This window comes from Hyperoodon ampullatus (genome assembly GCF_949752795.1).
Source record: "Hyperoodon ampullatus genome assembly, chromosome: 4".
Classification (NCBI taxonomy): Eukaryota; Metazoa; Chordata; class Mammalia; order Artiodactyla; family Ziphiidae; genus Hyperoodon; species Hyperoodon ampullatus.
In genome coordinates, this window is record NC_136917.1 from 73,722,285 (window position 1) to 73,866,463 (window position 144,179).

The following is a 144,179-nucleotide window of genomic DNA, read 5'->3' on the forward strand; positions in this document are numbered from 1 at the left end:
GTGTGAAGTTGGACCCTCACCTTATACCCTATATCAAAATTAACTCAAAATGGATCAAAGACTGAAATGTAAGAGCTAAAACTATAAAACTCTTAGGAGAAAATACAGGGAAAGCTTCATGACATTAGATTTGGCAATCATTTCTTGGATATGACACCAAAGGCACAGGCAACAAAGGGAAAAAATAGATAAATTGGTCTTCAATGAAAATTTAAAAATTTTGTGCATCAAAACACACTATCAACAGAGTGAAAAGCCAACTCAAGGAATGGGAAAAAATATTTGCAAATCATATAATCCCTGGCTAAAGGGTTAATATCCAGAATATACTAAACCTTACAACTCAGTAACAACAACAAAAACTAACCTGATTTTAAAATGGGCAAAGACTTGAACAGACATTTCTTCAAAGATATAACAAATGGCCAATAAGCACATGAAAAGATACTCAACATCACTAATCATTAGGGAAATAAATGCAAATGAGAACGATGAGGTACTACTTCACACCACTAAGATGGCCATTATTAAACAAACAAACAAACAAAAAACAGAATATAACAACTGTTGATGAGGATGTGAAAAATCGGAAAGCTTGTGTATTGTTGGTAGGAGTGTAAAATGGTACAGCCACTATGGAAAACAGTATGACGGTTTCTCAAAAACTTCAAACTTGAACTGCCATATGATCCAGCAATTCCAACTCTAGGAATATGCCCAAAAGAATTCAAAGCAGAATCTTGAAGAGATATTTGTACACCCATGTTCATATCAGCATTATTCACAATAGCCAAAAGGTGGAAGCAACCCAAATGTCCACTGGTGGATGAATGGATAAAGAGAACATAGTATGTACATACAGTGAATATTATTAGTCTTAAAAAGGAAGGAACTTCTGACATGATACAACATGAATGAAACTTGAAGACACTAAGCTAAGTGAAATAAGCCAGTCACAAAAAGACAAATACTGTATGATTCTATTCATGTGGGTACCAAGAACAGTCAAATTCATAGAGATAGAAAGTGGAGCAGTCTTTGCCAGGATCCAGGGGGAGAGGAATATGGGGAGTTATTGTTTAGTGGGTATAGAGTTCCAGTTTGGGAAGATGAAAAAAGTTCTCGAGATGGATGGTAGTGATGGACGCACAACAATGTGAATGTACCTAATGCCTCTGAACTGTACAGTTAAAAATGGTTAAAATGGTAGAATACTATGTTATGTATTTTTTTACCACAATTTAAAAAATAAAACATTTACTTTGAACTAAAAGCATTTTGGTAATGAAAGGAATCTGAGAATCCTACCCAAGGTTTGAAGTCTGAGGTTTTTCTCCTTATGGGTTAAGTCAGTTTCCTTTGAAAGGCTGAAGAGCAGGGTCAATTCAAGTAGACAGGTGAGGAGAGAAGGCAGGATGCAGCTGGATGGTATTTGGAAAGAGGCTGGAGTTTGGAAAATCCAAAAAACACTGATCGTCCCAAGCTTCACTTCCTGCTTCTTTAGATATTCTTGTCTTTTTCAGGGAAATGGACTCCATTTGGTCTGAGTCACTAGCACTTCTTGAAATGTTGCTTTGAAGAGCTTGTTGATGTGCAAGAAAACCTTAGCCTCTTATCTCCTTTGTTTTTAATGAAAGAGGCTCTGTGATTGGCCAGAAGATCATAAAATCAGTAAGACTCAAATTCATATCCAAAGCTGTGGCCTGTGGAGTTTGAGCACTTCCAAAACTTGGCTCAAAGGGAAAGGGTTGGAAGGAAATCCTGCAGAATGAAAGTTGCGGTAGGCTGGGTACCCAAAGAATGAGCTGGGGATGGACCCTAACTCCTTAAGCAGGGGGAGGGCAGGAGGCCAGGACCCAGGTCTTCTCTCTTGGTTGCCTGGCTCATGTAGGCACAGCTGACAGAAGGGTAACCCACCAGGCTAACGCTCAGGAAGCACATGAAAACAACCCAGTCTAGGAAAGCCATCTTAAACTGAAAAAAGGCTGGAAAGGAGAGGAAAGACCAGGGTGCTGGCAGGAAGCTCTTAACTGTGGGAAATGGTCTTTTAAAAGAAAATGAGGCAAACCTATCAGTGATTCTTCAAACCTCACCTTGTGAGACTCAAGGAACCTCCACACTGAATCCAGTGTATTTGCCTCATCAGAGGGACTGTGGCCTTTTGTTATTTGGCCTAAAGTAAATGTATCAAAGTTGCCCCCAGGGAGTAGCAATGGGAGATACTAAATTTATTTGTCCCATGGACAATGTCAACTTTTAGAAAGCAAACTATTTCTAAACCTGAAAACAGAATTCATCCAGCTGTGGCTTTTGGCCTATTTCCATAAGGATTCACCTAAGAATAATTTCTCCTAGAGCAGTTACTTTGAGGTCTGTTTTACGTGGGTGCTGCCCTCATATTTGGGACTCAGTGGATCAGGTCCCTTCCTGCTCTTAAAGAGGAGGGCCTAGTCAAGAGGCTTTTTTAAGACTCAGAGCCAGGGAAACTCCTCACATAGGAGATGCCCATGGAGGAGTGGGCAGTGCGTGAAGGGGGACAAATGGAGCGTAGTGTGAAGAAGGGATTTTTTTTTTTCCAGAGTCATGTCCAAAATTTGCTTGGAGAAGCAGCAGGGCCAGGAAATAGTGAGTCACGTCCCAAGCCTCAGGAAAAGTGACTTTTAGACACTGCTGAGTCAGTGTGACTTGGCCCATAAAGAGAGCAATTTAAATGCCCGTTGGTTGCAGAATAGTGAGATCTCCAAGCTCTGAGAGAGATGAGCACTGCTATGAATGACTTTCAAGGAACTTCACAGGATTCTCCTCACTCTTTCAAAGTTTTAGCTGATTTCCAAGTTCTCTTTGTCCTGGTCCTGGGCTATTTCTGTTATGAAAGTCCCAGAATAAATCTCTGTGAATGGCTCAAAGATTAAAACATTAGACCTTTAAGAAAAAATAAACTGCTATTGAAATCTAGATATACACACTGCAGACGAATGGTTCTGCAGAGCTTTGACAGCTACTAGAATTCTATTAAGTGGTCTTTAGCAGTTTAAAATCATGGCCCGGAACTTCCCTACTGGCGCAGTGGTTAAGAATCTGCCTGCCAGTGCAGGGGACGTGGGTTCGAGCCCTGGTTCGGGAAGATCTCACATGCCGCAGAGTGACTAAGCCCGTGTGCCACAACTACTGAGCCTGCGCTCTAGAGCCCAAGAGCCACAACTACCGAGTCCGTGTGCCACAACTACTGAAGCCCAAGTGCCTAGACCCCATACTCTGCAACAAGAGAAGCCACTGCAATGAGAAGCCTACACACTGCAACAAAGAGTAGCCCACGCTCGACACAACTAGAGAAAGCCCACATGCAGCAATGAAGACCCAGCACAGCCAAAGATAAATTAATTAATTAATCTATTTATTTATAAAAAAGAAAAAATCATGGCCCTCAAGTTCTTTGGCATTCCTTGAGTAGAGAAGTGGGGGGTCAATGTCTCCTCTTTTGAGTCTGGGCAGGTTTGTAACAGCTTCACCCAATGGAACATGATAGAAGTGACACTATGTGACTTCCAAGGCTGGTCCTCTTGGGATGTTCACTCTGGGGGAAGCCAGCCACCATGTAAGGCGTTAAACTCCCCCTAAGACTGCCATGCGAGGGAGGCCATGTCCAGGCACTCTTGTCAACCGCCCCAGCTGAGCTCCCAGCTGACAGCCAGCATCAACTGCCAGCCACACCAGAGAGCCATCTTGGATTGCAGCCCAGTAGAGCTTTTCACAGATGATCCAGCCCCATCCAACTGCTGGCTTGAGAGTTTCTAAACAAGAATCACCCAGCTGAGCCCTTCCTGAATTCCTTAACCACAAAATTGTGAGCAAAATAAAAAGGCTGTTTTAAGTCACTAAATTTTGGGGTAACTAGTTATGCAGCAATGGTAGTCTGAATGTGTCCCTTGGTAGTTTTAGTGGTTTCAGTGGGAACGGTGAGGAGGCAGGTTTATTTACACACATGTAACACATTTGTAATGTATGGTTGAGTAGGGTTTTTATAAAAATCCCATTCTGTTCTCAGTAACCATTATATTCTTAAGTTATACATGCACTATTAGGATTACATGGAGTCAGTTTTTCATGGCTAACTTTCAATTAACAGGCTACAGTTCTTCATTATATTTGCATGTTATTATCAACAACAGTTAAATTTGTATTTTTCATTCTTGTTATCCATACATTTTTATTTGCTAGATGGAAGATATATCCCCATTTTATGGATGAGAGAACTGAGTCACAGAGACATTAAGTACCTAGCTCATGGTCACATAATTTTTAAGTGTTGGATTTGAAACATGACCCCAGGCAATGTAGCTTGAGTTAATAAACTTTGACCCTCTGCTGCCTCTCAATTATCGATCATTTTATTCCCAATTCACACACACACACACACACACACACACACACACACGAATTCCAAAGTGATACACTGAAATGCAAAAGAAGTAATAAAAATAGTACTAAAAATATACATCTCAGGATGATGTCATAAATGTAAATGATCACCAGAACTCAAATGCAAATATATAAAATATGCATCTATATAGGCTGGGATGAGTGAATCCTAGTATATGATATCTGAAAAATAGATTTTATAAGATCCCCTTTCCATTTACCCCTGGTCTCTAGTATGTTTTCTGTTAAAAAAAACTTTGTCCTGTAGTGTCATAAAGCAACTCGAGTCTTCCCCTTATTTTTAAACACAGCACAACAACCTTCCTGATAAACCAACAGTTTTTCTAGAACAAGCTCAAAATAATACTTTTCAGCAAGAAATTTACAAATTATGCTGCTAAGGCATACAAAAAACCAAAAGTACAGAGGCATCATTTAAAGTGACATTCTCTACAGCAAAACAAGCCACACTATTTCTCATAAGCTTGAAAAGCCAGCTAAATATTTACTGATTGATATCATGGTTGACAAGAAAGCAGAACAAGCTATTGGAGAAGCTCCCTTTTCAGATGGCACTGTGGGTGCCACTTCATGACAATGACATAAAGAGGAGCAATTTCCATCATGTGTAGTGATTAAGAACATGGACTCCAGAGCCAGAATACCTCAATCCTCATAGCTACTCTGCTACTTGTTAACAGTGTGACCTTGGACAAGTTCCTTACCCCCTGCCCCAAGCCTCAATGTCCTTGCGTATAAAATAGGACAACAATAGTACTGCTGCTAGGAGGTTGAAGTAAATCAATAATGTAAAGCACTTAGGACAGTGCCTGGCACAGAGTACCTGCTATATAAATGTTTGTCAAACAAGTAAATAAAAGATGTGCTAACAGACATTCCACCCTGGAGTTGGACAAAACCACTGATGTACAGTGTACACATTCAGCATATGTGAATATGAAGGAGAAACGTGTGATGACTCTTGCTCTAATTAACACTGAAAGCTAATACTACAGAAGAAGAGACCTTTGGGGTTACCTTAATAATCATTTTGTGAGCTATAGTACAAAAGGTGAGTCAGTTTGAGTACTGATGGGGTACTTAATATGTATGTACTAAGAATAAAAGAGTAAAATAATTGTCAATTATTAAATAAGTGTCAATCCACAGCCAGCTTTATTCACAAAGAACAGTGCGTGGCCAAAAATCTGCCTCCAAATCTTAATTAGATGTTGAAGGAAATAATGAAAATTGTAAATATAATGGACTCACAGCCACTGATTGTCTTTTTGATGTGCTGTATGAAAAAGCAGCAGGAACACAAGCTCTCAGATTCTTTACACTGAGCTGTGTTGGTTACTGTATTGATTATCTATTGCCACAGTTATTCCATATAACTAAGAATCACCAGATCTTTGTGGCATGCAACGGTATTGCTCATGTAGTCAGAATCATTTGGGAATTCGCTTGGCAGTGCTGTTGAATTTGGTGGGACTCACACACATTCAGGGGTTGACTGGCTCTCAGCTTGGGGCTACTGGGGCAACGAGGCTTAGTTCCAAGGGCCTGGCATCCTCCAGCAGACAACACCAGACATGTTCTCTTGGTAACGAAGAAATACAAGAGCGCAAGCAGAAACACACAAAACCTCTTGAGGGCTAGGCTCAGACCTAGCCACAGTCACTTCTACACACACTACTGACCAAGAAGCTAAAAGCCAGCCCCTATTTGAGGTGTAGGGAAATAGACTCCACCTCTTTGGTAACCAAAACTACAAGCTCAACTTGGCAAAGGGAATGAATCCACAGAAGCAAAGGGAAAGACCATTTCAATGATTCAAAATGTTCTCTCCTCAAGATTTATTTTTCAGTTGATGTATTTTAAAATTTTACCTAAAATTGGTGGGCTGTGTCTATGAACTGCTCACAATGTGCGCTACAGTTTGAGAGCACGCTGATTCTACAATCAGCCTTAAGATATCATGATTTTAAGTTAAAATTGTACTTTCTTATAAGACCAAACTGGAATACAAATGTCTAACTGCTAAGGGCTTTTTGATACTTGATTATTTTTATTATTTGTTGGAAAGAAATCAGTGATTTTGGACACTTTTTAAAACCGTAAACAAATACTACAACAGAACTGGAAGAAATACTTTCTACAGCCATATACAACCACAGTGGATTAGGAAACCATTTGCCTTTAACTCTCAGGTTGAAATTTCAAATTTCCAGCTTTGAAACAGTGTATGTTCTTCAGGGTAGACTCTGACACACAGCTGAAAGTAATTTTCAGTGATACAATTCTCCTTAATTCCTGGGCTTGTGGCTAACCTGAATGTTGATGACTCTGAATGAACCATCAAATACCTGCTGCCATTGCCAATAATATAATTGGGAATTAAGTGTTTCTAAATTAAAAGAAATAAAGAAAAAGAAAAGAAACTGCCAAGCCATGGAAACAGACCTATGGCTCAAGCTGTCCCTCATGGAACCAGACCAGATTACCTTTCAGGAAGACAATTTGGGGAAAGATAACGGATGCTATCATTCCTACTGTTTACATGAAAAAGATTATGATTTATTTTTAAATGTTTTATTATTTAAAAACTTATGACAACTCTTTACACCTAAAATTGGTGGACTACATATATGCTCTTTGCCATTATATGTTCTGTAGACGATAAAAGTTTGAAAAACAAACAATGGTCAGCAAATTATAAAAAAGAGCTTGCCAACCCTGAGAATCAGCAGAATACATTCTGTATAGATGCAGGCACTTGGAGTTAGATTCGAGAATACTTATTAGAGAATGTTGTCATTCTGCATTGCAAAAGTGACACGGTAAGCCTCACTGACCAATGAGGAAAAACGCAAATGAAATTACCTTAATGGAGAAAATTTCCCAAAAGTGAATTTGACTGCCACTCACTAGTTGCAAGATGTTGGGTTATGAACTACAACGGTGCATTAGTTTCCTATAGCTGCTATAACAAATTACCACAAACTTGGAGGCTTAAAACAACAGAAGTTTATTCTCTCGCAAATCTGGAGTCTCTAGGGGTCTGAAATCATGGTGTCAGCAGGGCCATGTTCCCTCCAATGGCTCTAGGGGAAAGTCTTTTCCTCTTTCCATTTCTGGTGGCTCCAGGCATTCCTTGGCTTGTGGCTGTAGCACTCCAATCTCTGTCTCCATCTTCACATGGCCTTCTCCTCTGTGTGTTTTCTCTTCTTTTGTCTCTTATAAAGACACATCACTGGATTTAGGACCCACCTGGATAATCCAGGATCATCTCAAGATCCTTAGCTTAATTATATCTGCAATGACCGTTTTGCAAAATAAGACATATCTTACCCAGATATGCAAAATATTCTTGCATATCTGGGTGGATATGTCTACCCAGAAAGATATGTTCTGGGTAGACATATCTTTGTGTGTGTGTGGTTGTGGGGGGTACCATTCAACCTGCTACAAATAGGAAAGAGGATGGTAAAACTCAGAAGAGAATACAAATGGAAGCTTGAAAGTCTTGTTAAGGATGTTAAAGATAAAATGGATTGTTATCTCTTATAAAATGGGTGTGTATGTATGTGAGTGTACTAGTTACCTGAAAGCAAGGAAAATTGACAGAAATGCCCTGTAAGATCACTCCCCATTTTATTATATGGTGAGTTTGGGACTAAAAGTTCAATTTTACCTGCTCTGATAGGTACTAAAGAATTGATTTTGGTTGTGACTGGGATTCTAAATAATTAGTATTCCCTCACAATTGTATGCATGTCATGCATAATTTCTGTACACTCAGATTTGCTTTCAATTTGGGGATCAGAAAGGGGAATAATCTGGCATAACAGGTGGGAAAAATCTCTGGCTGTGAGTTCCCCTTTAAATGAATAAGAAAATGACCTCTCTGACTTGTTGATTTGACCTGGCTTCCTTTCTGGGTCTCTGTGGGCCTCATACTGCATCATAAACAGGGAGAGAAGTTCTTGGTCTCAGAAGCAGGCACCCAGGCCTCTTGTCACTCTTGCTAGAAGAGGGAGCCAATCCACCTTGCTTGTTCTTCCTCATTACTTAGAATCTTCATGTAGAGAATGAAGAAACGCACATCTCTTGGTTAGCTACTATATCTACTATTACCTATTATTTCCATTCAAACTTTTGAAGCTCTAACTGACAACTGAAGGGCACCATTCGAAATGCAAGACCTTAGAGTCAGGGTTCTTTTTTTTTTTTTTTTAACATCTTTATTGGAGTACAATTGCTTTACAATGGTGTGTTAGTTTCTGCTGTATAACAAAGTGAATCAGCTATACGTATACATATATCCTCATATCCCCTCCCTCTTGCATCTCCCTCCCACCCTCCCTATCCCACCCCTCTAGGTGGTCACAAAGCACCGAGCTGATCTCCCTGTGCTATGCGGCTGCTTCCCACTAGCTATCTATTTTACATTTGGTAGTGTATATATGTCCATGCCTCTCTCTCACTTTATCCCAGCTTATCCTTCCCCCTCCCTGTGTCAAGTCCATTCTCTATGTCTGTGTCTTTATTCCTGTCCTGCCCATAGGTTCTTCAGAACCATGGGTTTGTTTTTTTTTTTAGATTCCATATATATGTGTTAGCATACGGTATTTGTTTTTCTCTTTCTGACTTACTTCACTCTGTATGACAGGCTCTAGGTCCATCCACCTCACTACAAATAACTCAATTTCATTTCTTTTTATGGCTGAGTAATATTCCATTGTATATATGTGCCACATCTTCTTTATCCATTCATCTGTCGATGGACACTTAGGTTGCTTCCATGTCCTGGCTATTGTAAATAGAGCTGCAATTAACATTGTGGTACATGACTCTTGAATCAGGGGTTCTTAAGTTGAGTTCCAGGATCCCTCGCTGAAGATCAACGTAAAGTTGGGTGTGTTTGTAAATTTTTCTGTGGAGCAGTCACATTCTCAAAGAAGTCCATCACCCCCAAAAGGTAAGAATATCCACAGGTTGACTCAATGCTATGAACCATCAGTTGGTTATTGACCTTTGGTAAGTTCTTTAGTTTCCATGTGCAAACTTATTATCCACATGGGGATGACAGCAATGATAAAATTTCAATAAAACAAAAAAAACTTTGACTCAAATATAATACAAATGTCCTAGGGAAGGGCACACTGGGTGGCCTTCAACGTAGGTGGCAAATTCTTCCAAAAGAACCCACATGGACAGTTCACTGTGGTAGCTATTTAGTAGGGAATACAAACACTTGTCTCTGTTCATTTCAACTCACATCTCAGAAGGCAACTCTGTGGACTTGCCTGAACTCTGCCTGCAGGGAGAACTGACTATTCTCTCAAATCTGTCCCCACTGCTTCTTGTACAGTCTCCTACAACCTCTGTATTTTACTTGATTACATGTCTTTCTCTCTCTTCCAAATTTCATCACCCACCATGTCCTAGTGATTTTTGTATTAAGCAAAATGGAATCTTAGCACATAAATTTTTAAAAAATATTTGTTAAGTGGATGTATGAATGAATGGATGAATGACAAACACGAGTTGTCTAAGGACTAGAAGCCTCATTAAACCTGCTTAGAAGTGTACCAACCAGGAGGCTGAAAACCACAAACACCCTTCTGGCTGGCCCTGCCTTCCCTCCACCAAGCATGGAGCCTGACCAGAGAAACAAGCTACACAGGAAAACAGTCTCATGTGTATTCCCAGAGCACCCTTTCCTTAAAGAATCTCCAGAATGAAACGCAGGTGCCTGGTGGCTGCTGAGTACTACTATTTTGAAAGTAGATCCTCACTTCTGATGTAATCTTTTACTTGAGAAATTTTTGAATGTTGTTCCTGGACAATGGGAAATCCATTTGGTATGACAGAAGAAGCAACCTGAAAACTCCTTGTTTCCAGGTTGGGGTTTGCTGCTGAGCTTGGCCACTCAGGAGAGTCAACAACCTTGTCAAGCAGCTGCCTGTTGGCAGGATCGTTTTCACATTTATTATACTGGAATCATCCTGGTGCTTATGGAAAGGACAAGCAACCGAAAAATGGAGTGTAGACTCCCAAACAGAAACAGTGCATCTTCCAGTTGCTTAGACCAAAATACCTTGGAGTCATCCTCGACTCCTCTCTTTATCTAACAGCCTGCATCTGACCCATTAGCAAATCCTGACAATCTTCAAACTATGCCTAGAAGTTAACCACTTCGGGCCACCTTGACCACTTCCACCCTAGCAGAAGACATTATCATCTCCATCTGTATTGAGATACCCTCCTAACCATCTCCCATCTTCAGCCCACATTCTCCTACAGTCTATTCTCAACAAATCAGCCAGAATGATCCTTTTCAATCAGCCCATGCCCCATCTCTGCTCAGAGCCAGTTTTTCCCCACCTCACTCAAAGGAAACAGCCAAGTTCTCACAAGGGCCACCCAGGCTCTAAATGGTCCACCCCACTTTACCTCTCCAACCTCACCTCCTACAATCTCTGCCTCTTTCCATCCACTCCAGCCTCAGTGTCCTTGCTAATCCTTGAAGTTCATATATTTCTTTCTCAGATACAAGTGGAATTTTATTTCCTAACAGAATAAGAGAAAAACAGCTGACTTTAGCCTTCTGACTGAGAGCCCCACGGCCTTGGACATTAAGAAGAGTCACAGATCCAGGTTACTCACACAGCAAGTAAACTTCTTGAAGTTTTATGAAGGCCAGAGATCAAATATGAAATCCATCCTGCCACAGAATTGTGGCTGGGCCTCTGTGTATGAGTTTCATTGAGAGGGGACCCAACTTGGTTTAGCAAATGGGCATGAGAGCACATGAGTGAGGAAAAGAGCAATCTTGAATATATCTAATAAACCACAGGCATGAATTTTAACAATCTTTCTGCTAGCAAGTTCTACAAGCTTTCTCATTCCATTTTCTAGCTAATACTTTCCCCCAAAGAGTTTGTTGACTGCCTACTAGGTCCCTAAGCTGCATGCTAGAATTGAACAGTTTGCACTTGGGAAAAGGACCAATGTGGGACTAGAAAGAAACCAAGGGCAGATCAAGTCATCATAGGGATGTTTTATTAATCAAATATATTTACACTTCTTGGCCAATTATCTCTAAATGTGGGCCTGTTTTTCACTTAAACACAATCGAATCCTGGTAGATTCTATCATAAGAGTACAGCTGCATGCATCATCGCATTGGTTCTTTGTGGTTTTTTTAAGATGTGAGTTTAATAAGTTAAAAAAACATAAGCAAGTTGTTTACCATTCTAACTGCAGAATACTTGTTCTTGTCACATCAGTGGTCTTTACAGCAAGGGATCCTCACTACCCATGGTGAGCTTCTCCTCATTCTCTTGACTGACTTATTTAAACTTTCCAAACCTCAAAAATCAAGAAAAGAAACTGAGCCCTAACTCTAGCCATTTTCTTTGTGGGGAAGTTGAAGAGAGACATATTTCTATTTCAATGGGGAACATTTACAGTAAATTTTAAATTAGCATATGAGGGAAATTTATACAGTGCCTTGATAGCATCTAAATATCACATTTCTATTAGCATATTACAAAGCTGGATGCCCTCCCTTTGATATAACAAAATAAATTAAGGGGACATCAGGTTTCCAAACTAATTTTGCTGATCTAAGCCAAAGTTTTCCTCGATATCTGAGTCACCAACTTGGCATTTGTATTCGGACCAGGGGAAATCTCTTTCACAGAGTACTTAGAACTTCCCAGGAGAGAAATTTTGCCTGTTTTTTGCTATTTTATTCTCTCCAAGTTGGGAGAAGCTTTGAGTATGTGTACTAAATTGTTCAGAGAAAGTGAGTCTACCAGGGTTGATTTTTAGCGTTAGACAACGCTTGAATGGGGATCAACAGGGACAGTAAGCTGCCGGACACTTGGTCTAAAATGGCCGTTCTCTCCAACATGCGGTGATCACCTATCATCTGTGGTGATAGGCGCTTTTAAAAACATGAATGAGTCATGCTATAGAAAAATATCTCCAAGTTGTTGAAGTCTATATCAAGATTGTTTCCAGTCAGGAGTGATGTGCCAAGCTTTTGGGAGAAAAGCAGCAACAGGGATGTTTTGCAAGGCAGGAAACAGGAAATACCAACTGGAGCGCACCGTGTTTGACTGACGGGGAAAACACATTCATCGTTTTGACAACCACTGCGCCTGTTAGAATCCATATTTGGAAAAAAGTAACATAGATTGTAATTTCAGGACCATGGTAAAGAACTGCCCTGTAATTAAGTCAGTTCATGAAGAAGTTCTGTTAACTTTCTTCTTGAATACCTCTCACAAATAGTCTCATCTAGATTGTTTCTAAGAACTTGAACTGGTTCCTTGAGTACCTCATGCACAGAACTACATTATCTGTGCCTTTGACAAACCAAACCTGTAATGACTCCAGTCTTTCTACCTCAGTGCTTTAAATCAACAGCCTAACCACAGAAGCTCATATTCTTAATGGACACAACTGCATAATTACTCCATTGATGCCTGAAAATAACTCACTTAGCATTCAGTCGGAACAAAGAAAGAAAACTAGATTTCACTTAGCCCCGTTCAGGATGTGTTTTCACTTGTCAATAGCGTTCAAGCCTAGTTCTTTTTTGGCCAGTGTCCAACATAACCTGCCTTCCTGCCTGTTGCCATTTGTCCTAATGTGTATCACACACTTGAGAGGATTTTTTTTCTTTTACTGTGGAATTTTAGTTGCATGTTTAGAAAAATAAAACAATACCTGCCAGCAGTGGGATATTTGAAATTCTGCTGTCCAGAGGCACAGATTTAGAGATACAAAATCAGCAACTATAATAATGCATATTTTGAGAGTATTTTAGTATTGTTTCCACAAATTCATTTGATAAATAAACTATACTTGTGTTTATTTTAAAAAGCTCATATGCTTAAAAAGAGTTTGAATAAAGAGATATTTTCCCTTTTAAAAAATTACTGTTGTGTGGTTTTGGAGGGTGAAAATGTAAAGTTGCTAAGATAAGATTAAGTATGTAGGAGAAAAGGATAATGATAGTATCTGTGTTACAAGGATTAAATTAGATAATCCATGTTGAGCAGTTAGAACAGTGCCTGACAGTGATTGCACAATATAAGTTGCTATCAGTATTATTATTATTCCCATCGACATCTGAGGGAATAAGCTCAGATTTTATTTTTCCATTAAAATATACTCAGCAGATTCTTCTGTAATCCTAAGTACAATGGTAGCATCTCAGTATACAGGGCAGACAATTCAATGGTTTTATGTCTTTGCCCTGTTTTATAGCATATTTTTGGTTTTTTATCATTTTTCATATTGATTTGATGAAACATCTGACATACATTACTTAAAAGAATAAATCAAATAAATATTTTAACTGTTAAACACAACTGTGGATTACAGGCTAAACATCTGTGGCAAGGCTTCCATAGATAAAGCAATATTCTTTTCAGTTTGGCTCTCTTTGGCCAGTTGTATGTGACAGGTGATTGTTGGGTTTGTAGAATTTAATCTTGAGAAGGCTTGAAATATGTGGCTTTTCCTGGGACTCTGTTGTTATTTTGTGGTAGTTCAGATAAGTGCTAGTGATGGGGAAAGCCTCAAACTCTTGGGTGGATAAGGACCTAAACATCTTGTCACTTCATAAAATGTCCCCAAACCTCTTCACCTTGAAAGGAACTTGACAAAGGAGTGACATTTCTGAAACCTACTGTTATCACTTAAAGAAGCATATCTCTTAGTATCTTTCAGGATTTAGTGTCAGGAATTGGTAAAGGCTACGGGAAATAAAATTAAATTCACGTCAAGGAAGGGAAATTGAAACCAACTTTTTTGAAAATGTGTTTATTTAGTTTATTTGTTGTTCCTGGCCTGGTTTCTGTAGATATATGTAGCCTTAATATGAGAATGATGGATTTGCTTCTCAACTCAGGCTCCTGGGCCTGCTCGGAGGACCCATGACCCCATGCTGTTCTGGAAATGCCCTGCTTTGTGAGATGTGCCACGTTTCCCATTTTAAACGACTCAACAGCCACTTGCATTTGATTTTTAAAATCGGTGCAAAACAAATAACAGTAATGATGCTACTTCTACTATGAAAAGCAATGAAACATCAGTTTCTTAAATGCACAACTCAGAGCCAATTATTAGCAATTAGTTCTGCAATGACGTGCCAGGTACCTGGGGCCTTGGAGGCGGTGCCACTGAAGAGGAAGATCCTCCAGCTTTACTGCATAAAGAGCTTGATAGTGAGGTTCAAAAACAAACTTAACCAAACAACTGCTACCTTTCAACCAGCAGTGAATATCCACCCTGATGGTGCTCTCTGAAACCTCTCAGAGCACCACAGCCCACACGCTGGGGACAAGGGCTGCACTGCCAAGGCTTGACACTCACAAGACCACTCAGACCCAAACCGGGTCTGCAGAGCTCCTGCCCTGAGTAACTCCGGCCCTGTCCCCATTTGTTACCTTATCACTGGAATACGGTCATAAAAATCTTAAGACCCAGACCCTAATCCTGGTATCTTGAGATTGTTGCTAAGAACCAACAGTGGGGCTGATCAGCCAAAGACATCCAAGTTGTGTATTTTAATTTGTTTTGAAATTTGCTACCTTCTGGTCCCCAGCTGAGTTTACATCTCTCTGATTCTCCCAGTAGTAGCAATCTCTGTAACTTCACTGCGACAACGGTCTAAAGGCCTAAAAGGCCCATGCTATTAGCCAGATGCTTAGGAGGAGAATATTATTTTCTCACCAATATTCAATTAAGTAAAACTCCTTACAGTGAACACCTAAAATGGGGTCTTTATACAAAATAAGAGTTCAATAAATACTTGATGAATAAATGAATGAAACAATGAAGCAATCAATTGACGAGAAAAATTTGATGAGTTGGTAAATGTTAGTAAATCTTTGTTTATCTCGACTAGAATGAACTTTTCCCAAAGTACAATCCAATAAATTGTAAACCCTGTGAGGACACTAGTGTACCATAAAACTTCTCTATTATACACAGTTTTCCCCCATAAGGCTATACTTGAATGGACGTTCAATAAATATTTACTAATTGAATCAAATTATATAAATTACACAAGATTGAGTTTTATAGTTTTAACTATCCACACAACTCTATAAAAGCATTATCTCTTCCAAAAAAAGTCGTTTTTAAAGACAAAGACAACCAAAACGCAAAGCTTATCTTAAAAAAATTTACGCACATTTCCTGGGGAAAATATTCAGCTTTACCTAAAGTTACTGAGATTTTTCTAGAAATGTGATGTCTGCATACCCACCTGGAATCACCCCCATTAGCTTAGGCTCTTAGCTAGACAAACTGGCATGTGCTAGGATGGCATGTCTTATTCTGGAAAAAAAAGAAAAATTCAGTCCTCATTGATAGAAAGGGGCAAAAAAGGATTGCTCCAAAAGCCAAACACTGATTCAGCTCTTACAGTCTCCCTTTCTCATCTTAGATATCCTCCCCTCTCCTCAATGACTCAGAGTTTTTCTTTTTTTCTTTTTATACCATGATTAATTAGGAAGTTGCTAATAAAGAAAACTGATAGATCTTGATGACTGCAGTGTTTACCACCCATTTGCAGTGTCCATAGGAAATATCTGTCAATTTTAAATAGAAAAGGCTAAAGCAATTGTTGGGAGGTTTTAAGGAGAACTGCCCCCGACTCCCAGCTTCAATTAAGAGCATTTGGGACCCAAGCGATGGCGGTACCCGCTTCAGGGCTCCAAGTCAATTGGCAGGTATAGGCCTATCTTACCAGTAGACTGATGGCCAAGGCCAGTCTGCTAGAAGTCAGCAATGTGAAAATTTTGAATGTCCCCAATTTTCTATTTGTTCAGTAGCAAATATTTTCAGACCAAATTTGGTAGAAAAGACAGGCTGACAGTTGCCCTTACTAATAAAGGAGAAAAAGAGACTTAAATGAGCAGAAGGCTAGAAGGATCTTTCAGTATAGAGGCTACTGCCATATTAAGTGGGACTTTGGGATCAGCTGGCAAAGCCACTAGAGTGGTAGAGACTATTGTTATGGAGACTCTGCCCAGGCGGGGTATCAAGGTTGGAATGAAGGCTTCTCATACTCGCATGGGAGCTCATGAGCACGGGGTAGGATGCACTGTGTAAAACTGTGAAATGAGGCAAAAGGCAGAACTGGTTTTTCTCACTGAAAACAGTATTAGAAACATACAGATGAGTCCCTTATCATTTTGAAAAAGTACAACCAAATGTTTCAACTTGAATAAATGGAGCAGCTTGCTCATCTGTATAGCCAGTCTGTCACTTTCTTGCCGATTTTGGGTTAATATGGCTACATATTCTCTCCACCCTTCCCAATGGCTCACACTTTTGTCAAACGTCTCTATCACTTAGGGCAAGAAACTGTAAAAGCACAACACATTCCAATCTACCAAAGAAAATATTTTCCATCAGAAACAGTTACACAGCAGCACAGATTGCTTACTACTTCCATGACAAGGAGACAGCAAGAAATGGGGGAAAATCTGAACGACTTCAGATTGGGCAACGGAGGTCAGAATTCGCCAAATTCCTCTGTGAGACATTATTTTGAGACATATATAAATAAGTTACAAACACAATTAGTGAGGCCCCGTTTCACTCCATTTTAAATGTGGCAGATGAGTGCTAAGGGACGAGGAAGTGAAATGAAAAGAAGAGGAAGATTTCTGAGGACAAAATACATGATGGTAGATTAAACCAAACCACAGCTATCCTCGTCTTTCAGTGGCCAGTTCAGTTATGTGTCTCACATTTTTGCTAAGAGAAGACAATGGCAAGGCTAAAAAGACAAGGAGTTCCTTAACGGGCTGTGTCCTGCTATCAGGTGACCAAGAAATCTACAAACAAGAGATGGCTGCTGGTAAGTACTCTAAACTGTTCAGATTTACACCAGCCATCAAGGTAGACTCGGTCTTCGTGATGCTGCTGGGAGTTAACGGCTAATATGCAAGAGCCGTCAGTTCTTCCTGATGTGGGATTATTGTGTGGAATGCAACACAATTTGATTGAGCACCATTGCTAAATTGCCCAAAGGGTGGCTGAAGTGACACCCATTTTCCTGGCACTCAATCAAAGATCAGTGAAACTGTGTACATACTCCTTTCTCTTTCAGTGGATCAGTGTTGAAAGAAGAATATTATCAAGGGCCAGAGGGGATGAGAAGGGAACTCCTCTTGAAAAAATTAGCTGTTCAGGGCGGTCTTTTCTAACCACAACCCTCTCCGTGGCTCCTCCTCTCAAGGTTTCCTTGTCTGCGCTATTTTCACGTATTTTTGCAGAAATGCCCCACACTCAGGAGGGCCTCCCAGGCTTCCCCTAGAGGTACGAGGAAGGAAGATGAAAGTGCCTAGAATGGTCTTGACAGTGGGGCTTGGCACTGTTTTTGCTCACATATTCAACACTTTCATAGACACAACAAAAAATTACTGGAAGCCTAATACCTTATATTCAGCCTCATACTGAAGAACTTTATTTTTGTGTTTTCTTTTTTAAGCTAAAATGTTATTGAAAACAAAATTTTCTCACTAGCTGCTTCAGAACAATATACTGTATTATGAAGCTCCGTACATTTTAAATGTTTCTGAAATCTTGACAGGACACCGTTAAGTCCCCATTTTTTTTCCCCTTGAATTTTGAATTTTAAACAATCTTCTTCCACTTCCAGGCTCTTCTGCATCAAGACCAGGCTGCTGGATGGAAGGAGCCGTGAGAAAAGTGCATGAGAAATAATAAGTGTGGAAAACACAGAAATGGAGCACCCGAGGGGCTGAAGATGGCCTGGACTCAGCGAAGGCTCTGGCTCCTGAATCTGTGGTCCCTGCTGGGCAGCCTGAGGCAGGCCAGGCCAAACTGAAACAGCAGGAAGAGCGCTGTACAATGGGTCCCCTTGAATCATGCTACTAAAAAAGGTGCAACGAGAAACAAGTCCCTGTGCATTCTTAGTCACAACTGTGGGCAGAAGAACCCATCCGATTCCTCCCTTTGGTATTAAATAACAGTTTAAAAAAGCTTTTTAGAAACAAAGCAAATACACGGTGGGACTGGAAATGTGAGCCATCCCAGGTTAGTTGTCCACTGAAATGAGTCTCATCCCTAGTCATAAATAAATAATCTCTCTCCTGGTCTGACTTCCACGCCAGGATCAATATCTCTTAACATCTTACTTATTTTATTACTGCTTTTGGTTTTAGGGACTGATTGAAAGTTGCTCAGAGGAAATCTTTGGTTTTGCTTAAGTGTCCGTGACATTTAATCATGACTTTCCTTGAAGTTTAATTCCAACCAGTCAATCAGTTAATCCACTTCGATTGATTCTGGGCTCTCGGTTATTGGCTTGCACTCATTGGGCATCCGCTGGTGTCGGCTCAGCTGGGTGGCCTGCGTGAAGCTCCTCTCACACCTCTCGCACCTGGTGGAGGCAAGAGAGAAAATTGAGACCAGGGAGCAGGGCCTGCAGGTTGATGGACTTCCTCTCATCCTGCCTAATCAGAACAGACACTCCAAAGTGGCTTCAGATTTTACCGGCTCAAGAGGTTTAATTGGTGGCTCCTTCCACGGCCTGGATGCCTGTGATGGGACAAAGCCCGGCTGATGCAGAACAGAGGGATCTGTCAATAGGCAGAGGGAAGGTGATTTCTCCAGAGAGCCCTGTCCTGCTGCAGCTCTGACACTGTCAGTTCAAATAGATAAAGAACAAAAAGAGATTTTTAGGAGTGAGCCATCAAAGCAGCAGCTTGTCTGTAGTTTTCTGCTCGGTAACCCCAAAGAGAAATTGATGACAAATAGAATTTCACCTGCTGCTAATTTAAAATCTGGAATTCTACTCCCCTCAGCACAGCAGCCAGAGAGCCATCATCTTTGAATTCGGAAACTGGAAGAAGCAGTGCATTAGTTTTCAGTGACTGTGATGGGTGGGTGTGGGTGATCGCTTTTGGGCAAAAGCTAGAGTATCACAGCTCTACCAAAGTCAGGGTTAAAAAATGTTTGCATTGGGATAGGGGACTCAGAAAAACCCGAAATCAACCAATGTTTGTGTGCTTCAAATTCACCTCTACAAGGTACAGCAGGAAGAATGTACACGTGGGCCGTAAGTAAGGGTTGGTGTGTCTGATAAGGAGAAAACTGGCATCGCACTTCAGGAATATCTCCTCTTCTCCTTAACTTAAAAAAAAATGCTAACCTAGAGACCCTGGGCCTAAGCCATCTTCCCTGCAACACACACTGACTAGCTACACAATCTTCAAAACACACACACACACACGCACACTGCTGCAGCAAGCTGGGCACAGACAGTGGCTTCCCTGTCACTATTCCACTTGTCTGGGCTGCCTGGAGCACTGGCCGAGCACCCATTGGGGCACAGCAGCCCCCTCAGCGCTCCCCCTAATGTCCTCTCCTGAAACCTTAAAAGGAAGAGATATTCAGGAGAGCTGCAGACAGTTGTTCTTCTTTTAAATAATGCAACCTTTGGTCTCAGGTCCCTGCACTAGTAGGGCTGTGGTAAAGCCATCAGAAGAAAATCCGCACATGCCCAATCACTTGCCACATGCCCCACTACCCGATAGGCAGCCCTGTCTTTTTCCTTTTGAGTAAATTATACAAAGTGCCTTGCCAGGGAAATAATTACCTAAAAAAAAAATAAAACACATCTATCCCTACTAGGGAGTCTTGCATATGTTTTATCATTGGGAGGCTGGAGCTTGACTATCACGCTTGGATTTTTCAGGGCTCCTGCACCAGCTGAATGTGTCAGCATGAGGAAGTTGTGTTTCTTCGATTGTCTTTTGGGGGATATTTTTAGCAGCCTGTTCCACTGTTAAAAACTGCACTGTGATCTTGACAAATGTATAATGTCAGCTTTAATGTATCAGACCTATCAGCTCAATGAAAATAACTCAGAAGTATTGATCAGCTAATGATTTTTGGTGTATTCATTAACATCCATGGGCAGCTCATCCCCTCTCCAGAGCTCCTGAAGTGCTGATGACATGCTAGTGAATTGCTGATTGTTTATTAGAAAACTGATTAGTTACTTAGATTAGTGTGTCAAAATATACTACCTTTCACTGCCTGACAAACTTTCAAATTATTATATTCCTTTTTAAAAATTTTGAAGCTCTACAATCAATTTCAAAGAGAGCAGAATAGTTTCAAAAATTATAAGTTATGACTAGTTACCTAGGTCATGTTTTTGCACCTTTGATCTTGTGTATCAGAATATAAAGAATTCAGAAGTGGGAGGTGTAGTGCTTCACATACAGCAAATGTGTATGTCTATATGTAATATTAAACACCCAGATTGGGCACAGACAGTAAGAGGGGAGTTAACATTTTTCTCCTGTGTTTGCCTAACTGCCTCACAGATATTTACACTCATGGAACCATTTGTTGTCATAGTCAGGAAATTTACTAAGTCTATAGGGCTCTCCGGAGATCATTACTGAAAAATCATCTCTAGGGCCATCTGCTCACCAAGTGTGAGTAAAAACACATGCAGATGTGTAGAAAATTACCTTAACTTAGATCCTTTTTCTAGGAATTTCCCCTTCTTGAGGAAAGTGGGCTACTAGAAATAATACCTACGTGTGTTGGTAATTATAAGAATGTAATTTATATAATTAAGGATGTAAAGAGAACTTGACATAAAAATATTTTTAAATAAGGGGAGAGCCTCAGTTTTATGTTCATCATCTTTAATTTTAGAACAAAAATCCCTTCACAAATCATTTTCATGGCTTAATGGAACACATCAGAAGGACAGACTCAATGCAAATGCTTAGGTTCTGGAAGGTCAGAGTTGGACTTCAGCTGTGTTGGCACTGAATTAACCCTGAACTACAATCTCAGCCAAGTGACTGGCCATGGGCACCTCCAAGCCTGGATTTCATGCGGTTTAGCAGAATAAGAAAGAAAGAAAGAAAGATGCGGGTAATGATCCAGGAGACTAAAACTGCTCTGGCACACAGGGTCTTCCTCTCAGTGCTGACGTCACAGCCTTTAAGGAAACACTGCAGGAACAGTGAAGTGGAAAGCCATCCAAATATTTCAGCAAAGAGAAATTCCCCAACTTTCTGCCAGTGTGGGCATCTTAATTAGACTTGAGTTCCTTTTAGATTTGCGATCATTCTTTACTTAATGTGATAGCTGACTGGCTTATAGGTACAGAGGGAGCTTAACAATTGTCATCTGAAACTGACAGATGTGCAAAACGATGTCAAGTTCTGTTCACAGAAAACCTACAGGAAGCTTTCTTTCTGGTCCTCTATGGTCTATCACCGAATATTTCCTGAATTAAACCAAATTGCTTCATACGTATGATGTGCTTAATGCATTCTACTGATGTGTTTTTTTGGTCTGCTTTGATTTTGACTAGATCTTGCTAAAATATCAGATGCTCTTTGGAATATCCTTTGATTATTTTTTATACTAAGCCAAACTGTCTTCACTTAAACTTAGTGGGTTTTCCCCTGCTTCTAATGAAGAGGAAGAAAAGAAACTCTCCTATGGCAAGTCCTGGTCTTCCCAGGCACAAAAGCCAGGCATCAAGCAGCTCACATGGATCCTGGGCAGAGCGGTCTCTCTGAGATCTTGAGAGATTATGTTTAGTAACAGAGAAGGAGAAGGGGTTCTCACTGTAAAGAGTAAGTTTGAGACTGACAACTTCCTTCCTTCCCTCCTTCCTTCTTTCCTCTTTTCGATAGTGCTTGGCAATTGCTGTGAGATGAAATGTCTTGATTTTGTTCCTTGTTCTCCACGACTTCCAGTCTCACAGTACAAACGGAAAGTACAAACTTCAATATGATCCTTTGATATGTGCTTTTCCTATGATCTCCTTCACCTTAAAAATTCTGCATCCACAGCCTAGGTTAGCTGCTGACAAGCCCATGATCTACCTAGAGCATGGGGAATGGAGTCTTTCAGTGGCATTTCAGCCAATCAGATTGTGAGACAAAGCCTGGAGTGAAACTCTCATCTCTTACTGCCAAATCTTCTCCAGGCTTCTTGTATGGCAATAATCTTGATCTGCCTTGAAAAATCATTTTTCAGCAGAAGATTTTAGAAGCTAGAAAAGGCTTTCCCCTGTTGTGGCCTGGCCCCTAAAAATCTTGCGAAGGCCTCCCAGGCCCTGGGTGGGTAGGACAATTTGGGGACTGAGCCATTTGGGGCATGGGTTGCGTATCTTTACAAGATTCTCTTTCTTTGCAACATTGTTTCAGCCGATACCCATTAGTTGAAGTAGTAAAATTAACCATTGTGGCAAAATCCATTTTATTGACTAATCTGCAACAAACTTTTTTTGAATGTTTGTTTTATAGGCTTGTAAAAGGATATCCTCATAATATTTACAAATGTCCATGGGATGGATCTCCATGAGCTATGGTTGGAAGATTCCCAAAATTCCCTTGGGGTAGTTCAATCCTGAATGATCTGGTTGTATACACTGAAGGATTTAGCTTTCCATTTCCTAGAAGACGTTTAAATCTTGCACTTATAAAATAAGCGTACACTCAGTTCTCCCCTGGCAATATGTTTAACATTTGATAAATTAAAAAAAACAAACTCTACAGCATATGGTTATCTTAATATGAGAAGCAGCAGGAGGAACTCAAACAGGCACAGTGAATCTAATCCAACCAACTCTGGTGTTTCCTTGTTTGTTTTTCCAGATGAAATCAGGTTATGGTCCCCAAAAATACTTCGAGAAAGGAAAAACATACAAGTACTAAAGCCCTTCAAATATTAATCTGATGAATTAAAATTAAGTTAAAATGGCACCTCTATTGGAAACAGGACGAAAACAGTATGTTAAGGGAAAAAAACTGACTGGAGTCAACGAGGTTATACTTAAGTAACACCTTAACATTAATAGAAATCTATTTCCCATTCTGACCCTGAAACCTCTTCAATTAATTACTAAAATCTATTTACACAGCAACAAGATAAAAATCAATCTGATTCCTGGCACTGTATCCATCTGGCTACCCTCTCTAATATAAGGGGCCAGGAGGATTGTCAGTCCTCCTGCATCTCTGCTTTTGAAGAGCTCTCTTGCTCAAAGGCATGGGGAATGTGTCATTGTCAACTTCTACATCTAGAACAGTGGTGAAACCAGAATCTGTGAACCCCCGAGGGCCTGGGGGAAATGACAAAGCCCACTGTGCAGACACAGACACCTGCCATAGGGAACTCAAGGACTGTGCTAACCTACCAGGCCCTTAAGGGTAAATTTAAAAAAAGGGCCCCTTGGGACTATGGCAGCCCCAGAGGGCACAGCTTGGCTGGCGTAGTGTAGGGTGGATTTTTAGACCCCATCCAGTGCCCTCAGCCAGATGCCTTTATGCAGTAAGTAAGCCCCACCTGTGTACACAGACAAAAATTAAAACTTTTCATTATTAATTAATATCATAAATTAAACCACAATGGAAAACAGTTAAGAATAATGAATAAAGGTAACTAATTCATGGGGAGGTGGGTAAAGATGACAGCCTTTTATGAGCCTCTCCCTCTCCTGGCAGACACCAAGGCAGGCAGGACCCAGACCAGCAGGACTCTGCCACCCCAAGCTGAGCCCAGCCTCAGGCCGAGCACCATGGCAACTGCGTGCTACGCCAGCAGGTCCAGAGGGAAAAGCATGGGTAATGAGACTCTGGGAAGACTCCTTGGCTGAGACCAAGAAAGGGGATTCACCTCCTACTGCCTGAATCATTTCCTTTCTTGCTTGATCTTGTCCTACAGAAGGTAAATAGGCTGTTCAACCATGCCCTTTTCATGTTCCTCCTTAATCAAGGAAAGTCATCATGGCAAATGAGGAAAGAGAGATATAAGAGGGTTGAACAAAAAAGAGTCTATCACACAGACAGTAAAATCTGCTCTGAGATGACCAACCACTCACACAAGCTGGCTCACCCTCCTAAGCCTTTCCATGTCCCACATGGGTTACCAGAAAGCCTCCTTTCCTTTGTATGTCTGGAAAACTCCTATTCATCATTCAAAACACATCTTAAACATATCTTCTCCATATAGCATTGATTACTCCACTTGCGTGCTACCCTGAAACACTGTATATACATGCCTTACTGTTTTTCACTTTTGCACCCTTCACCCTAGGTGGTAACACTTGCTTATTAATTGGGCTTCCCCATAAACTATGAGGTCTTCAAAGACTAGGGGGCCGAGTTTCATTCACCTTTATATCTCTTGTGCCTAGTACAAAAGAAGGTGTTCAATAAATATTTGCTGAATGAATGAACACATATATACATGAATGAATGAATGAGTGAGCGAGTGAATGAATAGACCATCTTGCAGGATTCAGATGTCCACCGTTTTCATGACTGTGCTATATCTAGAAACATAGTCTCTCACTCAGGTGCCCTTACCTTGCCAAAGCCCTTAGAATTCCGTTCTCTTTCCACATTCCCTGAATCCTCAAGGACTCAGACATGCCCTATGTTTGGTTTGGTTTTTCTTTTTTTGCATTAACATGATAAGTCTGAGATCCAAAGGGCATGCTGAAAAGCTACCAACTGGCTGCTATAATAGATTCAAACCCCCTTAACAAATATAAAAGAGGAAATTGTTCATCAGAATCCTAAAGGGTTCAGATTTCCCAAGAGACGATTCATTCAGCTGTCCTCGATTGTGGCCACCTCACTGATGGTCAGGGGACTTGCATGCTGATGGCCAGAGATGGCATTCTGCATGCCTCCTAGCTCAAATTCTAGAAGCACAGACCCTCAGAAACCAGAAAGAGTCTTAAAATTACTTATTCCTACTTCCTGATTTTACTGGTGAGAAAACAGACCACGAAGAACATCTCATGTCCAAGGTTGCATAGCTCAACCCAGGATCAGTGTATAAATTTCCTGACTTCATTTTCCCAGTATCGACCACTAAACAAGTGGGGCCGTTTGCAACCTGGACGCTGACTTTCTAAACAGCTTTCTCCACCAGTTGGCTGAGCCAGGCAGTGCTGGGCCACCTTGTCTGCCGGCTCTCAGGAAAGGCTCAGAGAAAGAAGGGATACAGTGCGAGCCGCTACTTACTTGAAGGGCTTTTCTCCAGTGTGGGTTCGGATGTGGTTGTTGAGCGTGGTGGCCCCAGCAAAGGCACGACCACAGTAGCCACATTTGAAAGGCCGGTCACTGGAGTGAGTGACCACGTGGTTCCTCAGTTCTGAAGGCTGGGAAAAGGACTGGGAGCAGTGGCCGCACTGGTATGGTCTGAAACACATGAAGACACTGCCTGGTCATTACGTTCTATGTCAGTCAGCAGACGTTAGCATCATGAGGCAAGGGCCAAAACGTTCTGGTGACGTTCTCTCAGTTTCTGTAACAAAGCATAACGCTGGGGCCGCTAGGTTCTCATGACTATACTTGCTGCCACACGAACAAAATTAACAGAGCTGATGAGACCCGTTCATTCCCCAAAGAATATTCCTTTCCAGTATTAGCCATACCATTTCAAGAACTCCTATTTCTTGTTTTGAGCCCCACCCCCAGGCAAATATTGGAGCTTTGAGAGTATTGATGAAGCACAAGAGTACAAGAGAAGATATGTAATTGTCTCTCATAATTCTGGGGCACTTTAACTTTTCAAAGTGCTTTAACATCAATTATCTAGTTTAATCTTTACAATAATCCTCTCAGGGAAGGCAGATGTTATGATCTCTGTCAGTTCAGAAAAGTGAGGATAAACTGTCCTCAAAGGAAATAAGCTCTTGATGCCAAGGTTACTCTAGGGTGACTGGACCTTATTCTAAGTCCCAGGTAAAGATGCAGGCAAGTCAGCAAGCTGCATGCGTGTTTTAATAGATACTAGACTGTCCTGGGGTCTGTCTATAGCACATCCCCAACTTGGGGTTGTCTGATAGTGCACAGACCAACACGGGCGTGCACCCAGATTTGTTTCTTTGTAAAAGAAATCCTGACTTCTACTTACTCTCTCCCCGCCCCAACTTAAACTCATATTTATCCACTGGGTCTTTTTTTGTGAACTTCGGCTCCCCAGTTTAATCTGGTAGCAAGCAATGACTTATAGCAGCACAGAAATGACAGGATGTCACTATGTTTGCAGGAGGAGGACTGGGATGCAAAAACAAATGGAAGGAAGTTGTGACAAATACCTGATAATTAGCAAGATTATCAGAGCGCATTCTTTTCAGCTCATGAGAAGGAAATCAATTTTTGGTTTTCATAAAATAAATTAAAATTCTGTCTTCTCTACAGAAGTTCTTCTGCTTACTTAAGCAGAATCTGGTGAGTGATATAAAACCTGGGGAGTTTTCCCTATTTGAGGCTATTTCATATCATTCCTTGACAGGGTTCTAATTTGTTTATCAAAATTTTTCTTGAGAAAATTAATAATCTGTCATGAGCAATATCAACAGAGCTCAGGAAGCCTTGGTTTGTGGCTCAGACATTTCTGGCTGCATTTAGAAAGCCAATGGCAAAAGCAGACTTAATTGCTCTACCTTTAGCAAATGCATAAGCTCCAATGACCAGAAACCAAAATGAAGGGCTAGGAAACAATGGTGACCGAGCATGTACAACAATTCAATTACATGCAAAATAAAGTGTACCCTCTCATTTGTCAAGTGAAGTGCTTAATTGTGGCTACTTGCCTCACTGAACACAAATACGATTATTTTACCAGGCTTCAGCGCACTGAGCACTGATTGTAGAATTTTTTAGCTTGATTAATAGTCTGGGATTGGTCAATAACTCAATACTATACAATTTTAATTACTTACATTTAGAAATCTATCTAACTGCTCTCAAACAAGTTTCAAAGAAATATATAAGAGTCCTTGGTAAGGGGTTTATCAAACTTGACAAATTGCACATGCATTTTACTACAATCATGAAATAAAGCTTTGAAGCCATTAAAATCATATGTAGATGAAAATATACTTTTGTCAAATTTATTCTTTGTAGTAACCATTAACCTTAAAGGGGTCCTCAAGAAATCATTCTCTCAGGGGTGAATTTTTTAAATGTATTGAAGATTATAAACAAAATAATATATTAATATATGCTATATCCACTGACAATTGATTTTTCTAATAGTGAAGGACCATTAACATTTATTAGCCTCTGGTTATCTATTTTTAATAGCTATCACAATAAACAATTAGCCACTAAATAAAACCAATTAATCTTTTTTTTCTGACTCTGCTGTCAAAAGTTGGGGTGATTTATTTCCTATAGTCAGAAGTCATTCCATCCTTTTTATGCTAATAGTCAAGGTGGCAAAGATTTACACACAGAAGAGATGACCACAGAGAGGCTTGTGCTGAATTCTTATATCAAGGTAACACCAATGAAAGGCAAATCAGATTATAAAACATCACCTTGGCCAGTACCAGCCTGAGCGGTATTTGCTAGGTATTCCGTGACCTACGGCACAGCTTTTAAAACTCTGCAGAATTCAGCTGACTGAATGGAACAGCCTCGAACGGGTGAGATGTGAAAGGTGAGTCCTGATTCAGCCTCCGACCCCAATCAGCTGTGGGACTTGACAAGTCGCCCAACGTCCCTGACTCTCCACCTCCTCATCTCTCTGGTAAGCAGGATGGACTGAACTAGATGCCCTCTCGCACCCCATCATGTTCTGCTCCTGCTTTCAGATAATCAACAAGCACGTGCCACCTAAGGATCTGTCTAAGACATGGCCTCACAGTAGACAGCATGGACAATGTGACCTCCATCCTCCATCGTGTGTACCAGCCAGTGACCTGCAGGGAGAGCTTTCCACGGTTTTGTGTGTCTAGTCATGCTAACTAGAATACAGACCATTTAAACTTACTTGGTAAACAGTTGAGAATTCAGAGCAAGAAGAAAATCTAGTACCAAAATACAGAACCCAACTTTAGTTGATCTCAAAAAACAAAGTGATATCCCTTTAATTCTGGTACCTTAAAGAGTAAGATTTTAGAGCATATGGTCATATTCACCGTGGCAGAAACTGATTTCATGTAGAATTTAGAACTAAAATGTGTACTCTATTTGCCACTGTGTTAACAGATTCTCTCTCTCAGCCTAGAAATATATGGAAAGTTAGGCCTCAGAAAATACAGACAAGATACTTCTTTTCCTAGGTTTTCAATATTTCCTAAAAATGAATAAAAGGAAATGATCAAAAAGTAACTTTAACATTAATTGTATCCTAGAGTTCATCTAAGGGCATAGGAATACATTCAAGACAGAATGAAATCTTCAAGCGCAAGAGCAAGGCTTACTTAGAAAACATCATCATCACCATAGAATCTCAGACATCACAACTTCTTTTGGGACAACTGACCACAGGATTTAAGACTCCGTATGGATGTTTTTAGTAGCACACCCTGACTCCTCACCTCTCAGGTTACAGCTAAAGGGCTTTGGGGGCACAGAATCAGTTGCCATTACTCAGCTTTTTATTGTGATGACTAACATTCCCATTAACTTTTCAAGGTCTGGTCAAAGGGGCAATACTGTGGTGCGGGAGTGGCAGGTACAAACTACTGGGTGTGAGACAGGCTCCAGGATGCATGGTACAACATGGGGAATAGAGCCAATGTTTTGTAATAACAGTAAATGGAGTGTAACCTTTAAAAACTGGATATTAAAAAAAAAAGACTCATAGAATAAAGGGTGGGGTTTGAAAAGTTCTACAGATACTAAAGGGATAAAAAAGTGAAAAAAAGGGCTTCCCTGGTGGCGCAGTGGTTGCGAGTCCGCCTGCCGATGCAGGGGACGCGGGTTCGTGCCCCGGTCTAGGAAGATCCCACATGCCGCGGAGTGGCTGGGCCCGTGAGCCATGGCCGCTGAGCCTGCGCGTCCGGAGCTTGTGCTCCGCAACGGGAGAGGCCACAGCAGTGAGAAGCCTGCGTACCGCAAAAAAAAAAAAAAAAAAAAAAAAAGTGAAAAAAAGAAAAGAAAATATCATCATCAGCCAAAAAAAATTAAAAAGTAAGCCTTAATTTATTAAACTTTTGGATACAATCAATTTCAAATCTCAAGTTCTGCTCCCTTTGATGTGTCATACCAGAAGCAGGCCAGGAGGACTGGCATAGTCAAGTGCTGTGTTCAGCTTCACTCTTTGTAGGATCTCATGTCATTCAGCAGCTAAATGGGACTCTCCCTTCTAAAGCACTTTGATTCTTTCCAAGTCATCATACACATACAGCATTTTATTATTCTCAAAACAAATGCAATGAGCATTCTTCACAAAGAGATAACATTTCATAACCAGTAAAAGCTTTTGGCGGGTTTTTTTTTTTTTTTTAACACTACTTGAGACATCTAGCAGTTCTGTCAATGACGGAAGTGTTCTATATCTACACTATCCAATATGGGAACCACTAGCCACACGCAGCTACTGAGCACTGGAAATGCGGCTAGGGTGACTGAGAAACTGAAGTATTATTTTACTTAACTTTGATTAATTTAAATTTAAATAGCCTCGTGTGGCTTGTTCCAACACAGAAATATCAAGCTTCACGAAAAACTAGAATGTGCTCTGTCCTCAACAATGAAATATCTAAAAAACAGACAAAGCCTGGGTCGATTTAGTTAGTGTATATCAATGCCGGTAGATTTTTAAGCAAAAAGAAAGCAGCAAGACAATTTTGTATGTCCCCTGGCATTCTCTGTAACTGGTGGCTCCTCTGCTAAAGATGACTCCAGTAAAATGTGCAATTCATTTACTTTGAGTCTGTAATTGGTTTGTTGTACACATAGGAAAAGGAAGAAACACTGAACAAAATTAAGTGTGGTTCGGTTAAAAATATTATTAATCCTTCTTTGATTTTTCTTTCATGGCATGAAAGCCTCCAGGACAAAAGTTGTTCAGTTGGGCCCACAACTGAACAACAAGCAAGGAATGTCTCCTTGCTCCCCATCAGTCAAGCCCAAGTGCACATCTCCTGAGACTTCATACAGGGCGCTACTTAGGTCCACTGCTAGCTGTGTGGAGTGAGAAAAGAACTAAGCTCTATGTAAGGAGAAAAAGATTTCAGGAAAGTGGTTCAAGTATGCAGCTGAAACACTGGGAGAACATGGAAAGAAGGTAACCTTCACACTTGGGGGAGGGGGAAACAACGGAACTCGAGAACACTGACACATTCCAAAGAAACTACTATGGTGATGGATTATCTCCAGGCTCCTCCCACCAAACAGCTCCTTCTAGAGTTATCTTCCCCTCTGGTACCACCACACCCAATTATAAACAAGGATACTCAAAACATAAATGTGAACGGCTGACGGTATGCCCAGGAGGCTAAAGGCAAACTTTCCCCAGGTAGCACAATCAGAAAGGAAAGGAAAAGGATGCAAAATAAAGATAAGCACTAAAAAGATATTCTGCAGAAAATAAAAGAGAACATATTCATCAGAAAATAATCCACTAGGATTGAAGGCATTGCTTACCCCTTTCTGGACTGCCCCCGCCCCCAAATGGGACTGTTGAGAGTTTCTGTAGCAGAAAAACAGAAGAGAAAAGGGATTTCTAATTCCTGTTTCAGGCACAAGTCAGTCAAGCTGCCCTGGCCCAGGTAATAAGCTTATGCCAAAACTCAAATATTTATGAGGTCCCTAAGTCCCTAGTCCTTAGTCTAGATCTAGGGTGATCTAGATTCCGACAGCTTCTTCCCTTTGAATTCACTCAGGAAAGAAAAAGTCAGTAGCTTGAGAAAAAAGAAGAGACTTTTGGTTTTGTATGTTTAATATTAACAGAATAAAATCAAGAAATAACAATTCTGTGGCTCCTGGGCCCTCATACGGGTGTATTTTTATCTTTAATGCTAATTCCTACTTTGAAAGGTCAAACGGAATTTTTTTCTGCGTTCAATGTAAATAACACGGTAGTGAAAAATGGTAATGCTGACAACCCTGAGTATCCTCGGATCTCCTTCCTTTGTATCAAGGCATAGACTTACTGATGGTCCCTCACAAGAAAAAGCTCACAAATAAAGATACACACAGTCTCTTTCATGAAGGTTCAAATGTCTTGGGTTTCATGGCCAAATATTCAGTGTGCTGAGTGAAAAATCTTTTGGACCTAAGATTTGGGGGCCTGTTTCAAATTTGGACGTGTTTGAAACTCTAACCTGTTTACTTTCTGACTTTGTCTTCTGTGTCTCCCTTTCTTGCCTCTAGTTCTAGCAAGATTTTCCTATCAAAATAAAATGTTTGAGTTTTTCAAATAAAAGGGAAATGGTTTCTGACTGGCAGGTTCTAAGCTTTTTCACTGTATATGGCTGAATGGGCACAAACTGCCAAAGACTAAAAGCCACCTAATTTATGGAGTCAATCGCTAAAGAAAATACGTGTATTCAGCAGTTGTAAGTCTCCACATGGATAATAAGAGGAAAGACTCCAAATTTCACAACCGTGCACAAATTGATGTTCCATTTTAGTTCTGCATATTTCTCCTCTTTAGCAATTCACCTGTGTGGTTAAGAATTAGGGAAAGTATCTTCTACTTCAAAACTTGCCGGTACCAGGAGAGCATGCTAGGTTCTAGAACACCATACAGAACCTATATGCTAAAAGCAAATTATGTAACTCAATGAAATTATGTATCTCAATGAAACTAGTGGGTCAAAGAGACTGGGCATCTCTATTTCCCTTATCTCCAATAATCAACTCAGATGTAATGGAGTAATTCAAGCATCTCCCCATTACTAGTAAGAAACATTGTACTTTCTTACTTCGCCTATAAAGGGACTAATTCTTTGAACTCCTAATTCTTCGTTTTAACTTATTCATGAATGACGGTGAATCATATCACCTCTCAAGTCTTCACCACCAAAGCACAGGGAAGAGAGAAGTAGGAACCCACTGCTTTAATAATTTGATTCCACCCTGGTGATCTACCCGAATATCAAGCACATTACTTCACCTCATCTGGGAACCTGGCCAAACGACACCTGGGCATCTGCACCAAATAAGCCCACCAGGGTCTCGCACTGGATGGGAGTCTCAAGCCACTTGGATTTTTGCCAGTAACTCTAGATTAGCTTGGAATCAGCGATGACCTAATAGTCTCTCGTGGAAGTCTATTTTGTACCTGTAAGTTTTCTAATTTTGTAGGGTACTTTTCTGACAGATTACATAGATGCTTTACAAATTCTGACATTATTATTTGACAGAACAGACTTCATAGGGACTTAAACCATAATCCACATACGGTTTTCAAAGTGTAACTGGGGGTCAGACAAAACAGTCTGTTTTGCTAACTTTCTATTTACCAAGACATATTTTCACTGTTTTATATGACATTCAGCATGAAACTGTATCATACCCAAAGCTAAGCTTTCAGTTCCTGTATCCAGAAACTTTCAACTATCATTTCATCTTACCTTGTGTGTTCAGTTACTATGACCACAATGAACCTGTGCAAATAACAGATCCATACACCTAAACTCATTCAATTCAAAAAGCAAGTTTATAATAACAAGATTTTAATGCATTTTTATATTTAAAAAAATAAAATGCTTTGCAAACTCTGAATAGATATATCTTGAGGCTATCTGTATACTTGCAAGGAAGGCAGACTTAAAAAGAAAAACCCTGTTGGAATAAGGAAAACATTTTCAAAACTTCTGTGTCCCCTCTAAAGCCCGTAGTACTAAGATATGCAGAAGTCTGTGGATATTTTCACCAGGGGGCTCTCCTATTGAAGGTAAAAGATTATAAAGACACAACCGCCTTAACATCTGTAATACAAATGCTTCAACATCAATCAGTCACAGCAATGCTTGATGCCAAGCAAGTGGTTTCTAGAATGGCACAAATAAAAATATATACACATGTAAATGTGCGCATGTACCCTAAAATGGATCATTATTTTTTCTGAAAAGATTCACCCCCTCTCCACCACACTTCTATCCTCCCTGCCTGCTTGGGTTCGAGTACACTGTCGTATCCTGCAGAGCTGGGAGGGGAGAGTTGGGTGTATAGCATAAGGCAAGGAGAGCTGAGTGGGTTAAGGTTAATCAGTGGCCAAATTAAGAAAATAATTCCGGAGTCCTGCTTTCGAGTCTCCTATTCTTCTTCCAAAATGTACTTTCTGCTTTTATATTCAAAATATTCTTAGATATTTGGGGTTTAATCAAATTTTCATAGGATGTGAAGGGGAGATAAAACACTGTCCTTTCTTATTGAATTAATTTGATTTTTGTCTTTTGCACTCCCAGCTATCAAGACTGTCGAATAAACCAGTTTTGACTCATAAATAATAGTTCCATTATATCTACTGTGCCACTCGTCAGAGTACCTGAAATTTTAATTCACTTGTTCAGCTAAATTCCATCCTCAGTTCATGGCCATAAAATTCTTTATTGACAAACTTTCAAAGCAACTTTGACTCTGAGGTATCTAGTCAACATTTTTCTTCTGTGTGGATATTAGTTTATTGAATAAGTGGCATCTGTTTTCCTCCACATCACTAGCAGAGTAGGTATTTCCTTTTGACAGCTTTGCAGGATTTATGGGTTTGCATGCTCTGAAGAAAAATAGTACTAAGCAAAAAATTCCAATTCATTACCTCTTAGTACTTAATTAAGTTCATACCCACGGCACACTGGAGGTGAACCCTGAGACGACTGGACAGCAGCAGAGCAGCCAGCTATATTATCTTTGGAAGACAGAGAGGATTCTAATTATCCTGACCTCATTTTTCCATCTATGATATTTATCAATGTGCCTTCTATTTTGCCTCCCGTTAGACCTGGGCAGAGCTGTTTGGAAAACGACAGCAGATTCCTTTCTGCAGCCACTGTTCATGCAGCCCTTCTACACAATAAAGCCAAAGAGGGGCCCAACATTACTCTCTGACCTTCCAGAATGCAGAGCTCTGATCACAGAGTTCTCCCCGAGGTGTGACTGGAGGAGGCGACAGGAAGGTAAGCAGTGAGTCTCAGAAGCAAACACAGCCGGTGAGCAACGAGAGGTGGGGTTACCTGTCGGGGTTCTGTGTGCACACGTGCATCTGTAACAGGATCCTCTGTGTGAAAGTCTTAAAGCACTGCCCGCACTTCCAAAGATGCCAGTCACTGAACTCCGAGTGGAGCTGGCTGGTGGAGGTTGGGCTTGCAAGGACTCGCTGGTTTTTCACGTTGATTTGATTAAATCCTGATTCCATGGGCCCAGACTTATCCAGGAGGGAGAAGTTCCTGCCACACGGAGTCTGTGGGAAGACGACGGAGCGCTGCTGGACGGCAGGGGAGAGTTTGCTGCTCTTGTTGAAGGGCTGCAGGGGGTCCTGTCTGCACATGGCTTCCATGACCGTCGAGGGGACATTTACTGGGAGAACAGCAAGGGGTTGAAAAGATCAGTTTTATTAGCCCTTCAAATAAGCATGATAACACACACTTCTAAAAAATTCCTATAAGTCAACAGTTTAAAAATTGGTTTTTCTGGACTCAGAATGGACATAGAGCAGACAATTTGATTTAAGGGGGCAAGCACAATTACCACAAATGAACTCATTCAATGCCTATATTTATTAAGCACCTATTTTCTGCTCGAGATTTTTCATACATGGTCTTTGCCCTCACAGAGCTCACTTATGACTTGAGATAAAAAGACTCCATAACGAGGCTCCACACTGCAGCCTAGATTTGGGGGTTCTCAGATGGGAGGTACAGCAAGAGACAGGGAGAGAAAGGTGGAGCTCCCCTGAGAGGGTGGCCTTGAGCAGAGAAGGTAGATTCAAGCCTTCAGGATTTCAGGCCTTCCATCCAACCCTGCCAGCACAAAACAGGTTTTCAAGAAAAACTGGCTGAAGAGATGAAGGCAACCCTATGAAAGACGCCTGGAGACAGAAGTCTGGCACGCTGGTGGGATGGCACGGGAATTGAGCTGACCGAGCACAGCGTGGGCTTTCGGGGGGCAGATCTCAGAGGGCCTTTAATGTCCAAATAAATAAACAGAAGACTTCAGGCCTAAGAAATAGACACTGACTGTTTCTGACCACAGGAACAGCAAGAAAAGAATCAGTGTTCAGGAAGGGCCTGAGTGAGGCACGATGCACAGACAGGGTGCGGTGTGTAAGGTAACAGTGGGAGGCGAAAGAGTACGCAATCTTGGACTTGACACTCGGGCTTTGGAATCAGAAAGATCTATGTTCAAATCCTGACTCTGCCTTTTATCAGCTTGGTGACCTTAGGCAAGTTACGCAATCTCCCTGTGCCTCTGTTTCATTTTACAGATGAGGACAATGGAAGTAATCATCCTAACAGTAATAGCATTATGGCTTAGAGGTTGAGATGGCCTAAATTTAAACTCCACTATTCACAACTGTCCCTTGGTATCCAACACGGGTTGGTTCCAGAACCCTCGCAGATACCAAAATCTGTAGAGGCTCAAGTCCCGTATATAAAATGGCACAGTATTTGCACATAATCTACTCATATCCTGCCGGATACTTTAAATCACCTCTAGATTAGTTACAATATCTAATACCACGTAAATGCTATGTAAATAGTCGCCAGCATGCAGCAAATTCAAGTTTTGCTTTGTGGCACTTTCTGGAAATTTTTTCCCAAATATTTTCCATCTGTGGTTGGTTGAATCTGCGGATGCAGACCCTTGGATACAGAAGGCTGACTGTAATACCTTTGTGACTGTGGGAAAATACAGAACATCTGAATCCACAATTTAGTCCTTGGTAAAATGTAAAGTGGTTACTGGAAGGATTGGGTGCGATAATGCATAGACAGCAGCTAGTAAATGCTATGGTTGCCACTCGGTAGATGTTGAGCTCTAGGAGCCCTGGCTTCCTTATCTGTAAACCCCCTTTTATGAGGTTTAAATGAGATACTGAAAGTACTCATCACAGGGCCTACCATCAACAACAGCCATCATTCTTATTCTAGAAGAAGAGCTTGGAATGAAGGGAGATGGATTCAAGTACGGGTGGTGGCAGTGGGAGTGGGGAAAGAATTAAAAGAAACATTTTTGAAGAGGGAACCCTAATATACTTGAAATTTTTCTTTCTTTTTTTTAAGTTGTCATTGTGTTAATAATATATATCATGTATTCACTGGTCAACCCGCAGGTTCAGAGGTAATTAGAACCTAATATGCTTAAAAACTGTTATCATTTTTTTAAGTAACCACTCTGTCAATAAAATGTATTTCTTGGTATTTCAGAGATCATAGAGATTAAAGGTTACAGGGTGGTCAAGAGAGGGAAATTAGAGACCAAAAAGTTTAAAAAGGATGACTGGCAAAAAGGTTAGTGATGGGAAGTAAAATATGGCTGTTGGCCACTAGTTCAAGGCCACGTGGAGGAAATACATGAACTGGGAGCTCTCATTCTTCCCTGACATGGACCATCTCTGAGAGTCCTATGAAGCACGAAGACTCAGGTGTCCTCAACTATAAAAAGAGAGTGGTAGGGGACTGTGACCGCCAGGAGGCTCCACGCTTGAGTGGACAGGTAGACACCACGTGTGGAGGTTAATGGGCTGCTACTAAGGACTCTTCAACTCTGAGTGTTCTATATAATCACATGTATTTGATGAACCCAACAAAAGGAATAGCTCATCCTACAGGGTTCTGTTGGCCTCGCCCATCCTATCTTAGGAAGGAGAAATAAAACAAGAGACTCACAGACCAGGGGAGAGCCTAGAGTTTGTCTAGTTGGCAGTTCTTTACCCTGAATGCATATTAGACTCACAGGGGAGATTTTTTTTTAAATACCAGAATCTCTTGGTAGGGCCTGGGCATCTGCATTTTTAAAAATTCCCCAAGTACTTCTAATATACAATCAGAGATGAGAACCACTGATCTAATCCTACCCTCTCTTATTACCAAAAAAAGGAAGAAGGAAAAAAAATGCTAAAGACCAAGCAGGTCTAATAATTTGCCCATGGTCATACATTCGGTTAAGGATACAGCTAAGCTGGAAGCTTTAGCTTTCTGATTTCCAAGGCACTTTTTTCTGACCACACTCCTATTCTGTGTCTGCTCAATAGCTGTGTTGCAAAAATAAAAAGGACATTTTACAGCTAGTACAGAGTTCTGTGTGTGTATATATATATACCCATGCATAAACATATGTTATATATGCACCTATATACACATGTATAGACATATTTATGTATATATTTCACATATAAAATTTATGTATAATTTCAACTTCTGGGGCAAAGTGTATAACCAATATGAAATGTGTGCACACATTTCAGACTCTCAAAAAATCTTTGATTGTACACAGACTGTGACTTTTAAAATACATATTGAAAGAAAAGAAGAAATGTTTATGTTTTGGCTCTTTCTTAATCAAAAAAAAAAAAAAAACCAGCAGCATTGTCAGAGATTAGGGTAAAATTCATCTTATTTAGCCTGTTTATAACTAATCTGGAAGAGACAAAGCACAGGGAAACCCGCAAGTCTTCAGGCAACACTAAGCTCTTGCGGATTGGGAAGGCCAGACTAGCAGGAAGGAAGGCGGGGTGGGGAGACTGTGGAATGAAGATGTCATCAACATGCAAGAGAGCAGGAAAACCAGCCAGAAGCTCACTGCTGGAAAGAGGAATATGATGCCTCTGGGGGAAACCATACAAATAATACTCTAAGTATAGATTATAAATGCTGACTTCTCACTTAAGCTCCTGGAAAGTAACCCAATAAATTCATTTTCAAAAACTGTTAAGGTCACACCACCTTTCTATTAAACAAAAGAATGTGTGGGTCAATGGATTTTTCTAAGTTTAATAATCAATGTCAAAATAGTAATAAAGAAACGTATATACTAGTTTGTATAATGATTTGGGATAAACGGGATCTGAGTTAATGATAATAATAGCATTTAGGTAATAAGAGTTGGGATGGTTATCCTCTGTCTTATTTCCTCCTATGGGACACTTCAAAACAAACATACTATGTTTTCAAGATATAGCAGCGACACCTGCACTCTATATTCTGCTTTTGGCATCATCTTTTCTTGTACTTGTGAATAAATTCAATCCTGCTGAATGAAATGAGCATATAATTTAGAGCGAAAAAAAAAAAAGTAAGGGGCTTCCCTGGTGGCGCAGTGGTTGAGAGTCCGCCTGCCGATGCAGGGGACACGGGTTCGTGCTCCGGTCCGGGAGGATCCCACGTGCTGCGGAGCGGCTGGGCCCGTGAGCCATGGCCGCTGAGCCTGCGCGTCTGGAGGCTGTGCTCCACAGCGGGAGAGGCCACAACAGTGAGAGGCCCGCGTACCGCAAAAAAAAAAAAAAAAAAAAAAAAGTAAGGCTAAGAATGGATAAGTTTCATGAAAGCAACCATATTTGCTCTCGAAGCTGTCCTGCAGAGCTCCTGCGTACTTCCACAGGACTGTAGAGGTCTAGATACAAAGCACAGTTTTTTAAGCAGGACTTAAGAGGACACAGAGGATCATTCTTCCTAATACCAGTCTGACTGCCCCAACAAACAAAAGTATTAACAAAACACAGGGAATTATAAGAGGACAAGAAATGAATCGGAAAACACTATGTTATCCCAAGCCATGACAGTCCAGACCACTGCAAAAGGCCCAGAAACGACTAAGGCAATTCCCCAAAAGGATGAAGGGGTTTCTACATGAAGACATAGTGAGCAAGTAAAATCTCTTCAGTCTATAAGACAAAGGTTAAGGGAAAGAGGGCAAACTTTCAAAGCCCTAAAGGATTTAGTCAGGAAAGAACATGAACTCATCAAATCCTGCAAAATTAAACCCCTGAGAGAATGCAATGCAGGATCTATACAACAAAGTCCTACTTTACACCCTCATCCATTCATTCAGTCCACAAATGCATACAGAGCATCAGTGACAAGCCTGACATTGCTGGCACTGAGGATACAGGGGAACAAGAGAGCCACAGCCCCAGCTCTCAGGCCACATAAACTGTAGTGACAGACACAGATATTATACAAATGTCCTTACAGGTAAATATTTACTCAGTTTCATCAAATCTAAAATTCCATTAATTGCAAGCCATACCGTTAATTGTAAGTCACTGATCATTATAACACACTTACCAGGTTCAGAAAGATTAAAATGTGAAAAACATATGAATTTTAGAATTGACGATATACAGTTGCTACAAGTGTAATAAGTGCTATGACAGAGAAGAAAGGAGATCAAGAAAATGTCTAACAGGGATGGCTAAACTTCGGGTGGGAATGATGGCTTCCCTGAGGCAGTGACCTTGAACATGAGTCCTGAAGGGTACACAGCATCAGACAGGTGCAAAGGGAGGAAAAAGGGGATGAGAGGAGATGACACGGTGGCAGCTGTGCCACTGAGTCTGCATGGCATGCTGAGGTGAGGAGCTCAGGGCATGGAAGGAATGGAAAGCAGACTCATGTGGCCAGAGAACGAGGCAGAGATGGGCTGTAGCTGAGGCTGGAGAAGAAGGCAGCACAATTCCCAACGCCCGTGGCGGCAGGGCACATAGCAGAAATAAGTGCTGGGAAGCAGGTTAATACAACAGAGGATGGTGGGGTCTTCAGCAAACTAAATAGGGCATGGCCAGCGTAAAGATGTTTGAATTCGAATTTTGCAAAACACTATGTGAGCCATACAAAACATTTCTGGAAACTATATGTAGCCCATGGGCTACCATATTAAAGAACGAGGGATTGATTATAAGAGTAATGGCTAGCCAATAAAGGGTTTTAAGCTAGGGTATAAGGTTATTAGATTTATGCTTTAAATGCATCATCACTCTGTATCATTAAATGAGAAAGCGAGGTGCCGAATAAAGAATATATAGTATGCTGCTATTTGCATACAAGGGGAGGGGTAGAGTGAGAGCCAGAGAAAGAGAGGGAGAATATGCTCAAATGAGAGAACGGGCAAAAAATACATCTGGAAGGACACCTAAGAATGTTTCAACTGATTGCCTTTTGGAAGAAGAATTACTATGCCCATATTACTTTCTGTATTTTGATCTATGGAACCGAACTACCTATTAACAAAACAAGTGAATAAGCTGAAACAAATCAGTGAATTTTCACTTTGGCTGCTGTGATACTAAAAGGGAAAATGTGACATACAGGTGGCTACCGCAGGGGTCCAGGCCAAAGCTGATGGTGAGGCTGATCGGGAGGTGGCAGCACAAATGAAAAGAAACTCATTTAAGAATACACAATCAACAGGGATTTATGAATGACTGGATAGAAGGGGTGAGAAAGAACAAGGTGTCAAGGTTTCTAGAAAGAACAATTGGATGAATGGGAGTGAGAGGTACTGAACTGGGGGAGAGGCAGCTTGCAGGACAGAGTAGGGTGGTTTCACTTTACCACGTTTAGTTTGAGACGCCTGTGAGACAGGCAAGTGCAGGTGGGGATTCGACAGGTGGACAAGATCCTGGGGCTCCGGTGAGAGGTCTGGGTTGGCAGTATAAATCTGGGAGCACCTTTCAGCCCTCTACACCCCCAGAAATGGGGAAATGAGGGCCTCAATCCTAAAGCATGGCTGGGATCAAGGAGCCCAAGAGGTCAAATGTCTCATGACAACGGGTTTCCTTGTGTCTTTTGCCACTTCCTTCTGTGAAGGTGTTTTCAGTGGCTGTTGCTTTCTGTTAAGAGTCCTGTGCAGATATCAAGACATCCCTCTGGGGTGACTTCTCCTCTGTTTGTTCTAGGACCCTACAGGTTCCTCCAGTTCTGAGCCAAGTTTTATATTACTTCTTGGCCCAGGGTTTCCACAACTGGCAGGTAATGCAAAATCCAACCCTGTATCCTCCCATAGCTGGGGCTGGTTTTTTGGAGCATGACATACTGTTTTTTTCACCAATGGCCTATTGGCTTGAGGGTAGCACTTTTCTAGTCCCGTTAAGGGACAAAACAGTGACTTCTGGTTCTTGGATTTACGTGAGGATCCAGTCCCAGCTGCTCACTGTGCACAAGAAGCCTAGATCCGGGCCCCTCCCAACTGCAGTAAGACTGAGCCTAACACCCGCCTAGCGCAGGCTCGCAGCTACGGCCGTCTCACATGGCACCTGCGTTAGATTTGGTGTTGTAGCTTTTGCTACGTGCCTTCTCCTACATGGAGTTCCTTGAGGACAGGGTCTGAGGTTTTGTACCCCATCATAATGCTTCCCACAGGGCCTTGCACACAGATGTTCTCACTGGACTGAACTATACTGTAATCGCCTCAATGTTCATACATAGAAGGCTTGAGCGGGGCCTTTCTATCCAGGGCCTAGTTCCTTATTGTTGGTGGGATGGTGGGGTCAGGGCACCATGCAGAGGTGCCAATTTTTATTTTCTGCTCATTAAAATCAAAGAAAAAAGGCAGGCCTCTTGCGGGCAGAGTTTACTCCAGTGCAGCGAACCTCTGCGCTGCCATCAAGTGTCACATTCTGCTACCTCAGCTTCACATGCCAAGACAGAAAAAGCAGCAGGAAGACGTGTTTAACATTTATTCCCAGGTTTCTTTTTTCAATTTCCTCTGAAATGAATATGAATACACTATGGTCTTTACACTCTGCAGGAGCTAATCCCCCACTGGAAGCTTTGGGGAACCTCATTCCTTCTTGCGGATACAATCTGTCGACACAGGCGTTCCTTCAGGCTCTTCTGAAAGGCCCATAGTGGACAGAGCTGCGCTCTCTTTGGAGCTCTATTACACTTATAACTATGGGTTGTTTTTGTTTTTTTTTTAAGAAAATAACATAGGAATTGCTTCCAGAACCCAAGTGCCTATGTGAAACGCTGCCTTCTCTTTGAGGCAAGGCTGCTTTCAATGGCTCCTCCAGGCAGTGAGTGTGTCCCACTGCTTCGTGGCCGCTGCCGGAGGGGCCAGTGACTGAAGCCTGAACCCGCCCACATGCTCAATAGGAAATGTGTACTTTCGCCGTTGAAAGAACCATGAGAAGAAAATGATACTTTTATAAATGAAAGCGCTTAATAAGTATTATTCACGAAGTAAAATCATATTTTCCTTGAATGTCTTGGAACATGTATCAATTTCATCAACCAAGAAAAAAATCTAGCTGAACTATGTACCCCTTCTAGTAATGGCAACAAAATTCTCCATATGTATCCAGTGAGCATGTATTAATTGTTTACTGTGTGCATAGCACTAGAAGGAGGCTCTGTGGAAGCATTTTGTCAAATAAGTCTTTGATCTCAAGAAGCTTCTTTTTAGGGTACCTGATTTATTTTGTGGCTAACTGGGTAGGATAAAAATTGTCTTCAAACTGCTAATCCCATTGAGATGATTTCAATTACTCAGGGTTGCAGAAGGCTATCTGTTAAATTATCTGTCCATGCCCTTTCACACATTTGTGCTTTTAAATCACACAGAGTATTTTCTCAGTACAGAATAAGGATCCCTCATTATAAAGCATCCCTAGGTCTCTCCGTGAATCATATGGAATGACAATCCATCTTCGAGTTAGAGTCAAAGTCATATATCTACCCCCACACCATCTGATGAAGCTTTCTGCTGGTTTCCTGGGTGGCCAATCACATGACAGATATATGACTTTGAGACAAGGACTGAAATAAAATTCCTGTAATACCCTTAGGGGGGAGAGAGATGGTCACTGCTGAGCATTTTAGTCAATGACTTAATTCCCTTTAAACTTCCCTCCACCCTTACTTAGAGCTCTGAACTCAACCTAAAAGAGCTGCATAGTTTACCTACTGAATCCGCAATACTTCGAGGTGCGTTAGCTTTGTGAATTTTCTTCCAAGGATTTCAGGTGCTAAATGATACATAACATGTGCCCCAGGAGAGTTTATTCAATACTCTAATCAGCAACCTCAAGAATGCTTCACACAGGTTGGACAATGGGAGAAAGAAGGCCTCAGAAGCAAAGCACTTGGTGTTGCCAGAAAGTACATTTTTGATGGCACTATCACACTGAAACTGGAGACCAGCTGGTACACTCTTAGACACCATCGTCAGGTGGCTGTGAATGGCACATACAACCCCCAATCCTCCAGCTCAGCCCCTAAATGCCTCTCGTCCATGTAACAGCATCACGAGGTGGAAGCAATGTCGTAGATGTGAGACTTCCACCCCACAGATCCACATCAAGGGGAAGAAACACATTCCCTGAGCAGTCATTCCACAGTTCCCATGTCTGACTCATAACTCAGTAAATGGCCATTCTATCCATCCAGCTCCTCAGAGCAAAGCCCTGGAGTTATCTTTGACTCCTTTCTCTCACTCAGCATCCAATGTGTCAGCAAATGCTGTTGACTTTACTTTCAAAATATATCAAGAATCCAACCACTTCTCACCACCTCCACCACTTTTACGCTGGTCCAAACCACCATTACCTCCCCCCAACTGGATTCCAGCAAGAGCCTCTAACTGGGTCCTGCTCCATCCTCACCCTCACTGTCAGGTCCCCACTCAGTAGCCAGAGTAATCCTGTTACAACTTCAGTCAGATCATATCACTCTTCTGCTCAAAACTCTGCAATACCCCCTTTGTCCAATGCACACAGAGTAAAAGCCAGGGTCCTGACAGTGACCTCCTGGGCCCTACAAGATTCCTGCCCCCAAATCTAAGGTAACTCCTCCCCACTTCAACCAATACACTCCAACTGACACACCTATGTCAATCTTTGTGATGCTCTTCTGACAGGCCAGTAGCATTTCCATCTTGGGTCTTTACACTTGGAGTCCAGCTGCCTGCAACACTCTGCTCCCAAAGAACACATGGCTTGTTCCTTCATCTCCTTAAGTCTTTGCCCAAAGGCCACCTTTCTAGTAGGGCCCACCCCGATCATCTCTAAAATTGAAACTCCCAACTCCTGGCACTCCTCACCCCTTCTCTGCTTTGTTAACTCTATGACACTTATCATCACCTGACAAACTATTTATTTACTCATATACAGGTTGATAATCTGTCTCCCTCTACTAGACTCTATGCTCTAGGAGGACAGGAATTCTTGTCTGTTTTGTTCACTGCTGTATTTGTAGCACCCAGCAATGATGCTGGTCCTTAGTAAGTATTCAACTAATATCAATGAATGAATGAATGAATGAATGAATTTATTTTTGGACTGTGTGCTATGTACTTTACAACTCTAGACTTTGATATGTTTACTCCCAGACATTCCTTGACACAAATACCGCAATATTTTCAGAGTCTGGAGCAGGCTGTACTAAAGGAGGAAACAGAAGGCCTTATAAGATTTCTGGAATCTTTTTGGATCAGATTCCATCCTTTAGGAGGCGAAGTTCCACCAAGGTTCTAATGTATGGACAGGCCCATGTCAGCAGATCAAGGGAGTTGATACTGGTGCTTTTCCGTGTGTGTATCTACATCTAGTTTTAGGGGAGCTGGGAATGAAGCCATTGTGGGAAGACAAAGCACACTGGCTGCCATGGCCATTTCTGCCTGTAATACCAACCACACACTCATGTCCAACACTGAGATTTTCTCCTATGAAACAGACACTCCCTCAAACAGGAGTATGACTGCAGAAGAGAAACTTTCCAATGGAAACTTGGGAAGTAAGAAGAATGTACTTACAAGTCCAAAGATTCATTTTTTGATTTGAGATTGGTTTGGGGTTAGGGTAAAGTAGAAAAGGAAAGTTGAGAGTCATATGCTTTTTGAGGATTCTATTTTTTACAAAGAAAATAAAGATAACATGGAAAAGAAATACCCGATCAGCATTTCAATCAGTAGTATTATAAACTTTTTTTTGGAGTTTACATGTGTGTGAGAGAAAGTAAGTAGAGAAGGAAAAATTAAAATAACACATTTTTTTTTCCAAAATGAAGTTTCTTAAATAGATCTGTTCTCTCTGCTTCTTTTTCTACTGTATAATCCCAAATTATCAGTTCACAGATTAGTCAATTTGATGACAAGAAAAAACAGTGTCATTAAAACCAGTGTTTCTCACTGAAGCACATCAGAATCACTTAATTCTGTTCCAAATACTGGAAATCACTTTATAACATTTTCCCAAAGAATTGATAAAAACAAATATATAAAGTTTAGGTGAAAATTGCTGCAAAAGTTTGCATCTGCCTAGACATTAGATTATTTTTTAAACATAATGATTGCCATGGTAAGAAAGATAGAAGAAAATTACATGGTTCACTTTAGACTAAGTTCTTTAGAGAGAGACAAGTTCCTCAATCATACATCTATGATTTTTCCTACCATTTCTCATTCCAATGACTACTTAAGAGGAAACAAAACCAATCGACTGGAGGGGTGTTACTCCTGATTAAACAACAGTATTTTCTCATTATTTCATTATTGCAAATAATGCGACTCCAGCAAGACTGTGCATCCCTTCAGAGAAATTGTATCTTATGCTGCTCTTGTAAACAGACACATAGTAGGTGCTCAGTAAATACCAACTGCCTTAACATTTCTGCTGGCAATGATTTAAAACCAGGACAAAGGTTTTAAAATCATAAGCAGGCGAAGAAAAATTGGCCTGTACAAGTCAAGACTCCCTGTGAAAAAGCAAAGGACATACAAGGAAAAGAAAATGATGGAACAGACTTGTGCACATTTGTGTTACACAGCAGAGTGAACTGCATTTCAGGAGTTTCAAACAACACTCTTAAAAAGTTAGCTTTGAAATAGGTATTTGGAAATGTGAATTCAGAGCTAAAATAAATTCTTACAGTTTTCATCCTGGGCAATGCATTGTAAAGGGATCCCAAAGAAAGACGTATAGCTGTCATTGTACCACACCAGAAGCTCGGTACCCCTGGGAATATCTATACAGGCTCGGTAGAATATATTCGACCTATTCAAAACAAAAGAAAACCCAGCTTAGTAATCGGTAGGACTCATGTGCCCCATCCACACTTTTATTGCCCCGAAAAAGTTCTGCCCAGGTTTCCACCTAAACAGTTTCTGTTTGTAATAAAATCTGCACCCACCTTATCGTTCCCAACAACCAATTAGAGCCTGTAACCTGGTACGATAAATAGCTCACAGTTTATTTCCACAGTGTCCCTCCACAGAACCTCTTGGCTGAAGAGACAAGATATTTGGCCCGGGAGACAGCAGAAAGGAAGAGTTCATTAAAAAAAAAAAAAAATTCCATCTCATACTAATGAGAAGAGTCTCTCTATTGGCAAATTGCAGACTCTGGTGCCTCAACCTCACATATAAATTAATACTATTGATTTCTTATTTGAAGGGAAAGCATTGTGTATATTCTTACAACTTGGCATTGGGAATTCTCAAATGTGTACTAAAATTAAGCAGCTTTGTGATATAAGGACTGAGAGAAATAAAAATCTTCCCCATCGCCTTTTTTCTAAAGTTTGATACAGGAGAAGAGAAAAACCCTCTTAAGTGAAATGGATGGAAATTCAGTAAATACAAGAGGAGCACTTTACTCTGGCTGAAAGATTACACTCTGAAATGATGGAGTGAAGGTACCAAGAAATAACCATTTTTTATAACAGCTGTGGCACTGCAAAGAAAAATCTACAGATTAGAAGAAAGAGGAGCCTGCGACCGGTTTTCTCAATGAAGAATTGCTACAAATATTAGCCTCAAGTCCAAGATAAAAGTGTTTAGGGTTGGTGGACCTTAAATTTAGCCTTTCTGTAAGGAATTGGCCATAGCAGGGCAATTTGTTCCTTGTATAACACTGCAGACATAATGCGAAGCCTTCACCACATTTTTCATGGCAGTGAGATATGCACTTGTCAACATATTTTGTCACCACAAAGTGGCTCTTGGCAATAGGATCATAAAGATCAATAAAAAAAAGTGCAGATTCTCAATATTTTACTTGCAGCTGCAAAAATTTCATTTATCTTGTTATTTTCCTTACTTGCTGCCATTCTGTCTCACGAGGGCACTGCTAGCTAAGCAGAGTGTTTTTTCCCAACATTCTATGAATATCTGACAAAAACTCCAGCCAGCTGTCCGGACCTCACTCCCCTTCCTCCCTCCGCACCTCCAAGAGCTGTGCATTTTATTAATTCTTTCCACTGCTACATAAAAAAATCAAAATTGGAGCCGGGCTATAAATCACTGGCATCTCCTAACTTGAGAAAAATTGAGTCGACTTTGTACTTCACCCTTGTAACATTTCATCTCTCCGTTTGGCTTCCCTTAATATAAACACAGCGCCCGGCAAATGAATGTGCTAAAACCAAATGACACACTTTGCCGCTGAAAGAGCAGAACTGTTTTCGAGCAATGGGTGGTCTTTTGAGGCACAGAGTAGGCCGAAAGGGGGAAAAAAATGTGTAAGCGTACACCGTTCCTTACAAGCGGGCAGAGCTTCCAAAACTCGCAGAAATCTCTGCATGTTGAAGCACATCAAAGGGATTTTTCCCTTTTCAGATAATATTTCCTTTGCTGACATGTATTTAGTATTGTGGTTGGATGACTCATAAAGATAGCTTCATGGCGTCCCAACGCAGCTGAAGCAGAACACACGCCAACAAACATTATTGTCAGCCTCAAAATAAAAACAAAACGTTCAGCTAAGGGTCAATCAATCAAGGGTGCTTTGAAGAAAATTCCATTTAGATATTACAAATCATAACAGAATGAATCTAAACCAGCTGACTTTTTGTGAAGAGGACATTCATGTACAATAAAAATTAGGCTGGCTCTTCGGGGTCCAACTTTTCTATTTTCTTACTCTTGGACGTGGTCACTGGTGATGGATGCCAGTTTTTAAATTGTGTTTTTGTAGTTCATTTTATAAAGATCTGAAGTAATCGAAAACAGATCGGCAGAGAGAACTTGATGTGTAAGTGCCATCAGGAAAGGGAGCAATAAAATCCACTTAATATTGACAGAAAGGTAATGAATTGCTCATACCCACCTTCCTCGTAGGGGTTTCTTATTTTCCCAAAGTCAGAATTTGTCTCAAGAGCTCCCTGGGTGCCCATGACAGAACCAGCCAATCTATCTCTTGCCGAATGGAGAAGCACAACCTTTACTAATTTTCTAGCTAGCTCCAAGTTTTATAAAAACTTCATGACAGAGATGCAGCTGCAGGGAAGGTGGGTGAAGCCCATATACAGACTGTAACCAGATCCCGTTGTGCACAAGTTCGTTTAAACCCTCATGTAATGAAAGATAACTGCCTAGGAAACCAAGGCAGTGAGTCACATGATGCCCAAATATGTTCCTTTTGAATTTGGAGGCCTTTGGAGAGCAAGCCAGATTTGTGCAGCCTTTAACCTATAAGGGGAATAAAGCTTTTTTTTTTTTTTTTTAAGTCTTCATTTAAAAAAAAAAATGAGAATGAAAATAAATCGTCATAGGCAGGACTCCAAGTTGCCGAGCAAGGGCTCTTCTGCTTTGATGTGTCTGTGGTGCCTGGTAAAGCTAAACAGTTGCTTCTGATCCGAAAGGAAACACGGCTGTTTATAACTGAGGTCATATATTTACAGGGCGCATGTTTTCGAGGGATTCTGAGAAAAGAAGGCTTAGTGGCAGGGCTTTTTTCCTATGGGATCTGTCTTTGCCTTTTTGTCTCCACTCCAGCTTTTAGCATTAAATGGAAATGCCTGACCAACAGGTGCACTGGGCAGGTGTGGCTTAGGCTCTGGGAATCCACCCTGCTTCTATGCCCCCACCCCACCCCAGGCCTCCCGATGAGACTCTGGGCAATGGGGGTGGCTCACCTCATCTTTGTTACCCTTTGGGCTTTGCCCAAACATCTCAGGAGACCAGGGCCTTCTCTATGCTCCGGAACTACCTCATCCCCTGAAAGGTACTCTGAATTGTCGCAGGACCAAAGCCAAATGCTTTGGCACCTTTCAAGGGATCAGAAGAGGTTGCTCTGACTCCGCCAAGGCTGCCGAGCATAATGGTTTTAGAAAAGCAGCTTTGGGAGGGTTGAGAGTTCTTGATTTCCCATGCCTTTGTACAAATCAAACTGTTCTCTCTAGGAGACAGCCAGACTGAAGGGGACTGAAGGCAAGCGACCCGGGGCTGAATCTCTATAAACTCCTGTTTACGTGTGGACACGTCTGCTGGGGCGGAAATCACTCCGAGTCAGTGAGTTCGCTGGGCTCACTCAGGCCATTATGAAAGTTCAGGTAATGATGTGGAAGTAACTTTATCACATGCAGTGAGTGAAAAAAGCCTTCTCCTAGCATCTTTCTTCCTGAATTCTCAAGAAATTACTGTTACAAGAACTAAGGAGATATCACAGACCTAGCAAAAAAATTCCTGCCAGTCCTTGCACAGTTCTTCAGGACTCTGCAGGATTTTTTCAAAACTAGCAGCAAGCCTGAATTTATATATGCAAGGCAAAGGGCTTTGGCTTTGTAAGTGGTAAATCAAGGTATACTTTACCTGTACTGAACTACTGTTAGATTCTGTTCTCCGCAGTGCCTTGCACATCGGATATACCTCATCCAGCTCGACTTACTAGGTTCCCCACCATCAATAAAGTGCTGTAGTGTCCCATCTTGGTCATATATCTAGAGAAGAGGTCAGAAGGTCAAGTAGTTAGAACGAATCATCAGCAATCATTTTCCCTGCTTCCCTTGGTGTCTTTATGTGTCGGCTGCAGCAATTTATTGCCCGTAGGTTTGCTAGTGCTTATGAATGCTTGTGGAAACTCAACTGGAATAACAGAAGAAAAACATTTTCTCGTGATGCAATTTAATCACGTTTTTCTTATCAAGCCAATCTTCCCTTTATTAAATATATTTGTGGCATCTCAAGGATGTGAGTGACCATGTTTCCCAAAGAATATTTAACCTCTTTTGACAGGCTACTCTTAAGTAATGAGCTGCTGGGTAAACAAAGCAAGCTGAGAGGCGAGGCCACGCTGACATGGCTGGAACATCCACATGAGAGGCCCTCCTCTCAAACACATAACTGCTCGAAGGCATTCGGGAGGCAGGGACTGTCTGCTTAACAAGCTGCGTGACACCTAGCAGAGGTTGGAGCGTTATGGAGCTGTATCACACTGATAAAGCAGACTCTGATTCAGATGAAATAAACGGACTCTCACCTCGCAGAAGATGTAGGACTTCAGCTGTCAGGACCTGAAACTATTAGGAGAGGAGTCATGAAAAAAGAGAGACCCTCACAAAGGGAAAGAAAAAATAATAATAACTGTTTCCTATGGATTTTTAATGTCTTAACTAAGGTTGGCCTAATAATTATTGTCTTAGGCCACCTCAAGCAGATTTTCTTTCAAGACCACATTCAAGGAAATGAAATCTGCTTCAAACCAGGCAATAAGTGTGGGACAAAAAGTCTTCTGTGAAACAACTAGCCAGCCTAGGACATGCGGAGTCAGTGCTGACAGCAGAGACAATTGGCTCTCACTTCCAGAAACCAGGTCAGCCCTGGGTACCTTGAAGGCTGTGGTATCTAGAGGAGTGGGAGATCCGGGGTTATATATGTACAGCAATTCTCAAAGGTCATCCTCAGCCCTAGGGGCAGCCAGGAAGCAAGGGGTACAGTTCTCAGAAGGACCATGGCAAAACTGGACCTTTTCAAATAAAATCAGCAGTAAGATTCTGTTCCCCAGAGCATCCTGAGAAAATATTTTTTACCTTTGCTAATCAGCCTTTCCACTTTTCCTTTCCAAATAGACACAGAGATAAGTTTCACAGAGAGCCTCACTGGTTACATTTCGGCCCTAAAATTAGTAGGGTCATTCATATTAATTTAGCTCAGTATTTCTATTCTGGAGGCCAAAGGGCTTAGTGATGACAGTTCTTTTTATCATCACCAGTCATTTTTAAATAGCTGATTTTTTTCTTTTTTTGGCTTTTCTTGAACTCATTTGTCTTTACCCCCAACCTTTCCACTAACCCCCAGAAACAGAAGAGAGACACCAATCTAACCAATACAATTGTTGGAGAAGTTATAACTGGGTAGCAGGCCAGAGTGATCACAGCTGATAATCAATGTAGCCTGAGAAGAATGAAGAGATTCCTGGATTATATTATATTTAAGATTAATGACTTTAAATTCCTAGTTCGGGGATGATGGCAGAGAATGGAAACATTTCATGCAGTGGATACATCTGCTCTTCGAGCAACCTAATGACAGATTGCATATTTAGGTTAGGTTATTACACTGTACTTATTTTGTTGTTGTTGTCTTTGTTTTCGTTTTAGGAAACTGGTTCAAAGGCTCAAAGTCTCAACCCTGAGTCTGCTGTTGACAACCCGTGCGACACTGAACACAGCCATCAGTTCTTTGAATGCCACTGTTTATCTATAATGGAGCCCAAAATGTTGATGATCCAGCCCCCTGCCCTGTCCTTCCCCCATGAACAAACCACCCATGACAGCTGCTAGTGAAAATAATGACACATTGGGAGAAGTGCAGTTCTCCTTTGTGCTTGTAGCTAATGTCCTCAACAGCAAGTAAAACTCTCTAACGTTTATATGTAGTCGTGGGTGTTGCCTTGAGGGTTAGCTCATTTGAACACCAGACACTAGCCAGTCAGTCTTGAAAATGAATATAAGAAAGTGTTTCCTTCTTTATCCATTCATGTATACATATAGCTGATTCACTTTGTTATAAAGCAGAAACTAACACACCATTGTAAACAATTGTACTCCAATAAAGATGTTAAAAAAAAAAGTGTTTTTGGACTTCCCTGGTGGCACAGTGGTTAAGAATCCGTCTTCCAGTGCAGGGGATGTGGGTTCGAGCCCTGGTCCAGGAAGATCCCACATGCCGCGGAGCAACTAAGCCCGTGTGCCACAACTACTGAGCGTGCGCTCTAGAGGCTGTGAGCCACAACTACTGAGCCTACGTGCCACAACTACTGAAGCTCGTGTGCCTAGAGCCTGTGCTCCACAACAAGAGAAGCCACTGCAATGAAAAGGCTGCGCACCGCAACGAAGAGTAGCTCCCTCTCGCCACAACTAGAGAAAGCCCACGTGCAGCAATGAAGACCCAATGCAGCCAAAAATAAAAGAATTAATAAAAAAAAAGAAAGTGTTTCCTCCCACACTGTTTCAACAATAGTCTCCTTAAACTAAGTATATTGTGATTACAGGAATCCTACAATTTTTGCCTACCTAGTGAAACTCCTCTCGCCTTGAGGAAAGTAGATGGCTATTTGTCAGGCTTCCCCCAAATATCACACAATGAGCATGTAGCACGAGGTTGAGCCTCCCTGGCTTCAGCCTGATACCGATATCACACGATTTCACATGAAACTGATGAAAATCCCATGTACCTAGTTGGATCGCACAAGTGTGCATCCAGAGTTGAGGAATCTCATTCAACCTTGACACTGTTCTTTCCCTCAACCCCCCAGAGCCCAGCTATCACCAGATCCAGCTGAATCTGCCTCCTAAACATCTCTCCCTCTCCACCATCACCATCCTGCCCAAACCAGTTTCCTCTCTTGCCTGAAGGACTATAAAAGTCCCTTAACTGATCTTCCTGCACCTTCTTCAGGCCCTTCCAACCTAGTCTCTAAAGTATAGCCAGAGTGATCTTTCAAAACACGAATCTGATATGCTTTTCAACCCCTCCCCCAAAATAAAAGCTTCATAAATGTCATAAAATGTCAAATCATAACAACATATATTCACAGCATGTGAAATTTCCTCAAGGGGGCCCATCACGCTAATACGGGCAGCACCTCCAACCTAAGTTACTTAGGGAGGTGGGTAGAAAACACGTGCCTTTGCAGTTGGCTCAAGACCATCCTGGAGCCCTTTCTGGCTTCTGCTGTTAGGAGTTAACATTTAAACTGTGTTTCTTGAAAGAGAAACAATGGGCCAGAAGGCAGTGATGACTATTTCTGTTCATTTTCCTAATAGAAGTAGAATAAAATTGGGAAAACCAAGATACCCACATGTGCACGTTAAAGAGGAACTAAAGACGACTTCTCAGAAAAGCTCTGGGTCCTAATTTGAGCATTATTATTACTCTCCATCATTAGCTCAAGTTTGCTTCCATTTAAGAGCTTAGTTAAAAAAAATTTTTTTTAAAGAGGGTGATAAAAGTCTGCATGTATCTGAACTATACAAGGACACTGTCCCTGTATCCAGACGGACTGACATTATTCCTTCTAGGAGAGAAGGAACCACGAGTGGAGAAATGTTTCAGCAGATTTTGGTCTAGAGCAGCTGCAACAATTTCAAGGTCGGGAAGTTGTTCTTGGAAGCCGCATTAACATCTACATCTGTGTGACGCTAAAATGTAATTTTAAGCTAGATACCTAATAGGTCTAAAAAATTTAAGGAATCTAAGGAGATGTATTAATGCCAAGACCAAGAGTTATTTTGTTTTCATTACCTTTCAAAAGATTTAAAATAAGCAGAAAAATATCAAAAATCATGCATAAAGTGTTTAGACAATCTCCTCAGGACTGATGAAAATGTCGAAAAGGTCAGAAATTGTATTCATTCAAATAGAGAGAATGAAGGTAAGAGTTAAATTTAGATTAGGAAAAAAATTCCTTGAAAGAACCCTTCAATCAAGCATAGTTTTGCTGGAAACTGTGCACTTTATTCTGAAAGAATATGAACCACCAAAGTTTTAATACTTGCTCTGTTTTTTCTAAAGAAGCTGAACAAATGACCCTCTGGAGGTAGGGGAAACACATGTAAAGAAATACACAGGACACTTGGTAGGAAAAGGGTTAAATTTTGTAATGGAAACCCCTCAAAGCTGTAGAAAGTATATTCGTTTTACAAAGCTAGTCCTAGCATTGCTGAGAGGGAATATAAAATGGCACAGTCACACTGGAGAACATTTTGGCAATACTGAAATAAAGTTGACAATGCATATTTCCTGTGACTCAGCAATTTCACTTCTAGGAAATTACTCCAGTGAAACTCTGATACATGTGCCTAAGGAGATGAGTTCAAGGGCATTCACTGTAGCACAGCTTATAACAGTAAATAATTAGAAATAAGAGAAATATCCATCATCAGAAGAATAAATTCATTGTGGTTTATTTATTCAACAAAAAAGTATAAAACACTTAAAATGAATGAACTAGATCTGTGTGCATTAAGATCTAGTTGATATAAACATCAAAAACATAATGTTGGTTGAGAAAATCACGTTGCAGATTAAAGTGTATGATATCATTTGTCAACATTTCAAAATATACAAAATAACACCGAAGAGTATCTTTTATAATAGTGTATATTGTAATATACATACAGCAATATGCCTATTTATATGTATCTATACATAGAGTACAATTCTGAACAGACACACAGGAAGGATTCATGATAACTTCATCAGAGTCATGGCTTTGGAAAGAAGGGGATGGAAGGAAAACAAAGGGAACTCACATGTATCTGAAATGCTTCATTTTTCTTAAAAAAAAAAAAGATTCTGAAGCAAATATGGAAACGTGTTAACACTCACTTTTTTGGTGGCTTGTATATGGCATTTTATATTATACTTTGGACTTTTCTGATTTTTTTTTAAATCAAAGAGAGAAAAATAAATGAAAAGAAAGCCTAGCCATTTATTTCTCTGTACTTCAATTTTTGCATGTGTTGTTAAAATAGAGAAGCCTACTATCTTACCCAAGGTTAAAAACTGTATCTGTGTTATCTTCCTGGGAAACTCTTGGTAATATGTATCACTACATTATCAGCCACTGATTTCCTTCCTGATTGTTTTGTTGCTATTTTAAAACCACTGGTTTTGGTCTGTACTTTTTCTTTTATCCTGTATCAGTGGGAGTAGAAAGATAAGTAAGGGGGAGAGCTCATTCTTACCTTTTTAAGGAAATTTTTATAGTTTTCAACCCAATAATATTTACTGAAATGCCACACATGTGGTTGAGATAATGATCACACAAATTGTCGCTCATTATAAACCACACATAGATTAACTGAAAACCACCATGTGAAAGGCATTTCATGCAATCCTGAAGATCAGGAAACTGCATTCTCTCCTACGATCTTATTTTCCTAGAATAAGAATCTAATTTAAATGAGAACAACATGAGTAAAAACAGCACCAGTGTTGTGTCCTAAAAACACTGGTCATGAGTGGCTTGTCCACAGCTTTGTCATTTATGAATGCTGCCAACTAACATTAACAATAATAATAACCATAGAAACAATGTAAGCCAGTGACTGACTTGGGCCCATTTTAACATAATAGCAAGAAAACCATCTTCTGAAGGATAAGAATTTGTGTATATTGGTAGCTCTGAGCAATCTGTTTCTCTAAAGCAAGATTTGCAAACTGGTGGCCCTCCGGCTGAATTCACGTAATTGACCAATTTTGTTTTCTCTCCGGTGTTTTAAAATTTTGGAAATTTTATCTAATTTCTAATTTTTCTTGAGAAAAAAAAATCAGAAGATGGGTCCCCAATCTCTGGCACTAATCCACGGAAACTGAGGCCCCTTCAAAGTGGCCTCTTTAGATTAGCCATAGGCTTTTCTCCTTCCCCATACTCCCTACTACTCCTGATCCTTAAGTGTTCCTTACTTCACTCATTTACTTAGCTGCTTGGCCTCATAAAGCATTTAAGTTGGTAATTCCAGCTGTAAAGGAATTACTGCTACCCCGTGAAAATCAGTCTGCTACCACTGGGGGGCACTTTCCAGAAAACCTGTTTGAACTGATAGCCTGGAAACACTGCAAACATTGATGACTTGGGTGCTGCCCAGAAACCGTCATCTGACCAAGATCCAAGCATCTGTGCTGTAGTTTTCCAGGGAGTGGGAGTACAGAGAAGAGAGTTCATTTCTTTTATTTTTACCAGAAGAGGCTTTCAATAATCTTTTTAAGCAAGGGGTCCACTTTAATTCAAAGAAGTCATAAATGTAATTACACTATAAAAACAGATAAAAGTTGCTGTGGTCTACTATAAGAACACAAGGGCCCACAGTGAAGCGGGCACCCTGTTTGAAAAATCAAAGGCAGAGCACTTCCTCCACTAGATAGGCTTCAGTCAACAACTCTGCTAGACAGCTGAGTACCTCAGCTAAGTTTAGAGGCCAGGGAAATGAGATTTGGAAGAAATCTCAGAGATGGCCTGCTCTAACCTGATCAGTTTGCAGTCAGCCCTTGGTTCTCGCGCAAGTTCCGCATCCGCATATTCAGCCGTTCGCGGAGGGCGCACAGACACGAGGGCAGAAGGCTGAATGCACCATGCTGGCTTATACAGGGCAGTGGTCCCCAACCTTTCCGGCACCGGGACCAGTTTCCTAGAAGACAATTTTTCCACGGACCGGGGTAGGGGGTGGGAATGGTTTCGGGATGATTCGAGCGCATTACATTTATTGTACACTTTATTTCTATTATTATATTGTAATATATAATGAAATAATTATACAACTCACCATAATGCAGAATCAGTGGGAGCCCTGAGCTTGTTTTCACTTGCCACTCACTGATAGAGTTTTGATATGAGTCTGCAAGCAATTGATTTATTACAGTCTCCGTGCAGTCAAACCTCTCTGCTAATGATAATCTGTATTTGCAGCTGCTCCCCAGCGCCCAGTCTCAGCTCTACCTCAGATCATCAGGCATTAGATTCTCATAAGGAGCGTGCAACCTAGATCCCTCGCATGCGCAGTTCACAGTAGGGTTTGCGCTCCTGTGAGAATCTAATGCCAACACTGATCTGACAGGAGGCGGAGCTCAGGCGGTAATGCGAGCGATGGGGAGCGGCTGTAAATACGGATGAAGCTTTGCTCGCTCACCCACCCCTCACCTCCTGCTGTGCGGCCCGGTTCCTAACAGGCCACAGACCAGTGCCGGTCCGTGGCCCAGGGGTTGGGGACTCCTGATATAGAGGACTTGAGCATCCACAGAATGGGGTATCCGTGGTGGGTCCTGGAACTGATCCCCTACAGATACCAAGGGAAAACTATATACGTAACGAAAAGGAGTCTTCAAAAGTTAGTGACTTAGACAAACTGAGACTCTAGTCAATGGCAGAATGAGGCCTCTTCACACCTCATTTAATCCTACAGATACTCTAAAGAGAGCCACGGACCTTAAACAAAAGGAACTTGAATTATAACTTAAACATTAATCTGCTCCTCCAAGAACTGGGGTCTCTGAATTTTGGCATGGACAAAAGGAAACAGAAAATGTCCAAAGGTTTTATTTGGAAGTATTAGCCAATTTTCAGAGAGTAGGGAGACATCTCAGGCTCCCTCTCCTACGATTCCACACTGTGGCATGTCCCCGTGCCTAGGCCCAAGCAGCAGCATTTGGTCATGTGCTGAAACACCAGTCTCCTTCAGTTTTCCCCCAAAATTTGAGGTGAGGGTGCATATTTTATGTCCAAACATCTAATACAAGGTCTAACATGTTGGCGGAACTCAAAACATGCTGAAGTGAACTAAATTAAATTCTCACAATAATTCTATAGCTTCTTAAAGATCTCAGATTTTATTCAAAGTTTGAGAAGAAATCGCCACTAAATGCAATTAAAACTTCATTCTAAGCACTAACAACCAGGGCTTTTTAAAGCAAATATTACATACTTTTTGAACCTTCTTTCAATTCTATGAAATGCAAAGGTGGTTTTCATATGATGATTAAAATGTAATAAACAATTAACCATAGAAAAGGGTCAAGAAGAGGTCTTAGGGAGTTTTCCAGTTTAGACCTGAGAACCCAGCACTGTTTTAAGTCCCTTCACAGCACATGGAAGACCCAGGGAAGAACGGATACAAAGAGGGTTTCTCAGATCTCCTCCACCTATTCTCTACACACTACTTTTAGACGACCCCATCTTTCTGTAAAATTCAGAAAACAAGGGCTTCAATAATCAAGTGTATGGGCTTCCCTGGTGGCGCAGTGGTTGAGAGTCCGCCTGCCGATGCAGGGGATACGGGTTCGTGCCCCGGTCTGGGAAGATCCCACATGCCGCGGAGCGGCTGGGCCCGTGAGCCATGGCCGCTGAGCCTGCGCGTCCGGAGCCTGTGCTCTGCAACGGGAGTGGCCACAACAGTGAGAGGCCCGCGTACCGCAAAAAAAAAAAAAAAAAAAAAAAAAATAATCAAGTGTATTAGTAATTTGAGAAACTGAATTGAAACTATACTGTTTGGCAAGATGGATAAAAATGTTCTACTGTGAGATTCCTTTGTATCAGAAGATAGAGGCGCAATATTTTGTTATACAACTATTTACACAAAAGAATAATTCTTGACTGTTTGGACTGCAAAGTTAAAAAACACACTACCTTTGTTGCTCAATAAAAGATTTTACTTTTAATAGTATGGTTGTTAGAGGAGAATTTCTAAAATATTACCAATGAAAACGTGCAACAGGAGCCACCCCAGTCAGGAGGAACTGGAGAGGGTAGAGGGCAAAGGTTAAGAGCACGCGTGTGGGTGTCAGCTCCAATGTGTGTGAGTTACCATCATAGCTTCACCTCGGATGGCCAAGTGACTTTGGGCAGTTACTTAACCTCTTGAGGAAGCTGAGACCTTCTTTGAAAAAAAGGGTGTTAATGACAGTCCCAGTCAAAGGGCTGATATGAAAATCAAATGAGCTAGTATATGTAAAGGACTTAAATCAGCACTGGGCACATGGTAAGAGTCCAGAAAGCATTAGCTATCCTTAGGCCATCACTATAATTAGATGGGAAATGTCAGCCTGGACTTCATCTACTAACCTGCTCGTGGACACTGACCACAAGATAATTCATGTGGCATTTGCAAACTCATTACTGCTAAGATTACATGACTGGAACATTACAAGCTCATTGAGGGTAGGAATGCATTTTAAATATTTTAAGATTTTAACCATCGGTACCTTACACAAAGCTTTGTACATACCAGGAAATCAACTTTTGTTCAAAGTGAGAGAAGGAAAAATTGGGAATAACATAAAGGGGGTGTAGAAATAAACCAGTCATTCTAGTTTATGTTTTTGCCCCCCCAATGAGTCTATCCAAAGATTAAAAAAAATATAAAAAATGCTGGATGAATGTGAATACTATCTAGAAAACAGTAAGGAAGCATTTCTTCAGTTCTACATTTTCCATTTCTTAAAGTTAACACAGTGTTACAAACATGTAATCCGAAAGACACAGGCACCCACCACACCTTTAAGAGCATTCCTGGAGTATCTCTGTAACTAACAGGTTGTTACAAGTATTTTAATTAATTGTGGCTTCAGCCCTCTTACTGAACATCCTCTACCATGTAGGACTGCTTGACCTCTGAAGACACTGACATTTCTGGCTAGAGGAGGCTCCAACTCACATTGCCTCATGTCTACATGAGCACTGAACATGGTCAAGGTAGGTGAGCCGTCTGTGCAGGCAAATGTACCTGGATGAGGAGCAGGGGACATTTGTGGATGGCAGCCTTGAGCATCAGATCAACAGAGAGCACTGTCAGCCATGGCTTCTGGGCACTGCTTCCCAATCTAGAGAGGAAGACAGCAAGAACCACACCACTGCGGTCTCCTAAAAGCTTTACTTGTAAACTTTCAACTCAAGCTAAGTCAAACCTTGAGAAGACAGACCACAAAACAATACTTTAGAAATGAGTCAAGCAGGAATTCCCTGGTGGTCCAGTGGTTAGGACTCTGTGCTTTCACTGCCAAGGGTACGGGTCTGATCCCTGGTCAGGGAACTAAGATCCTGCAAGCTGTGTGGCTCCACCAAAAAAAAAAAAAAAATGAGTGAAGCATCTGCCTCCACCTTAACACAAAGAAAAAACAGCAGCTAATAACCAGGTCATACACATTTGAGCGGGATTTTAGTTTATAAAATACTTTCCCAAGCTTAATTAATCCTTACAACTGACCTAGAAGGTAGGCTGGAACATTTATTCCATTTTACAGATCAGAAACTTTGGGCTGAGAAAGGTGAAATGACTTGCCCACAGTCATATAGTGGGTCTGTGAGTGTGATAAGGATGAAACCCTCCTGAATCATGGCCCACCATGTGACTTGTTTTTATGACATCCCATTTGTCTTATCAGGGAGAACTAGCCGAGCTTTTTCATTAGAAGTACCTGAAACTCTTCAAAGGAAGGAATGAGGGCCATGAAAATGTCCATAATGATTAATAATGTCATTATCAAATTCCTATTTTCAGAGCAAACGTCAATTTAGTGAGAATTACTTAACCTGTTAGTCAAATTTACACAAAGCAACCAAGCAATGGACAAAGCCACCACTCCCCCACTCTGTAAAACCCACTCTCCTTCCACTGGCAATGTGTCATAATGACCAGGACGACCAAAAAAACGGCCAAAACATAAGTCTGTGGATGAAGATGCATATTCTAAAATGAAAGTTTCTTCATTAAAGCAAATACTCGTTAGTGTGGCCAGATTTATTTGTGTTCAGGTTTTCCACTTTTTTCTCAAATATATAATACATGTTTTTTCATTTCAAAAATTTCTCCATTAGAATTAACTTATTTTGTTGTTATTTTTCATAAGAAAACTCTTCCCTCTTATTTTGGTTTGGAGTATTTTGGAACATCTGGAATGCCAAGGTTTTGAGTTGAGGCTTCAAAGGTCAAGAAATGAGTAATGGTTACATACACCGTTGCCGTATTTTCAGTAATGCTGATATAAAGCTATATACTGTACTTTGTCAATTCACATTCATCAAGTTCCAGAAATATTAGAAAATCTTTAGAGGTTTATGTTGACTTTGCAGATAATACTAACACATAAGTCAAGACTGAAATATGGTAATCAGAAAAACAATTGAAAAGTGTCAATAAACCGTAAAACACCGGTGGTGGTATCCGTGAAGCCTGCCTCGCGTGGGAAGAGATGAGATGGGTGTTTTGGTCACACTGTGGGGTAGCAGCTGTTAGGCTGCAGGCTGGAAGAGGAGAGTGGGTGACTGAGGATTCCAGCATGGGGATCGGGAGCTCCCGAGAGCCTCTGAGCATTTAGTGAATCCCTTTATCTCCGAGGATGGCGGTGGTTATCCATACAAAGCCTGCCATCCATCAACCCAGATTCTTCCTCAGACATCCTCTGTCTGTTGATCAGAGGGAAGACTTTGGGGATCAGGCTTGCATTATCAAGACTTTGTCTGTGATCCGAACAAGCCACTGAACCTTTAACTTTTCACTTGGCAGAAGCATATATGCTGGAAAAGTCCTGACAGTTCATTCATTTTGCTCCATCCTGGAGCCCGCTGATGTCTGACTGGGGAGACCCACCCTCTTTGATGTTGTCCTCTTTTGAGAGCGCCCTGCTGTGAAAAAAGTTTTATCCATCCAAATTAAAGAGAAATATTTCTGCATCCAGCTGTTAGCTGTGACACGTTTGCCATTTTTCAGGGCACTGGCTTGGTGCCATCCACAGGCTCGGCTGCAAACCCATCTTTTCCCCTCTTCTCTGTCACAGCAGTAATACCCACAGTGCACAACTGTCTCCAGTATCCATACAACATCTACACTGAAAAGGAAAATACCGCTAATCCTATATTGCTAAGAACAGCCTTGGAAATATTTTCATGCAGCAATTTATCTTTCATTTCTTTCCTTTTTTTCTTTTTTTTGTGTCAGCACTAATGTTTTTCACAAACTGTAAAATCTTTGATGTAAGCCACCCATTTAAAGACTGCTTTTACTCTTTTTTAAAAAAAATCCAGTTTTAATTAAAGTAACCAGCAAGAAGTCCTGACCAAATGAAATGAATTTGAATCCTGTGAAAAACTTGTTTCATATGTACTGGGTCCACACTTAAAAATGGACATTTGTTCAGTGGAGAGAGCTCTGTGTAAATGAAGAAAAACTCTCATGAAAGCTTGAATAAACATTCAGATCTAAGTAATCAAGAAAGCCTGTATCTTCTCATATTTGTTAAATGCCACTGGGGCTTATAAAGACTGCTGCCACGAACTGTATGTATTATAAACAAAGGACAACTCACAGTATTACCACGTTTTTCTCTATCTACTGAGATGAACGAGCAAAACACCACAGCTTCCAGCTACCCTCCCATTCTGGCCCTTCTTGATCTTCTCTCTCATTTTCACTTTTGCTGAGGTGCAAAGGGATCCATGGAACCAGATCTCAGCACTGAGCATCAGAGAATCCTGCCTTATGACTGATCTCAGACTCTGACTAGTGAACACGCACAGCTACTCTCCATCCTTTCTCAAATCAGTGAGAGGTGGGTTTTGAAAAAAATAAACAACAACGTGCTCCTTGTGAGAAAGCATCAATTTTGGAAAATTAAACCACAGGGAAATTTGAATGAACATACTCCTACAGTTGGAAAAACAAAGCCTTAGTTTTCTACCAAATAGGAAAGGGGACCATTATTTTGTTAAAATAATCCTAGAAATATTGCCAGTGTGAACTGCTGGGATTTGCACATTATCTATGACAGTGTACCAAACAGTTCTACACTTGAAAGCCACAAAAGAACACAGTAAAGTGAGTGCATTGTGGTAAGCACTTGAATTCTCCATATGGTTCATGCACTGTATCTCATGGGGTACTATTTAACCCTTACTGTAGTGGAAATTACTTGTTTATAAATTCCATGGGGTATGATACTATACAGACCTTTAGACCTTGATGAAAATGATAAGTGATTTTATACTTCAGCATGGTAGCTATGATTTCCAAGAAGCAGCTTAGACCAAAGCCTAGGTGCAAACTGCTACGTTAGTGACAATATTAAAAAACTTACAAGGTACTAAGTGGGGAATGTTTGCAAAGAGAATGTCCCTAAAAAATCAGAGCGAGGCTACTTCCATGTACGTGTAGACACACACACACCATGCCCTAGAGGTCACCCTCCTTTTTTTTTTTTTTTTTTTTTTTTGCGATACGCGGGCCTCTCACTGTTGTGGCCTCTCCCGTTGCGGAGCACAGGCTCCGGATGCACAGGCTCAGCGGCCATGGCTCACGGGCCCAGCCGCTCCGCGGCATGTGGGATCTTCCCGGACCGGGGCACGAACCCGTGTCCCCTGCATCGGCAGGCGGACTCTCAACCACTGCGCCACCAGGGAAGCCCCCCCACCCTCCTTTTTTTAGTAAGAACTTTCTGAAGACACAGAACGTTTGTTCCAATGAAATCATGGTTTCCTATGGTTTACTTCTTTTCAAAGTAGTCTACAGCTTTATTTCTTCACTGCAGTGTGTCACTCTCTAAATTATTATGTTTTCTCAAGTCTACAACATTCTTTTCCTAACCACACCAATAAAGTGTGATTGTCAGACACGCTTTATTAAGGGGAAAGTGACCATCTGTCGAGCGTAGAAAACATATTTTCAGATCTTAAATAATTTAGGAGACATTCCTTACGTCAAGTTGGGACAGTACCAAGCATGCCCTCAATTCTCAATTTACACCATCATGCCCTGGATCACAGGAGAATGGAAGAAACAAAATAAATCCTAGATTCAGGGTGCTCAAGAAAGTGAGAGTGTGAAGGCTAAAGCAGGCCTAAACCAGGTGGTCTCAAGGGAGAGCCCCCTGAGCTTGCTGTCCTCCCAAGATAACTGCTTACAGGCAAAACCAAGTGAAATTCCAAGTTTGTCCTGGAGCAAGAAACATGGGAGAGGGATGAAATTTGGCTTCTCAGAACCATTCTTCTTGAAGGAAGGTTTGCACAGTTGTGCAGAGGACTGAATGAACACATTGGTTTGCCATAGATCTCCTCCCCATCAAGATCCAGGAGATGAGGCAGCAAGGACAGAAGGTCATGGCAGTAATGGTGAGCCCTGAATGGAGACTTCTGACTTCCCAGACAGCATTCTTTCAACAAACATTTAGAAAGCAGCTACTATGTGCCAGCCACTGTGCTTAGTGCAGGGCATGAAAAACTTAAGACCTGGTCCCTACCCTCAAGCAATTTACAGTTCAACAGGAGAGATACACACTTAAACAAATCAGAAGACATTTATTCTGGCATGACCATCTGTAGATTTTCCCATCCAATCTTTGAACATTTGTCTAGAATGGGGTTCCTAGATGCAGGAAGGGTAATCCATTACAGTTCTGTAAAAAGAACATCAGGATTTAAAGAGTTAAAGCTAGCTATTTAAACAAATTGTAGACTGTGAAGGCAGCATTAAACAAACATTTAATTAAAATCTGCCAGACTATAACCTCAATGAGGGCAAAGATAAAATGTCTTGTTTGCTATAGTTTCCCTAACGGTTAACAGAGAGCTCAGCATACTATAGTGCTTGGTGTTCAATAAATGTCTGTTGGTTAGTTGGTTTAGTGGGTGGATGGGTGGATGAGTGGATGGGTGGATGGGTGGATGGGAGGATGGGAGGATGGGAGGATGGATGGATGGATGGGTGGATGGGTGGATGGGAGGGTGGATGGGTGGATGAGTGGATGGGAGGATGGGAGGGTGGATGGGTGGATGGGAGGATGGATGGGTGGATGTGTGGATGGGTGGATGGGAGGGTGGATGGTTGGATGAGTGGATGGGTGGATGGGAGGGTGGATGGGTGGGTGGATGCGGGGGTGGGTGGATGGGTGGGTGGATGGGAGGGTGGATAGGTGGATGGATGGGAGGGTGGGTGGATAGAAGGGTGGGTGGGTGGGTGGATGGGGGGTGGGTCGGAGGGTGGATGGGTGGATGAGAGGGTGGAAGGGTGGGTGGGTGGATGGGAGGGTGGATGGGAGGTGGGTGGATGGGAGGTGGGTGGATGGGAGGTGGGTGGATGGGAGGTGGGTGGATGGGGGGTGGATCCGAGGGTGGATGGGTGGATGGGAGGGTGGATGGGTGGATGGATGGGTGGATGGGTGGGTGGATGGGTGGGTGGGTGGATGGGTGGATGGGAGGGTGGATGGGTGGATGGGTGGGTGGGTGGATGGGGGGTGGATCCGAGGGTGGATGGGTGGATGGGAGGGTGGATGGGTGGATGGATGGGTGGATGGGTGGGTGGATGGGTGGGTGGGTGGATGGGTGGATGGGAGGGTGGATGGGTGGATGGGTGGGTGGGTGGATGGGAGGGTGGGTGGGTGGATGGGTGGTTGGGAGGGTGGATGGGTGGATGGGTGGGTGGGAGGGTGGGTGGATGGGTGGGTGGGTGGATGGGAGGGTGGATGGGAGGGTGGATGGGCGGGTGGATGGGCGGGTGGATGGGAGGGTGGATGGGAGGGTGGATGGGAGGGTGGATGGGTGGGAGGATGGGTGGGAGGATGGGAGGGTGGATGCGTGGGTGGATGGGTGGGTGGATGGGTGGGTGGATGGGAGGGTGGGTGGGTGGGAGGGTGGATGGATGGATGGATGGGTGGGTGGGTGGGTGGGTGGGTGGATGGGTGGCTGGGTACACAGATGAATGAATGGAGAGTCAGAAGGATACAGGTGATAGGATAAGGTGCTTTCTAGGTACCCAAGCACTAAAGGCTGGACCATGTCTCTCTGCCCTTTGGGCAGGCCAACACATCTAAGGCAGAATTGAATATCCAACTGGGAAAATTTTAAGGAATGCAACATTGCCGAAAAAGTGTACTTTTCCTTACTAATTAAAATTAACAGTACTTTTATTATTTTTCCCCTAGTTCTTTGTTTCTTTTTTAAATTTCAGTTTTACTGAAGTATAACTGACAAATAAAATTGTAAGACATTTAAAGTGTACATGGTGGTAATTTGATATACACTGTAAAAGGATTTCCTCCCCTTCTAGTTACTTAACACATCCATCACTTTACAGACTTATCTGTTTTTTTTTTTTTTGGTACGAATATTTAAGTTCCTTTAAAAATGTTCAGTTGTCTCTGCAGAGCAGAGGTCACTGCAAAGCAGCTGGATGGAGACTTCAGTCAACGGCAAGGCCAGAGCCTGGCACATACCTGCCTCTCTGCAGTTGTCCCCTCTCATGCCCCACCCCCCCCCACCCCCGCTCTGCCAAATTTGCCCCCTGCTGTGGGTCACTGTTACTATCCCTAGTCTTCTCTTTAGGTGGCTCATTTTCTACCTTCCATCATCCTTCCAGCCCTCTCTTCTGGGCCCAGTGCTTGCCCTCATCAGGCTCCCAGTAACTGAGACTTACACCCAGTTTTGAGTGTAGGTCAACATGCTGCTCCTGGAAAGAATATTTGCATTTAGAGCTTTATCTTCAAGTGAGGCTTGAAAGGGGGTCTGCCTTTTGAAAGGAATTTGAAGTACCATAATAAGGGCTGAAGTCATCCTGGGGAGGACAAAATGACCATCCCTGGGACCCTTCTATTGCACAGATAGATGGTCCATTTTGGTCCTCAGTAGAGATGCAGGGTGAGGCCGCTGACTGTGCTGCTACAGCTCCAGGTCAAGGGCACAGGTAGCTTCGGAAGAGTGGGGGGCCTGGAGGAGAAGGTCAGGGGCTCTGGGCAACCCCAGCTCCTCCTGCAGAAGCGTTTTCTGCAGATCCTCTCCAGGGTGTGCCGGCAGTGCCACTCAGCCTCACTTACATAAAGAGCCTCAAATTTAGACCTTTGAAGTCATTTCCAAATGAGGTTATACATACAATCAGGAGACAGACAGACAGGATTAAAAGAAGGCAGCCTTTGCAAACTCTGAACTTGGGTCCTTTGACCAGACCACACTGCCTGAAGTAAACCATAAATTAACATTTTTATAAATCCTGTAATTAACTTATGAATAGCACAATTATATGTTTCTGGTATTAAAAGCATTAAGTTGTTAAAGATAAACATTTAAAGTATACCACTGTTTTTGTAACCCTGTTTCGGCAGTTTTTCATTTTTCCATATATCAAGGACCTCAAAAAATGGAAGTTGCCCAGGTCTCTAAACAGCCCTGGTTAGGGCTTGTTAATAAAGCTCCTTTTACACAGTCAGGCCAGAGGGCTGGCCAGTGTGTAGCCGACATGATATTTTCCCACAGAGAGACAGTCCTGTGTTCCTGGATCCACAGTCAAGTCCTCAAGGCATGATTCCTTAGAAATCCAACCAAGAAAAGTATATGTATGACTGATTCACTTTGTTATAAAGCAGAAACTAATAATAATAATAAAAAAAGAAAAGTAGTAAACCTGAACGTCTGAGGCACAAGGTTTGCAAATCTCTGGCTAGCGGAGGTGTGACTAATGTCAACACCCAAAGAAAACCAACACCTAGTTATCACATTGTTAGAACATGCATGCTTCCTAACTTTTAGACAAGACTTAGGATTCCTTTCTTTCCACAGGAAGCATCTGTGGGCTGAAAGGAAAGAATGGAAAGAAATCTCTCATACCGGGGTCCATAGTGAGGTTTCAGGTAAGGCTACAAATACCTTGAATCTCAAGAAAATGACATCTGTGCATATGGGTAATCTTCTGGGAAGAAGTTCTGTAGAGTTAGTGGATTCTCAAAGAGAGTGTGTTTACACACACACACACACACACACACACACACACACGAAACTACTGCCAGATTCTACACATTCAGATAGGAGAAAGTAGTGAATGAAGAAATGGAAATGAAACCATCTGTGGATGAGCTAGAATCCTTGAAGTGTTTTATGTACTTTTGGTGAGGTTCTCTTTAAGGACTGATAAGCTTCTTTGGGCCTCTGAATTATCTGATCTCATTCTCATTTCCTCTTCTCTGAAGCTAGGGACCCTGAGCTTTCCGTGATCCCTTTACTGGATCATTTTGTATTTGATTACAATTGTGTTTTGTTGTACTGGTTTTGCCTAAAACTCTGACCACATTTTCATGACCATTAGAAAAGTAAACTGGAATAGTAAGCCTTTGGTTGGTTTATTTCATAAGACATATCTTCAGCTTAGAGATCATGTGAGTGGGCCAGATTACACTGGATGGCTCAGTGTTTCAGCTCGGTGGACATTAAGCATTCTGGATTTAGTGAGTCAATGGTTATTAATACTCCAAAGCATTCCCTTTCAGCTTTGATCAAACCCTTTGATGCCACCATTTTTTCCTACTAAAAAGAAAGTACATAGTCACACTAAATCAGCCCACCCAATAGAACCACTTGTTTTGTAAATTGTAAAGTTTTTCTAAATTAAGGCATTATTTACCTTCTTCAGCATTATGCCTTTATATTTCCTAATTAATTCATTGGTAGATGAGCTACAAAATAGGAATCTTGGGTTCTAATTCTGACTTGGCCAGTAGTAACTTTGTGATGTAGATAAGTCACTTAACCTGACTTTTCAAGTCCTCCAATGTGAAGTATGGATGTTAAATTAGATGACTTTCGGGATCCTCCAGCTCAACTTCCATGATCCTATGAGTTGATAACTATGTAAATATGTCTTAAATATAAGTACTTGGTTGCTGGAACTCGGAAGGATAAAGGCTATAACAACCATTTCAAGTACATATAAAAATATTTTGATGTCCAGTAAGGGGGGGTAGAATAACAACCTTAAGTCACATACTTTTTCATTAGATCTGTGCCAATTTAATTATAATTCACACCTTCCAAGCTGTAGAGTATACCTAAGTCAAAAATAAACTCTTCAACAGTTATATATTTTTAAATTCCATGTAATTGAAAGTGAATTCAATTATGCAAATATGTAATGGATACATTCAGATTTCAGTGAAAAGTAGACACAGTCATGGAATAGAATCAGACAGCCTGAGTCTGAATCTTGGATTCAGCAATTAGGAGCTGTGTCATCTTGGGCAAAACACTTATCTCATTTGTAAGATGAGGAAGATGATAGTGCAACTTCAAAAGGGTTTTGTTAGGCTGAAATGAGATGATCCATATAAGTGCCTGATACATAGTAAGTGCTCAATAAATAGCACCAATTATCCTTGCTTTTTACTGGTGGGTTTGAGTTTTCCTTTCCAAAACAAATTTCTCTTTACTTCAATATTTCTGAAAAACTAAGTACAGAAGAAAATGACAGAGAATTTTCATCCCTTGGGTGTTGTGTGTTCAATGGAATTGGGCAGAATAGGAATCAAATCTCAGCTGTGTGACTTTGAGTTGTGGGTGACTTTTAGCAAATTGCTTAATATTTCCAAGTTCATTTTTTCATGTGTAAAAAGAGAATAATAGGCTGTGCTAGGATTGAGAAAAATAAGGCACATAACAAAGGCTGAGAATAGTGGCAGACACACAGCTACAAAAAAGAATTACTAGAAAAATTAAAAATTTTTCTGTAGTTCAGTGGCCCCATTATCTTAAATACTAAGAAAGCCAAATAATAACAAATTCTGAAAAAAACTCTATACAATTATTTTTAATTAAAAACATAAATGCCATGGTACTCAGTGTTTAAAATATTAACTGAGGCACATTCCAACTTGAAAATAAATTTCCACGTCATTTCAGTTTTATCTCATTTCATTGTAACACATCGTATTTCTTTTTAGGTTAAAATAATAGTTTAGAGGGGGAAAATAATACTACTTCTATGTCCTCAAAAGAATCAGAACTTGATATATTTATTTTACAGAACAATTCTGAGCTTGGGATATAATTACTCAAAACTGGGTTATAAAACCAAGGAAGTATAATCACAAGAAGCTTCACAGAATTTATATTTCTCTGTGGTGAACTAAATGGGAAGGAAATCCAAAAGAGGGGGGATATATTTGTACGTATAGCTGATTCACTTTGTTGTATGGTAGAAACTAACACAACATTGTAAAACAACTATACTCCGATAAAAATTAATTTTTTTTAAAATTGTATTTTTCTCTATCTCAATAGAAATATTTAGTTTCTACTATCACCCTTGCAACAACTACCATAATTTAACCCTAAAAAATAACTGACTTCATTAAAAAAATTTTTTTACCTTAGAACCTGAGGTTCAATTTAAATGGGAGGATATGACTGATGAAATACAGGTCAATAAAAATAGTTAAAAACAATAATACCTATAATTTATTTAAGAATTAACAACTTACCTTCTCTTGATCAGTAAACCATTTAGAAACCAGCAGCAAGAGTAAATATGTATAACAATTTCACACACCAGAGGGAAGACTGAATACAAAGATTCTCTCATTCATAACACCTATTCCTCAGACCTCTGCTTTCATTAGAAAGCAAAATAATATAGTCTTACCAAGATACGTTAAATTATATAGTCTTACCAAGTCATTATTTAATCGACTTTTTTTCCTATAACCGTCTTTACATTTCTTTTGTCATAAATTAAATACATGTCAAATTCTAAATGGCATAATTAAAATCCAACAAATATACATTTTCCTTTAAGTTGAATAATTTTGTCCTGCTAAGAAGCTGAATAAATCTTGACTAGTTTGTACATTTTTGCTTTCAAGGATGTAATGTGACCATTGGAACTGTTACATCATATAAATAAATGTCAAAGATGGTATTAATATAAGAACTATATCACATAACCCTAAAAATTTAATATAGCTGCCATGGAAATAACCAGATCATTTTTCCAAACAAATACATATTTCATCATGTCATTTTGAACTTTTTCTGACCTTTTTTTTTTTAAAGAAAGAAATCTACAATTGAGACCAAATGTTTTGTGAAAGAAAATACAGGCAAGCTGATTTGGCCAAGCACGGATAATTTCAGATTAAAGATGTTCTTATATCTTAGAACTTAGCATGGTAACTCATAAGCATGGTAATTATGATATAATTATGATCTGAAATGATGGTGTCACTTAGAAAATCTATGACCTTGCAGTTGTGCTTAGCGTATTTTTTGAATGGTTTGATACAAACTGTGACTATCAAATACACAGCTCTTTTTTTAAAAAAAATCAAATGCTGGGCTTACTACGGTTTGAAATAAATTATACAATTATGTCAACATCTTTTAACAAACAAATTACAAAAATATTTGCATCAAATAGAGGTCATCCCTGCAGCATCCTTTTTGCCACCCATCCTTCCCTGTTCCTGATCATCCTCCCCCATCACTCAGCCCAACCTTCGTACTCCTCTCTCCCCTATTTAGTTCAACTCAATGAGCAAGAAGTTCTGCCCTCTTTCAATTCAACTCTGCCTCTGTAATAAACCCAAAGTCCCCAAATTCCCATATTTTAAGCATTGGTTGGATCAGTCAATGGAATCAAAACAGTAGGTGCAGTGACTTTATAGAAATAAGGCACCAGGGTCCAGCACAGCCTGCACACACCAAGGGAAGACTGACCTCAAGAATGGGCTCAGCATATACCAGTACGGAAATGACTCTCCAAAGATCCCTTCAAGAATGGCAAAGACCCTGTGGCCCACACTGTCCTGTATCCTCCTCTCTCTCAAGCGCACTATCCCAAACTACACACAAAAGAAATTACCCAAAAAATGGGTGCTAATTTTAACACAACAGCAAGACCTAACTTTCACTAAATATTATCTGTAAATGACCAGCTGTGCTTCTGAATCATGCATATGAGGAGATTAGTTCACAAACCACCTAAAAAAGAACTGGCTTTCAGAATCTACCAAGATTCCAAGTTATACTTTAAAGCTGATTTGAGCCAGGCTAGCTCCCTAGTTAGAGGGATAATAAGCAATTTCTCCTTTTTCTTATTTGTCAAAGAACAACGAATTTAATATTAGAATTTCATTCATTTTAAAAATGACCTAGTGCACTTTCCCGGAGGGAGAGATAGAGAAATGGTGCTTAACAAGGGTGGGTGAAACAACATGGATGGAGCTAGAGATTGTCATACCGAGTAAAGTAAGTCAGACAGAGAAAGAAATATCGTATGATATGGCTTATATGCAGAATCTTAAAAAAAATTATATAAATGAACTTATTTATAAAACATGAACAGACTCACAGACTTAGAGAACGCACTTATGGTTACCAGGGGGAGAGGGATAGTTAGGGAGTTTGGGATTGACGTAGACACACTGCTATATTTAAAATAGATAACCAACAAGGACCTACTGTATAGCACAGGGAACTCTGCTCAATATTGTAACAACCTAAATGGGAAAAGAATTTGAAAAAGAATAGATACATATATATGTATAACATCACCTGAACTATCACAACATTGTTAATCAACTGTACTCCAATATCAAATAAAAAGTTAAAAAAAAAAAAAAGGGTGGCTGAGAGCCCTGTCACTCCTCTCCATGAACCCGGCTGACATTTCCAAGGGCTTCCCTCCATGTCTTCAAAAACAATCAACAAACAGGACAAATAACTGAAACAAAACCAAGTATTTGTTACCTAATATGCTCAAATCTTGAACATTCTAATTATGTCTACTTTGCTTTAAAAAAATGTGATGTATAAATATCCAAATTTATACGATAAAGGCGTGATTTTGTTTGACAAAAAGCTTTACTAGTTTTCCTTAGAATATTCGACTTCTGCAGAACCCTAAGGGATAACCCAAATGAAACAAATTTATAACATTTCAAAAATATAGCTACTGTTTGAAAGAGGGTTTACCTGTGTGTGCACATACAGCTACAGAGAAGGGATGATATGGGCGCTTCACAATCTTTGTGGAACGTGAATGGGTAAATATGCATCTGCGTGTGATAAGATAACCCACTATCAGAACCATTCCTGACATGTGGGTTTTCATATCTGCCTTTTCCCTCTAAAGTGCATCTCACACTTCCCTCAGCTCGGTGCCAGTGCCAACAACTACTGCTTCCCTTTGCACTTAGGATTCTAGAACAGGATGTCATACGGTTAACCAATATCCATTTATCCATTTTTTAAGTTACTAGAACAGGAAAAACTCCTCGGGCCAAAGAAGTCTCTTTGGGCATATAATCATGAATTAAAAAAAGACCTTAAATCATAGAAAACCGTGTGGGCTGTCACATAGTTCTGGCCTCTGTCAGTATCTGAAGGGACAGGGGTGAACCTGGAATAGCAGGATTTCCCATACCTCAGCGTCGGCATGAATGATTTTTGCTTTATCTTTACACTATCTATACCATTACCTACTTGATGCCCTTTTTTAAATGACTTTAATTCAATTTGTTCACATAACTTAGCCTTGACGTAATCAACACTATTTATAAAATTGTGGGTTTGCTGTATACTACTAATGCTACTACTTTAATACTACTAATCCTGTAGTAAGTTTAATACTACTTTAATACCACTAATACGGTAGTATTGAAAACATTTTTCTGTATACTACCTAAAATTATTTTAACTACAACAACATACACACTCTGGCAAACACTGACTTAAGAAATAAGAACACTGCATTGGCTTCCAAGGCCAGCTCTGCCCTAGTTATATGTGGCACGCAGGGAGTAATTACAGGCTCTGTGGATCTCCTGGTTTGCTCGGCCATAAGTAATGTCAGGGTAACCTTAAGTCTCTTCTAAATTCTAAAATGTGATGATCTCAGGACTCCTAGAATGATCTGCACCGTCATCGCACACAGAAAGCCAGAGCAGAACTAGATCCAGACCTCGGGTTTCTTGACTCCCAATTTAGTGCTCCTTCATCCTCATCCTACCTTGCACACAAACTTGCAAGTGGCTTGGAAATGAGCATATTGGGAAATGACAGCAAACACCTACCTAGTGCTTACCTTGTCTCAGGGATGGTGCCATGGATGCACCATATATTATCTCACTTAATCCTCACAACCATTCTTTAGCCTATTTCACAGATAGGAAACTGAGGCATGAAGAGAAGGAACTTGCACAAGATTATAGGGTTAGGTAGGAGGTGATGTAGCTGGGAACTGGAGCCCCAGAAGCCTGCCGGCAGTGTGGACTTTTAGGTTCCCATGCACACTGTGCTGACACAACTCTGAGGACGTGAGGAGAGCAGTAGGAGAGGCAGAGAGAGAACCAAAAATATGGAAAGCGAATGACAGCTGGAAAATGAAAAGGAAACTGAAAAGAAATACACTGCAACATATATTCTTTAGACTAAATTTAGCTTAAATGCCATCAGTAACATTAAACCTTTTAATAGCACTACAATCAACTGAAAAATTAAAAACCCAAATAATCCATACCCAGCATCTCCCTGCCCCGCCCCCACAAAAGGATTCATATTAAAAAGAAAAATTGTGGCCTAAAATGTACTTGCAGTCTCTTAGATTTACTGGCTAATTAAATAATTTGCTATTAGGTTATTTTTTTCTTTTTACATGTTAATTCTTTCTACAAAAAAGCAGAAAATAATAACGATTGGAAACACTTCGGCCTCTTGGGTATTTAGTCTGTGAAACAGTCTACTGTATTGGGCAAATAACGTCATATATCTCACTGCCATTCTTGGCCAACACGTACCCTATAAACACATTAAAACAATTAGAGCAGAAATAAAATAGAAGTAGTGTGGCTCGTCTTAGGCCTACATAGTTCACATTATACCGTGCAACATGCCACAGAATACATTCAGAGTTGCAGTCATATGATCACAGCCCTGAAACTTAAATGGAACAATTTCCAAAAGGAGATAAAGGTCTGACTTCATAGTATGATGAGGCTTAAAATATAGCCTTATAATTTAACTCTTCCCCAAAAGTTCTCATAAGAAACCTGGTTGCTCTCAAGTCACAGAGACCTCTGAAAACCCATGAATGTCAGCAGAACAGCGAGACTTGGCCTAACAAGAAAGTTTCATTTTTATTGTAAGATCTTAGACCATCTGCAAATATAATTTTAATACGTTCCTTCACTTAGTGAGAGTGAAAAAGTAATAAAAAATTGAAAAAAATATCCCAGGGCAATGTGACAGTTAACAAAACAAACTAATGAAATTCTTAAATAATTATGTTGTACTCTGCTGTCCAAATAGATTGGTCTGGTTATTTTAATATTTGTGTAACATGGATAAATGTGTGTGTGTGTGTGTGTGTGTGTGTGTGTGTGTGTGTGTGTTGGGGGGTGATGGTGCATGAATAGATTCTAAGGAATTCAGAAATTCATCCAAAATCCAGCAGTTTGAGATGACTTAATGAGTTTGATAATAGGCTACAGAAACTTTAATTCTTAAATCATTTGTCTTATTTCAAAGCAGTCAGGGGTGATTAATCAGCTTTAATAATAGTTTAGTGGCTTAGATATAGTTCCTGGGGCTCTGGGCTAGGAAGATGAGGGTGATTTGGGGTAATGTTGCATTACCAACATCTTATCTATAGCGACCCTTCAAGGACACACCCTCAAGTTTTATTAAATCCACAGGTCTTTAATACAAAGCTGAAATACAGCCTTCAGACATGAACACAGAGTGGAGCCACATCAGTGGAGGAACTCCTGCATTCACTCTTGGAGCCAGGGATGGCTTTCTGGTTTGTTGTGTTTTGTTTGGGGGAATGGCCTTACCTTTTTCAGTGTGGTGAGTTTCACAATCCTACATTACCTTAAAGGTGTTCCACAAACACTTTTATCTGAACTGCTGACTTCTAACCCTCCCTCCGTTAGGATGAGTAAAACGTTTTCAATGCTTATAGTTTCATCCAAGTTTATCTGACATCACGGTGCATTTGTGTAGAACTCTATTGTTCTCAAAACACTCTCATACATTTTACCTCACTATAGTTTGCAGCCTGTGTAAACCATCCAATAATTGCTAATTCTGGGATGACCATGATCTTTTAAAGCAAGACAGCCATGGAGATTGATTTTCAGCAAAAGTTTCTAATTACTTAAGGAGAACAGGGATCCATAAGCTTTTCTTAAAGAATATTTTGCCTCTTTTTATGTATTTATTTGGTACGATCTGGGTGTCCTCATATCCTGCAGAGGCTGAATGTGTCAACCATTGCAGGTTAAACATTCCTGCACTGCAAAGTGATCAGTTTCTTAAAACACTGACATCTTCTCTAACGTTCTATTACACATCTCTGCATGCTGAGCAGTAACTGGAGATGAACCAGTCTATTGAAATGTACTCAAAGAACTAATTCCTGCAAGCTAAACCACATAGACTGTTTAGCAGAAATTTTAACTGAAAATGATGGGTGGAAATGTGAGGTTAATAATTTTTATATGTCTGTTTACAGTTATTCTGTCTTAATTTCATTTAATGACTCCATTTTATGACAAACACATGAATAAGTTCAGGTCCTTCCAAAAATAAATTAAAATATGCCCGTAAATTAGCTTTCTGTGTGCTACAATAATTTAAAATACATACAAATTAAAAAGCTTTCTAAATAGATGGAGGTTATAGAACATCTAAATCTATTTCCTTATACCGATTCATATTTTGTTAACAGACTGTACCAACCCTCTTCATTAAAGTTAGCTTAATCTATTACTTTGAAATTAACATGTACAATTTTTACTACGTTTCTTCTAGATGCTCACTTGAAGTACCAAAATAAGATCTCTTTAAAAACTTACTGATTTTGAATGCATCCGCATTCTTTTTGGTGTTACATTTTAGAGTTAGTTTCCAATAATTAAAGCCATTACAACTGTTAAGAAAAAGAAAACAAGGAACCCAAATGCAGTGCTAAAATCACGCTAGGAAAATATTATGTAAACCTCACATTTATTTTTCAGATACATTCTGAGTTTTTTTACAAGGGGAAAAGAGCTACAACTTGGCTGACAATTAGAGAAAGCTCTTTGTAAAAAGACAAAGTGACTCTGAGTTGCTGGAACTATTTATACAGAAGTAACCCAAAAGTTTATAAAGTGATCCTTAACTGGTTTGATTAAAAGAGGGTAATTAATAAATGACAAGACAGAATGAAAAGTTCGGTGTGGCATTTGATAAACCACCCAAGAAGTTAAATCAATGCTTTTCTGTTTAATTTCACTATTTGTTTTTCCATTTGAGCTGCCAATTTTTTAACATGCTACAGAAGGAAAAGAAACTTTCCCTTTTATTTTTTTGATTGATAAACATCACAGATTTTTGTTTCAAATCAATTGAACTTCTTCAGGATGATCCTTGTATTTGCTGTCACACTTCTGGTGAAGCCATTGTTCCATCAAAACTCTTTAAATAGCCCCCCTTTCTTAGCTACTTTGACAAGAACACCATAACAGTTCACATCACCCTTGACCTTCAGGGTGTATATCATCTTGTCAACATATAAACAAACATACTATTGGTTGTGTTTTAATAGATTCTGTAAATATCAAGATTCAATTTATCAAAAGGTTCACCCTATGTGACAGTGCTGAAGTTCTGGCTTGTATCTGCAATGCTAATTATGACTTTTAATAAAAAAAGATATTTTGGTTGTGTTTTGTTCTTTTGTCTTTTTTTTTCTCTTTTTAAGAAGGTGTAATAAGCTACCAGAACTTTCTTTTTTTTTTGTCCTTTTCTATGATGGAAGCTTTGACTCTGATTCCACTTCAAAAGGAGAAAACTACCAGTACTATCAAAGGTGGTTATTTCTCTCAGTTATAGGAGGAACATACATGTTTGAACAGGAAGAATTTATATGAGATTCCTACTCTCTCCTCAGTTTGTCAAAATGCATAACCATAAGAATACTTTGCTTTAAATGGAAAAGGAGATTATAACAAAGGTAATTAGCACTATTTCTGCAATCAAGTCATTCTTTTCTTTTTACTTCCATATTTATAGCCATCTCACACTAGGTGTCGCTGACTCTGTATCTTCTTTCCAAAACTTAAAATGTGTTATCAATATCAACGTGTCCTTTCTCCTTACAAGGCCCTTCACTAGGAGATACTGTACGTTTCCAGGGCTTGGAGAATTCGATGGACAATATGTCCTGTTCGTCAGAAAATAGCCTTCTAGATAATATTTGCCAAAGATAATATGTAAGAGTTTATCAAAGTTCAACTGTAAAGATATAATATCTACATGCTGGAAAAATAGAATAAAATTAACAAAACCTAACACATCTGAGAGAGTAAATGTTTAATAAATAATTAAAACCTCTAAAATAATGACGATAAGAGAAAGGCAGTGGTCTGGAAGAGATATCAACCTGTATAATACATATGTGTGTACAACCAAAATTCTACCATGTTAGAAATCATCTTGGAAACTATCTTGTGTAGGCACATTTCTCTGGGTCTGGGCCAACCACTCAGCCCAAAACACCGATGCATTTAGAAACATTCAAAGCTTCCTGAAATGTCAACACACTTTAAGAGTGCTCCACCAGAGATATGGGGATGTTATACCTGCTCTTGTGGAAAACTAAACAAGGAAACCCATTAGAAAGTACTTACAGAACATCCAGGATTTGGAAACTTCTCTTTGATAAGTTAGGAAGAGGAAACAAAAAACCCCGCATAACTCGTCGTTACTTGGACAGAGGAATGTGTTTATCCCGCTTATGTGAAGGTTGAGCCAGCAATAATTCTAATTTTGAGAGGCCTGAGGTGTTTCTCCACATTTATGTATCCTGTGTGTTAATGGATGGGCTTCTCAGTGCTGAAAAGACCACAATGTAGGAATTTAGCTTGAGTAATAGACAACAGAAGTCTGGATCTCTCTACATGAACATTTCTAAGCGTAACAGCAAGAAAGCTAATGTACAGTCATGATAACTATACTTAATAACACCATACTGAACAGTAGAAATATGCTAAAATATAGATTTCAAGTGCATGATCACATACCAAAAAACAGTAACTATGGGAGATGATTTGTTAATTAGCTTGACTATGTAATCATTTCACTATATATATATATATATATATATATATATATCTCAAAATCCTCAAGCTGTCACCTTACATATACATGATTTTTAGTTAAAGATATGCAAATAGTTTTTTTAAAAGAAATACAGGTGTTTTTATAAAAAGAGCACATACTTTGGAATGAGACATGCCCGGGTTAGAAATAATAATGATCGTTAATATTTACAGGCTGCTTGCTCTGTTCCAGGCACTAAAAGCTTTATATGTTAACTCATTCACTCCGCAAGCTGCATTACAGAAAAGATACTATTATTATGCCCAGTTTGCCTTTGATGCACCTGAGGCACAGAAAGGCTAAGCAATCTACCCAAGGACACACTCTTATTAGAGGACTAAGTTGAGACACAAACCTAGATCATTCTAGATGCAAAACATCTCGGCACAGAGTAAGTACTCAAAATGATAACTCTTATCATCATTGTTCATCCACCAAATATTTATCAAAACTGAAAATATACAGTTGACCCTTGAACAACATTGGTTTGAACTGAGCAAGTCTCCATTATACACAAATTTGTTCGATAGTAAATACTATAGTACCACAGATCTGAGGTTGGTTGAAATCTCTGTGCAGAACCGCGATGGGGAGGAACCACAGATACAGAGGAGCGAATGGAAGTTATATGTGGATTTTCAACTGGGCAGAGGGTTGGCACCCCTAACACCCCGCGATGTTCAAGAGTCAGCTGGACACTTGAGTCAGACATGACCTTTGACTTCAAGTTACTTTTATTCAGTCTACTGAGAAATACAGATATTAAACTTTATGACTACAATGCACCATGATGTTATGACAGATATAGCTTCCCAAGACCTCAGTTCTTGATGTATAAAATGGGCATAATTAAACCACCCTCAGAGGGATGATTCAAGGATTAAGATGGATAACGTGTGCAAAGTGCACAGAACAATGCCTGGCACATGGTAAATGCTGTTAATATTAATAACAATAACTTTTAACATAATGAACAGAACGTAGTAGCCTGGAATACTGTGTGCTGTCAGGAATACAAGTGGAATTGCAGCTGTATTAACTTCTCAGACCATCTCTTGAGAGAATTCATAACTGCTTATTGACTATCATTTGGCTCAAATGCAATTTTTAATCTCTTAATACTGGAAACACTTTAATGGAATGCATGGACTTTATCATGTAAAAAAAATCCCTAAATAAATGAGAGTATTTAAATAAAGTCATTACAAAAGAGATCTTCTGTGCCTGATTCTAATCCAAAGATATACATGCATTGTTGCATGTATTAAGAAATGAGTTATTCCCCATGGTTGAAGATTTCCTGATTCTTCAAGATGTGTTTCAGGGCTAACCACTGTGGAGAAAAAGATAAAGAGAAAGGGGCGAGAAGGACGAGAAGGGAAGGAAGGAAGGGAAGAAAGGAAGGAGGGAGGGAGAAAGGGAGGGAGGAAGGAAAGAGGGAAGGAGGGAGGGAGGGAGGAAGAAAGGGTGCCAGCCCTTTCAGACGCTATTTTTATAAACAGGAATTGCTTAGGTCTGACATAGTAGATTTGCTGATTCTCTCTGGCTTAGATGTTAAATGGAGCAGAACTTCATACTCTAGATTTTTTTTGAAAATGCACTGAAGGGAAGGAAACATTTACTGAGAACTGACTATGTGACAAGCAGCATGCTTCATTTATATAACTTAGTTGTATTTAATTCTTATCAAAGTTAGATGAGACGGGTATTCCTCATTTGACAAATGAGAAACCTGAGGCTAAGAAAAGTTAAAAGTGACTTGTCCCAAATCACATGAAGTGGAGTCAGGGTTTGAACAACCTGCATAATTACCAAGGCCTTATTCGTTACATCACCCCACGTAGCTCCTTTCACATAAAGGCTCATTCTTCATACAGCACTGGAAGGAAGGAAGATGCTTGGGAAGATCACACAACAACCTTTACTTAACATCCTCAAATGGTGTTGTGCTTGTTTACAATGCAAAGTGTTTTTCAGACACTTTGAATTAGTATATTCAGGGTAGAACTAAAGCTTAATAAACACCTCAGGAGTTTCTTACTATGCTTAGATTTTGGAGATGTTGTTTGTTAATAATAATCCATATACTAAGTCCTGAATTCCATATAATCTTAAATGACTTCAAAATACTAACATATTATCAAGAAATCCCTTAGAATATCATTCCTCTAAAAGTTCTGTTTTAGGATCAAAATCCTTTGCTTTATTTTCATCCACAGATCTTTCCAAGGCATGGATTTAAAAGTTAACAAACCTTGAAAAGGGTTAAGACTCATTACTAACAGTGTTTTCATCTTTTTCAATCCCAAATATGTAGTCACTTCTCCATTTACTTCTCTCAATGGTGCTGCATACAGAGACCACATCTTTTACCCTCAAACTTAAAATTCTAAGGATTAGAAATAAGAACTTTTTCCCAACCTCTTGATTTTTTTTCCCTTCCACCTCAATTGTCAGATTTTCCCAGTGCTTCTGATTAATAGGAGTAAAAGTAAGTAAGTGTTGGGAGTGGGGTGCCGTCTTTGTCTAAGTTTTGGGAGTCTGGCTTTTCAGTTAAATTTACTGCTAAGTCGTTTGTATCAAAACAACAAAAACAATAAACATTTATCAACTTTCCTTACACCAACAAAAGAAACCACTTTGTATCACATTATAAGACAAAAAATCTTATTAATAATTATGATGATGATAAAAAAATCTTTGGAGACTAGGATCAGGTGAGTATCTGGAAGGTTTCTTTTGTGTAAAACCTTTGCATATTCCTGTCATTGGCAAGGAATATTCTCCTTAAAATTAATCTTATTTCCTACATTCTAAGAAAATGTAATAATATATATGACCTGTTGTCTAGGAAATATATCTTGCTTAAACAAACAAAACTTTGTTAAAACAGAATCTAAGAAATCGGTAATGCCTTAAAAAGAACTGGACCGGTTCTGAGAATGTTTCAGAACCCGGGTATGGTGGTGGCTGGTATGAGACCATTTCCATAACTAATTAGCTAAGCCCAGAGAAAATGCTCTTCCCAAACAGAACTAGTTCACTGGTCACTGCCAGGGGTCTCAGATCTACAGAGATCCACTATAGAGAAGCTACATTCGAAACTTCACTACGAAAATCATCAATTATAGTCAACAATCCCTGCTGGACCTAGAGTCTGTCATACAGAGTGAAGTAAGTCAGAAAGAGAAAACAAATACCGTATGCTAACACATATATATGGAATCTAAAAAAAAAAGGTTCTGAAGAACCTAGGGGCAGGACAGGAATAAAGACACAGAGGTAGAGAATGGACTTGAGGACACGGGGCGGGGGGGAAGGGTAAGCTGGGACGAAGTGAGAGAGTAACACTGACATATATACACTACCAAATGTAAAATAGATAGCTAGTGGGAAGCAGCTACACAGCACAGGGAGATCACCAGGTGCTTTGACCACCTAGAGGGGTGGGATACGGACGGTGGGAGGGAGATGCAAGAGGGAGGAGAAATGAGAATATAGTACATGTATAGCTGATTCACTTTGTTATAAAGCAGAAACAAACACACAATTGTAAAGCAATTATACTCCAATAAAGATGTTAAAAAAAACAAAAAAACCAATCCCTCTTTCAGACTTCAAAGCAGTCACCTAAGGACAAAGGAGGTGTCCTTTGACATTTCATTCCAAGTATGAGATATAGTGATTGTCACGAATGTGACATAACTCATGGACTCCTGCTCCCTTCTCTTTGCCTTTATTGATACGACCCAATACCCTCTCAGATTAATGAGGGATTGGGCCTAGTTACGCATGAACAAGAGTGAGAAGCTGAAATGAATTGGGGAGAATTCCTGGCAGGTTGGTTTCTCATTCCCAGAACTTATCTGCTGTGCCAACTTAGTCCCTACTTCCTAACTGTTAAAAAGGAAGTAATTACAACCTCAAAGTAACATCTGTCCAGCCATAAATGAACGACTATATCTCTATCCCTCCCTCCATTCACATAAGCACAACAGAATGAATGTAGAGAGAGGACAGGACCCTAGATGGGCTTGACAAGGACTTGGAAATGAGAGCGTGTACACTGTTCCCCATGATCTCTGAGAAAGGACATTCTATGGTTTCTCTCCAAAAGCCTGCATGTTAGGGCTCAGTGTCCTTCAGACCACGAAACTCTTCAGTGAGAACACTTTGGGAAACGGCCTCTTTTTCGGACATCTGAAACCAAAAATATTTTTTTTTCTAACTTTCAAGTCTCTCCCACTAGAAGTCACCAAAAAACGCCAAAGAAATGCAGGAGGAAGTGTTCCATTTTGAATATTAGGTAGCTTCTTTCCTAAGCCTAATTACAATGTCCCCCATCCAAGAGTATTCATCTAGCTTACATTTCGCTGTAAACTTATCAAGCACACAGAAGGAGTAAGATTGGAGGAGGGACCACGTCAAGTCGACTTTGAATTTCTGGCAAATGGCTCACTGCATATTTCATTTCAAGGGCCCAATTATGTCTGCATAAATAAACTGTGCTACGCAGCTTGATGCATGGCCATTTGTCATATTAAAACAATAGCAGCCAAAGTAAATCCCCATTAACATTGTTTAATTTTAATGCTTTGGGGTGTCTGCTACTCAAATGATTTTTTAAAAATGGAGTTATTTATGATACCGCAATTTAAATGAGGCAAAAATAAAACCAAACAGACTGTGAGTCACCAGACTTAAAATGTACTACAAGCCTAGCTGGGTTAGAAGCATGAAGGGCACCCACAGCTGAAGAGTCCGTGTGTGTGTGTGTGTGTGTTTATGTGCACTGAGCAGGGTACTGGGAGAGTTTTCAGGAAAATGCAACACAAGGTTTCAAAAAAAAATGTTTTATAAGTTGCCCACACTACGTCTCCAGGGAAATATCTGTAATGATGAGTTTCTAGCATCAAATCTTTGGGGTACACAATATGTGACTACAGAGAAAGCAGTTTTTTCACAGATCTGGATGCAAAAGCATGGATGGTTTTTTCCTTTATTTTACTTTTTTAGAAAACTGTAAGTAGAGTATCTTTATTTTATATGAAGAGAAAAAATACAGAGGTAGAAGACATATCCTTTCAGAGGCCACAGATCAGTCTTCTAAAGTAAAGCATGATGCAAAGGCTAATAAATTAATAAATGACAGAGCTGTCTAACTTTCCAGACGTCCCTGGTCTTAACCATAAATATTCCGGATGTGTCAATGTCTTAGTTTTCACTGCTGTCAAACTTGTCCACTTTGCTCCTGGGTGGAGTCATTTTATTCCCTGATCCCTGTCCCACCTAAATCAAGGCAGTGTGACTGCCAAAAACAGCAGAGTTTCTGAATTAGACACTGTATCTTTGAAAGACCAGAATCATTCCATTTAATGCCAGCTCTATGTTAGGCTATTGTCTTAAAAAGCAGATTTGGATAAATACATTTACCAATGAAGTAATAATATTTTTGCCTTAGCCCTTGAGAACCAAACTTCCTGTAAATACTTCCATAAAAATACTTTGAGGTCTTTTAAAACAAAGCACCATATGAAGTGTGTATAAACAGCACAAAAGTAAGCTAAAATTTGGCAACATTCATTGTACCAATGTGAGTGGCGACACTGGACAATATAAGATAAAATCATTTCCATTGGAGTCTCAGTTATCCTGCTAGCCATCTAGACTGAAATAATTATTCAGAAAATCACCAGATTGACTCTTCCTGTTGTGCTGCATAAAAAGTCACAAACACAAAGTATTTTGGTGTGGTTGCTCAGGACAGTTGCCGCACACAACAGAGATGCACAACCAACTTGCCTTCAACACAAAAGTAACAGCAGCTCAGCCTGTCTGGTCAGGCTCCAAGGTTGGCCCACCCTGGGCCAAGTTGAAACTTACAAGGGATCCTGTCTTCCCTGACTTTGCTCATTCCACTCTGATGAGCTTTGTTTAAGGACTGTCATCTACTCCAAACCATGGTTTTCAACAGTTTTTTAAAAATATTCAAAAACCCCAGGTCTCCCTTTCCCCATCCAAACCTTAGCTGTCTTTCCATGGTATTCCTTTTTCAGTCACCCTGTAATGACAGCCCTTAGAGCTCCCATCTGACACAAGAGACTGGACTAAAGGGGAGCCAGAAAAGCTAGATAAGAAATCAGGTACATTAAGGGTCTATGTCACCCAGGGTTAAAGTTTCAAACTGTATCAGAGTGGTATCAGAGTTTGCATGGGAGGAGAGAGAAAACATATGCCTATTATGGCATCAGTATAAATGTCGAAAAGAATGAAGGGCAATAAAAATGGAAACTATACAACCAATTGTAAAATATTTTGCCTGCAAATTTGGCCTCTACTAAAGATAATTGACAAAGTTCATTTATTTTGGATTCATTTTGCTTATCCACAAAATGCAGCTACCTCTAGAACTAGGACATTTCATTATCTATGCCACAATGCAATATTTAAAATGATCAAACTACACAAAAAAACTCAATAGCAGCTACATGATTCTACCATCCTTTATCCCTGTAATGAGAGCTGAGGGCTTTGAACTGACCACAGGTGGAATCCCTGACCTCCGAAGTGTGTCTCCTAATACTCCAAGAGTCAAAAAGATCAAATACTGAATCATCAGGTATCATGTGCTTCAGAAAGCATAACTGAGTGTAAGTGAGATCCTATATTTAAAACCACTAATATGAAAGAGGGAATGACAAATAACTGGTTTATAATAGAAAAAGAGCACAATGTAGATATGGGGTCAGGGAAATAAATAGTTTCTCATCCACTCAGAAGAATGTAAACTGATACAACCCTTCCGAAGGCAAATTAGGCAAGATTAAAAGCCTTTAAAGTGTAAAAACATTTTAGCTTAGAAATATAAAAAGTTAAACCAGGAAAACAATCATACATATGTAAAAAAATCTATACTGATTCTATTAGAGTATTATCCATACCAGGGAAAAAAATTAACAAGACAAATACCCAACATTAGACCATACCCATATGCTGGGATACTAGGCAGCCATTAAATTTATAGTAAAGAATATTTAGTCGCTGAAAAAAAACATTTACAATATATCATGTTAGAAACTTACCAAAATGCTCATAATAGAACTTAAAACTTTATTTTTTAAAAAAGTTGACTGCCATAGGAAAAGACTAGAATGAAATACAGTGAAAATACTATCAGTGATTACCTCTAAACAGAGAGTATAGATAATTTTTATTTTTTTCTTATTTCCCTACATATCCTCATTTAAAAAAATTTTTACAAAGATAGATAACTACATATATGATACAAATAGACTGAGAAATTTTAGTACTGATTTCTTAACAGGAAACAGTAAAAACACCTATCGGGGGAACAATCATCAAGAGAAAAAGAAGTTATTGTGAGAAGAAACCATAAATCACCTCAATCATCACCCATACAAGAAGTAATTCTCATTTTGGGAAAATCCAATAAATAAAGGGTTCACATTTATAAAATAAATAAAGCAGGGAATTAGGGGGTGATTATTTTAGTATTTCAAAAAGTTTACTCCTCTACTAAAAAATTCACTCCAAAGGTGTCTTAAGTATGCTCATTGATAGAGATTCTCTGTTTCTCCATCAGAATCACTGCTAGAGCTTCTACGAAACGCAGGCCGTCAGACTACCTCCCTGATGATCCTGATTCAATAGGTTAGAGGGGAAGACTCAAGAACGCTCATAAAAGAAAAAAAAAAAAAGCTCCACAACTATTCAACAGTTATAGATTAAAAGAGACCTAAGAGAAGTTTCAACAAAGTGCAATGTGACGATCTTGTTTTGATTATTCAAACAAACCAACTGTAAAAACGATACTTGGGAGGAAATGAGGGAATATAGAAATTAGATAATATTAAGAAATTATTGTTAATACTGCTGAGTGTGATAATGGCATTATGGTTATGTGGGTTTTTAAAATCTGTATCTTTTAGAGGAAGTATCTGTAGGCAAGATACTATGGTGCCTGGGATTTACTTTAAAATATTCAAACAATAACAAAAAATACAAAACAAAATTAAAACAAAGCAAAAAAAATGGCAGGATAGAACAGAAGGAAGAGAATGGAAAGAAAAATTATTCAAAACAGATGCTGGGTACAAGAGGACTTGGTACTAGCTCTCCCTTCCTTTGGGTAGATTTTAAATTCCTATAGAAAGTTAGGGAAAAAGTTTCCCAGTGGCTTGGGAACCACTGCCCTAGTGATTTAAAAATATTCAGTTTGCAAAACTGAACCTAAAGCAACTTTTCTCTCTTGTATAAAGTTAGGAATTTTACATTTTTGTAATTATCATTTTCAAAATATCAGTCAGTTAATGTTTATAAACATCAACTCAAAGATCTTAAGACAGTCCTATTCAGGCCAAAGGTAAAGAAAATGGGGGTCCATATTTAATAAGAACCTACTATTTGTCATATATTACCTTATTCATTATTATCAATAACCTGTAAGAGAGAAATAATTCCCAATATACAGAGGTCAAAAGCATGGTAAGTAACATGTCTAAATATGTTCATAAAAATAATGAAAACCTGTAAACAACACAGATGTTAAATATCTAACAATAAGAAAACAGTTAAGCTAATTCTGACTCATCCATTTGCTGGACAATATATTAAATAAAGTGATTACAAGAATATTAATTATACTCCAACACGCTTAGGCAATAATTTTAAGTAAAATTTTTTTCAACATAATACACACACACATATATATATATATATATCTTTCTTTAAAAATACATTTAAAATTTAGAGTTTGTAAAATAAAATAAAATAAAATTTAGAGTTTGTTGCCAGGTGGTGGACTATGAGAATTTAATTTTTTTCTGTTTTTTAAAAATTTTTGATAATAAACATCAATCACTCATTTTATAAGCAAAAAAACAATAAAGAAACACAGCATTGCACAGCTACAGTCAGCTACACCCCACAGACAGATTTCAGCCTGCCCAACTCTGCATGTGTCGCTCTGTTGCCTCCAGATGATGGTAGCATCATACACATTCTACAAGCAAATAAACAACAGAACACCTGGAGGGGGAGTAAATCAGGTAACCATGTCAAGACAACACTATTTGGATATAACATGTTCTAGCACCAAAACAATACCTAGAATTTTTTTTTTGCACAGGCTCCGGACGTGCAGGCTCAGCGGCCATGGCTCACGGGCCCAGCCACTCCACGGCATGTGGGATCCTCCCGGACCAGGGCACGAACCCATGTCCCCTGCATCAGCAGGCGGACTCTCAACCACTGCACCACCAGGGAAGCCTACCTAGAATATTTTTAAGCTATGCACATTTGTTGCTATTTTCCATTTTCATATCCCTAAAATATTTATCAGTCTCTAAATGCAGACTCTCTAAGGGCCATTTTAAATCTTTTTGGAACACGGTAAAATGAGAATAAATAAACACCTTGAAAAAATGAAAGATGTTAAAAACTAAGCAATAACTCTTTACAAAATAGCTAATATATACTGGGCACTGTAGAAGACATGATGAAGGAAAAACTTGTAAAAATAATTCTTAACTTAAAATGTTCAGATTAAAGAAATTTAAAAATATAAATTAAAATATAATTTTTCAACCTTGTTTAAAGCTCTGGAATAAAACTGACCTGACTTAACTTGGTAGTATAAGCAGAGACATATATTAATTTTAAATGTCTTTATTTAGCTTGCCCCCTTGAAGTCATTTCTGTTGCTTAATTTCCAAACAAGAGATATCACTGCTAGTCTTAAATGGATGAATCATCTGAGAAGGGTCTCTCTGACATCGCTGACAATGTAGTTCTAAAAACAGAAAATTATAGATTATCAGAGAAGGAAGTTTAGAAGTATCAGCTTCGGGTCTGAAGCATGTCTTGTGAGGCCACCCAAAAAGACAGCTTTCCTTGTAGTCCCCCACCCGAAACTCTAATCTCCAGCCCACAAACAGATGCATTCCTCTAATTCCAAGAGGGGGCAGGGCTAGGCATCACGGGCAGAAGCTGCTGGTCACTATAGCAGGAGTGGAGAGGAGCAGTTATAGCCAAGCTATAACTGTTTCTGCCTGGTCATCAAAGAAACATGTGCTCTTGTGTTATCCTAATGGAAGATTATGTGTTTTCTGTTGACTAATTCCGGACGCTTTTCGTCAAGTGTTGCTTTCAGTTGGTCTAACTGGGAACAGTACTTTTGGAATTAATCATTCGGCTTTCCAGAAGGAGCTCATAATAGAGGACTCCCTTCCAATTGCACCATATACACAACATCACCTTCTTTGGATGAAGACCGGCCTTTGGTGTGGTTGGTGGTGGTTCATTTCACTTGCTCCACAATCTCTTCCGTTCCACATTATTGTACAGTATCCGCTTTTCATCACCCGTCACAATTTGTTTTAAAAACAGAACATTTTCATTACGTTTAAGTAGAGAATCACATGCAGAAATACGATCAAGAAGGTTTCTTTTCTGCTTAACTTGTGTAGAACCCAAACATCAGAGTGATGAACATAACCAAGCTGGTGCAAATGATTTTCAACTCTTGATTTGGATATTTGGAGTCTGTTGGCTATCTCCCGGGTGGTATAATGCTGATTGTTCTCAATTAATGTCTCGATTTGGTCGCTATCAACTTCAACTGGTCCACCCAACCGTGGAGCATTGCCCAACAAGAAGTCTCCAGCACAAAACTTCGCAAACCCCTTTTTATTTTTTTTGCGATACGCAGGCCTCTCACTGTTGTGGCCTCTCCCGTTGCAGAGCACAGGCTCCGGACGCGCAGGCTCAGCGGCCATGGCTCACAGGCCCAGCCGCTCCGCGGCATGTGGAATCTTCCCAGACCGGGGCACGAACCCGTGTCCCCTGCATCGGCAGGCGGACTCTCAACCACTGTGCCACCAGGGAAGCCCCGCAAACCACTTTTGACACGTTCAATCAGTCACAACACTTTCTCCATATACTGCACAAATCGTTTTTGCGTTTCAGTTGCATTACCTTTCTTGAAATAGTAAAGCATAATATGCCAAAAATGTTGCATTTTCCCTTCCATCTTCAATATTAAAATGGCTGCCCAAAAATTCACCGATTTTGATGGTTTTTTTTACTTCCACGCTGATATGACAGCTGTCACAACACAACCTAACAAAATTATTTCAAATGAAGTTAAAGGCAACTAAGTGCTACTAGAGCCATCTTACGGAAGAAAATGAACGAACATTTTTGGGCAGCCCCAGTATACAGACTGACTGGTTGAGCGGCTCTCCTCGGTCACAGCGTGAACTCTTCCAGATCTGGGACTGCCTCTGTTAACACTTTACACATCTCCACAACTTCTGCTCCAGTTTTCAGCGTGCTAGTCATCATGCATGCAAAGCAAATGCTACTTGGATTTTACATTCATTCCTATGTGACACTCTCTACAGTTGCTTTGAGTGATGCTCTCTGCTCTGGTAACTTCAGCAAGATTTAAATAGAACTTCCATCATTAGACATCTTATGCCAGTGGGGTAAATCTGAGCAAAACCCATCGGTGACTCTAGCCAAACAGGAGAGGTGATAAGACAACAAAATGAAACCCACCTTATTTCCTACTGGTTACCTAGTCCTTTAGAATGTGTTCCTAAAACAGCCATTTTAAACTTTCCAGACACAAACTTGCTGTGATCCAAAGTTAAGAGCGTGAAAATTTCCATCATGCCAGGCTACTAAACAGTTTTCAGAAGTCACTACCGTTCCTCTTCCTTGGCCAGGAAAAAAAAGCCAAAAACCCAAGGTACCTCAAATGACCCACTGCCTTCTAGGGCAGTCCAATCTTGGCTGTGATCACTTAGCCATAAGCCCCCTAGCAGAGACTGCTGGGTGTGTTCACTGCCCTCTCCCAGTACCCACACCCCTTATTAGGAGCCCTAAGACTGTTAAAAGTTGCATAACTCTAGAATTACTCTGGACCTCGGTCCAAAATTAAATGAACTGTTGGGATACCGGGCATCCTTGGAAGCCCCATGGGGAAAGTCATCAGAAAGCCCAGAGCTTTCAGGGCTCCAGAGCTCCCTGGCAGGGTGGCGGGAACCAGTTTGTGCATAAAAGCAGGAGGTAACACAAGAGTCTCACAACAGAACTTGGTAGCTGGAAAGTCGGTTTATTTGAGGTACAGAACTTGAGGTACAGGAATTTGTCAGCTACAGAAAAGTGAAGTAAATTAGGGAGAACAAGGAAATTACTGGCTGGGAGGCAGAGTTATTATGAAAAGCTGATTTCACTGTCCAAAAATGTTAGCCTGCATTTATTCTCAAAATTATCCAAATATTTCAGCAATTACCTATTTATATGGCTGTTTTCTGAATATATCCTTACTGTTTCTCTCCAGTCTTTTATACAGTGTGAAAGTGATTTGCTTTTGAAACCATTTCCCCACTTTCGTCACAACCTATAAGGCCTAATCTATCCACCCCTCTAGATCCCAGAAGGTCCAGGCTTGGAAAAGGGTTTCAACTGGCCTGAAACGAAATGTCCTGAAATAGAAGAAAATTTTTTTTCATTTTGCTACACAGTTAAGTTTGATTTGCATATTTATCCCCTCCAAGAGCCACTGTGGACAGTGATCCAAGTGTGCTTTTAAAAGATATTTCTGGAGGGGATATGGGGATATATGTATACATATAGCTGATTCACTTTGTTATACAGCAGAAACTAACACAACATTGTAAAGCAATTATACTCCAATAAAGATGTTAAAAAAATTAAATTAAATTAAAAAATAAAATATATTGCTGTTTTCTTGTAGAACTCCAGGCCTGGAATACAAGATGTACAAAGACGTAAAACAATTTTCTCAATTGGAAACCAGTTCAGTACTATCTCGGCAATGCAGAGTTTGCAAACCAACTTCTCCTGTTTTGTACATTTTCAAAAACAAATCTCACAATAATGAGTGCGTGAGTCATTCACGTGGAGGTGACTTATAATTCAAACTGAATTAACAGTAAATGCAAACAATTTGAAAAAAATGAAGCCCTTATGTTCAGTGTTGTCACTACATTTGTTAGGGATTTCATCACTGTATGGAGGCGTTTAGTTCCAGGCTAACATTTGGACAGATGGAAAGCTCCCCTGGAGCAGTCGGGTCAAAAGAGCCAGCTCCACCCGCCAGGCCTTCTGAAGAGCAGAGCAGGCAGCCCCCAGGACCCAGCTTCCCCATCTCACTCGTACCAGGCAGCACAGAGCACTCCCTGCATTTGAGAGGCTGCAGCAGCAACAAAATCAGTGAGCCGGTTGTGAAATCTCGAATAAATTAGAAAGTGCAGGACAAATGTCTCCTGTTGTTCTTAATGTTATTTTTGTTAGTATAAACAGAGTTTTTCTGTGTGTGTTTTTTCCTGCATGTATTTTGGCAAGCATGATCCAATACACTCAGGATATCAAATGACTAGTAACACTTTCAAAGTAAGGAGAGAGGGTGGAAGGAAGGAAGGGAGGAAAGGAGGTAGGGGAGGAGGGAGGGAGTGAGGGAGGACCAACACAAGTATTCAACAATTGGAGTCAACCATATTAAGAGTATATAGCCAATCAACATCACTGGCTATATACTCAAAGAATTTTCAAAATGCGGAAAATGCTTATTGATTTTATGATAAAAGGCAAACAGCACGCTTTCATCTGTATAGTAAATGAAAAAAACTAACTGCAATAAGAATGACACCAAATTAATTACAGCTCATTTTTCTTTTCTTTTAAAAATATTTTTCTGCATTTTCCAAATTCCCTTTCATAAATATGTTTAGCACTTATAATCGTAAAAAAAAGTAAAATAAAGACCTCGTAAGAAGCATGATGAAAACTGCAAGAGAACACGGGGATGACTCACTACGAATAGAGGACATACATGAGATTTTCCACAGAACATGTAGGTGAGTCAGATTAAGCATCCTCTCCTTGGGGAAGGATCCTAATATAGACCGCATCTAGGACATATAATGGCTTCATGGTTCACAGATGCCAACACATTTCAGAGCGGCAGCATCATTGTAAGTCGCTGTATTACTGCCTCACTGCCATTCTACCACAGAGGCAAAAGTAAGGACAGTTCCCATTACTGGCGCAGGAGGGAAATGAGGTGAGGCATCCACAGCTATACCTAACTTGTTTAATACCTTGTTTAAAACTACATGGTCCTTCATCCACATTCAACCTGGAGATCCAATTCACAGAGGTTTCTAGAACTAGAGACATCGTAGCTCTCCTCTAGTCAAAGCTCTGCCTACCCACACTGCCCAGCTGACCTCAAGTAGTCCTATGGATTTAAATAACAGCCAAATGCTCACAACTCCTATTTATTTCTCCAGTCACATCCTGTCCTCTGAGTTCCTCCTACCAGCATCCACCCTTGTCCCGCAACAGACTTGTTCTCCACACAGCACCCCAGAGTGATCCTTTTAAAACAGAGGTTGGGACTTCCCTGGTGGTGCAGTGGTTAAGAATCCGCCTGCCAATACCAGGGTTCGAGCCCTGGTCCGGGAAGATCCCACATGCCACGGAGCAGCTGAGGCCATGCACTGCAACTACTGAGCCTGTGCTCTAGAGCCACGAGCCACAACTATTGAGCCCACATGCTGCAACTACTGAAGCCCACACACCTAGAGCCCACGCTCCGCAACAAGAGAAGCCGCCACAATGAGAAGCCTGCGCACCACAACAGAGTAGCCCCCGCTCACTGTAACTAAAGAAAGCCTGCACACAGCAATGAAGACCCAACGCAGCCAAAAATAAATAAATAAATAAATTTATTTTAAAACAATAACAACATAAGTTGGCCTGTGCTACTCCTCTCTCAAGATCTACTTCGCTCAGGATAAAATGCAGTCTTTCTCATGGTCTAATTTACCTGATCCCAGATACCTCTGACGTTCTCTCCCACAAAGCTCCTCTGAACTCACTGGGCTACCAGCACACTGGCCTCCCTGACAGTTCATTTCTTTTTTCATCAGGTCTCTCCTCAATGTAACCTTAATAGGACTGTACATTTCACACATAAAAATACAGGACACTCAGTCAAAGCTGAATCACAGACAAAGAACAAGCAATTTTTTAGTCAAAGTATGTCCCCAAAATGAGCTTACCAAACCGAGGCTGCAAGCAATATCAGGTGAAAGAGCAAAACTTTAACCCTGTCAAGGACAGGGTTGAAGGAAAGAGAATGTGGAAAGGGTGGTGGAGACCTGGGGTTAACCCCCAATGAATTCTTGGAAGATATGACTCTAAAAAAGTAAAAGATATAGGTTGACCAGAATAAGAAGCAAAAACCTTCTAGGTGAAGTAATAGCTTAGGCAAAAGCACAGCAGTGGAAATTAACAAGACGTTGACAAAGAACAGGAAGCAGTTCACTTAGAATGAAGGAGCTGAGCTTCCCCTAGGAGCATCTTTCCTCCCAATCCCTGACTCTCTGAGTATTAACTATCTATGTCCCGAGGTCAAATTTCTCCTCCTTCCCTGATCTCAGCAGGAACCTCTCCCCTCTGTGCACCTCAAAAAGCGCTTTCTGGACACTGTTTTCAACTGGAATTACTTGCAATCCTACTATTCTACAGTACTTGAGGGCAGAGTTGGTCTTGCCCACCTCTGTGACATGCACAACACCTCATGCACAGTACTTTCTCCATAAATGTGCTTCCCTGAATGCTGAGGAGTTTACATTTTCTGGGATGATAAATGTGGAGCCCATGATCCTGGAACACAAGGGGGACTAATCTCAAGGGTCTGAGCTATGGGGTCTCTGTGAAGCTGGCTGGGCTGTGTCTGAGAAACCAAAGCAGTGCCCACCAAGGAGGGAGTGTTCCCAGCCAGGTCCAGAGACCAGGTTGGATGCACAGAGAAGTCTGTGGCAGAGACTGCAGCCCTGTAATATTATGGGAGTTCAGGTCTGAGAGTGCAAAGGGCAGGCAGCACAGCAACAGATGGGTTCAGAGCAAAAACTCTGCAGCTCACACAACTCGGTGGAAATCCTACCTTTACTACCTACAACCTTGGGCAAGTTACTTAACTTCTCTCTGCCTTCATCCGAAAACTTGCTTCATTTGAAAAATACTGTGGTAGTCTTTACCTTATTGGGTTATTCTGAGGGTGAACTAAGATAATTCCTATAAAGCTCTCAGCAGAATGCCTGGCACAAAGTCTCAGCTTAAATGTATTAGTTGTTAATACTGCTGTCAGATCAACGGCGTTTCCAGTGTCAGATTATTACCTCCTTACTTTTTACAGAAGTAGGCTCTGAAAGTGGGTCTTAGCACCAATTGCAGCTTGTGTCTAAGATGTCCCACTACAATTTTTAATACCTTGTTTATAAAAGTGTCACAGATAAGATTTCTTTAGACATCTTTAGTAATGTCAAATGAGTTCTCAAATTTCAAGAATAAAAAGAAATCTTTTATTTTTTATTAGCAACAGAGGATATTTGCCTTTCAGTAATGGATACTTCTGGACAGAAGCAAGGATGCAGTTTAGGATTCATATTTGGACTTTATTTTTTTTACAAAATAATTTATATGCACTATTAACTTTTATTTGAGTGATCCTCCAATTTTTTTTTTCAAATTTGTTCATATAACAACTCCAACTCTAAAAAAAAAGAGATCAACAGTGTTTATTAAGTGCTTTTTGTGTGCTAGATACTCTGTTAGTTGCCAGAAATACAAATATTTTTAAAAGCCATTACAGTAACTCCAAAAATGCGAGGCTCATAGGCCAAAAAGGAGAATGAGAGAATGGTAAGTTAAGGATAAGTGGATTCCTATTTGAGGAGGTGTGAGGTGGCCGCTGTTAGTGAACTCAATTTGAAACAATGTCAGGATACCTAAATGGAGATGTCCCACAGACAAGTGAGGATAGAGGATCTCAGACCCAGTGTGGGAAACGGAGTCTGAGAGCCACCTCTCACAGGGAACAACTGAAACAGTAAGAGCAGGTACGGTACGCTGTGATCAGAATACAGGCTGCATGCTCCCTCAACGGGCAGAAATGGGAACCCGAAGAGGAAGACAGAAAACAACCAGCACATTTGCAGATAAAGTTAGCATATGGAAAATTTACAGACCGCAAATCACAAATATCATGCAAGGAGTATATGGCCTCTCTACGATATAGGGCTGCACAGAAGGGGCTGGCAGGAGACATGGAAAGGACAGTGCCGTCAGATGTAGTGCTGGTAAGAGCCGAGGGAGTGAAGGTATCTGCTTGCAGTCACACAGCTCACACCCAGTGAGGGCTGGAACTCAGGCCCTGTGAATGCCACCAAATGCCTTCCAGAGGGCCACCTCCTCCTGAAGCACACCTTGATTGCTAAGGGGCTAATTACACACTGCAGCTGACACGAAGTGGAAAGCTTTCTGCCTTTTTGGCTGCTTCCTTATACCTGGCCAGAAGGACTTCAGAAAGACAGAAAATATGAAAGTCAGGCAAGTCCATTTTGCTGTTAGTAGTTCTTTAATATTTATATCTATTTTTATCTGTCTATTTACCTATCTTGGGGTGTGGGTGGTAAGGGAGGAGTTTGGAAATGCCTAGAGATTAGCAAGGTGTAGCAGGAATGAAAGCAAGGGGTGAGACTAGAATTAACATAGGAACAGATGAGACCAGATATAGAAGGGAAACTGAAGATATGCCAGGTTTGCTCAAGAGCAGCCAAGACAAGGGAAGAAGCACGAAGGGAAGTTAACAACCTCAGGAGTAAGGCCGAGAAAGGGGGAGCTTGGCATTTCGTTCCCCAAACTGTAGTTCCAGCACCACGTGGGACACTGGTTCAGAAAATTGATTCCTGGGTCCCAATGCAGGACCACTGAATCAGAATCTTTTCGGGGCAGGCCCCCAGATTGAATTTTCCTGGGCTCCCTGCACCTGGAGATTCTTGTCTCCAGGATGTGAGAGTTTAAGAATCACTGAGCTAGAAGAAAAATCACCGAAAATATAGTTATTATTCTTTTCTTATTGTGGTAAAATACACATAAAAGTTACCATATAGTTTAGTACTGATAAGAATATCCACAATATTATACAATCAATCTCCAGAACTTCTTCATCTTGCAAAACTGAAACTTATACCCATTACAGACTATTTGTTTAATGGCTTTGCTAAAGCTCTGCTAACTATCCTAGCTTTGGAGCTGATATGTAGCCCATGGAGCACAGATACAACTGTAGGCATCCAGGTTTATGAGGCAGGGTCTAAGCTGGATTGGTTGTCAGATATTTTGACTATCACCCCTGATTAGATTATCATCAAAGTAAAAACTCCAGATACATAAGAGATATGGTTAATATTCAATAAATATATATTAGAAAAATATTAATTTCAGTTTAATTTTTGTTCTCTATGACAAGTTTTGGTATTTATGTTTATTTTTTCATTTAAAATTTTCTGTCACTTGGAACCAACACTGACACATATTCTTAAGTTGTATAATGTACTATTATGTAGGTATTCACTGGTACACACATAGCTGCACACACATTTTTATGGACAGTGGCAAAAGTGCGACTATATTGATTTGTTGTCATTTAATATTTATTGACAAGTCACGATATGCTGGGCATTGAGATGTTTTTCTATTCAGAATTCAATATCCAGGGTCAAAGCTACCTATTGAATTGCTCCTGATTCAAGGTCCATGGTCAAAAGACCTTCAGGTTTAGGGCTGCTTGGTGATTTTACTAAGTTTTTCCCCTTGCATGTTCATATTGCAAGTCAGTTCTCTGTTGTGAGGGTTATGAGTGACCATTTCACTTACTGAAATCATGTACCTCTAGGAAATGTTCTTTATGTGTCTAATATTTGTAGTTACCCTGTTGCCATCCATTAGAAATGTTCTTTTAAAAATTAAAGCCAGCGATGATTTTTTGTACATCCATGTTGTATGGAATCCCCTTAATACATAATCCTTTCTTACTTGTAAGCAGTGTTAAATAAATTTGCATTTAAATATTAAGCCTGATTTTATAGTAAGTAATTAAATCCAAACTGTGTATCATGGGCTACCATGTACAATCTTTTGTTTCCACAGACAAATAATGAGATTCTTTATTACTATATGCAAGTCCACTACAGACTTAAAAATTATTATTAAAACCCCAATTGAAAAAGGGAAAATGTCTTTTATTAAACAAGCATCATAAATATTGTTACTCTAATTTGTGTAATAGTACAATATGGCTCTCTTTTACATATGGAGAAACAAGAGGTACAAAGAAATTAAGTAGTTTCCCTCAAGTCTCACACACAGCTACATAAATCAAGGAGTCTTCTTACTTAGAAAAGCATTTCAAAGAGATTTGATTATTTTTTGTTAACACCTTGATGTATTAAAAGAAACACAAAAATTTTTTCCTTCCTCCCTGAGGACTATTAAAATCTCCCTATAGATCTCAGAAAGGCTCTGGTCTTATTAAAGATGTGCTATAAAACATGAAAATATCAGTAGAAATGCTTCTATAGTATCAGTAGGATCTGCAGACTGTTAATGAAATTTCCCACCAGGGAAGATACAGAGAGCGGAGGATGGGACTAGACACAAAATCAAAATCTATTCATGGGTGAGCCAAATTTAAACATCTGCAGGAGATCCTATGAAAACAGTGTCATTAGTTGCTGCTTTTAAAATGTGTTTTGCAGATTCAAGGAGATAGCACAAGTATCTTTTAGCAAAACTGTGATTCAATGTATATACAATGCATATACAAACAAATGTATATTACATTACATAGTCATCTCTCAAAAGACCATTATAAAAATTGTCAATAATGGTTACCACTGGTTTATACTTTCATACAGTTTAAATTTCTTATGATAAGAATTATTTTTAATAGAAAAATTCATTTCTACCATTTTAAAGTTTAGCAATTTGATTTTCTACTTTGTAGATTATCCAGGTCAAATTTTAAATTGCAATTAATTGCAATAAATTGAAATTAAGTGTTTTCCTCAGTAGACCAATATTTTTCAGGACTCTCTCTCCCAGGAACTATTTGTGCATTTTGTATATCAAAAATAAAATTTAATATTAGTGTGGGACAAACACAACAGGTTCTAAAAACATTATATTCTAACCTAGAATTTATTTACAGGTTATCTACCATTTTGGAGTTTGCAAGGATATCTAGGAATTTAGTACTGTTGCTTTTGCGATAAACATTAATATTCCCACGTGTGCTAACAACACTTGAGGCCCTGGTGCTTTACAAGATACTGAAAACATGACTTGATTATATTTAATTTAATTCCAATTATAAAAAGAACTTAAGAACTTTCTACTGAATTAGATTACACCGAATGTTTCTACAGACACTTCATTATCGGAGGCAGGCTTAATTTAAAATGATCACAGAGAGTGAAAAACACTGTTCATTTTAATAAAATGGGCTTAATCCCATATCATTATTTCACAATTGCATGCTGTAGGTGTTGGTTTATTAAATAAATTTACAAGGGGATTGGCAAAAACACCTATAAAACTGAGTGCTTCGTTCAGAGCTCCCCGGAGACAGATCTAGTCCCACGGCTTTTAAGTCTTAACAGAAACCAGAATACTGTGTAAAAAAAAATTTAAATAAAAATGAAGAGATCACATCAAGACACTGAACTGAAACACTGCCTTTTTTACTCAATTTTTAAGCAGTGAATTTTACAACTAATTAAAAATGAAAATGAACTTCTGACTTAGAGTATTAAGTAACAGTAGCCAAATAAGTGCAAAGTGCCCCCAAGCCACAGGACTTCCCAAAACATACATCTTCAATTTAAAACAAAGAACTACCTTGAGATCAAATTATTATATATTCAAATCAGGACAAACTGAAAATTTTTTGCCTTCCCAACAGTGTTAAACAATTTTCTGAAGTGTTATTGTTTTACAAGCCCCAGTTTGTGTTAGAGTTCCAAAAGGGGAAAATTATGATTAAAAACAAAATGATGATTGAAAACAAATGTCTAAAGTTAGTTATTCTGTACTAAGCATAAACTGCACAGCCAGCTTTCATTGGATAGAGCTCTGCAGACACATCTGGCATGCCCATCTCTGATATTTCAGAAATAAAGACAACTTTGTGGTTTGTGGTTAATGATTAAACACCAAGTGAACTTGTGTGCATTCTTATATAGGAAAATCTGCAGCATTTTGAGCATTTCACACTTGCAACAATGTCTTTATTAGGCTTTCCAGAATTAATTGACCTAAAATCCAGTGACTCTCTGATATATCTATTGGGTAATTAGAACTCTAAGGACCAACAAATAAAACACATTATTGACTTTTAGATCTTCAATCAAACAAATATTTATAGATGCAATTTGCAAAAATTATTTCAAGTTGGAAACATCTCAAAATCTGTGCTACTGATCTGAAGCATATCGGGATCATCAATACCCTCCCACAAAGTATGATTAAAATATAAAAACAATGCTCCAACCTTTTTTTTTCCTTAACATTTTTATTGGAGTATAATTGCTTTACAATGGTGTGTTAGTTTCTGCTTTATAATAAAGTGAATCAGTTATACATATACATATATCCCCATATCTCTTCCCTCTTGCATCTCCCTCCCTCCCACCCTCCCTATCCCACCCCTCTAGGTGGTCACAAAGCATCGAGCTGATCTCCCTGTGCTATGCGGCTGCTTCCCACTAGCTATCTCTTTTACATTTGGTAGTGTGTATATGTCCATGTATACACTATCACTCTCTCACTTTGTCCCCGCTTACCCTTCCCCCTCCCCATATCCTCAAGTCCATTCTCTAGTAGGTCTGTGTCTTTATTCACGTCTTGCCCCTAGGTTCTTCATGATTTTTTTTTTTTTTTAGATTCCATATATATGTGTTAGCATATGGTATTTGTTTTTCTCTTTCTGACTTACTTCACTCTGTATGACAGTCTCTAGGTCCATCCACCTCACTACCAATAACTCAATTTCGTTTCTTTTTATGGCTGAGTAATACTCCATTGTATATATGTGCCACATCTTCTTTATCCATTCATCTGTCGATGGACACTTAGGTTGCTTCCATGTCCTGGCTATTGTAAATAGAATGCTACAACCTTTAAGAGCAACCCACACCTACCCTCACAGCCTAGGTGAGTCTCCTCTGAAGACAAATGAAACTTCATAATTATAAGCTTCTTTGAAATCAGTCTGCCTGACCTTGAGACCAAGAACAGAAGGGGGGTGAGGAACACTGACCTGGTTTAGTGACCAGTAGCTATAGATATCAGAATGTGCTTGTTGTCAATGATCGCTGCTGAAATCTGTCTATACCACACTGGAACAATCAATTTTGTAAATGACTGCAATAATCAAGGAAATTGCCTAATTTATAAATCCTTGCATACAGCATTTTAATGGATTCCTCCATTTTAATGCTGATGCCTTCAGAGTTAAATGAATTGTTGTCCAGGCTGTCATTACAAAAAATGATAAAAACATTTGTCTGGTGGGGAAACCACATTTCATGGATATTCAGACCCTCAACCCATAATCAGTCATTAGTGACTTCCATGAAAGTTTCACCCTGCTGAGCCCCAGGAAGAGCAAAAGAATGGGCTTATCTGTCTCTCTGCCTTGGGAGAAAGCCCTGTTACAGTTTTGCAACTTAAACAAATTACCTTTCACTGAACTGTAACGCACTGGATGTGTCTCCCAGTTCTGACAGCCCCATATTTTAATAGTTTTTTTCTCTCTCTCTCCTGTCTAATGCTAGGGGCATTTTTTAGCACCCAACTCAGAATCAGCAGGCTCTGCCGCTCTGAACCCCCAGATCGTGAAGCATATCGACACGACGATGCTGGATGCACCGCAGCAAATGGGTGACATCCCAACCCTCACAGGTACATCTACAGACTCCACCTGGAAACCCAGGCTGCACACTTAGCTCTTTCCCTAAGCCCACCACACAGAGATTGCTCTTCTCAGTTAAACCTTGGCCAATTGATTCCAGCCAATAGTGTGCTGTCAGTACTTTACTTACTGCTCAATCTCACTAACCTGACATTTATGGTGCACTGATTGGCCTCTGTCAGTGGTGCTGGTTGTAAATTCACTTTGAAAAGCTTTGTGTTAACAGCCTTCAACCAGGCTCCAAGAAGAGTACGAACAGGCAGCCTGACAATTGCTCGACCTCCTGCCCTTATTACAGTGAGTAAATCAGGGTTTGAGCCATTAGGCTGGAGCCTGGGGCCTACACAAAAAGGATTGACATGACGAAAGGTCAACCTCTGTCACACATGTGTAACAATTTGGATAATGGAATTCTGTAACTTATCTGAGCGAGGTGGCAAATGCTTACAAGGAAAAGTATACGCTGTTCTGGCTGCTCTAGCTTTTATGCTAAGTAGTTATACCGGAGTCTGTATTTCTTGTGTAAATACACAAGAAATGTCTCAACTCATGAAATTGTGGATTATATATGATTCCAAAAAAGAAAAAGAAAAAAGGAGAGCAAGGCAGTCTCATAGTGGTCCCATGCACAGCACTTTTTAGAAAAGCCAAACACCAATGTATCACATCCACCCTCTGAGAAATGAGGATTTTGGTACTGTGGACATGATTCCTCAGCTGAGTAATAGGCAGTTTTCCGTATTCAACCAAAAACGTTTAAACTCATAACATTATATGACAACTACAAGTGGTTTCTGGGTAATGTGGTAGATTTCCTTGAATAGTTAAAACTGCCTTAATTGACAGTGAAATTAAAAGGCTCCCCTGCAGGTTTCTCTGACCCAGTGTTACCAAAATCACATTTTCATCAGATCACTTGCTGCCACGCAGTGATTGGAGACAGCAGATTTCATCTGTCCTGTAACCTCTGCAATTCTGATTTTAATTTCCATACCCTATTTTTAAGGCAGTGTGGAAAAAGGAAAAAAAATTATACAATGTAAGAAAATGTGCAGTTATAGACCAAGAAATACTTGTGAATTACTTTCTTCACATGGACAAAATGCTATCAAAAGAAGCAATCTGTAAACAATAGATAAACTGAACTGACCAATGAGAAAAATAGTTCTGCAGATACAGAACACATCATTCTTTATAAAGTATTTGCAACTAAAACACTCTAGTGCCACATGCATATTTGGATTAAACTTCACTAACATGAGAATTTCCAAATGGCTCTTATAATTTTTTTTAAAGCAGAGTCATTTTTGGACTTAGAAAACCAAGGGTGGCATTTGGTACATAAACCAAGAGGACCAGGACTTTAAATGGACCTTTTCAAAGCCAACTTTAAGTACTAAGTTTTGATTTTTAACACAATTCTGGAAACCATTTCAAGAGGCGGCAGATGGTTTTACAGTTTATGTAAAACTACAAAATGCTCACACTCGATCAAATGGGCACCACTATAAAAGATATCTTCAAATCAAATGAGGCAAAGCCAAAGAGATGCACCAGCTGTTACTCTGCATAATTAAAAACATAATAGTAACATGACTATGGTTTATTTTGAAGGAGACATTATTTGGATTTCATGGAGTTGATATATTAAAAACTAAAATGACAAGCACTCTGCTATATTAAATGATAAATTGCTAAGAAACACAATTTTTACTTCAATATAGCTGTGACAGCCACATAATTCTGTCCCCTGGTGTTTTGGTGAATAAGGCCAAAATGAGCCCAGGTCTATAAAGCAAAATATGGAGTATACAGTTACAGCACTATCACTGGAACAATTTTTAAGTGATTTTAATTGAATTTAAAAATGATTTTTATTGAATTTAAAATTATTATTTTCAAGTGATTTTTTTCAACATCTAAATATATACAAATGGGTACAGTACTATAGATGGAGTTGGGTCGCTTATGGAAACATACATAATACACTTAAAATATGAAATCAATTCATTTCCTTCTAGTACCAATTACTTGTGATGGCTTTGAAATATAAACATTTAGCAGCATGTAATACATTTTTAAAATTGGTTTTCATTAATGTCTTTTGACCTAAGCTAAATAGTAATGATGAAAAATAGACCACTTGCTTCAAAGTAAAACTCTTATTAAATCTAAAATATTATGGCACAAAATCAAACCACAAAAAGGACCACATTATGTTATACCCCTTGATTTTCTGAAGAAAAATAATGAAGCTTTCTACGTAGTGCAATTGAAAATGAGACACTCAAATTTTACTCAGGCAAAGAGAAATTCTGTAAAATTAGTACCTTGACTGTAATCCTAACAAGTTACTGCATTATTTCAATTAACAGAAAAAGTTTTCTAGGGTGAAAATAAGTGCAATTTATTTTGTCAATGTTGGTAAAATTTCTTGTCAAATCAGACTTTGAGTTGAAAGGCTTGAGTAATTCTAGGCTATCTTAAACTGTAACTTAATTTTAAATTTCCGTATTTTCTTCCAGTAGAATTTAAAGTATACACCATGTACATTCCTCAGGTCCAGTCGTATTAAATTCTGATGTTAAGCAGAAAGGGGAAACCATGTACGACTAGATTAATTTATCTCAAGGGAAAAGGGGCACATTAATAATTGAGATAATGTTTTCATAAATGTTGGAATCAAATGTGCCCTTTCACTTCTTTATTAGAAAACACATTAGGACAAAATTATCTCACTCTCATCAATAAGACCTAATTGCTGAGAACGACTATGCTTTCTTTGCAAAACATTCAGAAAGATCTTTCCTGTTATGGCCAAATAGCTAGAAATATATCATGCATCCAAGTCTTGCTGGAATACAGGTATATAAGCAAGGCAAGTGATTGTTTAATCCATCCTGTAATATTTCTGTTTTAAAGTATCTGAACTTATTATTTTTTGTAAAACACATTAAAATTCTGATTCTAAAAGAAATTGGCCCAAAAAAGGACTAATAATTTGGCTTTTAGCTTGTTAACCTCCTTAAACTACAAATACCCAAAAGAGTCAAAACATAATGAAGGTAGTGGCATGATATTTAACTTTCTTTAAATTGTATTTTTATGAACCAGGATTATACATAAAGAAAATATTAACTAAAAGATGATAGCACACTTACAAACCAATCAAACAAGCTCTCCGTAAATGATATATGTTAAATATTTTAAAAGTCATTTTTCTACAAAAAAAAAGAGCTTTTAATGATTCAACAAAAGGAGTAACTAAAGTGAATCTGATTGTTTCTGTAATAAGCCTTCATGTGTATAATAAAGTACAACCTTACTAAAAACAATGAACTGTAAACTGAAACAAAAATCCATCATCTACTTGGAAACAGTGACGGGATTAGCAATCCATTTATTGTACTGAAATAAAGATAAGTAACCTTGGTAAGATCCATCAGGACCTGAGTATTGAACTCTAAATATAAAGACATTTCTTCACTTGCAAGTGACTTGAAAAACATGTGAGAAAGAGAAACGATTCCAGTTGACTTTTAAAATGAAATAGTAATGATTGATTGCTTTTAATTTTTTCAAGATCTGCTTTATGTCGATCTGATAGTCTGGAAGATATCTTTAAAAGTGTGTTTTCAAAATGGATAATTATTACATGAGTCATTAAACAATTATTGCCAAAAGTTTCTTATAGACCTACAGTGTATTCCAATTACTGATTCTTTCTAATATAAAAAAATATAATAATTAAAATTTTTTCACAATAAAATTTAGATTTGAAAGGAAAGACTAAAATCTGAGGAACAATCCCACATTTAGAATTTTCTGTTATAAATGTAACAATTCAAATAGTCACATTTTATAAAAATAATAAATTATAATGCTTAAAAATTAAAATAAACTTACACTTCATATCTTAAAAATAATTATACTAGTAAAACTCTGAAACCTATTAAATAAGTATTTTATCTTACACATGGACATTGGCACTCAGTTACGTGACCCTGGTCGGTCGCATTTATATGATCTCCCAGGAGTCTGATACGTATTACATGGCCTCAGTTTTAATATCCCTTCCATCCCCTAAATGCATGTTATTGTAACTATTCTTACAGATGATAAAAATAAATAGATTATGTCCTTTTTAGAAGTAGATCATTCAAGCATAAACTCAGCAAGTCTTTTTTTGTAACACAGAACCAAGTCTATGTACCACCCCACAACACACTCAACTCACATACCCTAAACAACAGGTAAAACTCACTTTATATCCACCGAAGTATCAACAACAACAAACTAATTAAATTCCCCAGTCTCTTTGCTACAACAGAATTTTAACTTCATCAAGTACAAGTAAAGGTGCAGAAAAAAGGCTCCATAGTTTTCAGTATTGATATATATCATCATATTCTATCTGTATAGTGGTCTCCTGCCAACATCCCAATCATTCAAAGCCTTTCAGGAAAACAAACACCAACAACCACAATAAGCTATGGGATTTTTTTCATATTTGTGGCTTTGTCCCCGGCACTCTAAAAACAGACGGGCACTAAACCCAAGGCATCAGAGGGCAATGTAATAGTGCTCAGTTTTAACATTTTCAGATAGAACAAATCTGTACCACTAAGCAACTGCTTTACGATTTCCTCAGAAAAGTATTGGCAGATCTTTAACTGTATGGTATAGAGTTCCTAATAATACCACTGGAACACGAAAAGTGACTGGAATTGTTTTATAAACTTGAAACCACAGTGGAGGTAACAACTAATTAGTCAAAAACAAAAACCAACTAGAAAATATTTCAAAACCAGATGCTTTATTTCCCACATGTCAGTTTTTCCTATCCAAAAGCTCTAAAGTCTAACTTGACTCAGTGTATTGACCATTTTCTCCTGCCCCATTTCCCTATATAAAATTTGTTTAAAAAAAAAAAAGAAAGCACTATTTGGCAACATAAATATGCCTCTTTTTTTCCTCATTCAAGAATTCTATTCTGAAAGATTAAAAATGTATAATTGTTTTCCAGTAATAATTTCACAATAGTTTAGGTGTGAAATGGAACCTGGGAGCCTGGGCACAGTGCAGTGCACCAGTGGATAACTGTAGGGTACACAGCCCAGTGGCCACCATGTGGTCATCTTGGGCTGCTTGGCTATGAGCTCATAGATTTAGTTCCTCCCCTTTAATCAAAGGCAGCTCTGCAGACACAGGCCTTAGTACCCACTGCCAATAGTCATACAAGCGTCCTGGAGACCAAGTCATAGTGCTGGCCAGAGTGGGTGCTCAGCAAAATCTGAGTGGATTATTGAATCGTATGAGTTTAGTTAGTGACTATAAGGCAACTTGCAGTGAAAAATGATCATCTTGCAGGCTACTGAGCCAAAAGTGGGGGGCAAGCTGTTGCAGAAATGAGCCATTAATGGAGCCTTAAGGTCCATGCCAACTTGGCCTCTGGCATTTAAAAAAGTTTGTCTTCTGGCAAATCCCACTCCATTATATTGCCTGGCCTCAGTCAGATGTACATACTGCTTAAGAGTAAGACTTCTGGCACCTTATTTTCATAAATAACTCTCCATGGTGGGAGTATCTAAAATTGGTGTGGGGGAAACCTACATTAAGGGTCTGTCTCTTCCGGAATGGACCTCAATAATCAACCATGAAGCTTTGAGACAAATCTCAGGTTAATAGTTTTCAAATACGTTGTTGACTTTTAAGTAATAGCATCAGGTAAGATTGTACCATTGAAGTACTATCAATTGGGTTATACCAAACTGCCCAGAGTTTTCCTACAGTACCTTGTTGAAGACTGAATAACTGTACTTTGTCAGAGAAGCAGAATTTGTGGTATCTGATTCACAGTACGATTTTGCTTTACTTTGGGCACTTTGAAAGTTGTGAAACATGTTACAGTCTCTCACATTCAGCGTTTACCAAATTGTTTTTATCTGAGAAAATGAACCTGACTCTCCTTCCTGCTGTTTATGCTTATGTTCCTTCTTGCCCAGTGGGCACAAACAAAAACAACATGTTGGAAGAGCTTAAAATAGAACACAAAATTCACCTAGCTCACATCCCAATGCCCAGCCTCCTCTGTTCTACCTCCTCAGGTGTTTTCTCTTTTTCTCAAGATCAAGGGAGACAACAGTCAAATCTATCACACCTGGAATGGAAGCTTGTTATGGTGATTCCCTCTTCAGAAACCTGTAAGCCCTGTCTTCCTGGCTGGGTTGCTGTAGTGCTGGGCCTGGCTCTGCACCTCTTCACTGCAGGTGCTGAAAATACCAGGCATCTGCGTGACCAGAGAAATCGAGCCTCCACTACCCTCTGGGGAACAAGGTAGGCTCTTTGCCGGCCAAAGCTCCGGCTGGGTGGCAAGGTTCTCGGTGGCGGCCGACTTACCTCCCAGAGATGTTGCGTGTTCCTCACGGCGCCGGCCTGCACCTTCTCCGGGGGCAGGAGCACGCCCTGGAAGGGCCCAATCCAGGTGCCCTGCTGAATCCTCTGCGCCGCGCAGATGCCGTAGGCCAGACCGGGCACGGTGCTGGTGCACAGACACACCTCCCGTGGCAGGTCCCGAAGCCACTCGGGCAGCTCCGGAGGGGGCGCGGCGGCCGCGGCGCTGCTGGTACCCACGAGCCGACGCAGCGAGTGCAGCGGCCCGTGCATGGGGCACTCGCCGTTGCGGTTGTCCGCACACATGTCGCAACCTGCCGGAGACACGCGAGAGGGAGGGAGGAAAGGGAGAGGGTTAACCCCGGGTAAACCCCGCGCCAACAGCATCCCCGCCCGGGTGAGCCACCTGCGAGGGAGGTGACGCCGGAGGGCGCCGAGGCCACTGGGAGCAGGGGGAGAGGTGACCCGACGTGCTCCCTTGGAATTCGTCGCACCCAAATCCACCTGGCACAGGGTCGAGGCCCCGGGCGCCTCCAAAAGCCTCCCGAGTTGGGTGCGGACGGCGTTGTCGTCTCCAAGGAACCGACGGCTCTCGGCTTTTCTCCCCGGCCTCTGCCCCTTTCTCTCCCTCTTCCCTTCTGCCTCTAGCTCCCTCTGACCCTCTCCCCTGTTCCCTCAGGTTCTCTCTCTCAGTGGCGTTTCAAAGTGTATTTATCGTTGTACCAAGAGAAAAGGCGGTCTCTCGACCATTCTGATATCTCGGAGACATTCTACCTTGGTCGCCAGGGTATGTCTGGTTTTCCTTTCTTTACAGTTATAGAAGAGACTTTCAAAATCACCAGCGTAGGTGGCCGACCGGTCTAGCGCTGCACGCCATCCCCACTCCTCGACCCACGCCCCCCTCTCGCGTGAACGTCCACGCGAGTGGGCGGAGCCGGCCCTGGCCCCGCGGAGCCCCAGTTCTAGACCCCGGCCACAGAGGGCGCACTGGCGCTAGGGTCTCTCGAGCGCCCCGGCAGCGCCCGCTCCGGGCACTCCAGCTAGGTGGGGACGGGTAGGGAAAGGGCGGGGCTGTTCTGTCGGGTTTGGGGTGCCCTATGCTTGCGTGCAAGCTCTTCCCGGAAGCCCGCCCCCCAAAAAACCAACAGCAAATTTAACGATCAAGATAATGGGTCTTTAATGATGAGGATAAAGGTTCAATGGAGAGGGCCCCAAATCCTGCCCAGACGGTTGAGCCCGAGGCTAAATGCAATTATTTTGCGTTATAAATTAAGTGAGAGCTGTAGTAAAGCCTACTCTTTCCTATGTTCCTCAGAGCAGCCGGCGCGCGAGGGGACCCCCACCCTCTGGGGCGGCCGGCCGTGGACCCCCAGTGTCCTTCGACTCAAACTGGGCAGGAACAGGTCAAGCAGCCGCGGGAAGCAGGCCTGCGGCGACCATGCTGTCGGATCGCAGCGCCCTCCGGGTTATTAATGGGCCTGGCGGAGCCGCCGTGTCTGCGCCCTGGCCTGGCGGACCTGCCTCTGGGAGGCGGCCTCGGCGCCCGCCGGCGAAACCGGCCTCCCTGGCCCAGCTTCCCTGGGGAGCCACGGCGCCCCTGCGCAACAGAGCCCTGTGGTACTGGGCCTGATATCGGGCGAGCCCCGACTGGCGGAGATGGCAAGAGCTGGGCGCCAGCGGAGGAACCAGTGCTAGGCGGCGGGTCGCCCTCTGGGCTCCTGCGCCCAGCCTTGGTCACAGCCAGTCCTGGTGGATCGCCCTGGGTGTGCCCTATCCGTGCTTGAACAATTGAAATGCCCAAAGAACTTGTGGAAAGTGAGTCACTGAGGAACCTTCGAGGAACACCTAATCGCAACCCAGCATGGTGTGCGATACCATTTTGCCATTCGCTTCACCGCGAACCGAAGGTTGACTAGTTGAGTATCCTATTTCAGTGAAGAAGGGCTCCAGCCCACGGCGCCTTCCCCTCCGGCAGCTACTCCTCCACTTCCCCCAAAAGAGCCCAGGGAATGAGGGGACCTTTGACCTCAGCTTCTTGAGGGTGTCCCCAGGCCTCTCAAGTGAAAAGTAGCAACCTGTTTCTGCAGGTAGTGAAGTGGCCATGCCTCCTGGACCTCCATCACACAAAGGACCCCTCTTTCAGCAACACAAACTAATGTCAAAACTGTGCCAGAAGGGCTTCCCTGGTGGCGCAGTGGTTGAGAGTCCGCCTGCCGATGCAGGGGACACGGGTTCGTGCTCCCGTCCGGGAAGATCCCACGTGCCGCGGAGCGGCTGGGCCCGTGAGCCATGGCCGCTGAGCCTGAGCGTCCGGAGCCTGTGCTCCGCAACGGGAGAGGCCACAACAGTGAGAGGCCCGCATACCACCAAAAAAAAAAAAAAAAAAAAAAAAACTGTGCCAGGCTCTGCTTTTGACCCTAGGGCTAGATGGAGGGAGGTAGTCTCACCCTTACCCGTAAGTCAACTCCTCCAGAATGCAGACACTTCACACACCCTCTCAAGCTTCTGATTGTGAAAATAAAAACCTTAAGATAAAGGGGGGATAGAAGGAAAGACAATAAAAACTCACAATTACCAAGTGCCTACTATGTGCCAGACACCTACCTTCAACCAAACAACCACCATATTATCTAAATATCACAATTTCCATTTTGCAGATGAGGCAACTGAGACTTCATGAGCAATGTAACTTGACCAAGGACCAGAAACTAGAAAGTGGCTGAGAAGGATTCACAATCAGGTCTGCCTGACTCCAAAGCCTCCAAACCTAGAGATCTAAGGTTAATGAAACTAGGAGAATTTTATATCCAAACTCATAACTCAATCAATATAATTGAAATATTTCACTGAAGTCACTATTTTGGGGCTGCAAAACTGTTGTAGGATGATTGAACTAAAGAGATTTCTCTCTTTTTCCCACACTCTTGGGTTTGGGGAGGTTAACGTAAGAGGATGATTTGAAAAGTAAGAAGATAATGTCCATAATTTTGAATTTTAGTGCCTAACTTCAGAAATGAGCTTTCAGCACCTTAGCAAAAATAGCTTAAAACAAATGACAATAAGCAAAGGCAGTATGCCCATAAAAATAAAAATAAATCACCCCAGGGAGTTAACAGACTTTCCCTTTCTGGTTGGCTCAGTGAAACAAAGGGTGAGAAGAAAGAGCATTTGGTATTTCCTCCCTAACAGTCCATACCAGAGATTCTGTCAACTTACAAGATCTCCACAACCTGTAACATCACACCCACTACATCAGCAATAAAATAAGGAGGAAAGGTGCCAACTCCGGCCACCACCCACACAGACAACAAGCACACTCCTGTTATTTGTTATGCATGATAGAGTATGGCTAGTCCTTTCTCTAAGAAGTCCTCTAAAGTACTTCTTCAACTTATTAAATTTCATTTGTCTCCATGAAGTGTTGAAATATTTAATAGCAGCATTCTGCAGAGTGACAAGCTGAGGCTCTCCCAATATGTAGAAGAACACCTGCAGGGTAGGCAAGGCCAACCCACCATCATTAGTTCATCCAGTATAAGTTTTCTTCATTTATAAACCATTTCATGCTATTTCAAAATACTCTACCTGAAAGGCTATGTCAAAATACATGTTATATCCTAACGTTACTGTTTCTTAATACACAAAACTTCTGCCACTGAAAACATGTGGCTTCTGACTTATGTCTTGGAGTCCCAAAGGAGCCTGAGGATGACTAAAACAAGTAACTGATTAGCTGGGGTTGACAAATGTGGCCCAAGTGGACAAACATTCTAGCAGAGTGTTTTCTAGACAGCAAGCCACTAACACCTACATGAAAAGATTTGAGGAAAAAAGTGGGCTAGATGCCTACACTACACATAAAAAATACATATGTATTATATACATGATACAGCATTCCAGGCCAAACAATACATAGTACGTCTATTTGTATTCATAAAGAAGAGGCAAATAAATGTTCCTATTTTCTCTTAAAATCAGGGTAGGTTTTTTCACAACTTCATACTTATTATTCATAAAATGTTGTCTGTATCTGTGAGAGATATTATATTCCCCAAGCAAGACACTTCGAAATGCCATTTTAGCATTAGGGAATGTAAGAGATCATGCTCTCTCCTCTCTCTTGAATAGATCTGTTAATACTCTTGTTTATGGGTCTCTGAGTAAGAGAAGGAGGTATCATTAAGTTATAGACTAGTTCACCCACTGGCTTCAGGAGGCCAGGCCAAGTGGAGTGAAGACCAGGCTTTCACTCTTCCCTCCTTACCCTTCTGTATTGTTCGAATGTTTTTACAAGGGCACGTGCAACTTGTGTAATTGAAAATGGATCTATTTTAAGGTAAAAGGGGCAAAGCAAGCCGGAGTTCTCTGGTATCTCATTTCTCGTTCTAGGAAAGGCGAAATATAAAACGTCTCAGGGCTCTTTCGCCTTCTGGAGAGGTGGGCAGGAGCGCGTGGGCGCAGGCGGAGCGGCGACCCTCGGGACGCGCCTGCCGCCCTGGACCTTCGCTCCCCAGAGCCTCTCCGCCGCTTTCTCCTGCCCTCACGTATCCTCCGGAAAGGCAAGCGAGAAGCAGCTGAAAAGCCTGTCTCCCCGCCTGGGCGGCGGTAACCGCCCGGCTATAAATTCTCTGCGACCGCCGCCGAGGTCGCGGCCCTCTGTCCCACAGGCCGAGCCGGGTGGGGGCCGGCGCCCATCGATCGCCGCCCGGTGACGGCGACGCGGCCCCGGGAGTGCCGCCTGCTGGCAGCTCCGCTTGCTTCGTGGCGGGGGCACTGGGCCTTGGGGTCGCCGAGGGCGCTGGCCGACGGGGCCGAGGGCAGGCGGAGCGCTGTGGCTGGGAGTCTCTCGCACCAGAGTTCCACGTCCCCCTGCAGCCCGCACTCCCTGCTTAGCCCTCCCCGCGCCAAGCCACTGGCTGGCTGGAATGGCGGTGGGCCGTGCACGGGGTGGGCGCCAGGCCCCCCAGCACTTTAGCTGTATGTTGAAGGCCTTGCCCCTTTCCTGCCAGCGGGAAGGGGTCTTCTAGGCTCCCGGGAGCGGGTCTAGGAGCAGATCCAGAGGCGAGGCAGGCCCGCTAGGGGAACCGATTGTGGTCTCGCTCCCGCGGGGCGGCCCAGCTCCCAGGAACCTTCTGGGAGCCTCTCTCTAGGCGAGTTTAAGGCTTCCCTACGAATTGCCTACGCGCTAGGCTTTCCCTGCTCGGCCTGGCTGCCGGCTTGGCCCTGGGACCAAGAGGGAGAGACAAAAGGGGGAGGGAAAGAAAGAGGGAGGAAATGTGGGTTTTATTTGTCTCCTGATGACTGTATTAATAAATTAAATGACAGCGCCAGTGTGTGAGGGTGAGAGAATATTGCGCCGAGATAAACCTCGCCGGCCCCTGCCCCTGCGAGGCCGCCATATACATTGTGGAGATGATGAATAGGAGGCGCGAGAGGAGATCGAAGCGGGTCTGGGCTGGCTCCACTCTCTCCTACAAAACTATAGGGCAATTAATTGTGGCTTGTCCCCTCATCCTTCATCTTCTGGTGGCACATATCGATGGAGATTACTGCTGATGAACCGTTTTATCACCTTAAATAAACAGTCACCACCTCTTCTAACCTCAATCTAATATATGGCTCTATGTTCAGTTTCAGGGCGCTAGATAACGAATGATGTAAAATAGCTAAATTATGTGTGTTACGGGATGGGGCTGGGCGTGCACACAAAAAGAGAGCAAAGAGAAAAAGAAAAAGAGAGCAACACAAAAGTCCACACAGTGACGCCGAGCCTCCCTCCCACCGGAGACCAGGTCTGAAATCTAAGTCGCTTGCTGGCCATTGACAGCGGGGAGTAGCGCAGCGAGTGTGCCTTGGCGTCAGGAGAATCCCACTGGTGGGTTACTGGGCTCGGGAGCTTCCCAAACAGGACCTGCGTTTTCCAACTGGGTGGGAAGAGATTAGGGAGGGTCAGTAAACACTGGCCCTCCTTTTCTCTCTTTCCCTGACCTCTCAACCAAACAAACCCCAGATTTCCTTCTCTCCCCAGTATCTCTCCTCAAACCCTTGGAAAGGATGGCGCTACCAACAGGGGAGCCTCGGGCCCAACTCCAACACCTGCGCACACGCCGTTGCTGTTCCCTGCGCAGCAGGGCTCCCCGAAATACGGAGGAGATAGAGACCTCCAGCTGGGGAAGTTGCGGACTGCCTCGACTCAATTCTCCGCAGAGAGACCCCAGGCGGGATTAGTCCCCTGCTCTCTCCCAGGTACGAGGGAGGAATGTCTTAACCAAAAAAAAAAAAAAAAGATGGGGGGGATGAAAAGCTAACTGGCTCGGCCGGCTGTCTCCGAACAAACACAAACGTCCGGCGCTCCCCTTGGCCGCTGCTCAATACCTTCCAAGCGTAGTGACAGGGTCTCAAACAACGCACCAGCTCCCAGAACCCGAGAAGAGGCCACCGCAACGGAGCCTGACGGAATCAATGGCTTCAGGCAAACCGGCAGCAAATGAGGGCAGTAATACAGGAGGAAGAAAGGTCCCCATCCCCCATTTACATTACACAAGCTCCACCTGACTTTAGAGATGAAAGAAGAGGCAACTAAGCAAGAATTGAGAGCCTCAGTGGAAAGTGTACTTCAATCATAGAATAACTTCATACACGGAGTTAGATATATACTGGAAGAGCTCACCCGGGCCAGCTTGTATAGTTTCTGCTGGTTTTAAATCTTTTTATGTGTGAAAGAGAGCTACAACACCCTTCACTATGGCATTTGCCATAGGTGGCAATAAAGTTTCAAGGTGAAGGTGATACTGATTCACAGGTGTTACTAGGTTGCTGATCCCAGGCAAAAAGTTACTCTTCTAAAAGGAGAAGTACAGAGGCCCCTTTCTTTGCCTTGTAAGAAAAAGAGAATACGACTCAATACGTTTTAAAATACAAAGTAATAAAACGAAGCAATGCTCAGTGGTCACTTCACAGAATTCTTTTTAAGGGAAAGGGCAATAGACTAAAAGGAAAACTAGGATGATCTGTGCCTGATAAATTAATAGGTGCTTCCCTTCTGCCCGCCTCTCACCCCACCCCCGACCCACATACAACCTGGGAATGGAGAGAAGCTGTTATTCACCATCTTTCAAGTGATATATCAACTTTCCCTGCCAAGGGAAAAACCAGTTTCGCACTGTTTGCATTTCTGAGTTGTTCTGATCCCCTAGTTAGATTAAACTCAATCTCTTCTCACTTCATCTTTGTAAAACACATCTCATGGTTTCAAATGAGTGCCTACTCTTGCCCAGAGAAGTTCCTGGAAGCATGGCAGACATAGTCTCCCAGCATTACATAGACAGCTACCTCAGCCTTCTATTTTCTTTCTCAGTTGCCCTTTAATTAGACAGCAATGTGAAGTGTAACTCTAATGAGACAATCTGACTTCCTTTCTCTCCTGTCCTTGCCCCTGCACTTTGCACACTGAAGCAGTCCAGTCGACGCAAAAGGAGATATCAGAAGATTAACACAATAGGAATAATTTGAATAAATCATAATTCATTTCCTCCAGCCACGAAAAAGGGTACCTAGACAATAAACTAGTTCAATAGCCACATATTAATTAGGAATCTGTCCCAATTCTTTCTCTGATTAGTCTAGGTTTTTCTCTGGTGAAAATGTACTGAACCTCAAGATTGCACTGTAAACAACACATGGAGCTCAGCGCACAGCCGGGGCTTTGGGGTGCACTGCTGGTGTCTTTTCCAGCACTAATTTAATTCAGAAGAAAGACTGCAAGTTTGATGAAGCACTCTCAGTCCACAGGGACTATATTTCACTTAGGGGTAAGAAATACCTTTTATGAAAGCATTTCTTATCTTTTTATTTTACATTTTTAAAGAACTGCTTTGAAAACAACATAATCAAGAAATTCAGTAGGAGATAAGTACTTTTTGAAATCCTTTAAGACAACATAGTTTTATAAAATTTTCTGGAACTCTGAAATATAGGAATTTTCTTAACTGCAGAGCAAATCTGAGTTGAAACCCTCATTTTAAACCAAATACTTTACCCTCAGACTCTAGAAAGTAAAAAAGTAAATACAACTACTCTTTTATTAATAATAATTACCTCCATTAGAACAATTATCTCCAACCATTATGAAAAGATTAATACACCTCAATCACTAGGGTCATGCTCAGTGTTTTTAATCAAAGTAATAAATTTGGGAGTCCTCTAAATAACTACAACCTGTAGTTATTTTGCTTTTACAACGAATTAAGAAGCTCACGGATTAGTAGACATTCTGCAAGAAGGGACTTGTTCAAAATAGAATGATCATATACATTTACAATTAACTTTCCTCATGCAGAAGCTAGATGAAGGAATGAGACGAAGAAAGAAGCTGAGCACTGTTTCAAATCCCGTATTGCTTTCAACCTAACTCTTGACCTGCTTTAATGTTCTCTCCTGGGGTCTCTGGGAGTATACTTAGCATTTATCTCAACACATTAAGTGTAAACATAGCATAACTCCTGAAATTACCAAAAAGAATTTGATATAAAAAATAAATAACACATCCTTGATCTTCATTTAGAGTTTTGGTTCAAAACCTGAAAATGGAACTACGCTTGGGATCAAGAGTTTGAAATTGTGAATACAGGAACGAAGCTAGAAGAAAATTGATGTTAATTTAGGCATTTTGTCATTTATTTCGGGAAAAGAGCAAGCTTCTTATACTAAATTACTGTTACCCTCATTAAAAAAAATACGTAAGCCGACAAGCGTGGCTACGGACTGTAAACGTTTGCAGGGTCCAGGGTGCACGGAGAATGCGGGATCCGCAGGGAACGACCCTGCCCTGAAGTCGGAAATGTTTTCTCACTAAGCAACTGGCATTCTTTTTCTTTTCCTTCTTCTCTAAAATAAATAGTAAACCTAAGAATAATGCCTGCCTGCAGGGAAAGACTGACCCAGTGTCATCCAAAACTCCTACTCCAGCGAGGCCGGGCCAGCAAGCAGCTCCCGGCCGGTTCCCCGACAGCCCCGCGGACCGAAAATGAGCTGACGCAGTTAACCCCAGAGGTAAGATAGCGAGAAGGAGAAATTAGCTCTGGAATCCACTCTCCCCAGGACCGCTGACAGTCCCTGCCCTGTCCCCTCTAAGGCCAGGCCGGGCCGGTCCCCGGACACTCCCATCGCGCGCCGCTAGTACCCGCCCCGCGCGAGGCGCAGTATCCCGCGGGAGGGCTGTCATCTGTACTCCTCGGTCCGCGAGCAACTCGGGTCTTAAAAGATTCGGAGCTGGGAGGCAGGGAATGGGAGGAGGGGGAAGAGGTAACCCAGAGGTGTCACCCGGCCGTCCCAACCGTTCTCCTTCCTTCTCTAACCCAGAAAACTTTGGCTACAGTGGTCTGAGAGGTGCGGGCCCGCGGCCTGGAAAGCCCACAAGCCGGTGTCCCCCTCATCCGACCTGCCTCCCGGACCGGCGCCCGCGCTCGACGGACCCAGCGCCCCGAAAGAGAGCGCGCGGTCTGCTGCTACGTACGGTTGTTGGGGTCGCTGGTGTGCTGGTTGAGCGGGATGATCTCCATGCGCTGCTGGCCGTACAGGTAATAGTCCAGCTCCTCCGCGCTGCAACGGAAGCGCGGGGCGCCCCGGACATCCCCGACGCCGCCGCCGCCGCAGCCGCCGCCTCCGCCTCCGCACTTGGAGGGCCCCGGGCCCGAGGCGGCGCCGAGGCACAGGTCCTTGGGGGGCAGCGGCTCCGCGGCGACGGCGGCGGCGGCCAGAGGCGCGAACACTGGTAGCTGCGCCACGGGCAGGGCCGAGAGACCGGCCAGCGCGGCGGCAGCGGCGGCCGCGGCGGCAGCGGCGCAGGAGGAGGCAGAGGAGGCCGAGGTGGAGGAGGAAGCCGGAGTGGAGGAGGCGGAGGAGAGCGAGGCGGGCCGCGGGCGCAGGCTGTCCGGCTGGGGCTCAGTGCGCTCCGGGGGGGGCGGCGGCTGGAGAGGCTGCGGTGCGCCCAGGGGACCCGCGGCACCGCCGCCCTTGAGCGGGCCGCCGCCGCCGTGCGGGAAGAGTTGCTGCCAGTGCTGCAGATAAGCTGGGTCCACTTTGAGGAATGCCGAGCCGCCGGGGTCTCCGGGCTTCAGCATGTCAGACGCTTCAAGCTGGGGGCAGAGGGCAAAGAGGAGGGTGCGCGTGAGCCGGACTCAGGGCCTGGTGCGAGAGGGGCGGGGAGGACCGCCGCCAAGACCCTGGAGCGAGAGTTTTGAGTCCTTGGCTCCGCCGGCGGCAACCCGGTTCGGAGGCTCCCTCCTCCCAATTCGGCTGGGGCGCAAAGTTTACTCTGAAGCCGCAGCGCCGCGCGGGGGGAGCTGTGTGCACCCTGCCTTGCCTCCCAGCCCGAGGCGCCCAGCGCCCACCCGGCACTGTTGAAGCCCGGAGAGAGGGCGCTTCCCAGCAGAACTCGGCGGCAGGACGCAGCCCCCACCCTCTGCCCCCGCCCGGAGCCGACCCGAACTGGAGTGGCGCAGCGCCTGAGCCGCGCTGGCCTCCGGCGCCAGGAGGCGGGACAGTCTCGCCCCCCGCCCCCAGCGCAGGACCTCCAGCCTCCTATTCCCCGGGTCCAAGACCCTCAGCCCCAGACAAGCCACGCTTACCTGAAAACTCGGAGCCGCCGGCGGGTGCGTGCGTGCGTGTGTCTCGGTGAGCGTGCGGGAGAGTGTGCGCCCCGGCTACGCTACATGCCCCTGGGCAGCGCGGGAGCAGAGCCCTAGAGATCCGCCCGCCCGGGACCCTCCGGGGCCGCAAGCCAGGGATGTGGAGGCCTGCGGAGGGCGTGAGAACAGTTACGCTGAACGCGGGAGTGCGGGCGGACCCGGGCGCCGGAGCCGCGGCGGGCTGCTGCGCTCGGCCGCTGCCGCGTCCCGGCTCCTCCGCTCCACTCTCTGGCAGCCTCCCCGCTGGACACGTGGGTTTTACGACAGCACAAAATACAAGACTGTGTGTGTGTGTGTGTGTGAGTGTGTGTGTGTGTGTGTGTGAGAGAGAGAGAGAGAGAGAGAGAGAGAGAGAGAGAGAGAGAGAGAGAGAGAGAGAGAGAGAGAGAGAGACAGCGCGCGCGAGAGAGCGATGGAGGTGGGGGTGGGGGGAGGCGGGAGGCAGGCCAGAAGAACGGAGGGGAGGGGAGAGGGGAGAAGGAAGTTCTAACTCGGCTGTATCCACACACAGCTCGTGCGCCTCTCCTGCACAAAAAACTCCTCCTCCCTCCCACCCCCCACTTTTTTTTTGGCGTGACGTCTCCCGTTCGCCTGTTGTCTCTTTCTGCCCATGATATGTCTTTTCTAGGTGCCGGCTCACCGCCCTGGTCCTGAAAGCAGTGGAAACGCGGAAACCGGAACGCATCTCGGCACGCGCTCGGGTGTCCGCATCCGGGCGGGCGAGCGCGGCCAGGCGAGAGGACCGAGTCCCCGTAGGGGGTTTGCGCTTTTCCCGGGCTCCGTTTTACCAGGAGTACTGCTGGGTGCCTGAGTCGACTAGCCCTCCACGCAATCTCTCACATAAATCTTGGCGGAGGTGGGGGTGAAGGGGGAGTCGGGGGCGGGGCGAGGCGCGCGCTGGAATGAAACCCTCAGTCGGCGGCGGAGGAGGCAGGCTTTGCGAGCTGGGAGGCGTGAGACCTAGGGTCTCTAAAGGGCGCTGGTCCTGGCGGGACTCAGGCCTGGCCGCGGGCCTGGAAGGCGGCTGCAATGGAGTCTCACACCGCCCAGCGCTGAGCCCACCCACTCTCGAGTTGTCTTCCTGGGGGCCTGGCTCCTTCTCCCTTTTGACATACAAGCCAAGTATCCAGAGCTACGTCTGGTGGTACAACTGCTCCCGGACACAGACGAGGCTTATTTGCCTTTGGCTGCCCGGGGCTGCCCCGAAGGGTCATGTATAGGTCTCTCTCCCCAAAACCTGGCGTCCGAGGTGCAGGGTGCGAGCGCAGCCCCACACCCACCTTACCTACTCCTGGCGCCTTGGACCGTGGCAGCCCTTCCAGGCGTGGTCTCACATCAAGGAATTAGACACCCGCCCCCAGTTCTTCAAGGCGTTCACAGAAGTCGGTGGGCGGAGGGCACCGATCCGCTGTGTGAAATTGACCGGCTCGGGCGCTTTCCCAACGCCGGAGTTCTGTCCACACCTCAAAGAGAAGAAATAACATTTGTCTTTCCCCAAACAAACCAACTCATTTAGCACCTACCACTCCGAACAATTAAGAGCCATTCTTTCCTGATTTCTGCTTGTTTCTTTTTGTCTTCCCACCACTCATTTCGTCTGAGCCTGGGAAACGCGCTGTTTAGACTTTGTCCGGGTCTCACTCAGGATGCTTCGCGGTGCTGGTTGGAACAGAGCTGGACCGAAAATATTTTGACTGGCGTCGCTGTGACAAGGTCATCAGTCATCTCTGGATAGATTGATAGTACCCAAGTTTAAGGCAAACACCGCGAGGGAAAACCCACGGTGCTTTGGACCCCGAGGCTAACTACGCAGTCTCCTCGGGCTTTGAACAACTCCATGGGAGGAGAGGGTGAAGTTCTAGGCCCCTTTCAATTAAGCTGCTCGCAGAGCTGCCAAAGAGTAGCTGTCGGGCCACAGGAGAAGAGGCATACTCTCTTTCTCACACTCTTTCTCTGTTCTCCCGGAAAGACAGCACCGAGGCTCAGAGACCGGACACTGCGGCAGCGGCCCCACCGCCTTCTTGTTTTTGCGCAAACCTGCTACTTGCAAGTGCTCGGTCCCCAGAACTGGCCGTCCCGAAGAACTCCTGCCTGAACTGCCCCCCAAACACACTTGAAAATCTCGGGATTTTGAGATGCTAGCTGCAGCAACTGCTCCCGAGGCCTCTTGCCGCCCACACTCTGGGAAGCCCGGGAGTTCCCTTCCCAATAAAACTAGCTGACCGTTTGTGAGAGCTTTCGACAGGCCAGGTGCGGATAAAAGCTTCAAGTCCGCCCAGCAACCATGCGGAGAAAGCATTATCATTAACCCCCATATTACAGATGGGGACACTGAGGCTCAGAAAGGTTAGGTAGGTTGCATGAGGTCACGCCATTAATGAGTGATGGAGGCAGATTCAAACCCGGGTCAGTGAGGCACGAAGTGCATTTTCCTGCCCACCCTAGTCCGGAAGGACTGTCGCCAGAGGGGTATAGGGACGCCACGGCGGGGATTTGGCTCGCTTTGCCAAGGGGAGAAGCAGAACTGTAGCGGAGCTCACCTCTCCCTCTATGCCCCTGTGCGGTATCCCTGACCCGCCAGGTTCGAGGACCACCGTCCGCCCCCAGCGGCCCCAGGGTACGCGGGTCTGGAGGCGACGGGACCCCAGGGCCCAAAGGCCTTAGGGGACTCGCATGCAGGAGGTGGGTTAACGTTAGAGGGGGCGCTCAGAGGGCCCGGGATTCCGGGAGAGCACGAAAAGCTCTCAAGGTCAGTGTCGCGGGGGGTCCGAGCATCCCCAGAGCCTACCGTGCAGGCTCACAAGGCGGGGCGGGGCCTTTGCTCCGACCGCGATCTGCAGGAGGCCGGCGGGGCTAGGTTGGGGCAGAGGTCCGCGCAGTCCACCCCGGGGCGCACCACCGCTGCCTAGGCGGGACAGCCGGCGCCCCGGGCCGCTTTCCGCTCACCCAGCTGATCCCGGACGGCTTGGTCACAACCACACTGCCATGACTCGGAAATTTTCAGAAAGTGAGCCCGCCGACCTGCGCCCCCTCAAATCCGTGCCCCTCCTCTTCATTATTTTGAAGACCAATGAAACAAATCACTTCGACCACTTAGGAAGCGATCCAATCTTTCTAAAAATCCATCGCTCCCAAATCGATGGGTGAATATTTGCTGGGAATTTGTTCCAGAGGAATAAATAAAGAGCGAGAGTGTATTAAATGCAAACGGGGGGACACGGTGGTGTTTTTCTTCATTGATTAATGACCTCTAAAATAAAACATGTGGGAAGAGGAGCCAGGATCGATAAATTAACTACCCAAATTCATCATTTTCTCGAGCAATTTTTTTTTTCCAGAAAATTATCCTTAGGAAGCACTGTACCCTTAGGTCGGAGGGGAAGTGGTGGGTGGGAGTGGGGGCAGGGCAGAGAGGGAGAGGCCAGAAGGGGCAAGCAAGAAAGAAGAGGCTTCTGTCTGGGAGACTCTCTATCTGATTTCGTTTGACATACATTTTTAAAGTTTGCCTTTCATATTAATTATTTTTTCCTGATGGAGGAGGGGAACAAATGGCCGGTTGCCTTTGACAGGACTCCAATAAAGAATTCAGCAGCTCTCCTCTCTGCCCTCGGCGCTCCCTCTTCTAGGTTTAAGGTCATGGGTGGCTGAGTTAATAATTCATTAATATAGACGTTTATTCAGAAGCGTTCTCTGAGATCCACTCTCCTGATCTCCTCCCAGAGATTTATTTTCCTGGGAAATGGATGGGACGGGACGGGGGGGGGGGACTGCAGGTGAAAGAAGGGGAGGAGAAAAAGGAAAATGAAAAGGGAGGTTGGACACAGGAAGAATCTTTGTTTAGCCAGATTAGTGGACAGATCCCTCTAGCCTGCCATTAAAAACGTGGCTGAAAACGTGGCATCCAAACAGCACAGGGCTCTGCCTCCGGTACTCCTTTCCCTATTTCCGCATCTGTTCATTCACACTTGTACTGACAGCTCCACCCCTCCATTCTTTAGGATCGGGGAGAGCCACCTAACTGAGAACTTTGGAATGCAGGCAAAAGGGGGAAACCCCTGAAAAAAGATTACCCTACTCCCCATCCCTATGACGTTCCCAGCGGAGGAGATTTGCCACTTGCCCAGACCTGGGATCTCAAGGAGGCTGCCCTCCTAAGGGGACAAGCAGCTTCTGGTGGCCACTCTATCTCTTCAGAAAGGGGCTGTAGGGGCTTTCAAGCAGAACAAAACCAAACCAGAAATGTCCAGATCCCCATGAAGCTTACACTGTGGGGCATAGAGACAAAGAGTAAACAATAAACAAATAATTGTCAGATGGTAGTAAGTGCTCTGGAGAGCAGAGAGGAAAGATGAGAGCATCAGGTGGAGTGTGTTACTATTTTAAATATAGTGCTCAGAGAAGGCTTCTCTCATAAGGTGAAATTTGGGTAGAGACTTAAAGCAAAAGAATGCCAGTTTTGTGCCTGGAGTGGAGACAGTCCCTGCCCTAACCTGTGGCTCAGGGGCGAACACAGTGAAAGGGGCTTCCCCTGAAGAACCCCCAAGGCACTGGGGAAGGCTCCTGCATCCTCAGCCTCTGGCCACCCTTGGCTCCTGCTCGTACCTGTTCCCACGTGGTTCCCACAAGATGCTGTAAGCTACTCAATATCCTTTCAAATACATCTGTTCGCTGTTTACATCAGCTGAAGTCACCTGTGCTGCTGGTGACTTAAACTTTACACAGTGATCTGTTCCAAACTGTCTGAGCCTCAGTTTCTTCCATGGCCAAACAAAAGGATGGGACTAATGTAGCTTTCTACTCTAAGCTCCTTCTCAAGCAACTACCAAATTCTGCCCTCCCTCTCCACCATCCGTCTTCTACCCCACCTCCCAGATGCCATGAGTCTAAGGCGAGCGGTATGTAAAATGTATTTGAGAAACTGAGAACAAGAAAACCCACACCATTTACTTGAATCACTGCCATCTTCCCATTGATCCCTTTGCGTCTTCACTCGTTTGTCCTTACTCAGTTTTAGAAAACAGTGCCAGCTACCTTTGGAAAGCAAGAGTGTGAGAAATAAGAGACAGGCGGGGAAGCCACTTTAGAGCTTAGCCGGGAGAAGTCAGCCCTTCCTCTGATGATGCTTCGTGAGCCTCACTGTTCTTCTAAGGCCTTGGCTGTTTTGTACGTGTAGTCTCCTCAGCTTTCATCCTGTCACAACAGTACTGGAAAGGCAAGCTCCTCACTTTGCCAAGTCGAAGATGGCCTCTGGGGCCGGGAGACCAAGCTCAGCCTATTTCTGACCACAGTCTCTCAAGCTCCACCAAGATCACCACAGACAGCACCTGTTCACTGCACTTGAAATGCAGCCCAACCCTCCAGCTCCTCTCACCCTGGTCACCTGACAGCTGTCACTCAAACAATGCTTCTCAGCCACCCCAGGCCTGATTTGGATTTGACCTACTGACCTCGAGGTGAAAGGCTCAACAGTCCATTACAAATCCCCCGGGCCAGTTCATTCTCCCAGAAAAGCCTCTAAATATATCCTTTCTTTTTGCAGGGAAATCAGCTATTATTATTTACAAAGGCCTCGTGCATTTAAAACATACTGGGGCAGTTCAATCCCATAAAGATTTAATGAATAGCCATTGAGTGAAAAACAACTGCTCTTTTTTCTTTAAGTCTTAATAAGTAAAGGAAAAGAGTAATAATTAGACAAGGCAGACTGGCCCTTCAGAAACTCATAAGTTCCCTTCGTTATCTCCATCACCTCCACCCTTCCCCCCAAAATTCACTCTTCCATTTTTCCAAGAATCTGTAAGAATAGACAAGCCCAATTGAAGTTACCTACCTACAAATTAACAGCTATACATAATATCTAATGAGCACCTACTGTGTGCAAGCGACTCTTGGTAGGGATCTTTGAGACAATCTACTTTGAAACTCTTCTAGCAAATGCCACCTGGTTCTAACACAGTCTTCCTTTGGTCACCAGTTTGTTGCCTAACTTAGTTGAAGCCTGTAGGCCTTAAGTTATAATCAGGATGAGGCAAGCATATTGCACTGCATCTGTTTGAAATTAGGAACATATGCTATAGTTGATTCACATTCTGAGGGTTGGTGGGTCCTAGTGCATGTTGAGTTCCCCTGAGTGCTCCATAAGTCTCTAAGAGCCAGGATGGCCTACAGGTAGCCTCATAAGTGAGGGAGCCCTGAGGCCTACCCCGCAAGGCAGCCTGAGGAAACAAGACCCATACTCCCACAGAGGCTCTTACTGGGAACCCTGGAAGCCTGTCTGCCCCTCCAGACTACACTCTTCTGCCTGGATTGGTGCCTGCCCTTTCCCTCCTCTGAGTTAGTGTGTCAGAGGATGACACGAAGTCTTGTTTTTATTGTATTATTTCTGGTGAGTCTATGTTCTCTGTGTAAGAGCCTCTCAGTTAAAACAACAAGAACAAGAACAACAACCACCTATTCTCAGTTTCCTTTTTGGAACCGGAAAGCTTGTCTTTAAATCAAAATAAATAAAGACACTATGGAGGTTACTGTGGGGAAAACCAAAAGAGTGTAAATTGCAGTGCCCCTGTCCTCAATGATCTTATACTGGGGAAATCTTTCAGAGACTCAGCTTCCCCTCTCTAGTTCCTAGGACCTGGGGCCAGGGAGTGGCATAATATTTCGGAAGAGGAAGCCATCACTTTAGGTGAGGAGATGGTCAAGCAGAACTTCACAAACGAGATGGGCCATAAAATTTTTCTGCATTCAGGCAGGTAGAGAGGAACTGAGAAAAGGCATTCTAGTACAGGGGAGCTGCCTGAGCAAATAAACTGTCTGTACAGATAAACTGGGAGGCCAGGTGACTTTTTCCTCCATTCATGAGAATAATGATTGGCTGGCTGGCTGCCCCATCTCCAAGGGCCAGAACTCCATTTCCTTGGGGGATCCTGCAGTCATATTCCATAGATTCAGAAAGATATTTTTATGAGAAGTGTCCTGACCCAATATGCTCAAGTTCAAGTCTGAAATCAACTCACAATTAAGATGACAAAAACAGTTGAGGGGTCCAAGATAAAACCATCAACACAGCAGAAATTTCACTGGACCATGATTTGGTAAGCTTGACAATGCCATTTCCTGACTCTGGATGATAAAATCTATGATTCTCTGAACTGCTCTTTTTAAACTGTAAAGAACTATGCAAAAATACATATATAATATACATTTATCATATATATATATATATATGTGAGTGATCTAGATCCTTCTGAAGTAAAAACTGTATAGGAAAGTGTTTTAGAATAAGCAGATATGTTTTCCAAGGATTCTTACTATGGTTAATCCCTCTTTAAAAGAAAAAAAAAAAAAGGAATTACAGAAAAACAACAAGATTCTTGAGTCTCAAAGAAAAAAACAATCATTTTTTTTTCATTGACAAGACTGATGGATTCTTAAATAGAACTTTTAAAAAAAGGCTATACATTCTGAGTTCATTTTTATAATATAGCAATTGACAAATGACACTGAAACCTTGATTGGAAAATTAACATTCTAAAAATTCAGTAATTAACACTTCGGCTTTTTAAAATACTGTTAAGTTTGACCATGTTTCAGACATTTCCTTCTTGTCTGTCTACATTGGTAAGCATTTTTAATTGAAACGTATGTTTAGGCGGACAAGTATTGTATTTGGCAGCAACCTAATAGTTTAAGTATAGATTAAAACTTAACAGTACTTAATAGTTTAAGTACCATTAATACTTAATACTTTAAGTATAGATTTCAAAATCAAATGTTTGCTCTGTATGCAAATGTTTTCAAACAGCAGCATTTCTCACAATTCTTTCCTCAAAATAAATGTTTGTCTTGGAGCCAGCCACATTCCAGAAAACTTCTTCCATACATCCATCACTACTATTCTGCCACCTTCAAGATTTTCTATTGGTCACATTCCCTTACAGATTTCCATGGGTTGCTTTACAAGGCTACCCCCCAAAATGCTTTGTAAGAAAAGGTCAAGCATTTTCAAAATGATTTCTTCTTGGTAAAAATGGATCAGAAGCACATGCACATTTAGCAATGTTTCATTTCATTTGCGTAGATGCCATTTTATTCGTGATTTGATTACTGGTACCATCTGTCTTCTCATTTCCAGATACAGAGTTGTGAAAGTGGGCAACACAGGTCCCCCCCACTCCCTTCTCCCTGATAAAAAGGAGAGAGGATCAAGTTGGTGTGAGTCTCTGAGTGACTGTAAATGTGAATACAAAGAAAGAGAACCACTGTGATTTGTCCCGAGTCTGAGAGGGGAACTTAAGAAGAATCAGGGCTGACGTATCTGGCTATATTACTGAGGACTCTTTCAACTTCAGGTGACAGAAATTAAATTAACTGATAACAGCTTTATAAAGGAACGATTCGATGGCTTATGAAAAACCAGGTTACGGGATTTCAGCTATAAACGGATTCAGAGGTTCAAACAACCGCATGAAGTCTCAGGCTTTCTCTTCATTTCTTGGTCTGCCTTCCTCTGTTCTAACTTGAATCTCAGGCAGCCATGTGGTTACTCCCAGAAGCTCCAAACTTACCTTATTCTTCTAAACAGCAATCCAAGGGAAAAGATCACTTATTTCCCAATTGTTTCAACAAAACTTCTGGAGTTGAGTCTTAACAGGCTAATTTGAGTCACCCAACTACCCCTGAACTAAGCATTGTAATCAAAGAAGTGCAGTATATTGACTGCCCAGGCCTGGACATTGGCCCTGACCAAACCACATAGACTGAAGTTGGGCAGGAATAGCTTTCTGAAAGGAAACCAGGGTGCTACTCCCAGAAAAGGGGGAGTGAATGCTGACAAGTCAATAGCAGATGTCCTCTCCACTAGGAAGGTTCTGCCTGCTAATACTTTCAGGTCCCTTTTGGTAAGGAGTATTACCATTGACAAGCCCTAGGCTGCTCATAGCAAATCTCTATTCATTCATTGGACAATGGGCAGCAGTCCTTAGCCTTCCCTACCAAAGCCACCACGATTGTCTCCTAGGAGCAGAGCCTTAGCTAACAATTTTGGCTCCAAGAGCAAGTCATTCTGTGACACACAACAGTTGCCTGACTCAGCTCCCATTCGCAACTCTCTTCTCCCTAATCAATTTCTAGGATTGATTTAGAAGTAGCCAATGAAATACAAGTAGAAGTCCTTGAGTGAAACTTCTAAGGAATCTTTTAAGAAGATATAGCCTCAGCTGCCATGCCCTTTAGATTTTTGACTACTGTCTTTTGCCTCTTCATATTTCTTCCATCCTGGGATACAAACACAATGAGTGGAGGTAAAAATTATCTTACAATGCTCAGGAAGAAAGCTACAGGCTAAAGACAGAAGAGCCAGAATATAGAAGGAGCCCTTGTGGAATCACTGAGCTACAATCCTAGCCTGGGACTATCTATTCCTAAATTTCTCTTTGAGCAAGACGAAAAACACTTTACATGCAGCCAAATGCAAAAATCAATACACAAACCTCCAAATCATCCATGTAATTCATGACGTGATTTACCAAAAGGTTTTATTAATTAGGACACCACCTGGTGGCTCCCTATTTTTATTAATTATTCTTGCTAACTAGGTGCTAAGCTCATAGTTTCTATGCTTTAGAAAGATGTATCCTGTCAACATAGGCAGTAGAGTTAGACAGACAGTATAGTTAGTGGATAAAACACTAAATCAGAGCATTTAAATTCAAACCTAGGGCTTCCCTGGTGGCACAGTGGTTGAGAGTCCGCCTGCTGATGCAGGGGACACGGGTTCGTGCTCCGGTCCGGGAAGATCCCACGTGCCGCGGAGCAGCTGTGCCCGTGAGCCATGGCCGCTGAGCCTGCGCGTCCGGAGCCTATGCTCCGCAATGGGAGAGGCCACAACAGTGACAGGCCCGCGTACCGCAAAAAAAATAAAAAATAAATTCAAACCTAGTTCCATACTTAAATTAGCAGCTGTGTGACCTTAGATAAGTTACTTAACATTTTTATGCACCCCACAGACCTCATCTATAAATCCCTAGTGTTATTCTGAGCATTCAATGTGCTAGTCCTTGAAAAAATAGTTAGGACATAGCACTCTCTATATGTTATATCTTATAATGTACATTGTCTTTTTAAAATTTTTTTAGGATTTATGTCCACTACATTTTGGTATCACAGAGGTAACTCCAGCTAACATGTACAGCTTGGCAATGGACACACAGCATGTAGACAGAGATGGTTAATTGTTCAGTTCCTTGTCTTCTTGTCTTCCCACTTCCATAGTTTGGAGACAGTTGGCTCCAAGGATAGCTAGCAGTTCCAAAATCATGCCACCAGTTTGCTTATTCAACTCCTGCTAAAAACCAAGGCTAATTATATTTTTACCTCTAAATGTTTTTGAATCACAGCCCTATCTATAGAGACTGTGTGTTAGGACAGTCAGTGTGCCATCTTTACCATATACCACATCCTTTCTCCTGCAACTTGATTCCAGTCACTTTCAAGATATTTATTCTGATGTTTGGGCTGATCTCTTAAATGCACATTTACTTGCTTTGGCTGAATATATTCTCTCTTTGACTGTAAGAAAAAGCTGGATATGAAATCAATAATTATGATTGAGAACATACATATTTCACACAAAAAGAAAAGCCTCAGGAGAAATATATGCCATTTAGAGTCCATAAGAAGTAGGCTAAGTAGCTGGTTACTTTCTTGATCATTAGGACACTCATCTTGGAGTTAACTGGTTAACTTACCACCTCAGACCCACAACCCAAGTACATGCTGTTTGCCAGGAAAAGGACTGGGTTTCAGGATAAAGATAAATACTTTCAGCTAAAATTTATTGAGCATAGACTGTGTGCCCATTCGTGGACTAAGTGTTTTTCATGTATTATTTCATGTAATGTTCACTTTGATATGAGTTACTTTTTTTTAATAGATCTTTATTGGAGTATAATTGCTTCACAATACTGTGTTAGTTTCTGTTGTACACCAAAGTGAATCAGCCATATGCATACATGTGTCGCATATCCCCTCCCTCTTGAGCCTCCCTCCCATCCTCCCTATCCCACCCCTCTAGGTCATTGCAAAGCAACAAGCTGATCTCCCTGTGCTATGCTGCTGCTTCCCACTAGCTATTTTACATTCTGTAGTGTATATATGTTGATGCTACTCTTACTTCTACCCAGCTTCCCCCTCCCACCCCATGTCCTCAAGTCCATTCTCTATGTCTACATCTTTATTCCTGCCCTGCAACTAGGTTCATCAGTACCATTTTTTTTCTTAGATTCCATATATATGTGTTAGAATACAGTATTTGTTTTTCTCTTTCTGACTTACTTCACTCTGTATGACAGACTCTAGGTCCATCCACCTCACTGCAAATAACTCAATTTCATTTCTTTTTATGGCTGAGTAATATTCCATTGTATATATGTGCCACATCTTCTTTATCCATTCATCTGTCGATGGACATTTAGGTTGGTACCATGTCCTGGCTATTGTAAATAGTGCTGCAGTGAACATTGTGGTACATGTCTCTTTTTGAATTATGGTTTTCTCAGGGTATATGCCCAGTAGTGGGATTGCTGGGTCATATGGTGGTTCTATTTTTAGTTTTTAAGGAACCTCCATACTGTTATCCACAGCGGTTGTATCAATTTACATTCCCACCAACAGTGCAGGAGGATTCCCTTTTCACCACACCCTGTTCAGCATTTATTGTTTCTAGATTTCTTGATAATAGCCATTCTGACCAGTGTGAGGCAATACCTCATTGTAGTTTTGATTTGAATTTGTCTAATAATTAGTGATGTTGAGCATATTTTCATGTGCCTCTTGGCCATCTGTATGTCTTCCTTGGTGAAATGTCTATTTAGGTCTTCCACCCATTTTTAAATTGGATTATTTGTTTTTTTGATATTGAGCTCCATGAGCTGTTTGTATATTTTGGAGACTAATCCTTTGTCTGTTGTTTCATTTGCAAATATTTTCTCCCATTCTGAGGGTTGTCTTTTTGTCTTCTTTATGGTTTCCTTTGCTGTGCAAAAGCTTTTAAGTTCCATTTGTTTATTTTTGTTTTTATTTCTGTTACTCTAGGAGGTGGGTCAAAAAAGATCTAGCTGTGGTTTCTGCCAAGAGTGTTTTTCCTGTTTTCCTCTAAGAGTTTTATAGTGTCTGGCCTTACATTTAGGTCTTTTTTTTTCCCTTTCTTTTTGCGGTATGCGGGCCTCTCACTGTTGTGGCCTCTCCCATTGCGGAGCACAGGCTCCGGACGTGCAGGCTCAGCGGCCATGGCTCATGGGCCAAGCCACTCCATGGAATGTGGGATCTTCCCAGACTGGGGCACGAACCCGTGTCCCCTGCATCAGCAGGCGGACTCTCAACCACTGTGCCACCAGGGAAGCCCACATTTAGGTCTTTTTGAGTTTATTTTTGTGTGTGGTGTTAGGGAGTGTTCTAATTTCATTCTTTTACATGTAGCTGTCCAGTTTTCCCAGCACCACTTATGGAAGAGGCTGTCCTTTCTCCATTGTATGTTCTTGCCTCCCTTCTCGTAAATTAGGTGACCATATGTGGGTGGGTTTATCTCTGGGCATTCTATCCTGTACCATTGATCTATATTTCTGTTTTTGTGCCAGTACCATGCTGTCTTGATTACTGTAGCTTTGTGGTATAGTTTGAAGTCAGGAAGCCTGATTCCTCCAACTCCGTTTTCTTTCTCAAGATTACTTTGGCTATTTGGGGTCTTTTATGTTTCTGTACAAATTGTAAAATTTTTTTTCTAATTCTGTGAAGAATGCCATTGGTAGTTTGATAGGGATTGCATTGAATCTGTAGATTGCTTTGGATAGCATAGTCATTTTCACAATATTGATTCTTCCAATCCAAGAACATGGTATATTTCTCCATCTGTTTATGTCATCTTTGATTTCTTTCGTCAGTGTTTTATACTTTTCTGAGTACAAGTCTTTCCCCTCATTAGGCAGGTTTATTCCTAGGTATTTTATTCACTTTGTTGTGATGGTAAATGGGATTGGTTCCTTAATTTCTCTTTCTGATTTTTCATTGTTGATGTATAGGAATGCCAGAGATTTCTGTGCATTAATTTTGTATCTTGCAACCTTACCAAATTCATTGATTAGATCTAGTAGTTTTCTGGTGGCATCTTTAGGATTTTCTATGTGTAGTATCATGTCATCTGCAAACAGTGACAGTTTTACTTCTTTTCCAATTTGTATTCCTTTTATTTCTTTTTCTTCTCTGATTGCCATGGCTAGGACTTCCAAAACTATGTTGAAAAAGAGTGACGAGAGTGGACATCCTTGTCTTGTTCCTGATCTTAGTGGAAATGCTTTCAGTTTTTCACCGTTGAGTATGTTGTTTGCTGTGGATTTGTCATATATGGCCTTTATTATGTTGAGGTAGGTTCCCTCTATGCCCATTTTCTGGAGAGTTTTTATCATAAAGGGTGTTGAATTTTGTCAAAAGCTTTTCCTGTATCTACTGAGACGATTGTATTGTTTTTATTCCTTAATTTGTTAATGTGGTGTATCAGATTGATTGATTTGCATATACTGAAGAATCCTTGCATCCCTGGGATAAATCCCACTTGATCATGGTGTATGATCATTTTAGTGTGTTGTTGGAGTCTGTTGGCTAGTATTTTGTTCAGGATTTTTGCATCTATGTTCATCCGTAATATTTGTCTATAATTTTCTTTTTTTGTGGTTCTTTTCTGGTTTTGGTATCAGGGTGATGGTGGCTTCATAGAATGAATTTGGGAGTGTTTCTCCCTCTCCATTTTTTTGGAAGAGTTTGAGAAGGATCAGTGTTAGCTCTTCTTTAAATGTTCGATAGAATTCACCTGTGAAGCCATCTGGTCCTGAACTTCTGTTTGTTGGAAGATTTTTAATTATGGTTTCAACTTCATTACTTGTGATAGGTCTGTTTATATTTTCTAATTCTTCCTGGTTCAGTCTTGGAAAATTGTACCTTTCCAAGAATTTGTCCATTTCTTCGTGGCTGTCTATTTTATTGGCATATAGTTGTTTTTAGTAGTCTCTTATAATACTTAGTATTTCTGTGGTGTCACTTGTGATCTCTCCTTTTTCATTTCTAATTTTATTAATTTGCATCCTCTCCCTATTTTTCTTAATGAGTCTAGCTAAGGGTTTATCAATTTTGTTTATCTTCTCAAAGAACCAGCTTTTATTTTTATTGATCTTTGCAGTTGTTATCTTTGTTTCTATTTCATTTATTTCTGCTCTGATTTTTATGATTTCTTTCCTTCTACTGACTTTGGGTTTTCTTTGTTCTGCTTTCTCTAGTTGTTTTAAGTGTAGGGTTAGATTGTTTATTTGAGACTTTTCTTGTTTCTTGACGTGAGATTGAATTGCTATAAACTTCCCTCTTGGAACTGCTTTTGCTGCATCCCATAGGTTTTGGGTTGTCATGTTTTTGTTGTCATTTTTTCTATGTATTTTTTAATTTCTTCTTTGATTTCTTCAGTGATCTCTTGGTTATTTAGTAGCACACTCTTTAGTCTCCATGTATTTGCGTTTTTTACAGTTTTTTTTCCTGTAATTGACTTCCAATCTCAGAGCGTTGTTGTCAGAAAAGATGCTTGATACAACTCCAATTTTCTTAAATTTTCCAAGGCTTGCTTTATGACCCAAGATATGATCTATCCTGGAGAATGTTCCATGTGCACTTGAGAAGAAAGTGTATTCTGCCACTTTTGGGTGAAATATTCTACAAATATCAATTAAATCTATCTGGTCTATTGTGTCATTTAAAGCTTATGTTTCCTTATTTATTTTCTGTTTGGATGATCTGTCCATTGATGTAAGTGTGGTGTTAAAGTCCCCTACTATTATTGTGTTACTGTCGATTTCTCCTTTCATGGTTGTTATCATTTGCCTTATGTATTGAGGTGCTCCTATGTTGGGTGCATAAACATTTACAATTGTTATATATTCTTCTTGGATTGATCCTTTGATCATTATGTAGTGTCCTTCTTTGTCTCTTGTAATAGTCTTTATTTTAAAGTCTATTTTATTGGATACGAGTATTGCTACTCCAGCTTTCTTTTGATTTCCATTTGCATGGAATATCTTTTTCCATCCCTTCACCTTCACTCTCTATATGTCCCTAGGTCTGAAATGGGTCTCTTGTAGACAGCATATGTATGTGTCTTGTTTTTGTACCCATTCAGCCAGTCTGTGTCTTTTGGTTGGGGCATTTAATCCATTTACATTCAAGGTTATTATCGATATGTATGTTCCTATTACCACTTTCTTAATTGTTTTGGGTTTGTTTTTGTGGGTCTTCTTCTTCTCTTGTGTTTCCCACCTAGAGAACTTTCTTTAGCATTTGTGGTAAAGCTGGTTCAGTGGTGCTGAATTCTCTTAGCTTTTGCTTGTCTGAAAAGCTTTTGATTTCTCTGTCGAACCTGAATGAGATCCTTGCTGGGTAGAGTAATCTTGGCCATAGGTTTTAAGTATATCCTGCCACTCCCTTCTGGCCTTCAGAGTTTCTGCTGAAAAATCAGCTGATGACATTATGGGGATTCTTTTGTATGTTATTTTTTGTTTTTCCCTTGCTGCTTTTAATATTTTTTCTTTGAATTTAATTTTTGTTAGTTTGATTAATATGTGTCTGGTGTGTTTTTCCTAGGGTTTTTCCTGTTTGGACTCTGTGTGCTTCCTGGACTTGGGTGATTATTTCCTTTCCCATGTTAGGGAAGTGTTCAACTATAATCTCTTCAAATATTTTCTCACACCCTTTCTTTTTCTCTTCTTCTTCTGGGACCTCTACAATTCGAATGTTGGCGCATTTAGTGTTATCCCAGAAGTCTCTGAGATTGTCTTCAATTCATTTCATTCTTTTTTCTTTATTCTGCTCCTCGGCAGTTATTTCCACCATTTTGTCTTCTAGCTCACTTATTCGTTCTTCTGCCTCAGTTATTCTGTTATTGAGCCCTTCTAGTGTATTTTTCATTTCAGTTATTGTGTTGTTCATGTCTGTTTGTTTGTTGTTTGTTTGTTTGTTCTTTAGTTTTTCTAGATCTTTGTTAAACATTTCTTGTACTTTCTCAATCCATGCCTCCATTCTGTTTCCAGGATTCTGGATCATCTTTACTATCACTACTCTGAATTCTTTTTCAGGTAGATTGCCTATTTCCTTTTCATTTATTTGGTCTGTAGGTTTTTACCTTGCTCCTTCATCTGTGACATATTTTTTTCCCTCTTTTTTTTTTTGATGAGCAGGATTGTGTTCCTGTCTTATTGGTTGTCTGACCTGAGGCTTCCAACACTGGAGTTTGTAGGCTGTTGGGTAGAGCTGGGTCTTGGTGCTGAGATGAGGAACTCCATGAGACCTCACTCCGATGAATATTCCCTGGGGTCTGAGGTTCTCTGTTAGTCCAGTGTTTCCACCATGGAGCTCCCACAGCAGGAGCCTTGGCCCAACCCCCATCGGTTCACTTGGGGGTTCCTCTCATCTCCTTGGGTGTCAGGGTACCCCTTCAGCGGCCAGCAGGTGCCCTAGTTGTGGGGAGATGCTAACTCAGGGTCTTCCCTCAGTGACATCTTAACTCTGCCCTGATATGAGTTACTTTTTTAAGGGAAACGTTTAGTGTTTTTTTTTTTTTTTATAGTTTTACTACCTAAGAGTGCATCTCTAAATAATATACTTCATTTCACCTGTTTTTGAACTTGATGAATAGAATTATAATGAATGCTTTCTTTAGAATTTTACTCCTTTGGTCAAAATTATATTTGTAAGTTTTATCCATATTGTTGTATGACATAGCTCATCCATTTTTAACATCGCATATTGTAGGAATATACCTTACTTTATCCATTTTACTGCTGATGAACATTTGATTTGTCTTCATTATTTGGTTATTATGTCCCTATGAACATTCTTGAACCTGTATGCTTTTACATGTATGCATGAGGTTCTGTATGGTGTAGACCCATGAGTGAATTTGCTGGATCATAGGATTTGTATATTTTAAACTTTACTAGAAAGTACCAAACTGTTTTCTGAAATAGTCACATTAATTTGTACTCCCACAAGCCAAGGTAGAGAGTTCTTGGCATACCACACTTCCTTAACACTTGGAGTTGTTAGTTTTTAAAATGTTTGTCTACCTGGTGGCAATGTTTGACATTTTGATATGAATTTGCATTTCCCTGATTACTAATGAGTTGAACACCACTGTATATGGTCATTGGCTATTTAGAGTTTCTCTTTTGTGTGGTGCCTATCAATGGCTTTTGCATTATTTTATCTTGGGTTATATTTTTTAGATCTTAATCTGCAGAGGTTTTTTTTTTATCTCATATAGTCTATTTATGAGTTGTTTCTCAATTATATGCATTGCAGATATCTTCTCCTTTTCTGTGACTTATATATTCACTCTCTTTATGGGGTCTTAATTTTAAAATAAAATGTTAATTTTGTGTGAGCAATGTTCAGTGTTTAAGAAATCTTTCCCTATCCTGAGGTCATGAAGGTATTCTATTTTTTTCTAAAAATTGTATTTCACTTCCATTTCCAGCCAAAATGGGATAACAGGGAATGGATTTACCCTCCTGTCCAAAAGAACACAGAAACTGAACAAAATATATAAAACAATCACTGTCAAAATATTAACATCAGGCCATGAAGGACAGTGATTCCCAAGAGGTCAAAAGCACATGAGATGAACTCTTTAATTGCTTTAGCCTACTGCCGTGAGGCAGCTTCCAGGACACAGCACAAGGAGGAGGAAACCACATGGAGACCAGCAGACTCCCTGAATTGAGGAGATAGAGCCAAGATTCTGGGGAGTCCAAGGCAGCTAAAGTTTGCAGAACAGGAGACTCAAGAGAGAGCTAAATAGAGAAAGAACTCCAGAGATTTGCAGAGGCCCCTAGAGTTTTCACACAGTGCTGCTCAGTATATGCATGTGAATCACCCCCATTTCTCCTCCCCCGAAGAAATCAATGATTCTAGTTTCTTACATACCCTTTCAGAGATATTCCACGCATATATATCCCCCCCTTTCCTCAAGTGTTATATGATATGTGCTGTTATGCACCTTAGTTTTTTTAACTTAAAATATAGCTTAGAAACGTTCCATATCTGTAAATAAAGAGCTTTCTCAATTTTTTAAACAACTTTATTATCTAATCATTAATTTAAGCAGTTCTCTATTGTTGGCCACTTAAAATGTTTCAACTCTTTTGTCATTATACACAATGGTGCAATTTCATACATATATCCTTTTGCAAATTCTAGTGAATATTCAGTGATATGCTGGGGCAGGCTCATCTGGGCTTGCAAGAGCCAATTATTAAAATTTCAGGAATTTGAAGAGCTGATTGACGTCAGGAGAATAGCTTGAAATTGACCATGGTGGAAGTATTCACACCGTTAAAACTGGCAAAGCCTACAAGGACCCCATTTCCTTTTGGCTGGGGCGGGGATGGGGGCAGAGAGTTGGTCAGCTTCCACTGAATTCATTTCCAATAGTGGAATTACTGGATCAAAGGGTATGTGCATTTGCAATCTTGATACATAGAGCCAAATTGCCCTTCACACATTTTTACTAGCAACGTATTCCTAGAATCTCATCAACAGTGTTATCAAAATTATTGATTTTTGCCAATTTGATGGGTGTAATTGGTTTCTCAATGAGGTTGTAATATATCACTTATTATTGAAAATTAACATCTTTTTGTATGTTGAGTTTTAAATTTTTTTAATTAAAAAATCTCTATTCATATCCTTTGCCTATTTTCCACTTCAGATTGTGGGTTTTTTGGGATTTTTTTTACAAAGCCTCCTATTATTTTAAGGAGATTAGCCCTATTCTGGAATATGAGTTGTTCCTATATTTTCTCCAGAACATTATGTGCTATTTAAATTTGTTATGGTAGTTTTTGCAATGCAGATCAATCTAAATGATTTACATAACTAAATTAATCAACATTTTCTCTTATGGCTTTTTTTAAATAACAGCTTTATTGAAAAATAATTTACAAATCATGAAATTCATCTTTTTACAGTGAACAATTCAACAGTCCGTAGTATATTCACAGAGTTGTGCAACAATCATCACTATCTAATTCCAGAACATTTTCATCACCCCAAAAGAAACCCATTCTTTTTGGTATGGATTTCTTGTTGTGGTTTTGATTTGCATTTCCCAGACAGCTTATGATGTTAAGCAACTTTTTATGAGTTTATGGGCCACTTGTATATCTTCTTTGGAGATATGGCTTTTTAAATCCTCTGCCCATTTTCAATTTAGGTTATCTATGTTTTTACTGTTGCATTCTAAGAATTCTTTGTGTATTCTGGATACAAGTCCCTATCAGATACATAGTGTACAAATATTCTCTCTCATGCTGTGGGTTGGCTTTTCAATCTCTTGATGGTGACCTTTGAAGCACAGAAGTTGTTAACTTTGATGAGGTCCAATTTATCAATTTATTCTTTTGTCACTGGGCTTTTGGTGTCATTTTGCGATCAAGGTCACAAAGATTTACTCTCATTTTTTTCACTAAGAGTTTTCTAGTTAGCTCTTACATTTAAGTCTCTGATATATTTTGAATTATTCTGTATTTGATGTGAGGTAGGGGGGGGTCCAACTTCATTCTTTTGTACGTAGAAATCCAGTTTCTGAGCACTATATGTTGAGAAGACTACTCTTTTTTTTTTTTTTTTGCGGTATGCGGGCCTCTCACTGTTGTGGCCTCTCCCGTTGTGGAGCACAGGCTCCGGACGTGCAGGCTCAGCAGTCATGGCTCACGGGCCCAGCCACTCCACGGCATGTGGGATCTTCCTGGACTGGGGCACGAACCCGTGTCCCCTGAATTGGCAGGCAGACTCTCAACTGTGCCACCAGGGAAGCCCTCCTCAGGAAGTTTTACACTAGATCATGTCATCTGCTAATGGAGACAGTTTTACTTCTTACCTTCCAGTCTGGATGCCTTATATTTCTTTCTCTTGTCTAGCTGACTTGGCTAGAACCTCCAGTACAATATTGAATAGAAGCAGTGAGAGTGAACATTCTTGACTTTTTTCTGATTTTAGGGGGAAAGCAATCAATCTTTCACTAGGTTAGCTGTGAACTTTTCATAGATGAACTTTATCAGTTAGATTAAGTTCCTTTCTTTTCCGAGCTTCTCAGGTTTTGTTTGTTTGTTTGTTTACCATGAAAAGGTATTGGATTTTGTCAATTCTTTTTCTGGTTCATTGAGATGAACATGAGATTTTGTCCTTTCTTCTATTAATACAGTGTGTTACATTGATTGATTTTAGATGTTAAGCCAATCTTAACAGTGTGATAAATCCAGATTTGTCATGGTGAATAATCCTCTTCACATATGGCTGAATTTTGTTTGCTAGTATTTTGTTGAGGATTTTTACATCTATATTTTAAAGGGATATTCATTTGTAGTTTTCTTTTCTTGTAATGTCTGTCAAATTTTGATATCAGTGAAGAAGTATTCCTCCTATTTTTGGAAGAGTCTGTAATGGATTAATATTATTTCTTCTTTGAATTTTGATAGAATTCATCAGTAAAGCTATCTGGGCCTGGAATTATTTGTGGGAAGTTTTAAAATTACCAATTCAATCTTTTCACTTGTTATAGGTCTACTGAGATTTTCTGTTGCTTCTCGAGTCAGTTCTGGTAGTTTGTGTCTTTCTAGGAATTGTCCAGTTTCATCTAGTTAATGCAATTTTTTGGCATATAGTTGTACAGAGTATTCTCTTCTAATCCTTTTTATTCCTATGAGATCTGTAGTGGTGCTCTTATGGTTTTTTGCATTGTAAAAGCCTTCCTTACTCTGAGAGTACTAAAAATTCTCCCATTTTTTCTTTTAGTATTTTTATGTTTTCATTTCCCACATTTAAATATTTAGTACATCGAGAATTTATTTTGGTACAAATTATATGGTGGGGATATAATTTTATTTTTCTTAAGATAGCTATGTAGTCATCCTAACACCATTCACCAAATAATCAAATGTGGGCTTTATCATATCCTGAATCCTTGATTTATTTTTGTCCATTGCTAGACTTTACATTCTGTTCCACATCCATGTCTGACTTGTCATATCATGTTGTCTTAACAATCATAGCTTTATAACAAATTTTCACATCTGGCAAGGCTCATTATTCTTCCTTTGAAAAATTATCCTAGCTATATTTGCTTATATATACATAGTTTTCCTACATGAACTATAAAATTAGCTTTTGAAATTTTACTAAGTTCCAGTTAATCCTTAAATTAAGATACTTGAATTGACACCTTTATGATATTGAAACAACCTATCCAAGAACATGGTATGTCTTCCTATTTCTTCATGTTTTTTTCTGTGTCCTTAAGTGTTTTAAAGTTTTCTTTAGGTGCATCTTGCATAAATTTTGTTTGGTTTATCTTGAAGAGTTTTAGCTTTCTTCTTACTATTGCAAATGGGGCTTTTGTTAAATTATATCTTCTATCTAGGTGGTTTTTACATATGAATATGACTAAATTTTATATTTCATTTTATAACAAGTTGATAGACTGAATTCTCTTGATTATTTGCAGTAGTTTTTTCTATTGCTTCTCTTATTGTTTTCCAGGTGTAGAATCACAGTATCTTCAAATAATTATTTTACCTCCTGATTTTCAATGTTTCACATTTATAATTTCTTTCTCATATGTAGTTACATTGTTTAATATCACCAGAATATTGTTAAATAATGATACTAACATTTTATATTGAGAGGTAGTAGAAGTGTAATGGTTAAGAACATGAACTCTGAAGTCTGGATGACAAGGTTGGAATCCAATCTATATAACTTGTTAAATGTATAAACACAATGGGCATCAATTTTTTTCATTTCAAAAATTGGGTTGACAATAACCTATCTGATAAGGTTGTTTTGAGGATTATATGAACAATATATATAAAGTGCTTACAACAGTGCCTGGTATATAGTAAGTGCTATATAAGTGTTTATTATTGCATTATTATATCCGTATATAGCATGTTCTTGTTTAAAATTGTGGGAATTTAGATATGTAACTCGTGCTAAATGTTTAAGAGAAATATAATTGGTTAAATACGTGAATTATTGGGACATTAATCAAAAAACAAATAAAAATGATTGTCTTCAACTTTATGTAAAATTACTGGAGTTATAAATAAAATCCTCCCTCTTTGCCCTGAGCCACATCCTTAGCCCTTCCTACAGTTTAGTCATATGAACCAGTACATACTCCTTGCTAAATGAGCCACTGCACACAAGGCTTTCTCTCACTGGCAAACCCTGTTTGATTCAAGTTTACCCATGTAAACATATATCAGAAAGTTCTTCAGCATATCATACAAGGTTAGGAAAATTAGACATTAACCCTCCTTGTTCTTTTTTCCTGTCCCCTTCCCATTGCCTATCAAGCAGGTCATCTTTATCAGGGTTCACCTCCACCCTGCACTCCCAGGCACATCAACTGACTATTGGGTAATAGTGAAATCCTAAACTATTTTAAGTTTGTTGCAACAGCATCACATTTATATTCAAGAGTGCCAATGGTTCTCAGACCTGTGCTGAATAAAGTCCAAATGTGCTGTTTGTTTCATTCAAATTCTTTCATCAGTCTGGCCCTGATCTAATTTGACATTCACCTCCTATAACTCCAGACACGGCCCCTTTCCTCTGGCCAGAGTGGTCTCTCCACTCTCCACCATAAGCACCACTGTCATTTATGACTTTCTGCCTTAGCTTATTCTGTGTTTTCTGCTTTGAGTTTCCTTCTCCTTATTCCATACCTGCCAAATGCCCTTATTTTAGGGTCCTGCTCAAGTCCTACTTTATCCAGGTAGCCTTCACTTCTCATGTTCACCTTCCCAGGAATTCCCCCAGCTCTTACTGTCTGGGTCACATTTTTAGTACTGATACTCTGAACTGCAATGTATTTGTACTAAACTCTAAAATGTGTGCTAGATTCGTCTCTCAAATAAGACAATAAATTTCTGGAGAATAGGGATATACTGCTCAGTACCTGACATGCTGCAAGGCACACAGAGGCTCTCATCAAATACAGTTAAATCGGGACTTCCCTCATGGTCCAGTGGTAAAAAATCTGCCTTCCAATGAGGGGACACGGGTTCGACCCCTGGTTGGGGAACTAAGATCCCACATGCTGTGGGGCAACTATGCCTGTGTGCTACAACAAAAGAACCCACAAAAAAGGTCTGGCATGTCGCAACTAAGACCTGACAAAGCGAAAAATAAATAAATAAAATTTAAAAATATTAAAAAAAAATTTTTTAAATACTGTTGAATCATTGTCAAAAGAGTGCCTGAGTGAATGAATGAATGAACAAGGGTACACATAAATACATGTACAAGTGAATGAAGGAATTATCCCCAAGGCCCCACCATGTGGAGGCTTGTCAGAGACAAAACCAGAAAGGTCAAAGCCAGCAAGTGACTCATGATGTTCAAAGCCCATGGCAGGGGTAGAAGATGGGGCTGGAACACCTGGAGAGAGAGTTTGAGTCCAGCTCCTTTCCCTGTGTCAGGAGAGTGCTGTCTGGTGCCCTAGGTATACAGAGCTCACTCTCTATTATAATGCCAGGCAAGAGTAAGTACAAACTGAATTATTTCCCCATTAGTATCTGTTTATACTCCTATATCCTTCCTGAAGAAGAGGGTCTTTGTCTGAGATTCCCACATGGCCCTCACACAGCCCTCTGGACTCGATGAACTATACCTTCATAAACAGTTCTTCCAATGAAGGAAGGAAAATTAAGGGAGTCCTTCCTTCAAATAGAATGACCGATAAAATGATCACATCTTCCCTCTGGTCTAATAATTCCCATTAAGACCTCATAAGCACAGAAAGAAGTGTGTGGTCCATTTTCTTTTTAATAGGAAATGCCAGCACATGTCTGTGGACTGGCAGAATGCACTTATATCTCACACCAGAGTGATGCCACGACATTCTAAATGAAGTCCATTGAGTGTAATAATGGTGTGGAGAAATCTAAGTATAAAACATTATGTGATCTAATCAACCCAGAGGAAAGAAGCAGAAACTTGACCAGTCCTAGCAAAAACCCAAATAATCTGAAAGAACAAATGAATTTTGAACTCTGTGGCTTTCATGAATTCCACATGAAATATAGAGTTTGGAATTAACATAAGCTCCATCAGCTCCTGGAACAATGGGAGAAATTTTCATTTATTAAACACACCAAATTCACAGATTTCTGAGTCAAAACTGAGCAAATACACACACTCAGGAGAGAAACCCTGGACAGTTGAATGTTATGGTACTGGGGTGGAGTGAGGAATATGGTAGGCCAGGGTAGATGAAGGTCTAATGAGGAAAGAAAAAAGTGGGGACAAAGAACAGAGAACTCCTCTCACTTCTCTGAAAGAATAGCATGCCAGGGTGGGGAAATTAAGTTAGGGGCCTTCTGGGAAACTTCATTGTATCTGCCATTTCAATCGCTTCCCCTTAAGAAGTAGATGTAACATAGAGGTGTTATCATCTGAAACCAGTACGCTGGCTACTGCTAATTTGACCAGGAATGGAAGACTGACGCCATCACAGCTATTTATACATGACTAAGGTAGCCTCATCACAGTCTCTGCCCAGAGGCACATGCTGTGTTAGAGGAGGATTGACTGACCAATCAGATCATTTCTCTTGGGTAGTGTGAATTTCAAATAGAATCTTGGGTCTCCAAGAGCAGGTTCTTTGGAAGAAGAGAGAAAGAAGCTAAGTCCTTCCACAGCAGCAAAGTAGAGAAGTGAGGAATAGAAAGATGCCAGCCATTGAAGGAACAATGTGATCCCTTCTCTAAAGTTGGGTTGTTTCTTGAAGGACAGCACAGTTTTAGTGGCGCTGCGCTCTTTACAGCATTCTGAGTGAGCTTCCTTCTTTTACACCTGAAGTACCAACACACATATTCAGAATTATTCCCTGCCTGGGGTCTTTGGGGTGCACAGAGGCTGTTCGAGCATTTCTTGTGCTTATTTTGCCTTCAGATGAAAAGATGCAGCCCCACCACCCAAACAGTGTGTCCTGTACTTGTGTTGGGCATCTAAGTTCCTTGGACAAAAGAGTAAGAGTGTCTGATCCCAGGTAGCAGTTGGCTGGCACATAGTAGGACTTCATCAGATGTTTGTTCAATGAACAAATGTTGGATAAATAAACTCCCCTATAATCCCTCTCTCTTTCTCTCTATTAGGGTCAGGAAAATGTAACTCAGTCCTGCTGGCTTGCTAGATGTTGAGCTGTGAAAGGTAACTCTGCAGGCAGGGCAGACAGAAGATGTGTCTCAGAGAAGCTGCTGAGTTCCACCCCGGACAGGTCAGTTGTCTGAGGTTTTTAAATGTCTTGCACAGATCCAGACACAGAGATCTGGGGTCAGGTTCGGGGGAAAGGCCAGGTTGGGCTG

At 41.1% G+C, this 144,179-nt stretch overlaps 1 protein-coding gene across 1 annotated transcript; it reads right to left on the reverse strand.

Moving 5' to 3' along the window:
* Positions 1 to 18,673: 18,673 nt before the first annotated feature.
* On the reverse strand, positions 18,674 to 118,158 carry PRDM6 (PR/SET domain 6; the record flags this gene model as incomplete). Its single annotated transcript, XM_079702605.1, has 7 exons — positions 18,674 to 18,868; positions 25,506 to 25,682; positions 34,406 to 34,748; positions 46,037 to 46,161; positions 49,698 to 49,825; positions 108,044 to 108,351; positions 117,552 to 118,158. The coding sequence occupies 7 exons, from the start codon at positions 118,156 to 118,158 to the stop codon at positions 18,754 to 18,756; spliced, it is 1,803 nt and encodes a 600-aa protein (XP_079558731.1). The 3' UTR covers positions 18,674 to 18,753.
* Between the last annotated feature and the right edge of the window lie 26,021 nt (positions 118,159 to 144,179).